Here is a 121,855-nt window from a genome sequence, read left to right as displayed (position 1 = left end):
AGCTTGGGCGTCCTCTGTCAGACATTATCGTGACTGCTCCATTGCCCACTCTCTCCACAAGGCCTGACTCCAAAATGTAACCCCCCCCCCCTTCCCTCATCCTTCCCAACTCTTCCCCCTCATATTCGACAATTTTCCCCCCACAATCTACAAACCCTACAACTGCCCCTATTTCCATTACCCTCCAAAATGTCCGCTCCCTCTCTAACATAGTTCTCACTGTCCACCATCTCATCCTGGACGAGCACATTGATATTCTCAGGCTCACTGACACCTGACATCAAACCCACGTTCCATTAATTGTATACTGTATATACTTTGACGAGTAACCAGAAGGGGGTTCCCTGACCCCCCCCACATCCAAACCTCTCCATCTGGCTGCATGTCCACCTCACCCCGTCCCTATCCCAAACCTCTCGATCTATCCCCCTGTTCCTTTCCCCCGCGCTCTGTACCATTCCCTCTCTTCAAAAATTTCCGATTCTACCACCCACTCCACCACCCGCTCCTCCGCTCGGCTGTCTCCGGCTCCTTATCTCTCGCTCCACTCTGCATCAGAGGCTGTACTTTCAACCACTACACCCTGAAATTTTGGAACTCTCTCCCTCATTCCCTCCGATTTGCCCCTTTTTCAGATTAAAGGGGCAAATCGCCTGAAGATTTTCCTCCCTCCCTTGGCTCGGTGTCAGGCTCTGGCACTGTTAAGCACTCCCAAGACACGACCCTGCTATATAAGTGCAAGTTGTTGTCTTGTGATAGTGGGTTGTTGCTCTTTGTATAATCATTGACTGTTGAACCATAATAAAGAAAACAATTGTTTAACATCCAGATTGTGTGTATGCTGCTTCATCATTAAATGTGGGCATTTGTTACAGCCAATACTACTACTTTCACTGGCTTTTCACTGCTTTTTTCCCCTGTACATTGATTAATCGGTTCATATCTTAAATTTCTCACCCTTAAATGTTGACCCAAGAAACAACATATACATCTTCAGAGGCCACAGTATTGAAACATATACAATTGTCCTTTATAACTAATTCCTTTACATAGCGTTTCTCCCATTGACTGTGTGTGAAACACCAATATAGAATAATTCTGAGAGATAGGAGTAGATAGTCCATCAAACCTACATCCCGTTAACATATACTGTATATACTTTGACAAGCGTAACCAGAAGAGGGTGCTGTATAATTTTGAGTGCTGATAAATTCCTCTTCATACTTCACCAGCAACTTAGTGAAGATTTTAACATTGATTATGATTTTAGTCCCTTCCGATGTCACAGAACAGCAAACTATGTTGACCAGGTTATGAGTGATGTAAAACAGGAGAGAAATGCAAGTAAACCTGAAAAATTGATTTGGGAAACGTCCTGACTGGTATTGATGTCCCGTAATGTCGCCCAATTAATGCAAGTAGCAAAGTTGCTATACCAGTAATTAATCAGTAATTAGTGTTTGCGATGAATCAGTGATTCTGGACCAACCTTCTACGTTTTAAATATATTTTTCTTCAGTTACCTGTTATAATAAGTACTGTATAAAGAACTTACCATTATCTCCGCAGGATTTCATTTTTGTGTCCAAAGGCCGATGCAGTCTGAACTGGTTTCCTCACCAGCCTGTGGTACACAGAAAATACAATGAACTCATTATTACATTTGTCATCATAGCTGAGCCTGGGGGAGATAACGCCAGCTGTGGTGAGGTTCTACCATCTCAGCTGAGTTAAAACTGGTTTAAGGCTTTTTAAAAAAAATACATAAGCAGAGGATATAGTACTCTAACCACCCTCTAACCCTGGGTGGCTTAACAATTTGAGGCTTCCTTCAAGTGCAGTAAGAATAAAGATGTTGAAATAATAATAATAATAATCCTTGCTATATCAAATGCAAGGATTATTATTATTATTATTATTTCAACATCTTTATTCTTACTGCACCATCTATCCACCAACTGCATTGCAACTTCACATCAGTAGGGGAAGCAATTGTACCTGAAACAATGAGATCCTTCACATTGGTTCCAAGTTGACAGCCGAGATTTCCTCCGCGCTACACCTTAAGAGTAAATCTGCTTTGACTGAAAGTAGTAGCTTCAACCCAAGAGGAGAAATTACCTGCTGTGGTGCAGTTGATCACAGCTCCAACTTTTAATGAGTTAATAGCGGAGTCATCTAGTCCAGACTATTCCAAAAAAAAAGCTGTGGATGCTCAGTCATTGAACATCTTCAAGACTGAGTTCGATAGATTTTTAAAACTAAAGAGATTAAGGGATATGGGAATAGGGCGGGAAAATGGAATTATTTATTAAATGGCGGGGCAGGCTCGAGGGGCTGAATGGCCTACTCCTGCTCCTGTTTCTTATGTTCTCATATGATCTCTATAGGAAATAACATGTAGGCATCTGAAAAAAAATCCTATCACGTGCAATAAATTACCTTCAAGCGGACACCAGCAGCACTTGAATTCCCAGCATTGATCTCGCTGAGGCAGCCGGTCATTAGCAGCAGAGTCTCCACCTCACTGAAAAAAACATCTGTGAATGACTGAGGAATGGTACACACAAACCTACATTACAAAGTAAGTACCAGAGAGAGTAATTCAATCTCAGGCATTCAGAAGATGCTCTTAAATCACTCAGACATCATTCTTACAGCTGTTATCACTGAATCCTTCAATACTATAATTATAATTATCTAATATCTGTTCTACAACAACATCAACAACAACTCGCACTTATATAGCACCCTCCACGCAGGGTAGCTCCTCAGACCTCTTAACAGTGCCGGAGCCTGATTCCGAGTCGGGGGGAGATGGCCGTAAGCACGAGCGAAGAGGAAACTCTTCAGGCAGGACTTGAAAGATGGGAGAGAGGGGGCAAGACGGAGGGATTGAGGGAGAGAGTTCCAGAGGTTTGGGGCGTAGTGGCTGAAAGCGCGACCTCTGATGGTGGGGCGGAGGGTGCGAGGGACGAGCAGGAGCCGGTGCCAGTCGAGCGGAGGCCCCGGGTGGTGGATTGGGGAGTCAGGAGGTCGGGGAGGGAGGGAGGGTCCAGAGAGTGAAGGGATTTGAACACGAATGTGAGGATGTTGAAACCGGTGTTGGGTGATGGGCAGCCAGTGGAGCCTGGGCCAGAGCTGGGGAGATGTGGGTGTGGGGTTTGGTTGGGGTCAGTATGTGGGCGGCAGAGTTTGAATGAACTGATCTTGTGAATGGTGGAGCTGTGGAGACCGGCGAGGGGTGCGTTGGGAGTAATCCAGGTGGGAGGTAACAAACACACACGAGGATTTTGGTTGCATTTGGGGTAAGGTACGGTTGGAGGCGGGCAATGTGGCAGAGGGGGAAGAAGGTGGTCCTGGTCAGGGACCGGATGTGGGGGAGGAAGGACAGCTGGGGGTCGAACCGGATGCCTAGGTTGCGCACTGGTTCGGTGAGTCTGAGGGAGAGCCCAGGGAGGTTGAGGAGTTTAGATCCACAGGAGTGAAGACGGAGATGGGAGCCAAGGAGTATGGCTTCTGTCTTGTCCACATTCATCTGTTTACACTCATCCAGGCCCTGATGTCAGACAAGCTGATAGTTGGTGCTGGAGGAGGCAAAGTAGAATTTGTGTGACATCCGTAAACATGTGGAAGTTTACCCCATGTCTGTGGATGTCATCACCCAGAGGGAGCATATAGATAAGGAAAAGAAGACGCCAAGGATGCAGCCCTGGGGTATCCCTGCGGTTCTATATGTCTGGTCTTGATATAACAGGATAAAATTGTAACTTTGAACGAGCAGCTTTAAAAGCACATCTCTTTATATTTAAGCTCATTAAATTTTGCCTCAAGTGACAATTTCTTTCTCGTCCCCTCACCCACTTTTGCCAAGTCATAAAATGGATGTGTGCTCACAATGAGAGTAACGATAATGGCCCTGAAAGCAGATTTGCTTCAAGTAGTAAATAAAATGTACTGATAAGGAAGGGACATTAGGCTGTGCAGATTTACTCTTTATGCAGCCAGCCTGGAGAAAAGACTACGCTCTTGAGGTCTATCCTATTCACAGCCTCAAGTAGAGCAAACTCCACAGGCCTTTTCACGTGCCATCTGCTGCCAGGTATAATCGCCAATCACTGTATCACTGATTCTCATTATGTAGATTAAGTGGAATATAAAGTAGCATGTGCCTTGTTAAGTTGCCTTCATTACAATATTGCAGGGAGGTGGTGCATGAAAGAAAGGAGGGGGTTGTATTCTCTTTCTCTCTCTCCTCCACCTGAGGCAGATTGGGATTGCAATATGTAAGAAGAGAGAGAGGGTTGTAGATCATCTGTCATCACAAATTCTATTGGCCTTTCATCAGATTGGTGGGTCTGGCTGTGTCTCAGCTGTGATTGATTTACATATTAACACTCTCGATTGAGATGTATGGTTCAATTCTTTCTATTCTATTGAAAACGATTTGGATGTAGATCAGTGTAAAATGGGTTTCCCTTTCACCTGAGAAGAATCGATATATATATATATATATATCTGTATGTTCATCCTTAGTTACAGCCTGAAAACGTCACATTGGTTAATCTTGCGCACATACCCTGTTACACAGAAATCTATCCCCTCCCTGTGGCAAACAGGGGTAAATTTTCAAATCCTATACAAATCCATCTTTCATATATATTGGCCCCAGAGGCAGCAGCTGATCCCTCCACAGGATGTGATGGTGAGGCACACAGTGACACACGCTGCTCATTTACAACAGTACCACCAATTGCTGTCGGCTGATCGGTGGCCCCCAACAGTAAACACAATGTGGAATCAGCAACTCCTTTCATCAAATCCCTGATGAATGTGGCAGAACTCAAATGAACAGATTAAACGTCAAGAAGAAATAGAAATTATATTAAAATTAATAACCAGCAACTAATTTCTAGGCCAGATCTAAAGAATGAAAGGCTCTCTAAGTGGCAACCCAATATAGGTCTATAACCCTCTCTCTTACGCTCAGTTGCTGAGCCCTGTGACTTGAGAATGTGGAAAAACAACAAGGCTGGAAATTTTCAAATGTGGCACTAAGCCAGAAAAAGATTGACAGCCCTAGATTTTAGCATTGTAACTTACTACCAAGAATCTATTAGAGTGTATGTGTAACTCTCTACCGTATTGGTTGGTGTGGCTGAAACCCATCTCGCAGTAAGTTCAGTCATAGCTGATTTTCCTTCTGCTTCATAACTCATTTCAGAGGCGTGAAGCAGAATATCAATATCTCGGATTGGCGCCAGAGATGTTTGGGAGGAGCATTCCACTTGAATTCAGTGACGTGGCAAAGGTAAGTCATGTTGCCATTCAGACGTGTAAATTGGGATCTCAATAAGCATCCAATGCCCCGACATGAAAACACCACATAGGTTTCATAGTTAGAAAAAANCACCCGCACTTAGTTAACTTGGCAGGTTATGCTGTAGTGATTTATAACTAAAGTGTGTCATGTAAGTGAGTTAATGAACCTGTGTTAACAGAGATATGTTGCCTAAGCAAGACTCTGATTCTCTGTTCTCAGTGTAAACCTAGGATGTAAACTTGTAAATATCAAATGCAAGGATTATCTGTACTGGAAGGTGGTGAGTGAGCAACACACAACAGACCCAAGGAGATGGCGCTTGCTCATTTTTACCTTCCAGTGAAGAAGCACTTCACGTCTGCTCTCTGTCTGCCAGGTCAACAGCGATCAGGAACATGTTGGTGTGCAACCCTTCCTGCTACTCAGTTCCACAATCTATTGCCATTGCTCTATACGGTGGCATTCATTGCCAGTGATCAAGGATTCCCAGATAACTGATCCCAAAATCAGATGCAGAGTAAAAGATCCTTAATATTCTGCCCAATCTCAGAAGTCTCTACTATTGCAACAGTGTGAGATTTTCCATCCCCACATCAGCAACTCTGTGACCTCTCTGACTGATTTTGCCAATTTTGTGCTATATTAAGGCCAGATGTACCACAAATTTATACAGAGACTCATTTCACAGAAGGGCCTTTACAACCAACGGATAGATAGAAACGCCCATCATCTTTGACTGGATTAAACTTCAGTCACGGAGCTGAAAGACTAGTCAGATAACCCACTTCCCTCTGTGAAGATGTGCACGTATTCTGTTCTGTATGTTCAGGTTGGCAAGTTCATTCCCCACTTAATATAAAAATATTGCTTTAATTTCCATTGATCCGACACATATTTATTTCGAGCTACATTTTCTACTTCAAAATTCAATGTTTTAAACCAGAAGCACATCACATAGAGAGATTGAAACAACAACAAATGACAATTACAAAGAGCATTTCAAGACGGGAGGACATCCAAGGAGTTGGGCAGTAGGGATTCGGACCCGAGCTGGGGTTCGGAATCAGGAGGGGTGGCGGGTGGGGAGGGTAAGGGTAGGAAGGTGACCAAAATAAAATAAAATTGCTGTGTCAATCCAGCCATAATATCATCTGGACAGGTGTAGTTAATGCATCTTGAAATAAATAGTGCGAGTTACAAATTAAGGGAGAAAAAGATATATAGTCATTATTTTCTTCCTACAATCTACTGGTTTTAAAAATACAAATTTGCCGTCATTTAACCACTGTTTCCGGACTAAGCTCATTTTCTCTCCTACTTTTTCGGCCTCAGTGATGTGCTACCCAATTGCCTTGACATCATCAACAACATTTGTGTAGCGCCTTTCACGTCGGAAGGACGTCCCAAACAAAAACAAATCACTCCACAAACAGACGTGACTAGATACAGGATGCATCAAAAACACTTGATTTTTATGAAAATATTTAATTAAAGTTAAATTAGAGTTAAATTCCAAGAGTTAAATTTTTTTTACTTCAGTTTTTTTTCAAGTTAACCAAGGTTTAAAAATAATAATTGGGAGTAAAAATAATAACAGAATAATCTGTGAAGCACTTTGGGACATCCCGAAGATGTAGCACTATATCAGATGCAAGGATTATTATTCTTAAATAATTTTTTTTTTGTATCTGTTGATTTTGTAAATAAAATTCAGGATTTCTCCATTTGTCACACGGCCAATCCGCTTTAAGGTAAAAATCCTATGAAGCGTTTTGAGACACGTTCACAATTATGTTTGGACATTTCTTTTAGGTGCAAATGTGGAATAATGTATACTTTGTTTTAAAATTTGTTAACATAAACCAGAGTCTCTGTTACTGCCATTTTCCCCACAGCTGTTGCCTCATTTCGCGGATCTTCTTGTGGAGTCCCGTAGCAGTTAAAGCACTCGCCTCGCAAGCGAGAGGATCCGGGTTGGATTCCCAGGCAGTGTGAAACCTTAGTCCACCCACGCCTCGGTTTACCAGCAGTAAGTAGGAACCTGGCTGTTAGTCAGTTGGCAGATTGCTTTACAGGGGGTAATAATCCCTCCCAAAAAAAAAGGTGGTCACTCATTCCACAACTGTTTGTGGGACACTGCTGTGCGCAATTGGCTGCCCTGTTCCGCCCCAAAAATATACTGTCACTAAACTTTACAGTATATTTATTCTCAAGGATGTAATAAGGCGCTATATATCAAATGAAGGATTAACATTATTATTTCTTATTGCGGAGTCAGTCAGGGGAAGGATAGGAACTCTGTTCTGATGCAATCCCTTTCCTTGAAGGAATTATGTTAGAATTCCCACCACAATATTAACATAAAGGCTGAGACGGAATAGAAAATGGAGAATTCAATAAGTGTTTTCTTGTTAAAAAAAACCCGCCAATCTCATCCAATGTTTGTTAACACAGAGAAAGAAAGGCTGTGACGGATTAAATTAAGTCTTGGCTTACATCCTGCTGTTCTGGTGCACAGATCATACTGCAATACTGCTCTCAGCCTCTCAGCTTTGAAGATCCTATTTGCCACGCTTGGAAGAGAAGGATCTGGTTTAGAAAAAAAANGCAATGTTCGACATGTGGTATTCCAAAGAGAGCCGGGGATAAACGAAATGGCTGTGAAGTGCTGCCAATCGCAGCAGTGAGAGGAGGAAGAAAAGTGGAAACTTGCTGAAAAGAAATGTAGCATTGTTTGGGTTGTCGACATCAGGCCGGGAGATTAACTAAAACACGGCACGAAGTGGACACGGCCAAAAAGCAGATACACTTCAGCCGTCCTGGTCATCATCCTGTCATCACTGAAGGGGGTGGCATCACCTCAATGGTTTCTAACCGAGGAGATACAATTGCTGGAACCACTTGCTCTAAATAATCTTCCACAATGACATAATGCCAGACATTGTACCACTGGCAGGCGATCTTTTACAAAGCACTTCACAGGCTTCCCTGTGTCGTGTAGTGACTGAGTATTTGTCGGCAAAGGTAGCAGCCAATTTGTACACAGCAAAGTGGCACAAACAACCCTGAAGTTAATGCCCAATTTTTATGAGAATTTTTGAAGAGGACACTGGGAGGAACTTCCATTCTCTTTTGAGTCTCAATGTGGCTTCAACCCACAAACCATCCGACTCAAACGCTGAGAGTGCTACGAACTGAGCCAGGCCGATAAAAATTAAATGAAATATCATGTCACTGAGCTTTCTGCTAGATCCTATAAAACAACAACTTGCACTTATGATAGCACCCTCCACGCAGCGTAGCGTCTCAGAGCACTTAAAAGGTGAATTGTCTTGCAAGATATTTTGTTAATACTCTTAAGCTATAGATGTCTGGATTGGTGGGCCGGTTGCATTAATTACTTGTGTGTCCCCAGGTTATTAGACTGAAGTTTAGATTACTATTGTGTGGATGGAAGGGAGAGGTTGAGGGCGGTTACATTCCAGTGAAGTTCACTGGGAGCACCGACCAAAATACACTGGATCTGCAACACATCAGTCTCGCGGCAGCAGCTATTAAATACACAAATATGTACTTGTAGTGACTTTCACATCTCAGAGTATAATGGAGATCTCGAATATAATATCTGCACAAATGGAACTATTGTGATAATAGGAACAATTTATACGTTTCCTAGCACAGCACTTGAGCTGCCTGATTCCTGACTATGATCAAGTTGTTTCACTAAGTGAATCTATTTCATGTATAGATCTCCCCCCTCCCTTCCCCTATCTCCCAATTGTCTCCATGAGATTAAATCCCTATTGAACATGAGGTTGTCACGTGTGCCTTTATTTACTGAATAACAAGTCCCTACTGGTAGTTTTATTTATATGCACACTTAATGGTACAAACATTTATGCAATAATTAATGTTGGGTGATTGACGTACAATATCCTCAAAATAACTTACAGGTTTAATTTTTAAAACAATTTCAAAGCACGAGTGGGTTGTAGGACAATTCTATCTCTGAAACACTTAATCCAAAACAGCAGAATTGGCACTTATATCAAGGCTGCATTTTTTATTGCCGCTTTTCTCCAGAATTGTTCAGGTGCTGGCCATAAAGTGGATTTATTGACACATGTTGTAGCTGGTAATAATGGCAGAAGGTGCACACCAGAGAACCCCGGCCTCTGTCAGTGTGTTCACCAGCACCGCAGTTTATTTCACAACAGTATTTTGGAAGGTGCTGCTGTTTGTAATTCCCTCTCCTGAGAAACCATCTGAAAGTGATCTTTAGTGATTTCTATGAAGTCTGCTTTCCATCGAGTTCACAAGAAGCATTTCAAGCCATTTACTGGTTTCCTGACGATTACCGGTCAGGCGACAAGATGCCCTCCTAGCTAGAAAGCAAGTGATGAAGCGTTAGTTACCCTTTAACTCTGGAGTCCTGTAGTCTAGTGGTTAGAGCACTTGCCTCGCAAGCGAGAGGACCTGGGTTTGATTCCCAGACAGGATGAAACTTTGGGCAAGTTTCCTTACTCCACACGCCTCTATTTACCTAGCAGTAAGTAGGAACCCGGTTGTTATTCGATTGACAAGATCGTTTTTCCGGGGACAATAATTCCTTCAAAAAATAAAATGTGGTCACTCAATCCACGACTGTTTGTGGGACGCTGCTGTGCACAATTGGCTGCCACGTTTCGCCCACAAAATATACAGTCAATTCACTTTACAGTATATTGTGTGAAGCGCTTTGAGACATCTCGAAGACGTGATAAGGCGCTGTATCAAATGCAAGGATTATTATACTCTTCTAATCCAACTTCTCCATCACAGGTACAATGACTCCCGTTAAAGGCTTGTCCCAGTCCTGATTGAGAGTTGGTGACGGGAGCCGTAAAATAATAAAAGTAGACAGAGTGTCATCAATCTCTGTCTAACATCTTTGGGGCCTCACTAATGGGAGTATCAAGTGGTTGGCATTTTATTTTGTAATATTCTCCCTTCCCTTACCCTCCCATGATTAACAGTGGGTGCAATGGCCCAGTTCAGCAAGGAATACCTGCCATTCTGTGCCCAATGTTCTCTCTTCAATGATCCAGTCAAGTATCCCCTGAAATAGAGCACCAACACCATTCAATGTCGGAATCTGTACGCGTTTCCACTAGTTAGTAGTTCAGAGCCCAACATTCCTATTATCAAAAGTATGAAGCTGGCAGCTACAGAGCCTTAATTAGAGATTTTCCATTTTTACCAGAAACAGAGATGCAGCTTTATCTGGTTTGTGTGTGTGTCAGTCTTCCCTACAACATCCCTACAATTGCTTTCAGATGCACATCACGTATTTCTCTCACCGAGCAGTCCAATTCTGACATTATAATTAATGGCTCCAATCAGTCAGCCCATCTCACAAACCGTGCTGTGTTTGGTCTGGTGGCACAGATAGGCTGCCGTCTTACCTGACAAGTATTCAGTCATCTGTTAAAAAGCTGGATCAGCAGGCAGCCCAATTAATCTGGATTCAATATCTACTGTATACCAAGGCCTTTTAGAGAGTGCGTCATGGGGTTTAACCAAGTCATTGTTAATTTAGCCCAACTAACAATGGCCTGCTTCAGAAGGCTTGGCCAGCATTGAGTGCCTTGATTAATGTAGCTAAATGGATGGACGGATGCTTTTGCCCGTCTGTGTACAGTGAATAAATTCAAGATAACGTATTTTAGAAAATTAAAGACAAGTATTTATTTTAAAAAAAGCAATATTCTGGAGCAATTCTCACAGGAAAGCTGTCCATCACAATCAATCTCAAATTACTGGGAATATATATACATATATGTATATATACCTTCCGGCATCATGGCAGTTTACACCAGCATCCCCCCCACCCCAACAAGACTGGAAATGTGTTTAAGATGAATTGAAAGTGGACAGATCTACATATATATTCTATCAGCAGATGTATCTATCATTCAGGTCCAATACACACACACACTGCAGCAGACAAATGTGACTGAACTCAAAATCAGGATGCAGTTTGGAGAGAAAATGCAATACTTCAGCCTACTTGTTGGAGTGCTGGGACAGGGGCTCATATTTGCGACAGCTCACACTGATATTTAATGCCTTGAAATATTTCTAATGGTCAGCACCTCTGTAGCCTGAGATCTTCATACTGCAAATCCTGTAGAGAGAGAGAGAGATCTGCACGTTTCACTGCTGACTAAAATAAATACGTATTGCAATTTCCATTTTCTGAGCACCTCGACTCTGCAAATACTTTCATCATTCAGGTCCAATCTTTCACTGAGTAAAGCTGTAAATTTCAAAGCTTCCTATTTTTCTGTATATATTTGTTTAAAAGCAGGTGAAATAAATCATATTTATAGTGTTATTGTGAGACCATTTACACCACAGGAGTTTTCTCTGAATGGAAAGGCTGAGCGTGGCTAGTGAAGATGCTATTTGGAGTCGTTTCTGTAAAGTTCAGATGGCAGGTGATCTCTATTATTATTGATGTTTGAGTACCTCGGCGTGGGGGGGGGGGGGGGGGGAGGGCTTGAGTACATGTAGAAACACAGATGCAATGAGGGGGTACCTCCAATTCTGAACGCAATCCCACTGAGCTCCTGTCTCATAACAAAAATACTGGTTAGGGTTCAAGAGATCGATAGGTGACAGCCTGGCTCAGTTGAAACTTTTGAGCTCATCGTGGAGGCTGACACCATCCCCACCACCTCCCATGTACAACAATATTCATTCATTTCACATTGGCAGCCGCTTTTGACTACAAACACCGTCACTACATTTTAAAGTCCTGTGAAGCATTTGGAGATTTATTTGACAACGTGACAAGATACTGTACCAAAGGCAAGAATTATAGTATTATTATTAGTCTCACACCTCCCGCGGCATCTTAAAAAATGGTGTCTTACCTTCGGGTGGCCTGGAACCCAGTCCCCACCAGCCAAACGTCAGCAAACAAACCAGCACGCTGAAAAAGCTCAGAACTGCAGCTGTGTTCCACACTTTATTCATTAAAAAAAGCACTGAAATTGTTTGACACAGTTATATAAAATGGTAGTAGCATTACATAAATAGTATTAAACTTTGTTTTTTTTGTTTTTTTTAAACATCAGATCAAGAGGTTACACAAAAAATGAATCGTTGATGAAAGTAGATACTTTTGTGGCAACGAATACTGAATTAATCTTTCAGTAGCGCAGAGAGAGGCGACATTTACTAAACACTTTTTTTCATATCTCAACAGTAGTTACATCTAGTCAACATTCTCTACCAGCGCATTTTCCCCCTAAAACTATGACAAACTGACACTGGTACAGTTAACACATAAAGAAGACACTCAAAAAAAGGGTTTTCTTTTTTGCAATGCAACCGGAACCAACAAGATTTACATTTTGTTTTCAAACTGTTCACAGGAAGCAGCTATCCATAAAAAGTAAAACATTGGGACTCAGGAACGAACCAGAGAAGAAAAAAAAAACAAGGAAAAAAGTTTTTCTTTTCTCGAATGAATGACATTAGAAAGGCAACAGCTTTTCAAGTTGAAACACTTTTTTTTAATAACTTTTTTAAAATTATTATTTTCCTGTGGTAGCAGAACATGTGGAGAGGTGGTGTGCAGCACGGTTAAGAAATATGACCTATTTAATGACAAGAGGTTGCGCACGTAAGAACTAACAGAGGAAGCCAAGTACTACCAGTTCATTCACTTCACAGACATCCAGGACCTTCTGCTCTTAAATTATTTTTTCTGTTTGAACCACTGAGTACTGCCCAAAAAAGGTACCAGAGAGGCAGGTTTCATACCTGACTGTACTGCCGTAAAGCTACTAAGGCCAAATTTTTCTGTCAATTTTCCCCCTTTCCTTACCACTTTTTTTTTTTAAATTTAGTTTTCAAAAAAAGACTTCAAAAATATTTTTTTTCTCTCTCCGATACAACTCTTGGCATCCCAACCCCCTCCAGGCCCAGAGGGTAGTACAGTACATAAGTGGTTCTGCATAGAGATGTCATCTCCTTCACTCGTTCACACATTTACACACAATACATGGGGGGTAACCTGAGAAATGTGCTCTACAGTCTTCCCTCCTGTTAAAACATTTCCAGCCCACAGTGAATTTCAAGTATCCCATTAATGACATAGATTAATTATAAATTAATATACTTTACAATTCTTTCAATAATTGACACATATACTATAATATTTACAGTTTTCATAAATGCTTTTGCTACTTTTGTTTAGCATCCCTGAGAATGGTCTCTTCTTTAAGTAACTTCACACACACGCAAACACACTGCGCGTGAACACGTGTGAGTAAGTACCTTCACACACACACACACACACAAACACATGGCGCGTGGGCACGTGTGAGTAAAGCCATCTCACTAAATTGTTTTGGTGGCACGCGAGGTTTAGTGTTGCTTTGCTTGGACTTTTTTTTCATGAAAGGTTTCGTAACTCTTTCTTCTGCTTCAAAACCTGGCAATTTATGGGGATTAAAGCTGAGAGGAAGAAGGAAAAGAGAAAGATCGAGAGAGAGAGAGAGAGAGAAAGAGAGAGATACTGGCAAAGGAATGATAGAAAGAGAAAGAGGAGAGATATGTATATCAGAGGATTAAGAGAAAAAAAAGAGTGAGAGGGAGCGAAGAGGGAGAGGCACACAGGAGAGGGTAAGAGAGATAAACACACACACGCACACAGATGAAGCAAGATGGAGAGGAATGGAGAAGAGAAAAAACGAGGGAGATCAGAGATGGAGACAAGATAGGAAAGAGATAAAAGACGCAGGAAGAGTAGGAGCAAAACAGAAAGAGAGCAAGACAGAGGTATTTGCTTTCGTGCAGTAGGATTTGGTATAATGAATAACGTTTTCCATAATCCTTGCGTTTTATGCTTATGTGCCAGAATTATTATTTTGTTACTGTTAAATTTCTTGAAGGATGTATATATTGGTTAATGCTCAAATAAACGTTGACTGGCTCCACTGGTTGTGGCAAGACACCGAGTACCACTCCTATGAGACAAGATCACAGTTGAACAATTTTTGTTTGTGTGTTTTTTTTAAAATAGTGCGTTAGCCAAAGCGTTCCCGGACAAGCATCATCAGTTTTTTCTTTCCCTTATAGATCTGTTTGAGGTTGTCTATGAACTGAGCGAATTGTATGTGTCCGTCCTGTGCCATCAAAAATGTCTCTCTGGCTTTGCTGAGAAATTCAATAAATTCACCGTAATGCCGAGGGCTGATGTGCGTCAAGCGAGAGTGGGTGGTGTTGATGTAAGCGCCTATTGTAGCATCCAGCAGCTGGCGGAGAGGTGCTTTGTCAGTTGACATGAGCTTCCCAGAATTTCGGCGGCCGGGAATACCAGCCAGTCCAGGTGCGGTCATTGTGCACCTGCGCAGAATGTCCGACAGCACAGTGGCACACTGTACACTCTTTACCACCAGAGGGATAATGGCAGCTAGTTCGTTTTTCCCCAGAGAGTGGCTCAATGCACACGCCCAAAGAACGTCATTGATGGCAGGATGGGTGTCCTGGTTATAGGCTAAATTAAGGTGGGTCATGGCGAGGCTTGCCAGTTTGAAGGCCCGCAGCGGGTACCCTCGATGCTCCATATACCGAGCTATGGTAAACAGCTGGGAATACGTCATACCCGTAGAAGCCGCATCAATAACAATTTGGTACGCCGTCTCAAAGGCAATGTGGTCTTTTTCACATAGAGTTAACGCAGACAGAGCACAGTTCTGAGGGTCCTTCATGGCACACTGAAGAGCAAGTGTCCTGGCACAGCTTGCTAACTCCTCCCTTTGCGTGTAGTCCAGGTTGAGCCGTAGAATGGTGTTGTGGGAAGTGACGGTGGCGGCTACGATGCTCGTTGCCTCGGTCGGGGTGAAGAGTGTGTACCAGCTCTGCAAGATGCTCACCAACGCTCGCACACCTACAGGCGGGTAGAGGAGGGGCAATGGGTGGGGGGACGGACGACAAACAAGGACCCGGTGTCAATCACAAGAACAATGGATGAGATGTAAATAAACCGATTCGAGTGAACGAGATAATGCTTTAAAACTGGTTGGAGCATGTCATGCTGTTATTATAAATCTCAGCAACTCGTTCTCAACCACCACCCCCCGCGCCCCCACCCCTTCCTAGCCATTCCAGCCTTTTATAAGCGCTCTGAGATACTACCCGCATGAAGGGCACTATATAAATCTAAGTTATTGTTGTTGCATGAGAAGATAATTTATGTGCAGAATTTGAAAAGAAGGGAATCGGAACAGAACTCCAAACCCGCAAAGAAAATCATACATCTAATGGCTGTCTGTGAGATAGTTGCCATGTTTGCCTACAAAAACAATTCTACAACAGGCTGCAACCAACTGCTCTGAAACATTAAACAGGCTAAATGTAGATAGATAGATAGATACATCCCTTTTTGAGTCACGGAGAAGCTTGGCTCACAGGGAGTAATTACTGGCTACTGCAGAGAGAGAGATATGGAGAGGAGCTTTGGCTATCTGATCAAGTTAACTCTGTCAAATTACGGGACTATTCGAGAGATCGTGTTGTCAATAGAAACTAAACAAAAACATTTGCTCGAAATGTACAGAATGAAAATCAAGTCGGATTGAGATGAACGCTTATGTCCACTATACTCACATTTCTTTATCATTCTGCCCAACCTTTGAGACAAAATTACATTGTGCGATTTGTTTGATGCCAGAAACAGTTCTGAAAGATTTACTCAAGCCGTGGGTGAATGCAGTGACCGACCGCAGTGACCTACCAACTTCTGTAGCACACGTCACCAGCCAGCGCACCATCTCTCTGCGCCTCCAGTTCAGCGTCGATAGAGTCATCCTCATCACCTGCACGTGAACCAGAGAATCCCACAATGAGATGAACAGACTGTCTCCCAGCTTTTCATCATCCTACTGTCGCCCCTCAACTCCCGAATCCCGAGCACTACCCCACAAACCAGCCAGCGGTCTACGCCCATTGCTGAGAAAGGCAGGAGAAAGATGCTGATAGAAGAGAGGACAGAGTACCTACTCTCTAACCAAAACCTTCCCCCACAAAAAGGGTTTCTATAAATGGAAAACATTAGGACAACTTGCTGCTGTAGTACCAGGGCACACGTTTGGAAAGTATGAAGTTTATGAGTACGTGGAGTGTGTTTCTTGGGTTTTAGGTTGGATTGCTGAGGGGTAATGATGTGACACAGGAGGTTAGAGCATGAGGATCTTGGTTCTAATCCAGCCTAGACTGATAGGGACACAAATCCCCTCTGTGTAATGCCTGCCAGTGTCCTACATGAACAGGTTTGAGCAGTTTCACTGAGGACAGGAACACATTCTAACACTGCCTGTAATTCAGCACGACACGGTGTTAACGTGAGAGCCTCGCTCAGAGACACCATAAGCTGAAGCAGAAAATGGATGTGTCATACATACTGTGCAATAGTGCAGATAAAGCCTTACTATAACAACTCGTCCATGCTACACCTGACATAAGGAGCTTTTGATGCACTCTGTGCATGAAATATCTTATGACGTTGCAATCCTAGCAGCTATTCACTACCCGCAAATTATTTCAAGACAATTATTCTCACTTACTAATTACAGTAAACCCCTGTTTTACTGTACTGTGGATGTCTGGAACTCATAGGTAGTCGGACTTGGCCCAAAAAATGTTCGAAAATTTCCATGGGTCAGAGTGCTGTGGCCTCACGCCAGCCACTCTCCTAGCCCTCGCCACCCCCCCACCCTCACCTCACCGCGCTCTCTGCCTCCAGTGGGCAGGGTTAGTGACATTGAATCCCGTGAGAAGAAGATATCTTATTCGCTACCTCTTTGCCCATTCCCTTTCGGAGCCCTTTTGTCTCCTCAACTTCCATATCCCGAGGATGAACCCAAAACAAGCCGAGGCTACTGGCTTGTTTATAACAATAATATTGATTGCATTTGATATAGCGCCTTATCACGTCGATGAGACATCTCAAAGCGCTTCACAGAATACACTGTAAAGTTAATGACAGTGTATTTTGTGGGCAAGACGATCCTGGTATCGACAAATTTTGGCAATGAAGAAAGGTGGTGCTCTCCCACTGCCAGACTGTAATTGTAATTACTTAGCCAGAAATTCCTGCTCGCCAGACAGGATCTCCCCCCCACCTGCCCACCCCATTGGTCCAGCTAGCCAGGATTTTAGTGCATTTTGAACAAACAGAGACAAAATGAACGCCTCTCCATTGGTGGTCAACTTGGAAGTGTGAGACCGTTGATGTGAGTGGGAAACGTTGATCGTTAAGCAATATTTTCATTGCACATCATTTCTTACCTGCAACCCAAGCTCTAAAGCCACATTGAGAAGCGTAACACCTGGAGGGCTGTCAGCTGGTGTGGCTATTTTAAACGCATCCTGGGCAAGTTTGAATATGAGGGACGAGGAATGAATGTTCTTCCGGATAGCTTCCAGGACAGTCCGTAACCTCAGCATATCTCCTGCAAACAGTCACAGTGGGTTATAACCTGGTATCCCACTCTAAATCACATAAGACTGAGCTGTCATATGAAAGCAAATCGCCTGGCAAAGCAGTTCATTGTTTGCCTGTAAACTCTGAATGGATATCAGGAGACAGGATCAAATGTGGCTGTGATGCCCATTCCATCTTCTCACAGTTGAACAGCCACCGACACCACCAAGGCTAATGAATGGAAAGTCGCCATGTGGGTGAGGTACTGGAGGGCTGTGGCACCCAGGGAGCTAGTGAGATTGATTCACCATCTTCAGACAGGAGTGGGCTGAATGTGTTGTATGGTAAATCACAAGAGATCTCCTATTTATCCAACATCTGGCGAAATCCTTGTTTTTTTTGATAAAATCCATGTTCAGTACTTCAGAGAAGCGACTCCATTACTTAACATTAGTACTGTTCAATACTTTCCCTTTAAAACAAACTGAATGCATGGTTCCTAGCACTTAATCATTTAAATGTTTATTATTATTAATAATAATAATAAAGATTTAATAATATTAATAAAACGTTAAACATTTATGCCATGTATTGTGCAGTTTCTCCTTCTCCCATGCACGATTCCCAGCAGGACTGCGAAATAGCCTCATGAAGATGTGGGAAGATTGAGTTAGGGCAATATCCACTGACCTGCCTGTCCTCTGGGGAAAAGCCCTTGGCTGCTTCTGATGCTTTTCCACAATGGTTCAGATCATTCTCCTCAATGCCGTCCCACCACCCCCCACCCTCCCTAGCGCGTAGGTTTTGTTTTGCATCAACACCAACCTTTGCCTGCTGTTAACATGGTGGAGGCCAGCTCACACTGCTGAGACTCGAGGTGCCCGAGAGTAAACCAGCGGGGATATCGACTGGGCACAACTGACACAATATGGTGAGGATGAGACACATCGCCTCCGGGTGCTGTCGACTCCAGAACAGGTAACCTGCAACACAAGGACAGCTGTGATGCATCAGAGATGGCAGTGGCTGATAGATATTGGCAGTGCATGGCTCAGAGGCACAGAATGACTTTCTTTCTACACCGTTACCATTGATCTGTTTACCGTCTGAAACAATGACTGGTGCTGCTTGTCCCACACAACTACTCGAGGGAGAAGAACTAAAAGTCACATTACCGGCTGCATATCTACCGATTTGTACATATGTTTGAAAGGTTTCTTTCAAAGAATCCAATCCAAAGATTTTTATTTAAAATACCCACATAACAAGACAAGGCCATCTACAAGAAATACATACATTTATACTGTTAGGGTGAAATACGTTACAAAGCAACAATACTGTTGAACGGCTCACAACACAGTTCCAAAACAGGTAACTGAGAATATGAAGCTGCAATCAGCTCATTCTACATTATTCCAACACCCACAGTGGAGCAGGCATTTCAAGTTTGAAATGTCGTGCCCCTTAATAATCGTATAGGTTTCTATAACCCATTGGGTTCTCAGAAAAAAACCTTTCTAATAACAGATCCAACAATCCCTGCATTTCAAATTCTGAAAATATTACCTTAATTGGCAGTGTGGGGCTCATAAATAACATCCCATTGTTAGTTGCTGTTCTGTCAACAGCGAGAGTGAAGGTTTATATATTTGAGACGTTTAGAAACCACCATATCAAATGCAAGGATTATTATTATTATTTATAAGGCAATCAATGGGTTTTGCTTTCACTGTTCCTTCCTCATATCAACAACCATTGAGTTTTGATTGAGTGAATGGACACAACAATTCTGTCCCACCATGAGGATTGTTGGATCTGTTATTAGTAAAGGTTTTTTTTTGAGAACCCAATGGGTTATAGAAACCTATAAGATTATTAAGGGGCACGACAGAATAGATAGTTGGAGACTTTTTCCCTGGTTGGAGAAACTATAACCAGGGGTCACAGTCTTAAAATTAGGGGTAAGCCCTTTCCCACTGAGTTGAGGAAAAATTTCTTCACTCAGAGGGTAGTGAATTTATGGAATTCTCTACCCCAAAGGGCTGTAGATGCTCAGTCCTTGAACATAGTCAAGACTGAGATTGATAGATTTCTTGTGGATAAAGGGATTAAGGGATATGGGGATAAGGTGGGAGTTGGAGTTAGATTAGATCAGCCATCATCTTATTGAATGGCGGAGCAGGCTCGAGGGGCCGAATGGCCTACTCCTGCTCCTTGTTCTTATGGGTTCTGGCGCCCATTCTACAGGGATTGAAAATAAAAACAGAATTAGATCAGCCTTCTCAGATCCACTGTTAGGATTAGATAAAATTCTCAGGGAAGTTGGGAAATGTGGTTGATCAAATTCTCCATTGAACATTTGTAAAGCAAACAAACTTTCTGGCTGTCTTGGTCAAATAAAAAGTGCACGTGTGTGTGTGTGTGGGGGGGGGGGGGGGGGGGGGGGGGTAAGAGAGTGAAAGAGAAAGGAAGATGTGCATTTTGCAACGAGTTATTATTGCAGTAGCATCTGAGAGGTTGAAGCAAGAGGGAGACAAAGAAAGAGACAGAAGAGGATTTTCTTTATGCTTAAAAATGGCTCGTGATCAGCTTGAAGACACACTGACATCAATGCTATGAACCAGACGTGTTCCAGAGAATTGCAAGGCTTGACTGGCGTTATCTGGGTATGTCTGCATGAGTGAGCAAACTAACAGGACTGCCCAGAGAAATCCCTTCAATCAATATTTAAGAAAGCCTTATCGGGGGAGGTGGAAAAGTTACATCTAGAGAAAAGTGCTTTAATATTCCAAAAGCTACATTCTCCTTGAATATATAAGGCAATAAAAAACGAAATACTGCAGAAAATAAGGCAGTGGAAGCAAATTCAAATGAGTTTTTAATTAGAGCCGTCACACTGCTCCTGCATTAAGGCTCTCTGACTGTGCCTATGAGATTGTTCAGTACACTGAACTTTAGCCCAGTGTCTTCCGACTCCAGTTGCAAGTCCCATCTCCCATTAAATATATTTTAGAATGAAAGAAAGGCAGCTTATGTATGGCGGGTTGAGTCTCGTCTCTTTAATAACTGACACCAACCTATCACACTATTCCCCACAGCAGTCACAGACTTACACCATAGATTTGACATTCTATTAAAAGGGAAATGCCTTCATTACAAAGTTCTTCCTGGTTCTGTCTGGGAGATTCAAGTCTCTGGACTGCAGGGAGAAATTCTTCCCCCAGAACTCCCACAAAAGCTGCCATTTGGAGGCTAAGACCCATTAGCTGGAACTATGAGTTGTAATACCACCAGCACATAATCCATGCTCACAACACACACCAGAATTCAACACTGTAATGAAATAACAAACCTCATAGCTCGTAAAGCCAGCTTGTATGCCAGGTCAGCATCGTGCGGTAGTAAAGCTGAAAATAGGTACTTTGCAAAAGTGTGCATCGGAACACTTTCTCGGTGAATCACCTCGCCCAGACCACTGAAAGGGCCTCCTATTGAAGGAGAGCAATCAGTTATTATCTCAGCGCTAATATATAATATATATATATATATACATAATATATGTATACAGATAGTGTGGCCCTACCAAGATAAGCAGCAGGAACTTTGCCAGGGATGGCTCTCAATGGGCAAGGTATCAGGGTTTAGCTGGTTGAACTCCAGTAGTATCAATATACACAATCTAGTGTCCTGAAGCTTTGACATTCACCAATCTGTGTTTAATACTCCCGGGAATTAGGTTAGCAGGATGCACTCTCCAGGGAGAGAATGCGCAGATAAGACACATTTCATGTAGAGGTGACATATGTGGGACTAATGGTCTGGTTTGGATACTCTTTTAAGCATGGACATTTGAAGAACTGTCTTCCAGTGATCTGCAAGGTGTATCTTATTCCTCCTTATGAGAATTTGGTAACATACATACATACATACATACATACATACATACATACATACATACATACATACATACATACATACATACATACATACATACATACATACATACATACATACATACATACATACATACATACATACATACATACATACATACATACATACATACATACATACATACATACATACATACATACATACATACATACATACATACATACATACATACATACATACATACATACATACATACATACATACATACATACATACATACATACATACATACATACATACATACATACATACATACATACATACATACATACATACATACATACATACATACATACATACATACATACATACATACATACATACATACATACATACATACATACATACATACATACATACATACATACATACATACATACATACATACATACATACATACATACATACATACATACATACATACATACATACATACATACATACATACATACATACATACATACATACATACATACATACATACATACATACATACATACATACATACATACATACATACATACATACATACATACATACATACATACATACATACATACATACATACATACATACATACATACATACATACATACATACATACATACATACATACATACATACATACATACATACATACATACATACATACATACATACATACATACATACATACATACATACATACATACATACATACATACATACATACATACATACATACATACATACATACATACATACATACATACATACATACATACATACATACATACATACATACATACATACATACATACATACATACATACATACATACATACATACATACATACATACATACATACATACATACATACATACATACATACATACACTATATGTCACAGCAATTTGCTGCAACAGAAAGTTTGTTGGGCAACTGAAGGAAACAGAATGGAATATTTCCCCACTTTTTGCACTGGTGCCCATCATCCAAGACAACATAGTCCAATTCAATTAAGTGGATAAAACATCAATTTGTAACATGCAATGGCTATTCATAACCCCACATCGGGCCCAGAGACTTGTACATGTCAGGTACAATTTGCAAGGTCATAGAACGTATCCAACCTTCTCAATCTCTTGAGGAACATAACCACAGGTAAAAAGCCCAAAGAAAAGTAAACACCGCAACATTTCTCCCCCCCTTTCAGCCAATTGTGTAAAATTTAAAGGTTATTAATTTTATCAAATCAGACCAGTTAAATTCTTTGTACAGCCCAACCCAACATACCATGAGGAATCACTGTGTTCTCTGGAGAATTTCACTGTCTGTATCTATCCTACTCTTAGCTCCCAAGCCAGTTATTAACTAGATTTTGTTTTCATTTTAAAGACCTTCTATCAATCTTACTTCAGTCAGTAACCCGGCAATCAGTTCGGCAACAGCAGTGAATTGTATAGTACAGGTACGACTTGCCCATATATTTACTGAATTGTGGAATATCAAGAGACCCAGAATGGTCCTCTGGAGAACTCTGCCAATCAATGTATCCTTCCTCCCCAAGAGTCCTCTCCATCCATCGTTGTACTCCACTTTCCGTTACCAAGACAACTTTCAATACAGCCAGCCAAACTGACATCCATTTGTCACTGACTTCAGATTGGGACATCGATCAAAGGCAAACTTATTTGGTAGCCCAACACTCAATCCCCAGACACCATGAGTTCACGAGCAATATATCTATTTGATGTTGAGAACTTTGGTTTACCCTCTAGTAAGATGATGGACTGTTTGCGAAGGACTTGCACAAGCATTTCATCCAACTCCAGCTCCTGCAATTTCAGGATGATTTGCTCCTCATTCCTGCAGACTTTGTCTTGTGCGTAGAGGCCCTCAGGCATGACTCGCTGCTGGCCCATGCCCATGAGGGCTACCTCCATTGCCAAAGTAAGGTATGATTCATTGCTGTCCAGGCACCCAGACACAGCCACATGCTGGTAGATAGCTGGCTTCAAATCACTGCTTGAATCTGATGCAGAAAAATACTCATTAGTTGATATAAATCTTGGATGAAATGTCAACATCTGTTCAATAATTGAGTTCTGGAACACTTTTAAAGCTCAAATATCCTGCAGTTTTTTTTGTCTGTAAAAATACCAGACTCGAGACTCAAGCAGCATTATTGTAATAAACCTGTTGTTTCCAAAGTTTCCACATAGATTCTTGGGCTCAGCAAGACTTCAATAGACCAGTGTCCCAAACCCACCAATTCAATATTCAGTGAAAGTTTTCATGATATAAAAGTGCAGGAAGAGACATCTTTGATGTGCAAATTTAAAATTTCCATTTAGTTCTTAACTGATAACATTCCAGATAAGGGGATAAAGTATTTCTGAAAGTGACAATGTTGCAAATTTCCCATTTGCAAGTCGGAATATGTGGATTTTTCTCCCAGTTAAGTGTAAGTGGTCATTCTTAGGTGTGAGCCTAGATGAAGAGTGTTGACAGACGACTTGGCTAGGGTTGGTTGACGGAGCAGCAGGGGAGAGAATGAGAGAAGCACTATCACAAACCAAGCACTAAACCACAGGGATTCTCTAAGCTTACCTGCTGTCTCCATACCAGTCTCATCCTCTAGCCGACAGGCTTCAGTCAGCGTGATGAAGAGACACCCGACTGGATCTAGAGGATGACCCACCCACCCTTCCAGATTTGTAATGGTTGTCACACCTCGCTGCAGCAACTCTAAAAATAGATACAACAAACATCAGTAACATTTTGCTGCCGTAGATTAAAATAAATGTTTTGTCTCTTGAATCAAATTTGCAACACAGAAGGAGGCCATTCAGCCTATTATTCCTGTGCCAGCTCTCTGAAACAGCCATGTATCTAGTCTCACTCCCCTGGCCTTTCCTCATTGCCTGTTATATTTTTTCCTTTCATTAGCTAAATTATCAGAGAATTTATACAACAGGGGGCTAGATCTCCAGCAAGCAATCAAACAAATGCAAGAGGTTCTTATCCCACGCCCCATGAAAATTGAGAAATATAAATTTCAGGGGAACATCTCATATTAAACGATCTGAACTAAAGAAATCCTCAATTCCCTCCTCCACCCACTTCCCTGATCCGCATGTGAACTTTCACTGTTACAAGGCTGCGTTATTTAAAGGTTAAAATTTCCAGCCTGGAAATATCCTTTGTGCATTTGTTTTACTTCAGCATGCTGTAATGATCCCCATGTGCCACACTGCAGGTAGCTAGATGGTGGGCCTTAGCTTTGCTCTTTCAGTAAGAGACATCCTTGTTATTCTCACCTTTCTTCTGATGCTTATAAATTTCCAGTTGCCGTTGCTGCTGCAGGCGGAGTGTGTTAATAATGGCAACAGCCAGTCTCAGAGCCTCTTTAGGATAGCCATGGGAGCGCAGGGCATCCACTCTCGCACAGGCAGTGGGCACGTGTTCTGGGCATATTAAAACAGTTCAGAAAGACATTTAGAGACAAGACGTTTTAATGGGAGGAGATAAGGAGAAATTAACATCAATATGAGAACGACTCTTCTTACCTAACCATAGAGGCTGTCCTTGAGAGTTGAAGAGTAGGCTCTCACTCTGATAAGAGGGCGAGGCGTAGAAATCGCTGCTAATAATCCTCTGGAGGTGGCTGTCCTGCCAGTGTAGATCACAAGCCTCTATTGCACGTGTGAAAACCGTCCTCCTTGGCCTGACTAGAGACTCTGTGGAGAAAAAGGCAACAGGCAGGTTGGTGGGGAAAGGAAAAACAAGAACAAATTTTAAGAAGAACATTACCAAAAGAAACAGGAGACTATTTCCCAGCACAATATGTGCCAGTACATGACAAACCACATCCTTGCCTGCTCCTAGATACAGCACAATGTACAAACAGGCTCCACTGTTAGTCTGCGACAAGAACCATAATATTATTGATTTGTCCCATTCCATGGAACTTTAAATTTAATTTCACATGTTATAGAAATGGAAAGTGGTTGTAGCAATACAAATGTGACATTGTCCTGTTTTGTTGTTCAACATTGGTTTGGCATTTCCACTACCTGGAAATTCTAGATGCAAAGACATTTGAATAAAATTGCTGCTCATCTCACTGACCATCATTTACTAAGCAACAAATATACATTAGTCCTGAAGTGAAAAGCTTAAGCAGTTTTAAATTGTGGAACTTCTTTATACCTTGGCATCCTGGTCAAATTGGTCCAGATGTATGTGGAAATTTGGACATGGTTTTAAGTGCAGAAGAGGGGAATTGAAGACGGTTCAGATTTAATACTTTCCCCACATTCTGAGTGTATGTGTAGAGGTCAGGGAACTTTTTTTTTGGGTGTTAAGGAAACGGAAGATAATTCAACATCATGGGCTGAGGTTGAAGATGTTGAAATCACAGGATAATTAAGTGTGAAGTGGGTGGTTCTAAACACAGAGCGTGGGCACCACTTGTGGGGATAGGAAAATATTCATGTTCAAACAATTGGTGTGCGATGTCATACACTCTACATAGCAAAAGACTGAAGGCAACATTTTTGTGATAGAAACCTTTCATTACAACTGGTGGTCGTGGGCTGACTCGATGGTTCAGTGAAACAAATCAGTTAGTGCTGCACCAGCCTGATCACAATCGTTTTAGACATGATCACTGATCTCAGCTGGTTTTCAGCCAAAGCATTGATGGAGGACTACAGTATTCCTTGATTAGAGAGTGAAAAAATAAATCAGGAGGGCAAGCGGGCAGGCAGAGGTAAGCTATTTCCTTCCTAACTGGTGAAATAATAAAGACTCAAACTGACCCCCTCCTCTGATCCTCTGGACAAGTTTCAGGCAGCAAGTGAGCACATCTGTCTAAAACAGGGGTGGCCAACCCATGGCCGCGGGCCAGAAGTGACCCGTGGTGCGGTCAAGAAACAGCCACCCCGAACATCCGCACTAGTCTAGGTAAGTCAGTGTTCAACTAACCGATGCTTCTCTAGGTTTTGCTTGATTGAATGTCAAGAAAATTTCAATCAAAAAAATGATTTTGTTGGCCGACCACACACATTTCTATAGTGTCTGAACACTTCACAATGGCCAAGTTAGATATCAAGCAAAGGAGGAGGGAAATTAGGTAGTTACAAGCACAAAAAGGTAGTTTTTTAGGTGGGATATAAAAGCAGAGAGGAGGGAGGATGAAGAGAGCTAAGGGCAGTTGCTGAAGGCTCCGCCACTGATGAGGCTCAGTTTACCTCCCTTAGCTAGCAAAAGAAGACCAAGAGAGGTGAAGGTGAGAAAACATACCTAACCTTACTAACCTTATAAGTAGAGAAATAACACATTTAAATGGCAGATTTTAAAGTGCTCGAAGTGGGGGAGGGAATGAAGAGGAGCAGGGAACTCTAACTCTGATGTGCAATCGGTAGCAACTACCTAAGGAGAAATCTAACGGACGGTTAATTGCACCCAGAAGAGAGCAACACACTGAAGCACACACAACTGCCTTTTTTTAATTCCTTGCACACAAGTTACCTAAAATACACTGTAGACCAATTACAGAGCAGCAGATGGAAGACAAGTTTTAAGCTCAGAGTTTCAATTAGAGACTGTTCCTGGGGAAGATTTGCTTTAACCTGTAACGATCAACTGGGTTGTCAGACCAGGGGGAAAAAGTACAAATGATGACCTTAGTGCTAATCATCCATTAAACGTTGTATCTGAACCCTCAAGTAAGGAGACACATTATCCTTGCTTTTTGTACCCATGGCAGTGCTTATTGGAATTTTAAGGGTGAAAAAGCACTCCATGCTTATTGATTCGATTTGTTCTCTTGGTAACTAACTGATGTAGGGATGACGTCCCAAAACACTGATTGCATTATATCATTCCATCTGATTATTTATTTACTTTCTCCTCCTCACACACCAATTAGTTACAAATCACAAAGCTCGCTTGATGCAGAGGACAAATCTCTACTGAGAACCTGATTGAGACTACCCTGTCTCCTGTGTTAATGAGGCCTGAAAAAGCACCCTAATCTGCCCTTGTCTGTCTGTGCCGTGCAAAAACTGTGCAAAGAATTCGGTTGAAAATGTGCAAGTTCCACTTAAATGTTTGGTACTTTTTGGTTCCCTAAATCTGGTGCTATTTTGTATGGGGGGGAAGGAGAGAAGAGAATTAGTCGAGATAAAGTTAGTTGTCCTGTAGGCGTTGTAAGGCAAGTGGATCATAAGTGCTGAGATGTACTTAAATGTAGAGTTCCTCAATAGCCGACAATAATTGGTCATTGGTTTAATTTTTGGTCTGTTTATTTGCAGGTCTTATCCTTCCATTTAGGTGTCAGCATGGTTCAGTTGTGCTTCCGAGTTAGAAGGTTGTAGATTCCACTTAATGTTTGGTACCTTTTGGATCCCTCCAAAATAAAAAAAATAATAAATTGGGCATTTTCAATCCACGACTGTTTGTGGGACGCTGCTGTGTGCAATTGGCTGCCGCGTTTCGCCCACAAATATACGGTCAATTCACTTTACAATCTATTCAGTGAAGCGCTTTAAGATGTCGAGAAGGCATGAAAACCGCTATATCAAATGCAAGGATTATTATTATTATTATTATATTATTATTCAAGCCCCACGACAGAACTTTGAATTCACATAGTGTTCCCTGTCGCTCCAATGCAGTGCTGGGGGAGTGTCGTGTTGTCAGAGGGTCCAGATGAGATGTTAAGCTGTTGTCATGTTGTCACTTACATCACTTGCTGTACACGATAACATCATCAGTACTTCCTGCCCACAGCACTCAAACAAGGAAGTGACATGAGTGGTAACCTGACGACTTGGAAGTTGGCTGTTTTAGCCTGGAAACTGCCTATTCAGTGTTGGAAGCAGGGTAAATTCTGCTAAGCACGGATCCACTGGACACTAATGCTATAAAGCAAGCGTGAGCGATTTCTGCCCACTCCTTGCGATACCGAGATAAACTGTCTGTTTTCGGAGTTCTTTAGCTTTACACATTAGATTCCATTATTTATCACCAGTGAAAACAAAGTCAGACTTCTTAATAAAGATCAGATGGCTCATTTCCTATTCGTAAGGAGTTCAGTTTGTACGATTTCACTCTACCTGCCACTAGATGGCTTAAGTTCCCAGTGGCAGTAAATTAGCACCGCAGAATGTCACAATTACTTTAGTTATGACTGTTTGGGCACGTTGATCATCAAGCCAGTCTCAATATAGGTGTCTAGGACCAGAAATCACAACTCATAAGTAACATTGCCACAATTATTTGATTGAATACATTTTGGCATTTATTCTTCTCCCCCTCTCCCCCATGTGAATCACTAATTCCCATCAGAGGGTGTTTCTGTTATTTTGGCCGCTTAAAGAACAAAGTTTGTGGTAATACTTGGCTGGACACCTAGCTGCAGTCAAACCGTGGGAACTCCATTCTGGAGGTAGGAAAGCATCGAATCAGTTGCTCCCGTGGGTCAGTCTAGCACAGTTCTGGCTACCGGAAGGACATCCTATTTGCATGACTCAGATTACTTATTGAGAAATCCCATTAAGAAAATACTGCAAATTATGAACCCAAATATGGACCAAAGCCGCACAGCATTTCTTTGAAGTTTCATTTACTCTGGTTTTAATTCAAATAGTTGTGTGCAATGGGGTACGGAAAATAAAATCTCACTAACAATCAACATTTCTCTGCCACTGAGTATATCAATACACTTGCAAACGAGTTGCAAGGCTGCTTAAAGGAAAAAGTAACTTCTCCAAATTTCCTCCCCAGCGTGAAAAACGAAGAGACATTTTCCTCCAGTCAAAACTCCGGGATTAGCCAAACGATATCCACCTTCTGAGGAATTAATGCATCAAAGGCTATAGTAATCCGAGAACCACATTCCACAGACTTCTGAAACAAAGGATTACACTATTCCACGGAAGAGTCCCGCAAAAGGAAGATAGTTTAAAATTAATTTAAAAACAAAAAAAATTCCAGGGCTCAGAGGAACTCTCATCAAAATGCCAGCCATCCAAACCTCTCTAAGGTATCATGACCTTGCAACTTCTTCCCAAGCATCTCCTGTCCCTCATCATTATTTTTGCGAGTGGACATTCCCCGAGGCAGTAAAAAGTTATCATTATAAAAGCAATGGCGTTGTGGTTGTGTTAAAATAATGGCGATCGGGAGCAATCCCTAAGCTCGGGAGTTCCAGGACTCACCTTGATTGTGATTGGAGCTCTGAGGAAGCGCGTTGGTTATGTTGGGCAACTCGTTGCCGTAGTTACCATCTTCCAGAGGACAAACATCCATATCATTCCACTTCTTGAGCTGCCGGAGCCACGAGACCTTCTCCTCTGGTTTGCAGTGGGGATTCAGCACAATGCACACCCACAGGGCACCTGAAAAGGAGGAGACAGCGCTCAGTGATAAGGCAGACATTTCAGTCACACAGCTACAACCAAGCAACAGACACCAGAAACTGGAAGCTTTGAAACATATGAATGGCTTGGAGAGAACAAACAGCAAAAAGATCATGTCTGCTGACTGGTGAGTAAGAAAGAGGGCATAAGTTGAGGATCAGCACTGGAAAGAAAAAAAGGGAAGTTAGAAAACCAGTAAAATTTGCAGTTCAAACTGATTTTTCCTGCATCCTGCAAAGGCACTGGACAATCCGTGTTTCAGACCCGAGCTGGGAAATGCAAAGATCAAGTCGCTCCTTGTTGGTTGCTTTGAAAAACAAACTGCTCAGATATTTCATATTAAAAACTTAATTTCTGCAAATGAACCAAACAATTCCCAAATGTTAACTCAACATCCCACCACCAAACAACCATCACTTTGACTTGCGCTCGCTCATCATTGGGAATCTCAGTCTGTACAAGATCAGTCCTTTCTAGTTGCTTAGGTTTCTTTTTGCTACAGTTTAATAATTTGTGGAAGCTGCATATTTATTCACTAGAGTAACTAATGATATTGTATTGTGAGTTAGCCTACAGAGCGATTCAGCTGCATTACTATAGTAGGACACAACAGCCTCACAACACAGCATCCAACATGCCTTCAAAGAGATGCAACTAGCTGAATGCCAGGTGCGTTCCCATGGGAAAAGGTGGAAACAGGAAAGAAATAAGAATTTAGAAGGCCAGTCAAACCAATCTGCTTTCTTTATAATACATATATACTATAAAATACACACAGACACGGAAACAAATAACTGTGTCAATCATAAAGAAGCAATTAGAAGCAGGACTCGTCGTTTAAGATTAGATTTTTGTTGTTAAAAATAATCTCTTTATAAATGTAATGTAGTTACATTAGATTTAACTGGGGCATTTTTGATCTTGCGGACTGAAATACAGGTTATTCCTTCCAATATGGCTGCACTGGTTTTGAAAACATCATTTTCTACTTTTTAGACAAAAAAATAACCTCAACAGTAGAAACATAACTGGTAAAACATTGGGTTGAAAGTTGATGCAGAAAAAATATTGCAACAATGGGTATTACTCCATGTTTGAATCTCTCTAATCCATGAATTCCATTCAGCACTAGATATACTGATTTTTAAAAATAAAATCAGGAGTAGAAATGGGAATTCTGGTGTCATATTTAGGCAATGGTCATGCAGTTATTTTTAAGCAATCTTATTTCAATCACTAAAATGACAAATGGACAGAAAAGGGCCACCAATTTCCCCTTTGAGTGATAGGACAGGGGAGACTGTAAAAGGAAGGCAAGCAGATTCTCCCCGGTCGGTAGCTGTGCGTACACAAGCCAGAATTCTTCCATAAATAAACCAAACACAAAGCTGCTGGGAAACATTCCATTAAGAAAATGAGAAAGCAGCTGAATTATCGTCCGTTCCTCAGGCTACCAATGCCATACGATTCTCTGCTGTAAATCCATCACCATTGGCTGACGGATTCATCATATTTATGTCTCAGTTAAGAAAGCCGTGCTGACTGAAACAGAAACTGCTTTAGCTGAAAAAGAAACCTGTCTTGTCCAACTGCGTTATGGTTTTCATTTGCAACTTTCCTTCCTTCCCCTCTTCTCCCTCATTTGCTGACAGCTTATTCAAAAGACAATCTGAATTGAATGCGCAACCATGGAGGAAGATTGAGGTCATACTATGAGTTCATACTGAATATAGATGCTGTTTTTTTTCTCCTGCTACATGTAATTAGATTTTAATCTTCCACCACAAATGCTATGTCTGAAAAAAATGGGAGCTATTGGTTTCTAATCTTCACTAAGAAAAAAAATCAGGGCAGAATAAAAGGCATTTAATCTTCTTTCACTGATCTTGTTTGCATGAAGTATTTTATGATGAAGGTACAAGTCAATTCAATATTGGGTTTGCTCGGTAATTCATAAGGCTCTAGATATATCTCTTTATTTTTACAGCAAAAAGGAGATGTTATTTGGTACATAGTGATATTTTACCAATTTCCAGGTTTAAGAAGGCAACATCTCTTTACATTTACTCCTCCCCCAGGGAGAAAAGTTTCATAAGTGATTTCCAGTACCTCACCCAACAAGTTGTTATTAATGTGTGAGTTTTAATATTAACCATTTAACAAGGAGGTAGTGTATGTAGCCAAACATTTTGCTGTACTCGCCAATCAGACACACACTTTTGTTTTCCCAGCCAACAGACTGAAGTCAAATGTAGCTCCCTAATTGCTGCTCTGGCCACAACAACCTACCAGCACAAGCTCGGACCCACCTTCTATGGATCAAAGCTCTCCTGATTTAAGAGGGTTTCTACATTTGCTGATGTAATATTTAAGGTAATGGTAATCGATTTTACTCATCTCTTTGACCACAGCTGAGAAGGCAAACAACCTGCTCCCAATCATTAGTCTAGACTGCATTCCTGCATTTCTCAACCCTGAATCAAAGGAACAAGGGTGCAAACCCATCACCTATCACTCCACGGTAATCTCCACTTAACAGGATACCGTCTTCTTTTGTTACTGCCTATAAGAATCCTACATGAAATTCGTCAGGTTACTCTCAATCAGTTCCTCCAGCATCAAAAATCCGTGAGCAGATTAGCAGTGGCAGTAAGGTGAACAGTACATTGTGCAGTAAGGGTGCTCTTGTGAGGCTGAGCTCAGTGTCCAGCCAATGCTACACTTGACTAGTAAGTGTACGATGCAGAAATTGACCTCCACATGTTCAGTTCCGACATCATTCACCTTGATGAGATAAAACAAAATTGAGACAGACTAAACTTCTCTCACTTATGACTCTTCCAGCCAGAAGAGAGGGCAGATTTTCATCCAGTTAAGTTTGGCTTTGATTCAAATTCAAGTCCCAGAGGCAGAGGGGCAATGTGCTAACCCACTGTGCCAATCTACAAACAACATACTTTGAGAATATTGACAGCTAAGGGAACTGGATGGTGCATTGGGTAAAAACACTTTTTTTTTTGTTTTACACACTGGGAAATGGGAGTTGAATTGAACTGGGAGCGCTGCCCACAATCCTCTGCATTCTTATTCATAACCTCACCCAACTCATTCATGTCACAGTTAGCTCCACACAAGGCCATTGCGTGTTGGCTGTCTATACAACCAGTGCAGCATAAAACACAGCAACAAGAGGAGACTCAGACACCAAGATGTGTGGAGATAGCAGCCTTTGCAACACTTTGATCATTTGTATTCTAATTCAACAGTTTTAAAAAGCTGAAAAAAAGGAATAAATAATTTCAGTAATAAGACATCAACGTACTGACTGGCAGCCCTTCTGAGCATCTACATTCTCTGTGCAACAGAACAGCAGGAAGGAGAGCTCATGCCCGCAATCCCTCAGATACATCATCGAAATTGATGGTTACATTTAGTCAGCTTGTCTCTTTGTAAAACACAGAGCGTCACTGGATTTATGCCATCTTTAAGCAATCTTTTCACTATGCACGTAAATTTAAAATTCTTCCTCATGAAAAGGGAGGGCATTCTGTATTTTTAAGATTTCAAGGCGTCTAAAACGAGAAGGATCTAATACAGAAACGCAAAGATACAAGACTGAGCTGAGGAGTGAAACCTAAGCATTCAGAATAAAAAGTTACCATTTTGTGACACGTGAATCCCTTGATTAGATTTCTGCCTTGTGATCGCCCCCCACCCTATTTATCTGTCTATTATTCGGTATGCAAACCATCTGAACTCTTATTACAGTCCTACATTCAACTCCTGCTATTTATTTACATTCTAAAGGCGCCTGGTGAAGGGAGTCACTTTGCTCCTCTCAGCTGCTGCCTTCTTGCATGCTCCTGTCCATCAAACCCTCCGCTTACCCAACTCATCCCAGAGCTGCCGGCATTTGTCCGTCATACCCGTTCCCTGTTGCCTCCACAGAGAGAGCCGAGGATCAGCCATGAACTGCTCCGTTATTAACGTCAGCATTCTGGCACCGTTGGAATCCCTCATCTTTAGCATTTCACGTACCTGTAAGCAAAAAAACAAATATCAAAGCACTTCAGCATTTCAGGGTGCAACATTTTAGAATAGTCTTTGGCAGAGTCCAAAACGACACCGAGCTGCTGGTCTGTCCTTTGAAACGTGACAAAAACAACCTTTCTCTAAAAAAAAATACAAATTGACACTCAATTGAGAATAGTGCACACTCACCTCAGGCAGAGTCAAAAAAATACAGCTCCCTGGAAATAGTGAGGGAGCTCAAGGCATTACAACAACAACTACTTATATATTGTGCGCAATTCGCTGTTGCTTTTTGTCCACAAAATATACAGTCAATTCGCTTACAGTATATTCTGTGAAGCGCTTTGAGGAGTCTCAAAGGCGTGATATCAAATGCAAGGATTTTTATTATTATATAGTGCCTCTCAGGCAGGGTGGAGTCTCAGAGCGCTTAAACCAGTGAGCATTACTCTCAGTTTGGGAATGGTGGGGGTGCGGGGTGTGGTAAATGGATATCCTGAACCGATCAGACTGGGAGAGGAGGTTCAGGTACCTCGGTCAAACCACATTCATCCATTATATATGAAGGTAAAACGTTTGCCACGATAAAAATGGCAGCATTGACAAGGCAATGGCCCTCATCAATATTTTTTTCCTATCTAGAAGAAATGCGAGAGATTCATTGTTAATGTAACCTTGGTGAGTATGCGGGGAGGGGGGTGGGGATGGGTGGAGAGAGAAGAGAAAGTCTATCGTCACTGTTAAAGGCACAGCAAGAATTTTAAACAAAATGTGATCGATAAGGTTAACTGGCCTGTAGGTACAATTAGTGTATTATAGGCTGATTTAAAGCGTATTTGACAGATTCTGCAGACTGCGGCAGTTTTCTGGTTCATGTCTCAGCCAAATACTTTCTAAGGTCAGACGCAGAATAGCACACAGGTTTTAGCTGCAGCATTTCAAATAAAGTCACTGCAACGAACCTCAAGATTTTAATTTGTTTGTCTAAGTTTTAAATATAATATATAATATCTCTATATAAAGTAAAAGCTACTAAATGCCGCAACTACACATGAAACATTTTTTGTACTTTGATGGCTAGACAAATCTGCTTCAAATCAATCTGATTGCCCTTCAGGACTGGCAGTCTCATCATTTCATTCATTGGGCTGCAAGCAGATTCCTAATTACAATGTTTGTTTCAGTATGGCAACGTGAAAAAATATTTTTTATTTTTTTTTAGAAAATCCCTCCCCAGTTTCAATTCCCTCAGAAACGTGCCTGAGATTGGGAACTTCCTAACATCATACTGAATCCCTTTTACTTGGTGCTCAACTGCACTGCCAATAAGTGTGTGGTAAAGTGTTGCTTAAGAAAAAAGCTGAGTCACTCTGCTGAGATACAAATTCAGAAAGTTGGGTTGTATTTATGGTCTACCTCAGGGCCTGCAAAATTCACTTGGTTGAGGCTCTCTCTCCCCCCCCCTCGTCTCGCCCCCCCACCCCACTCCCAACCGCCAATCCATTCCTCCTTAAGCAACAAAAAATCCCACCAGTAATTAATCTGGCTGTATCTGTGGTGCAAGCCCATCAATCACCAATCGGCTATAAGGCAATCATGCTACTTTGATAACTCCCAGGTTGGCAGCATTCTATCCGTGACGAGAACACGTACCAAATCCAGCTGAGGTCAATATTCAATCTGGGATTCTCCCTGCACCTGAAAGCACAGGAGTGGAAAGCTCATCCATTTCCCTCCGGAAAGATTTCTCTGCCTGGGAATCAACTGCCTATCTTTTTTTTCGGTCAGCTGGGTGCCTGTCTGACAGGTGCACAAACCCATCACCACGCTTAGAAATATCCAAACTGGACAGAATGTTCCATAAATCAACTGCCTGGTAACATCAATTCTAAGCAGAAGTGAAATGGAGAGACAATTACCCCCTCAAATAGGTGGTTGGGAGAGAGGTTCTGTGTAATATATTCTGTTCCAAGTTGGTCAAAGCTTTGCCACATGAGGGTCTCGCCGACGGTTTTGTATTTAAAGGTTCTTACCTTTGCAAACATAGAATTCAGCTGCTTTCCGGACCCATAATATCCTCCTTGTGATAGGAACTGCTTGACCTGCTCTCGAACCTGTTCCTCATCAAGATGCCAACAGTTCTCATCGTCGATACTAGCACCTGCCGTTGGGTCAGGGGCACCTGAGTAAAACAGAGGGGATCAGTTAGCAGACAAAACAAAAAAGGGAACGGAATTCAACCTTTCAGAATGTTTCTTTATAGAAAAGGAATGAGGGAAACAGGACCACTCGGGGCTGGTGTGGAGTATAAACATCGGCATTGACTTAGTTGGGCCGAATGGCCTGTTCCCATCCTGTACCACCTCTGTATTTATGAGTTATATATAAGTTATGACATAAGTAAAAATAAATAATAATTTGGTCACTCAATCCACAACTGTTTGTGGGATAGTTTGGGCACAAGTTTGGGCATTGGCTGCCTCGTTCACCCACAAAATATACAGTCAATTCACTTTACAGTATATTCTGTGAAGTGCTTTGAGACGTCTCAACAACGTGATAAGGTGCAATATCAAATGTATATATTATCATATGTAGAAAGGATTAGAAAATTCTAATCACTCACTACATTAAAAAAAATACCACCTGCCAACAATTCAGGGATAGAGTTAAAGAGCTGTGTTGTGCCAGAAGAACTTTTTAAATATTCTAATTTGCCGACTGGTATTTCTGTGTGACCCTTAGCTGCATTTTCTGATAATTCAGACATGCAACTATTCTGCGTCTTACTAGAACTCAACAACATGTGTACTTATTTGAGGAGTTCGCAAAATACGGTGGAAAATTTAGTGCAATAGACTCTTTCAGAAAATCCAAGCGAACTGGTTAATAAATAGTCAAACATTGCCCACACACAAGAAAATGTTACATTCCAGTAAAGACTCCTTGGTTATTAATTAACTAAAATTAAACTATTACACAAAAAAACTTGTGGAGTGTGGCGAGCACTGGGGAGAGTGGCTTGGAAGTTATTGCGCCTCAAGATGCGCGTTTCAGGGGTTTGTTTCACTACATCTGCATAACACAGCCCAAAGCATCACTTCAGAGCTGCACACACACACACACACACACAGCTTTGAACTTGGAAGAGGAAAAATACTTACCTGAGTTGCTCCATAATGTTAAATATTGTGCACTTACTCGAGTCTTTGAATTATCCTTGTGACCTTAAGATATGAACCTACTGAATCACACGCGAACTGGAGATAGGCCTTAAGAGAAGGATTTCCTACTTCTCAGTATAAAATGTTTGCTTCCAGCCTGCTTCTAAACAGGAGCTAACAAATAAGAGAGAACGGCAAAAAACACCACCACCTGGTAAGCCTACTGCCTTCCTAACATTTAGGATATAGGGCAATTTAGTTGAAGAACAATAATCCTTTCATTTGATATAGCGCCTTAACAAATCTGAGACATCTCGAAGCTCTTCACAGAATATACTGTAAAGTGAATTAACTGTATTTTGTGGGCGGTGTCTCCACAAACAATCGTGGATTGAGTGACCAATTTACCATTGTTTTAAGGAACTATTACCCCCGGAAAAGTGATCTGCCAATCGACTGACAACTGGGTTCCTACTTACTGCTAGGCAAACAGGTGTGTGGAGTAAGGAACTTGCCCAACTTTTCGCCTTGCTGGGAAAATATTTCCTGGTTCTATTAGGCTGTCCGTCCAAAATACTACTGTGGGACACTGCGAGAGTGGCCGTGTTTCTATACAAACCCAGTAGAGTTTTTGAAATGCATCTGATGTAGGTGAATGAAAGGGACTGCTCAAATCAAACCGACAGCGTTTTGCTGTGTACAATCATGCTAAATTACCCTGTTTGTATTCCACAGCGGAAGCTTCATTGGATACTGTGAATCTGCTGAGACTGTAGAATGCAGTCTGGGTTTCACAGTTTTGTTTTGATGTCTCCCTTCTGGAACAAAATGTGAATTCCAATTACTGTTGTGCAGAAGTCACTGTTTTTAAATGCGAGGGTGGGATTCAAAATCTGGTGTATAACTGTGACAATCAAACAACAGTTTCACAATAAGTCTGGGCTCCACGTGCCTTTGAAACTTGCATACAGAATGCAGTGGACGGTGGCATGCAGAGTATCTGAGCTCATCCAGGTGCGGAATTGCCAGAAGCACTCAGAGAATCTATGACCCAGTGAGAGTCACCCCTTCAGGAGGGAAGGGAAGAAACACAAGGTGGGGGAAAAAAGGGAAGAAATATTAGAGGGAGAAAAGGGGAAGAAATAATGGAGGAGAAAGGTAGGAAAAAAATACAATTAAACAGCCATAGGTGGAAAGGATTATTCAGTGTGTGTTTTGACTGTATATAGCCATATACATTGGTGTACTGTAATTAGGTTTCCAGCTTCACTGCAAATGTGCTGCACATGTTCTTTGGATTTTTGCCAATCCTTGTTTTGGTTTGTCATTTGGTCGTGTGCTGTTCACTAATCTCGTCTGTTTTCATCTATTTATTTCCCTCCACTAGGGACGGTTGTCTAAAACTGGGATATTAAAGTCTGACGGTGTGTTTTGCCACATTAATTGGTGCTTGCAGATTGCACAGGCCCACGCCTCCTGGAATGCAGAGTTTTATTTATTCTTTCGTCCACAATATTTTCAGCCATGTTGTAAAGAAAAAGTTCATATCAGTAATTGGACACATCTATTATTTCTTGCAAAACTATGTGATGGGGGAAATGTTTAATCTTTGGTTTCATCATGCATTCTTCAAAGCGCACAGTTCAGCTGGGCTGTCAGGGGAGGGGGAAATTGTTTCGTGGTTTATTACAGAAGTTCAAAAGTCAGTGAAGTGCAGCAGTTGTCCAAAAGCATATAAACAAGAGTCATGTATGTGGGCTATTTTATGAATAAATATTGAATCCATGGTTGTGTGACGAGGGCTTTGCAGAAAAAACATATATTTCTGGTTTTAATCATAATGGAGACAAAGATCACTGATTAAAAAAAACTCCTAAACGTGGACCTTACAGAGTGATAACCAACAAGACAAGCCAAACACAAAGGAGATCAAAACGAACTCTCAGTCTGCAACTACCTGATACAAGGTCTAAAATGACTGGAAATTCCACCAAGTTACGTAGATCACTGCACACAAGCTTAATACATAAACCTACTGCACATTAAACCTGTAGGCTGCAAACTTGCATATCAAGAGGACGTGCCCCACTTTCAGGATTACCTGACGCAAGCACATCAACCGTGGGAAAGGCTGATTCTAATGAAAAATGACTAATTCTGTAATTACTGTGGAATATTCATTGCAAGCTTCTTCCTGACAAGATAATGCAGTAACGCTCAGAAAAATAGGGCAACTGAACAAAAAGGCTTCCAGCAGATTGTAGATACTTGGCAGCTTGATGAACAGCTATGAAAACCCAAAGTTATATTCCACGGCTAATGTAATACTGTACTCACCAGCCCAAGTCATCTGTATCCATAATACAGCACCCGCAAGCACTATATAACAGCATCGCAATTCACCTCACTTATAACTCTCCCTGACCTCCAAACCCCTCTCCAAGATAGAGGCCTGCGGATGATGGGCAAGGGGGATGTGAAGTGCAGGTGGAAACAAAAACATAACATGAGACTCAAATAAGGGAAGAAATGGATTGAATAAATGCTTTTACACTAGTGCAAGGAGGAAGAAGAAGAGGTTCATGCAAGCGGCGAAAATATTGTTATAAAAATAATCATTGTGTTTGATTTAGCGCCTTATGGCTAAGAAACGTGAGCTTTCCATGAGTTTCACACAGCAATGCAGTCTTGGATAAAATCAACAAACCAGGTCTTGGGAAAGGCAGAAAAAGCCCACACTTGGGAGGGCTGAGAACTTTTCCTTGACGACCTAATTATGGTTGATTTCCTATCAAGCAATTTTCCCAATTATAAGTCATGTCTGCAAGGGGCAAGATTGTAATGTTTATTGACCAGCGGATCCTCCCTCAGCCCTGAACCTCTCCCTCCTTCTCTCAAGTATTCTGCCCATACCAGCTGTGGTAATGGCTTTGCATATCCAGAAATCCTTTCCTCAACTTTGCTCAAGATCTCAAGTAATTATCCATTTTAAATAATGTCCGGATGAATATTCCAATCCCACAACAGATAAATTCAGACATGAAATTACTCAAACTTCACCAACAGCATCACCCGATCCCCTCAAGTTGGATTTAATTCAAGATAGAGAGAGGTTTTGCCAGGATAGACGGTCTCATTACTCACACATGACATAACCACTTACACAACAATTAAGAATTCACCTCTTGTTATTACCATAGTTGGGGAAAAGATCAATTGGCTTTCAGGAAGTGTACGAAGCAGAGTAATCTGGCCCAACAGCAACTAAGAATATATTGAGTTTATAACTTTGTCCAAGTATCTATTATCCTTTTGTCCTTTCTTTCTCTACCTCCCCTCCCCACCACGCCACCACTCCACGCCAAATAACGGTGGTAAATATCATCACACTGAGCTGGCAATCCAACTGATTTTAAATGACCATTGGCACACGTAAATTTATGACATTTAGTTTCTCAGGGCACGACAGAAAAATAAAGAATATAGTGTATAAAATTGGGAATTATTTTGTTGTTTAGCTAAATAGGATGAATTCTTTTTTTGTAAAATGTGTTTGTTTAAATCAACAACAACAACAACAAGATTCCATTTATAGAGCGCCTTTCACGTCGGGAGAACGTCCCAAGGCGCTGTACGGTTGGGTCAGGACTCGAACCTTGGGGGGGAAATGGTCAGGGTGAGGGGGGGGGAAGGGAGGGAGCGAGGAGATGGTCAGGGTGAGGGGAGGGAAGGGAGGGGGCGAGGAGGGGGGAAATGGTCAGGGTGAGGGGAGGGAAGGGAGGGAGCGAGGAGGGGGTAGAGACTCGAGAGGGGAGCTGAAGGCACAGTCAAAAAGAAAGGTCTTGAGACCGGCCTTGAAGGAGGAAAGGGAGGAAGCGGCGAAGGCACTGGGGATGGAGTTTCAGAGCCTCGGGGCTGAGAGGCTGAGGGGCACCGATGGTAGGGCGGTTGGGGCGGGGGATGTGGAGCAGACCGGAGCCAGAGGAACGGAGGGTACGGGCAGGTAGGTGGGGGGATAGTAGGTCAGAAAGGTAGGAGGGAGCGAGGCCGGGAATGGCCTTGTAGGTGAGGATGAGGATCTTGAATCATCCAATAAGCTACACAAGGACAGACAGTAAATGGAGTCAATCTTAACAACTGGGCTTTCAAGCTCAAGTTCCATTCAGATCTTCAGAAAGTGCATGGTACGACTTCCAGGGACAGGAGTAATCATAATAATAATACTAATCCTTGCATTTACACTGCAATGGAGTGCACTTTACACAATGGGAATGTGAACCGATCAGGAAGTTATTGTCCAAAGTGGTTTCTGTAACCACCAGAGACGATGAACTTGGACACATTTTCACTGCAATGGAGCTGTCACAATGGATCCTAATCTGATTACATTGCCACCAGCACATAGAACAGACAGCCAGTGAGCTCCAGCTCCCACTGTCTAGACCAGTCAAAAAGAATCCCTGGTTTCTCTGACTTGTAACCCAACTACAACACAAAATTGTCAAATACTGGATCTTTTCTTTTGTTTAAATTTATATAGAATGCTCCACTGATAATCTCAATTCAACTTGTAATGTTACAAGAACAAGGTCCTAGGAACCAAACTAAAATTACAGGCAATTACCCATTAATGTCGCTTAAAATTTATAGCATCTAACTTGAACTTTAAATGTCCCACCTTCCTGACTTTTATTCAGCTTTCAGTCATAATCCCAACCCTGAAGTCTTACTGGATAAATTGCACATCACTGAACCCTAAGGTTAGGATTGAGTTTCCAGATCAATCCTTGATCTATGTTGACTTACAAAATTTTGCAGCTTGCCCGTTTGTGTGTCGGGGGAGGGGGGGAAACGAAGGATGGACAGACCTGGAATTTGGTTTAAATGGCCTGAAATTGTTGGAAAGGGGTGTTTGCATGTTGGAGAGTGGGGGGGAAAAAGAAGAAACAGATCAACCTCAGAGTTCCTGCTCAGGCATGTGGGTGCTGAGTAACATTAGGGTCGGCTCCGCTTCAGCAGCTCCTATAGTCAAAAATTCTGTCGTCTGAATCTCAGGCTTAGATATTAGGAATGGCCACTTAGCTAAGATTGTGAAGCATTAACTGAAGTATTAGCAATGCTAATATAATCACCTTGCATGAGTCACTCGACGTTGAGAGGAGGAATAAGGGGAGAAAAATCAAAAGGGGAAGGAGGAAAGCCTCAAGAATATAGTAAGTGAGCCACCATTTCGTCCACGTATCCCAAAATACCCTCCTGCAACCCCACATATTGGTTGGTTTTATCAACATATAAAAAGAAACCTAGGCTTAGTGGATCTGGCAGTAGTTTGTCATTCAACCTCGACTGTTTTGCAACACATCTCTAGGCAGAACACTTCACAACTGGTGGAGCACTCCATCTCCTGGGGACATCAGCTGGGCCATACCTTCTCTGCTTGAGTGTCGCCTACACATCTCAGCCAACTATGGATGACTGTTGTGAAGAACTCCCTGGCACAGAGCTCCAGCTGGAGGAAGAAATGTGGTTGGAAGAAGAAGCAGCAGCAGAACTGAAGGGATCATATTAATTTCTACATATATCGCAGTATATCCTAATCTAGTCATAACTTCTCTACTATCCAATTGGGAACCAATAACTATAATGAGCGTCCTGTGGGACTGTCATACCAGCACAATGATATACATTTTCAAAATTGCATTCAATACTATCTAAAACAAAAACAACTTCACAAATTACAGGTTTGGTGTTACTTCAAAGTCCCAAACAAGATAACCCTAATGCCACTGTGTCTTTCACAAGTAGCCACTTCCTAGGTTGGACTTAAAAAACTTCTGCGAACCAGTGGATTTAAAATACAAAACAAATATTTAACATGAAAAACTGCAAAATGGAAAGAACTTCAATTCCAGGCTACAGTGAACTCTAGCCCAACAACGATATGTTTACCACATACAAACAGAGTACAAATACATTTAAATCATGTAATTTTAATAGAATTTCTGCTGCTCTGCACCTCTGTTTTTGATTGTGTTAAAATGCTAGGCTCACTTGCAAGACTGGCTTGGCATAATAACACACGTACGTTTAGCCAGAGAGAAGCATGAAATCAAAGTAGTCCAGCCACGTTTTTTCTGAGGGTGCGAGTGACAGTAGTATTACTTTTTCCTCTCTAAACAAAATGCTATTAGAGCCAGTGGTACTGAACAGCTGACTGAACAATTCAGCCAATAAATATTCCCAGCCTGGTCATTGGCATCTGCAGCACTATCCAAGCATGGCAGATTGTGGCGCCTCATCAATTCCTGTGCAATTTCAGTAATGCAACCGTTTCATAGCAACAGCTAACCTTTCATCACCTACCAATGTTTTAAGCAAACCCTCCTCTCTCTCTCTCTTTCCTCTCTGTCTGTCTCTCTCCACCCTCCCCCCATATAGACGCATGTTTCTCCCCTTCCCCCTCCTTTCTCTCTCAGATTCCAATTATGTCTCCTCACGGTTGCTGACATTACGCTTCAGCTTCTGATAAATGCGCGCTGCATTGAAGATTTCAGACTCAGTAACTTTATTCTGACCGCTCTTGTTCTAGCCTAAAAATGGCAGTCGCAGCAGGAAACAGGCTGAGTGTTTTTTTAAAAAAAAATCAGAGGTCTGTTGTTATTTTGGGGGCATCAATATTTTTTCACTTTCAAAACAGAAATCCCAAGCTCCTGGTCCGTTTTCACTCAACGTGAAATGCTTGGGCATTTCGCACATCAAGAATCCTGTAGCGTATTGTAGCACTCGCTTCGTAAGCGAGAGGAACCAATTTGATTGCAGATGTGAATCAATCGCATACCTCATTGGCAAAAAAAGTTATAGGGCAAGTTCTGGCTAATCTCCCAAGTGAAAAATATCCTCATCGTAGACATATAAATTATTCTGATTGTAGGACATCGGGTAATTTTATCTAAAAAAAATTATTTTCAACATAGTTGAGGGAATGAATGATGCACCATGTATGTGGTGGTATCACCACTTTGAGTTACCAAATATCAGATAATACAGAAAGGACTAGAGGGCTGACACATGCTACAGAACATCAGCTGAGTTGAAGCTGTGCAGCCGTCATCTTAGTAACAAACAGTGTTTAATGCGGAGACTGCTGCCTCGTCAGCTGCTGTCTGTAGACTTGGGACCCTACACTTGTACTTCTGGAAGTGAAAGGAGATGAAGGATTAATAATTTACAAGAAAGATTTTTCCCGTAACAGTTTTTAATTTTTATAATTACTCCTTCCTAATCTCATGTCAGAAAACACTAGTGGACAGTGCCCCTGGCCCATAGGCAGCAATCTTTCTGCAGCTGAGTGCCTCCTGACAAAAGCAGTTAGCAGTAAACTCGGAATTACTAAAATAAACTATGGGCACAGCAACTACATGAAATTAACATGTTGTTTACTTAAACCTCCACATCCTTCTATGCTTGCACTCTGTGGGATCCACACGTGTGTGTGTGTTGGGTGGGGGGGAAAAGAGTATGAGGAATGGGAATAGATTTATTCTGGTCTCATGTGAGGATCAGAATACATGTTATTGCTTGCCCATAACAGCAGCAAACTCAACACAAGGATTTAGTTAAACTATAGCACTGTGAGTAAATTGACAATATCCAGTCAGTCATGGTAAATCTAGCAATTGGTGGAACAGTAGTTCAGGTTCCTCAATTCACATTTAAAAATACATATAGATTCAAAAGCAAACCTGAGTACACATACACACAGTTAGCTGCCCAAATTAATAATAAAAATAATAATAATAATCCTTGCTGTTGATAAGTGCTTTATCACATCATTGAAACGTCTCAAAGTGCTTCACAAAATACATTGTAAAGTGAATTGACTTGCATATTAATTAAAAATACAGGGTTAAAAAGTGAAGCATCAATCCAAAGGTGAATTCTAACATTCAGGCCCTGAAGGATAGTGTAAACGACTTATTCTAGGTATTCAGATGTAACTTTTGAAAAACTAAATATTGTATTTAAAAGAACATTCTACTTGAATCCACCACGCTGTCCTACAAGACTTGATGCAATAAGTTTTCAATATCTCATCCAAGCTTCAGAATCTAGTCTAACATTGCTCTTTCCAAATTTCCATGTATATATTAAGACCATCCAATTACATACAGATTTAATAATTTGACAAACGGGACTGGGCAGATCACTAGGGTGAGTAGACATTTAGCACTTGTGTTTAAACCCAGACTGAGTCCTGTAGCTCAGTGGTTAGAGCACTCACTTTGCAAGTGAGAGACCTGAGTTCAATCCCCGGGGGTCAGGGCGAAACCTTGGGCAAGTTTCCTTACTCCACACAGAGCCTAATAATATTCCCTCCAAAACCAAAAACAATAATAAATTGGTCATTTTCAATCTACGACTGTTTGTGGGACATTGCTGTGCGCAATTGGCTGCCGCGTTCGCCCACAAATATACAGTCAATTCACTTTACAGTGTGTTCTGTGAAGCGCTTTGGGACGTCCTCCCGACGTGAAAAGCGCTATATCAAATGCAAGGATTATTATTATTATTATTATTATTATAAGCTTGGTCTCTCCAGAAGTGTTGTGTCCAAAATGAGACTGAACAGTCTCAATGCAGTGCCTAATGGGTGCAATTCTAGAGAACAAAACCACTCACAATGAGAAACAAATTGGACCGTCACTCAAAAGGCTCACAACGATGGCAAGCACGAGGAATCAAACATTGAAGATGGATTTCTGTTGGGATCACCTGTTAAACCAGTGTCGAAATAAATTACACCCAACAAACCTGCATTTGTGCATTCAATTGCCGACAAAGCCTAATATTCCACTGCCCAATACTGACATTCCTCGCTTTTGCCAGTGGAAAATAATTCAGGAAAAACAAAACGCTATAAACCCAGCTGATCTTTATCTCACCCGTCTCCGGCATCTTCCTCCATTTCTCTTCTCCTACACAATATCCGGGATCGGTATGCAAAATGTCAAGAAACATCAGCTACTCCTACAGAAATCCTGATGATTTTTGACATGCAAAATGACAAATATATTAACCTACACGGTATAAATCTAACATGATCATCTCTTTATTAGCAACACCATGTCATGGACTTTTCAACTCCCCATTCTTCTGAAATCCATTCATCACTGCACGGCGCATCAACAATCGTAAAAAGTAATTGAAGCAGACAGTTTTGCTGCGGATATCAGCTGACACCTCGACTTAAATGCTCAAGGCCTAAGCGCAGAATAGGGAAGGAAGCAAGTACACCACCAGTTTAAATCAGCGAACAAATGAACCTTAAAAAAGGTGTTCAATCTTTACTGATGTAAAAGGAGAACAAACGATGCCACTCCCCTAAGTTTGTTTTGGAAAGGCTGACCACTTGCTTTTCAAAAACAAGGTTATCGAAAATCTCATAAAATCCAAAACGTATTTCCAAAATGTCGACTGGAACTTAGATGGGCAACACTTGCCGACCTACTCAGTCAACAACAACTTGCAATTACATAGCACCCGTCACACAGGCAGTCTCAGAGAACTTAACAGTGGGGAGCCTGGACACCAAACCAGGGAGGGAGGGGAGGTGGCCAACTGACAAGTGTACAATCAGTGAACAAGGGTAGGGGTCAACTTATTTTTCAAAAAAAATTTACGGTGAATTCTTTTTTTAAAAAAGGGTTTCTGGAGTGCAGATGATCAACTGAGCCGTGGATGATCTTTGTCAAGTTAAGGTCATACCAAGTCCCCCCCGCCATCTCTCTCAGTCCAGTGCAGATTGAGTTGTTGTGTTTTCCAACATTACCTGTTGTTTTATCTCAAATTGGTACCCTTTTCAGGCTTTTCCACTATACCTGCAACATTTAACTATTTATGAATCTCTGTTAAATCCACTTCCGAGTAATTTGAAAAGCATTCTGACAAATCCTAGGTTAGAATAATAATGATCCTTGCATTTCATATAGCACCTTATTATGTCTTTGAGACATCTCAAAGCTCTTCAGAATATACTGTAAATAATTATTATTGTAAAGTGAATTAACTGTATATTTTGTGGGCGAAATGCAGCAGCCAATTGTGCACAGGAAGCAGTCAATTCAATCGTGGATTGAGTGACCAAATTATTGTTATTTTGTCTTGAAGGGATTATTACCCATGGAGAGAGGTCCTCCAATCGTCTAACAACCGGGTTCCTACTTACTGCTAGATAAACAAGAAAAATGTTGTATAAACAGTAGGTCTCTAGGACTGTTACAATGCATAGCACTGCAATGCACTTTGTGTGCGCAAATTGGCCCCTGTGTTCACCTATGCCACCTATGCACAATCACTATACTTTAGAGTATATCTTGTGAAGTGCTTTGAGATGAATTCCGGAATTGAAAGGAGCTATATCAAATGTAAGAATTATTATTGTTGTTGGCCTATATGGATTAGAAGGGAACCTATTCAATAGACATTTTCTTTTACAAAAATTCATATTCAAGTCTTTTTAGTTTTCATGATACAGTGACCCACACATTTTGCTGGCATCAATAATCGGTCACGTAAGGGATTTCTTTAAGCATCGACTGGAAGCCAATCAGTAACACAGATTGCTCTCAACAGTGAAAAACTCTGGCCCTGGATGCACCCTGCAAATGGTACTGACTGGATACAGCAGCACAACACAACACAATGCCATCCATTATCGGGGAAGGGGAAGCGACTCTTACAATAGTTACCATGTACTTGGTTGATCTCCGAATTGGACGACAGGATTTCATCAGCCAATTTCTGTGCTGTAGGAAGTACTTCTGTGTGATGGGCTGTGATTAAATACTGAACAAATTTCTGCAGTTGGTCTCTGTTCATTTGGAATAATGTCTCGGAGATGGGAAGACGTAGTTTGACCTGGTCGGCCTTTCGTATTCTGTACAGGGAAAGTGCCACCACGTGGGCACAGTAAAAAATGTCTTTGTTGCCACAGCCACATGTTACGGAGGTGATCTTGCAGCGGTCAAAGCTGATGGCCACTCTGTAGGTCGTTTCAGGTTCTGACTGGGTGCCTGGTTCCGTCACAGTTCCACTCAGATGAAAACCTGCCGTGAAGGAAAATAAATAAACAGGATGCATATTAAATACCACAGGCAATATTCAAATAAGTCTCTCCTCAACTAACCTAGCAATTACAATGCTCTGCAGTGCCATCTACTATCACTCAACTCTCCCCAGAGAGTCGTCACTTTGTTTTGCTATCCACAAGGGAATCATCTTTTACTAATCAGTTTTAATGAACGCGTTGAAAGGCAGACATTATTGGGCTTCTACTTAGCTTAATGTCCGGCTCTTTGCTTTGGCCGTCCTAACTGGTATATAGTTGCTCTAAGACACAGCTCCATCTCCCCAGGGTTTAATTATTCTGTCTTTTAAGAATCGGAGAAAACAATTCAACAATCCCCCCACTCCCCTCCAGTCTTCCTCCTCCTCTTTCTACCCCACTCCCTAGCCTCAAAATAGACATGCGGCAGTGACAGGTTTTGCAGAAGGAATATTACTGCTCAGGAAGTTTCATTTACTCGTAACCATCTGGCTTTACCCCACCACTCAAACAAGCTGCAGACTCATCACTATTCTGTCAGTGTGCCCACATCAGCCACCTTGCCAGAGAGTCCCAATTATTAATCATGACTCCTTTGTTCTCTCTAATTGGAATACAGTAGCATTTCTGCCTGGACGCTGCACCTACAATTCTCCCTTCCCCTTTTCAAATGTCAATTGCAGTCAGCTATGCTCCCTGCAGACTCCGACCGACACACTGAAATTGCTCCCTCCAGAGCGGGAACATACTAAGAACAAAATCTGTATGGTCAGGGCCCAAGGTACCTCTTGCTCAACCCTCCCGTTTTTCTTAAGAGAGTGGGGGGGAAAGAGGGAGCTTTCCCAAGTTGGCAAAGGACCATTTTTTTTGCCGTACTACTAAAGCAAGTCTCCTGTGCACTAGTCGGCTTAAACACAACGTCAATCAGATTTTGCAGCACAACACAAAACTGCATCACTGTACTTGAATCCCAAGTTTCAGTCAAGCTGCATTTACATCAAGAAAAGGCGCACCAAACATTCGCATAGTCTTAAATCAACGTTTTGTTTCTAATAGCTACTGAGTGGTGATGCTTAAGGTGTGGCAATAAATCAAGAAATATTCAACTCGGAAAATGTAGTTGTTGGCTGAACGAAAAAGTTGGCCTCCACCGTACTAAAGGAATATACGAAAAAATATTTCTACATTATTTGAAAATATTGCATCAAGATCGCTCTTAAAATTCAAAGAGCCTAAAGAAAAAAAATCACAATAACATACTACTGTACAATTATATTACGCCCACAACTTAGAGCAAGGTAAGCATCTGCAGGGTGTGCTACTTCACAACCTGTAGCACTGTGACTACAGTAATAATAATAATCCTTGCATTTGATATAGCGCTTTTCACGTCGGGAGGACGTCCCAAAGCGCTTCACAGAACACACTGTAAAGTGAATTGACTGTATATTTGTGGGCAAACGCGGCAGCCAATTGCGCACAGCAATGTCCCACAAACAATCGTAGATTGAAAATGACCAATTTATTATTGTTTTTGGTTTTGGAGGATTATTATTAGGCTCTGTGTGGAGTGAGGAAACTTGCCCAAGGTTTCGCCCTCTGCCTGGAATTGAACTCAGGTCTCTCACTTGCAAAGTGAGTGCTCTAACCACTGAGCTACAGGACTCCATGGACTCTACAGTCAACTAACAATGACGAAAACATACAAATGCAAACACATCACTTCTTCTTTTGCCTCTAAACAAATTTTAAAAATGTTAATAAAAATTATGAATGTAGAATTTTCCATCCACTGATCTGCACAATACAATGTCCTGGAGTTCCCGTGCCCCGAGTCAAACAGCACACATTTGCCACAAAGAAAACAAGGTCCTGATCTCTATGCAGTCGAGAGAAGCAGAGGTTAGAGCCAGTGGCTTTACCCACAACAGGAGGAAATAGAGGAATCTGGCTTCACACTCTTTCATATTTGTTGACTGAAAAAAAGGTTTACTTTTGCTGACGCAGAGGGAAAGAAAGAAAAGCAGAAGCGGGGGAGAAGAAAATTCAGCAGCAATATTTTATATACCATGTACAAGAACGAGGAAGGCGCTTTCTGAATCATTAAATGACATATGGTTATTCAGACAATCAAGGCCATTTCTTCCAATTTGCATAGTCACAAACCTCAATTTAATTATTCTCTTGAGGGCAGCAAATAATCACCAGTAATACAGTCAGAATTTCACTGAAACTCTAAAAGTAAATGGATAATATCTTCAGGATACCAATCTTTCACCACACACTCCGCACCGTTTACATTTCACACAATATTTAGTACTTTGGTTAAAACGGGTGGCGTTCTGAGAACAGCAAGATGCAACAACAACTTGCACTTATATAGCGCACTCCATGCAGGTGTCTCAGAGCGCTTAAATGTGCTTAAACGATGCAAGGGTAACTCAAGTAGGTGAATATTTAATCGGGGGGAGGGAGGAGTAGATTAAACAATTATTTTCCACCAGAAGAAATTGTATTACTGTACTTACAGGAAAATATTGTATAAAAGCATTCTCGTTGAGGAGGGAAGAGCACTGAGGAACAACAACAACTTGCACTTATGTAGCACCCTCTATGCAGGGTAGCATCTCAGAGCGCTTAACAGTGGCGGAGCCTGACTCCGAGTCGGGGCGAGGTGGCCATAAGCACGGTCGAACAGGAAAGCTTTCAGGCAGGACTTGAAAGAGGGGAGAGAGGGGGCAAGGCGGAGGGATTGAGGGAGAGTGTTTCAGAGTTTCGCGACGTGGTGGCTGAAAGCGCGACCTCTGATGGTGGGGCGGAGGGTGCGAGGGACAAACAGGAGGCCGGTGCCAGTTGAGCGGAGGCGCCAGGTGGTGGGAGTGGGGAGTCAGGAGGTCGGAGAGGTAGGCAGGTGCCAGGGAGTGAATGGATTTGAACGTGAGTGTGAGGACAAACTCTTGGACTTGCACAAATCTAATTTGTCAGATTAAATTAATTTATCTAATTTAATAGATTCAATTAATTAAATGTTAAATACAGATTGTAGACATTAAATCTGTGTTTCAGGAATGTCAGAGGAGAGATCGATGCAAACGTTTGATCGGTGCCAACTTTTGTACCCCACTTTGTACCCAAGTGTGCTGTGCAATAATATGTCCCTATCGAAGGAATTATATTTGGTATTAGAAGAGATGGAGGTTGATTAGGCAGAGTTAGGATCTTAAATTCAAAAACAGCTCATGTGGTTCTTAAGGCTCAGTTTGCAGGTGGAGCCAATGGGGCACAAATAACCTTAATGTAAAACAGCAATTTTTCGATTGCAACATGCTCAAAGTCAATACTGATAGTTTCCTGATTATTCACATATTCATGCAGACGGACTATGTGCACTATTCAGTTCAAAGCAGGCCAATGAGGATTGAATTTTCACAAGAGGCCTTGTAATTACACTTGGTGTCCATTATACACATAATGACACATCAAACCCCTCTATTAGAGGACATCTTGATAATCATACAGATCAGCGCTCTTTTCCCAGTAATGCATTGCAGGTTGGATCTGTGAATGCTGCAGTGATCATGCCACAAGGTTAAGCCTGCGGTGAATTCAGCATTTTGTGTCGGCAAATTGAAGCTTCCAGTCTGATGCTGCCCAGGACACCTGGAACAAACAGAATACATTCCACAAGACAGCAGGTGATGGGCAGCAGAGTTGGTTTCAAAACTAGGACAACAGTGAGTGATGTGAAGGAAGCGGGAGAAAACGTCTTGTATCATGGTTCAGATCCCGTCTTAGTCCTTGCTCTCCCTCCTGCTCCATACCTATGACTGAATCTCTCAAGTGAAATCACTTTCATCCACCATTAATGTTTCACGCAATCGTTCCCATGGATTCAGAAATAGATAGAGAGCAGCAAAATGTGCTGCAGTGTCACAGCAAGTGGTGTGTGCTTCAGCTATACATTTTATACACTTTATACATTTTTGCCATACTTGCACCAGTCACCCACAGCGAGACAGCACCCTCCCCCACACCCAAATAAAGATTAAACACTGAATGCACCATTACTGTAGCTCTGAGATATTCAATATCTATTCAAAGAAAACTCACTGCAACTACGAGACTGATTCAGATATACTGCCATAGAAATACGACAGTAAGTAAGCCAGTTCCGAAGGGGCAAATCTTTTACCAAGTCCCAATACAGTCATACCAGTTAAATACAAAGCATCTTATTTGTCCATTCAAACAGATTGTGGAAAACTGGATTGTGCTACCAAGCCAAATTCAAAACAGAAGATACTGTAACAGAGGATAAATTGGCAGCAGGTTACGTACATGGTAACACGCAGGCTGGTGTGTTAACAAGGCATCGCACAATGAAGGGATTGGATAAAGTAAATCAGGAGGATCAAGCAGTTCATTAATATCTGAAACCCGATATGCATTATGTCCTTAAAGCAGACCAATCCATTGTACCCTGTAAATCATGGTAAGGTGGAGCTCACAGGCGCAATTTCCGTTTTGATGTCCAAGCAGCAGATGTAGGGTAGGGTGGTGCACGATATGCTCGTGTGATAAAAGTGGGTGATTTTAACTGAAGAGGTATTGTGCCACAGCTTCAAATTCGAAAATGGCCAAAAGCGTTGGAAATGCACAGAAGGTCCATCTGAAAGATCTGAGAGCCGAGGTTTTGGAAAAAGACACCTCTCATCAATTCTGATGAAGGATCTGATCTGAGATGTTGACCGGTCACTCCCTTTCATATCCTGACTGACTTACTTGATGTGTCTCTTCAGCTTCTCATTTTAGATTTCCAGTGTCTCCAACACAATCGTTGCATGGTTTTATTTCACTGCAACTTGCAAGAGAATAGATAAGCTGTGTTTTCTGAGCAAGTAGCACAATGAAGAATAAATGTCACACAAAATCACATCAGTTTTCACGGTAGTATTTCATCTCGTATTGGCTATTCTTTTAACCTAAAGATCCAACATACTTACCAGAAGTTTGAATTCAGAAACATATGAGGAGCTGAGCAGTTAGGGTTTTGTGGATATGAAACTGAATGGTGAGCTTACCGTATGACTCGAACTGAAGGCATATAAACTTTTATTTGGCCTTTTGATATCAGGAAATATGCCTTATGTATATTAAACATGCATTTGTTAAAAGGCCTAGGAAGCAAAGGACACATTAAGGGAAACCTTCCGCCAATAGAGTTTATTTAAGCAAGCACCAGGTAAGCAAATAACTGCACAGTTAGCAAAGGTAAATGGTTAAATGGTTTAGCCTCTGCTCTGCTCATTATATCGCAACAGGCTTCTTCTCCCCATCGTTTATTTTGTTCCACAAAAAGTTCATTTTAGGTGCACTGCTTCGAAACACCTCAAAATGCTTTACAGTAATTACCAACACATACAATGACTGCCTTTGTTGGCAAACGCAGTAGTCATTTTGCACACAGCAAGGTCCCATAAACAGCTGCAAGGTGAATGGCCAATTTATCAGGAGTGCGGGTGGGCCAGGATACTCGGAATGTCACTTTCTTCTCCAGTAATGCCGCAGAATTACTGTATTAACATCCACCTGCAGGCAGATGGGAAAATAGCACCTATAACAATGCGGCGTTCTCCCAGTACTGCACTGGAATGACAGCCTATGATAAGAGCTTAAGGCCATATATGGAGCTTGAAACCACAGCTTTCTGACCCAGAGACAACAACATTACCAACTGCGTCACGGTGACACCTAGGATGAAGAGCTTTAATCCTTTGAGAACAGCAGAATTACCATTCCTACAAAACTAAATAAAAAGTACAAGATTTTCTCTGAAGCTTATTTCGAAGACTTTTGCACCTTGCACACAAATCAAACTACCACGCTAAAAAGGTGTCGTTTAAGTAAACAAGGTGAGAAAGCAATGTATTTTAATCTGGAATTTTCGACGAAATCCACTTTGGATTGAAGCTCTCCTCTCTTGCAGGTCTGAGAATTGCAACCCAATTCCCACTGATGCATAAAATACTGAAACTGAGAGGTTAAATAAAATAATAATCATCCTTGCATTTGATACGGCGCCTTATCACGTCTTCGAGATGTCTCAAAGCACTTCACAGAATATACTGTAAAGTGAATTGACTCTATATATTTTGTGGATGAAACACGGCTGCCGAATGCACGCAGCAGTGTCCCACAATCAGTCATGGATTGAGTGACCAAACTTTTTTTTACATTTTATTTTGAAGGAAGTATTACCCCTGGAAAAGCAATCTGCCAATCAACTAACAATCGATTTCCTACTTACTGCTAGGTAAACAGAGGCGTGTGGAGAAAGGAAACTTGCCTAATGTTTTGCTATGCCTGGGAATCGAACCCAGGTCCTCTCGTTTGCGAGGCGAGTGCTCTAACCACTGAGCCACAGGACTTCAGATTAAAGCATTTTATGTACAGGTTAAAGCAATTTACGTACACTGAAGAACTTTTTCTTATTTAAATCAGCAAAAGTGAAAAATACTGGCTTCAACTGCCAAACTTTCAGCTTGCTTGAGCCCCAAGCATAATGAAAGCTTGTTCACATGCACATGTGAGTGAGTGAAAAAGAACATGGGAGTGTATTGAGTAAAGGAGTGAGAAAGTGAGTGTGCAAGATGCACGAGAGAGAGACTCTGAGTATAAGAGTGTTTTAGGCTGGAAGTGCAGTTGTCTGTGAATTGGACACCACTCCACTCAGCTCCTGATCCGAGCTAACCAGGGCAGGGACATACCAGATGGAGGTTGCGGTAGTGGAGAAAAGCAGATGGGGATGTCATGCCTGAGAGGTAACTCGCGACTCCAAACAGCTAAATAGGCCGCTGGTGGACGTCTGTAACTCTTAATGGCAAGGACCATAGACCCAGAATACCAAAGTATAAGAAAATTTGGGGAATTAATGAAGAGCATTAACCCTTAAATCGATTAACCCTTAAATGAATGTTGTATGTAGTTTTGGACTACCTGCCATTGGAGCATTGGTGGAGTTAGAGAAAAGCAACATAAATGATCGTGGAATAAACACAACTCCAAGTTATGGGAAGGCCCTCTGAACTAAACCGTTTCTCATCAGGAAAAAGGGAATATGGAACAAAAGATGAGGACATAATCCAGGTCATTAAAAATGATGAGCAGCATTCGTGATGTAGCTGTAAGAAGTTTTTGTCCTTAGCTCCCTTGGGAGTGAGGGAGAATCTGTACAGATGGAGTTGGTGGGGTAAGAGTCCACAATTGAGTCTGCTTTGGTGTTTGAAAGGAATGGTCTTGAATGGCCGAATGGTCTTTCCTCGCTCCATCCTACACAAGTAAAAAGCGTTTTTTTTCGCTTTAGTTTTTTCCAAGTAGCAAGCGTGGATAGCAACTAATAAGATAATAGAAATAGAGTTCGAAGCTGCTGCATTGCCATTAATCCCTCACGTGGAGGAGGACAAAAGAAAATAACTATGCTTCCATATAGACATGAAGATTTTGTGCCCTTAAGTACAATACTTCAAACAGTAATAAAGAAAGAGTCGAACACCACATATTACAAATTCAAGCTCCAGGTAATCTCAGCCAAATACAAGAATTTGGCTATTCCAATGGCTTCTGCAGCACTTTGAAAATTAAAAACGTTGAAGATGGCAAATGATACCAGGGGGGGTTTTTTCTTCCCTGTCCATATTTTTTGATAAAAGGAAATAACTTCAGTAAATGTGTGCCAAATTTTCAATGAAACCCCGGCTAGCCCCCATCCCATCCTGACAACTCTGCACACTCACACGGGGAGGTCAGGCGGGAGAACCGAGAACTGCATGAATAAAAATTTAGTTATATGCAATCGCTTTAATCAGTCAGAGCCTCATCATCCCATTGTCTCCTTGTTCCAAGGCACCATCCTTTCTGGCTCTGTCTGCCCACTGATACGGAATGATGAAGGACCGAGTGTGTTCCTGCCCTATTTCTTTCTGCAAATCTCCCTATGACCTGCTTTCAACATTTACTGTTGTCAATGTTTAAAGCCTTTGTTCTCCCCCCTTGTCTAAGCTCCGGGCAGGGGATTGGTTTAGCATTGTCCCCCAGGCTGACTAGGTTACTAGGTGACAGTTTGACACTGTGGCTCCTCACTCAGAGAAGCACATTACGTGATAATTTAAACCAGACCACGCGTTTCCATCAGGATTCGTTCTGGTTACAGATTAGGAACGAGAAGATTCTGCCGAGCGCTTCTCTTAAGGGAGAAAGCAAGAAGCAGCAAGTGGAACAAGGATACACAGATCACAAATGCCGGAAACGTTCCCTTCCCCCACCCCCGCCATAATATTACTGTATTGTGAAAGGGGCTTCTCCAGAAAGCCCAGCTACCTGAAATATCACTCAAGTAGATCGAAAGGCAGGCACCTGGCACAGGGATTTCAGACAAAGGGCAAACAATCAGCAGCCAGAATGCCAGCGGAGACAGGGGATGAAAACTCGCTGGCGAATCTTCAAACAGGACAGCTCAGTAAAGAGAGAGAAGCCAAAGTAAACCACACGCATTATTAAAAGGAAAATGCTACCGACCGCAGCAAGTCTAAATGCAGTACTCGCTGGGGTTTGGAGGCAACGTAAGCTGCTCAACCTTTGGTCTTGCAAACTAGGAAGTCATCCAAACCCAGTGTCTTTCAGCCGAGCCTTGATCACACTTCCCACTCAGTGTTCATCCTTTATACATCAGCGAATGCTGCAATTTAACAAAAACAGAATCGCAGGGCGCTTTCCTCCACATACGTGGTTATTTTTGGACATACTTTGGAATTAATGTTTTTTGTAAAATGTCGATGGAACACTGCAGTTTCAACTGTGCTTGTGCCAATGTTTAATAAACAAAGACAAAGTTTTTCCAGCATTGACAGAGATCATAAACTTATATTTGGAGGGGATGGACAGGGGGATTAAAGCAATTAAAAACATCTGTTTTTCAGTGGAAAACCTTTGAAGCAAATAAATGTTCATACATTAAATGAACAAAACCACTGACAATAACATTATCTGGAAGGTTACTGAAAATAAATTACAACAATAATACAATATTAATTTAGGGATTTTGTTAAATGCAGGCCACTACCTACAATTTAAAAAACTGTGATCTGTGTGCATTTACTGAATTATCTATCAACAACAAGATTCCATTTATAGAGCGCCTTTCACGTCGGGAGGACGTCCCAAGGCGCTGTACAGTTGGGTCAGGACCCGAGCATTGGGGGGAAATGGTCAGGGTGAGGGGGGGGAAGGGAGGAGCGAGGAGGGGGAATGGTCAGGGTGAGGGGGGGGGAAGGGAGGGAGCGAGGAGGGGGTAGAGAGTCGAGATCAGAGCTGAAGGCTGAAGGTCAAAGAGAAAGGTCTTGAGACCGGCCTTGAAGGAGGAAAGGGAGGAAGCGGCGAAGGCACTGGGGATGGAGTTCCAGAACCTCGGGGCTGAGAGGCTGAAGGCCACCGATGGTCGGGCGGTTGGGGCGGGGGATGTGGAGCAGACCCGAGCCGGAGGAACGGAGGGTACGGGCAGGTAGGTAGGGGGATAGTAGGTCAGAGAGGTAGGAGGGAGCGAGGCCGTGAATGGCCTTGTAGGTGAGGATGAGGATCTTGATTCGATCCTCTGGGGGATGGGGAGCCAGTGGAGGCGAGCGAGGGTGGGAGTGATGTGGTCGCGAGGCCTGGTGCGGGACAGTACATGAGCTGCAGAGTTCTGAATCTCGCTTTTAAATCCATACTGACGGCTGTACCCGAAGGGGAAAATCAAGCTAGAGTGAGCCATTACTACGGACCAAGAATGAATCAGCAGCATCGGGTAAGTCACTCCTACTCAGTCACACAGCAAGCCACTGGCACTGAATGTCTGACTACACACACACAGCTAAGGCCCAACAAAATTCTTACATTTGATATACTCTACCACCTACATGTCAAACGCTCCGAGACGCTACCCTGCATGAAAGGGCCTATAATAAATTCATGTTCTTGTTCAAAAGTCTCCAAGCAATTCACAATCAATTCCTGTCAACTGTAGTGACTGTGCAATTGGGGGTAAATGCAGCAGCCAATTTGCACACAACATGATTCCACAAACAGTCGCAATGTGAAAGACCAATTTGTCTGGTCACTTTGAGCTCTGGCCCGCAACAAAAAGCAACAATTTGCCCCAAATCATAAAGGACCATCTTTACGAACAGCCATTTTTTGTCACATCACTGCACAAATGCAGAACTTCCTCATTACTTGCAAAATATTGAGATCAATTCTTCTGTGGAAGTTTCACCGAAGAGAACCGAGACCAGGTTCCAAAGCTCTAAGCCTTCAGCATTAGATCTTTTCATTTAGGACATTGTTTGAGGTTAAAGAAAAATGGGACAAACAGCTCAATGAGAGCAGGTGTCGATGACAGGAAAAGTTCAGGTGGATTCCCAAGAACATTCTCCAGGAAGTGGCTGTTTTGTACAACATTTGTACTGTAACAACTGCTTGATCTGCAGTGTGAACAATATGGTCTTCAACTTCAGGTTCTTTATCTACATTATAAATGTAAGCTGCTCTAGCAGTTCTGAAAGCATCATTAAGTGGCTTTCAAGACATTTTTATCACCTTTTAATTCACATTTTCATTACCTCGTTTAAACGACCAACTCTATAGTTTTGCAAACGTACTGGAAGTTTTTTCTTTGGTGTCACCGGGATTAAACTGAGAAAATGTTTAAAGCAACTAGAAATTAATCTTGTACCGATTCGTTAAGCAAATTCCCTTTTTTTTAAAAAACAAAAAACAAATTATTTAGAGAGAACGCATTGGTGAGAAAATACTGGGACTTAGACTAAATCCAAGTAGGAAGCACAACAAATACTTGTGATCTTTTGACCATATCATTGCACACTCAGGCTCTCAGTCACTCTATTCCCCCCCCCCCAACCATTCCCCAGCTCGCCTGTGTTCAAGCTGCTGTGAAAACTGACCCACAATAAAACAGTACGATTTCCAATAAAACAACAATAACCCTTGAATTTGATATAGCGCTTTTCACATCATCTAGATGTCTCAAAGCGCTACGCAAAATATACTGTAAAGTGAATTCACTGTATATCTGTGTACGAAATGCGGCAGACAATTGCACACAGCAGTGTCCCACAAACAGTCGTTGATTGAGTGACCAAATTATTATTGTTTTTTGGGGGATTATTATCCCCGGAAAAGCAATCCGCTGATTGACTAAGAACCAGGTTCCTACTTACTGCTAGGTAAACAGAGGTGTGTGGAGTAAGGAAACTTGCCCAACAATTCATCCTGCTGGGAATCTAACCCAGGTCTCCCGCTTGCAAGCTGAGAGCTCTAACCACTGAGCAACAGGACTCTATGTACACACTGCATTATACTATGTATATTATAAATGTGCTGAATCTGCTGCCCTTTGGAACAAATTATATATGCACATATACATTTTAAAAATATATGAGCAACATCAAATTCAGCCGACGTTAGAAACTGTGAATGCGCCTTAAAGCTCTGAACAGCGTCCCATCAAAAACTGAACGGCACCACAAGAAAACAACTAAGTGTTCATGCCATGATGTTATCAAATTGACATTATAATTCATAATAAGTGCTTGATTGGGTTCACATATGACAATGGAGAAATGGGAGTTTGGTTAAAAACAAAAGAAAGGAGAATAATAGTATGTGGTAACCAATATACATAGAGTGTATTTGGAAATTCAAATGCAAGAAAGAGAGGAGGACTGCCCTAAACAGGGCTTGTGCATATCAAGGGTTTCAAAATGCCATTAATCATTTCGGTAAAGCAGAGTGCTAAAACAAATTGTCACTGTAGTAAGAGGGCTGATAGATGCAAGCCTTAGAGTTCACGGTTGCCATTACATTCTGCACTAGTTTACTTTAAATTAATAGGCTGCCACATAAATTGAAAAGTTCAAAGTGGATATTGTAAATGGATGACATTTAAACAGCACAATATAGCTTTAAATGGATGTTAAATGAGTTCAATGAGTTAATCCCATCAGCAGAGGGAATACATTTTATGCAGAAGCCATGCAAAGTGCAAAATTAAAATGTGGGGTAAAAAAAAATTAATGTTCTGAGTATATAGAGGCAGGGAAACATAAAGAATACATATTTGTCAAATACAGTAATATTGCTTCAACAGCTGTCGAATGGAATGCAAGCTTCACTCAGACAGACTTCAATCCAGGGATGTAATAAAGGGAACACAAAAGGCTGAGGAGAAGCAGTAACTGGAAACTAAAAGAGGCTAATTGCCCAGGTAAGCAAATCCTGATAGTTTGCTGTCCGTATGTATGCATGTGCTTTCAATAGGTATTTTGAAGCTTGTATTTTTCCAGTTTAACTTGCTCTCTTTTACCCCTCGATCACCTAAAAGGGTCTTGTGAAATCATCCACCGCCTAGGCATGCACAGTACAAGACTTCCAGAGGGGCAAGTGTTTGAATCACTGTGGCTTCAGTAGGTGTCTGGTTCTGGCACTTTACCAGTTGAAGGCAAGTACGTCATCCCTGCTTTTTTTCTTAAAAAAAGTCTCAAAACATTAATGCAAAAAATAAACAGCCGGGTAAATGCGAGGCGTTACTAGTGTGTCACACACTTCATGGTGGCATTTACAGAATGGCATCGGCAGCAGCCTGATAAGGAAACACCTCACAAAAGGCTCCCTCAGGTTGGTGCCTATCCTGAGTTGGGAGGGGGAATGAACAAAAACAAATCCCCCCCCCCCCCCCAGTCTTCTACTGCAAGTTTATTTAAAGTAATTTTTAAAGAGTGTGTGCATTCCATTCCAGACACAGAAATTTTCACATGTAGGTGATATACACATGGAAACTCTCGAACTGGTTAAACTCAGTGATGGGTTTTTCACGTGTCAGACATCAGGTTGACCAGAAAAACATAGCAATAATTGAGTGCAGCGATATCACGAAACAACACCTCAATTTCTGTCAGGCCAAATCCATCTGAGTGAGGAAAGGCACCGGTTTGCTCTCTTGGGAACCAAGCCATCAAGTTTAGTTGGAATCTCCAAAGCTATTCTTGCTATTTCATTAATGCTCCTTCAGTATGGACAGACTAAAAAGGATTGCCACTATATCCCCTTCCCCTGGGAGAAGGGAGGGGGGAAAATAAAGACAATGACCTTTACGATCCGCTTATTAAACCTATTCTCTGAAGCAAGAAAATAAATTATACATTAACTAGAACGTGCAAGCAGCCATTTAAGAATTTTAGCACTAACTTGTAATACTGTAGGAGGAGGGAATCTACTCAGAACAAAGAAAGGACAGAAAAAACTGGATGCAAATCAAGACACTTTCTAATCCTGCTCAACCAGACAGCAGGGTTTATTTAAACTTCACCTTTGCTGTGCAACTGTGAACTTGTACAACTATTCAAAGCCACAACTCTGACAAGTTTCAGGTTGGATCAAACTCAACAACAACTTGCGTTTTATATAGCTCTCTTCACGCAGGGTAGCGACTCGGAAGCAGCTGAAACCCCAAATTCACTAGATTCACTCCAAATCAGTGCCAGGGTTGACCAGACTCACCTAGGAACTGGTTTAATGCAATCACTGAAGCAGGTCTATGTAACCTGGCAGCAAGACACAGCCAACCTGTGTGCTAAAATAGTTTTGAGGTGCACTCACTTCAGGAGGACACCGGGAGAAGCTCCCATCTCGTTTCAAGCAGTGCCATAAGATATTTAATGTCCACTGGAACAGGCGTACAGGACCTGTTTAACATTTCCTCCAAAAGACGGCACTTTTGACAATGCACTGCTCCTGGAGCACTGAACTGGATTGTCAACCTTGTTTACAAGCTCAAAATCCTAAAGTGGGGCTTCCATATACTTCTATCTCAGATGCAAGAATGTTACCAACCGAGCCAGGCTGACACCTGCCTGTCCAGGTGTCTTTAGCTTTGACAATAAGGACACACCACTCACTGGCGTGACGACAACGAGAAGAACATGAACAATTCACCCACATTTATTAAGAGGAAATTGATCAATTTAAAATCGATCACTTCGGTGGTATCCAACCAACCAACCAACCAAATTTTTACATCTCCATTTGCCCATATAGAAAGCGGTATAACAACCCTTACAACATTTTAACCACAAAATGAGTTATTTACCAGTTTGTGAAATGCATTCATTGTGCGAGACTACAAACGATTTCCACTTGAGGACATTTTCTTTTGATAACAATTATTCTTTCAGAACGCTTCAAAAGCAGTTAGGTTAGCAGAAGGCAGCTTGCATTTCTTCCCTGCACCCCTCCACTTTCTACCATGGGCTCGTCAACGTGTTTAAACATTGCAATATGAGCAAATAATGTTTCGGTGACATTACATTCATATTGCATTTGCACAGTGTCACAAAACATTTCTTCAAGAGGAATGAACAATAAAAATGCACCATCAAGATTGCCCTTTTGTGCCTTCACAAGCAATTAGCAGCTTTTCCAAGACGACCGTTTTGTCAGGAAAACCCAGCAACAACTCCTCGCACAAGACTGAAGCGCGGAGAGATACCATTCCATTTAAATGCACAGATTTTGACAGTTAAATTACAGCTCTTTCGGTGCAAACAATAAATGCTATTTGGACTTTTCTATTTATGCAATTTGTAGGAATTGTCCTCTCTAACAGGATTCACTTTGCAGATGCAGGCAGGTGCAGGTAGGGAGAATTGTTTAATAAATCTGGGGGGGGGGGGGGAAGAGATATTTTCAGTCATGACCACTTTTTTAAGAATAAAAATGCTAAATGTGGAAAACGACAATGCAGCAATCACTTGATCAGATTTAAAACTTATTTTTAAAAAAAGCAATAGGTCAACTAGGAAGAGAATGGTTCATGAAAAAGCTGATGGTTTGACAGAGACATGAGGTGTACTTGCTCCTGCGTTGAGACTGGAGCCAGCATTTAGCAGCTGATTTGTTTTCCTACTGGATCATGACGGAAGTTAATCAACCTGGAACCTCACAAATTCTCAGAGGAACGAGATATAGTGATAAGGTTTATCTTAAAGAAAAGTAAGTATGTCACTACCCTACCTCCACAATCTCCTTCAATCTTACCAACTGGGCCACTTTTCCCACTCTTAACCACTTTCAGCTACTTTCATTCATTCTGCCCACACTCACTGCAACTCCTTCCTGGAGTTCCACCCCCCCCCGGTATAACAGTATAATATTCAGTTGGAAGCTGAATAAAGCGCTGCAAATTGCCCCCAACCTCAAAAGAACAGAATTTTACATGAAATTTAAATTTTGCACACTTATCCATCCATGCAGTCACTCTGAATAAGAATTGCAATTCGGTGAGTTCTGTAGTGGCGGCTCATTAAGAACTTGGTTTTAAAAATGTTCAGTCCACATGTTACTTAGGAATTTTGCAGCTCAACAGAAAAAATTTGATCAAGGCCACAAATCTGCGGTACAAAGCTTGCTATAATTCAGTGGTTATATTGAACTGACCAGCTTTGCTTATGATAGGTTATACCAGGCATCTGGTGCCCAGAAACCAGAAGCAATATGTGCTGTTCAGGCCACGAACACACATGCCTAGATTGCACAAGAATACATTAAGCAACACAGTGGCACGCAACATCAATCCACAATACACTGCAGGTGCACACCCAGAACTCAATTGGCTTGTTGCAACTAGATATTTGCCAGATAGACTGGTATCAGCCAGTTTGGGTTTGAGCCAAGGTAGTAACATTAAGCTTTCAGAAGCAAATTTTGCAGCCATTCCCGTTACGAAAGTGAAATATACCAGGATGTAAGAGGCCACAACACAATCCTCAAAGCACTTATTTAAAAGGGTAGAGAACGTGTATTTGGTGGGCCAATTTTGATAGCTGTGAGGATTAAGAGAATACAAACTACCCTGTTTCTAATACATACAAGACCTTGTGTCCTAGGTAGATAAGGATGAATGGATCTACAGTATATTAATTTGATATTGCAGGATCCTTCAGAAAATCAAAAGGCTGCAGTGTAATTCTGTTTATGGCCATTTCCTGGCATCCCCGACAAGTTGGCAAATGACTTATTGGGGCACTCAGCAGGGAGTGAGAGGACAAAGGAGATCAGACCCAACTAACACAGAGACTAAAGTTAATTTCCACTTCATTACAGCAGGTAAGAGCACGCAATCCGCTGAGCTGAGACAGTGGCATCTTCAAACGGAAAAGGGAAATTTCACATTTCAGATTGCACAAGTTCCATTTTTGAAAAAAAATGTTAGTAAGGCAAGTCCATGCTCTGGGCCCCATGTCATAAAAATGCTTGGAAATATAGCATTCCAATATTCAAAGTTCAGACACAACTTGAAAGAGCTATCCAACTAGTCCCACTCCCCCGCTCTTTCCCAATAGCCTTTGCAACTTTTTTTCCTTTTCGAGTATTGAAAGTCCTTTTTGAAAGTTATTATTGAATCTGCTTCCACCACTCTTTCAGGCAGTGCATTCCAGATCGTAACATGCAGAATTTTCCATAGTACACATACCCACAATTTAGCAAGATGCTACAGCAATAATAGTTTCAACTGCAGATGTTAATCCAGCTTCCCCACTCAGCACCTCACTAGGCTCACTCAACCACTCCCAGCTAGTCATTCTCTCTATCGCTTTTCATTTCAATGTCACCATTCTGCTTTATTAAAACTAACAAAACCACGCCAAACCACAGGGTTGTGCAAATTGGGTTTTATGGTAAACATGTACTCATTTTGGGCCACAATTTGGGTCAGAAGGAAAAATATTTTATTGAAACATTAGAAAGAACAAAAAGCTCAAAAAGCACAGATGCCACCTATAGTCGCTTAACCCATCCATTCGGAGGTTGGAACAACCCATCCCCTTGGCAAAACGCACAGAACTACTTGTGCTGCAGGCTAGGAAGCCAAAACCACTGGGGCCTTCTTTCTTTTCTTTCAACTCCAAATGAGAAACTAAAATTTTTTCCTTGTGGTTTCATCCGTCTGGCCAAATCTTACACAAACACTGGAAGCAAGTCAATACAAATGAACACATTCAAAATGTGTTTTTTTCAGACCAGCAAGTCAGGACGAGTGGTTTGGTTTGCGACATCTGTCATCTTTTGGAATTGCCTTACAAGGTTATTCTTGTGAAGCATTCCTAAAATATTGTAATGCTTGGCTACTACTAAGGCAGCACCCACTCTCATCTGCTACCACTTTAGTTACTGAATTCCAGCAAAGGCTTTGCCCCCTTACCATTCATTGCCCAGGTGAAGATCCATTTCACTGCTATTTCCTTAATATTCGTTCCAGCAAAGTGACCGTTCATTTTATGAGAACACTTTAGTGCACATTGAGCATAAACGTTCAATATAGATAGATGCTACAGTTTGATCTAGGTCCCTTCTTATTGTTATCTTGTAGAATGTATTTTTCAAAAAATTATTACAAAGGCAAATTCATCTGAACCAAAAAGAATCATCAAAACTGGAGGGTGTTTTCAGTTGTGCAACCCTCCTCTGACATTGCATGGTTACAAGAATCACAAAACCAATTGACCTATCCCAGATTAGCACGCATGACCACGTAGCTTGTGCAAGGTATCAGCTAAAATAAATTTCTGGCAAGTCCGCAAAATAAATTCTCAAACTCTTCTGCTGGCATAGTTGTATGTCATGTCCTAACACTGCCGAATCTCTGACTTGCTCATTCCCATCCTCTGCCCACCCACTTTGAGCAGCTGACACATGCCTGCTGTACATTCTCCGACCCTTCTGTGCCACTAATGGTGGACTAGCCTTCAACCACTAGGCCCCTAACCTCTGTCCCTCCACGACCCCCTCTATCTTTTAAGTCCTGAAAACCTACCTTTTCAATCAATCCTCTTCTCCCAATTTCGCCACTGTGCAGACTTGGAGATGTTATCTTATGGGAAGGGTGCTATATAAATGTTGCTGTTGAGAGAGAGGATGTTTCACCACCACAAGAGGAGGAGATGATAGTGAAAGGAACAGAATAGTGAAAGGAACAGAATGTCTTGCTGGAATTACTCAACTGGACTGCGTGAAGCACTCGAATTAACACAGACAATAGGAATGATGAGAACACCGAAGCATTGATGGATGAACGATGATTAGCCTTCGAGACAAACAAACTTTAAAAACCACCACAAAATACAATCGGGCTAAGGTTTTAAAATAAGTGAGATATTGATACTGAACCCAAGCCCAGTCTGAATATTCAGCAGCAAACCAATCACTTCAGCCATATGCCAAACACACTGACCGACAGCACAGACCCTCTCTGACAGACATCGACTCAGTAATAAAACACAAAATACTGCAGACGCTGGAAATCTCAGTAATACACAGTTGACTCAGTAATACAATCCCATTTCACCAACCTTGTCAGGGGAGCAGGGAGTGATCTGCAGGAAGGAGGAAGAAATGACGGACAGACACACTTACAGACACAGAATAAGCAACCAGCTGCAGTCTTTGAATCATTTCTGAGCCTTCTCACAAAAACAAATCCCCTTCGCTCAGGCTCAATTACATGGGTCTTCAGAGGAGCTTAAACCACAGTAAGACCAATCACTCACACAAGAAATGCTCGAGATATTTCAGCACGAGTTGTTATTTGATTATAAAATTGTTCTGTCAACCACACCACACCTCAAAATCTATCAATAATTTGATCTTTGCTATTTAACTCCATTTGGATGGGAGAGGGGGATAGGGGTGTACAGAATAAAGGTTGTATTCATGGCATCATGAACCCTTTGGATATACCAAGAACTGGATAGTGATGGTCATTTGCAATGGGTTTTCTCACCTCTGGGTCAGAAGGTTGTGGGTTCAAGCTCCATGTTAGGAGTTGAATTCACATAATCTAGGCTGGACACTCCCTTGTCCTTTGCCTTGGGGGGGTGGGGGGTTGGGGGCAGACTGCGTTGGTTTCTGGTGTCATCCTTCAGAAGACGTAAACTGAGGTCCTGTCTGCCTGTTCAGCTGGACGATAAAGATCCCATGGCATTATTTGAAAGGAAATGGGAGTTTCTCCCGAACCCTGGCCAACAATCCCCCAAATAAAATTGGTAATTCACTTCATGGCTGCTTGTGGAACATCACTGCGCGCAAATTGGCTGCCATGTTCATCCATAGATGCACATCAATCCACTTTACAGTAGATCCTTTGAAGCACTCTGAGGCATCCTGACGATATAAGGCGCTATATCAAATGCAAGGATTATTTATTTATTATTGAACAGTCTCATTATCACTCACACCTGTTGGTATAGACTTGGTACTGATATATACCTGCAATAAAGTATAGCATTTCCTGTTAATTAGGTTCAAAATCCATTTTTCACTTCCTGCACTGAAATAGAACCTATCATTTTACCCAGGTGAAAAAAAATTCTGCTTAAATAGTGCAGTATAACTATGTAAACCCAGCGGATTAGATGCTTCAATTTCAGGGACTCTGGTTTGAATTTCGGCAGACTACTCAAATAAATAGTCCTCTGGGAGCCCTGTATTGTTGGGACATGCTGTTCTTCAGATGAGATGTTAAACCAAGTTCCCATCTGCCTATTCTGGTGGAAGTTAAAGATCCCGTGGTGTTATTCAAAAAGAGAAGGGAGTTTCTGGTCAACAATCCTCCAAATAAAAAAAAATTGGTCGCTCACTTTACAGCTGTTGGTGGCACAATGTTGGTGCAAACAGGATGCTGCATTTGTCTACAGAATACAGAATCGCTCCACGCTATAGTAAATGCTGTGAAGGGCTTTGAAACTTTGACAATGTCATAAAGCTGCTATATCAAATGTAAGGATTATTTATTTATAAAGCAGTTCTACGTAAAATGAGATTAGAACAAAGTGAGAATGAGAAAAGGCTATTTGGTCCATTAAAAAAAAGCTCCTTCCACAGATCCAGATCTATCCCATCATAACATCTACCCCACTTACTTAAGCTCCAGAGAGAAAATTTTGCATAAATGCTCCCCGATCCCCTAAAGTAATCAAGCAAAACTCCACAAGATCACAAGAGGTTTGGACAATTGAGGCCCTTTGGCCCAGTTGATCTCATTCTGCCAGAACACCAACACAACGGTTTCCTGCAGCCCACATGCAACATCAAAGACCAAACTGAAGTAATTTGCGGTAAAATACCAAAAACATCAGCATAAAGTAATGGTTCAGTGTTTACTGACAATTCATTCTAACCAGGACAAGGTAAGGTGGCTTCACATTTGACTGAAAAGATTTGTGAATTATCAATCACTCTTAGCTATGCTAATTGATGATCCTTTAACAAACATGCATTTCATATTTCAATATGCATTACTTTAAATTTATCAACACAAGTTCTCTATATTATATGATAATCCCCATCACTAAGTTGCTCACAATTGAGCACATATTGGTACATGTATAAAAATGTGGTTATATGGGAAGTTGGCATTTTCTCCTAAAGTGCTATAGGTGGTTGTCTGACACTGACTAAGGTACATTGTTAGGGCAATCTGCAGCAAGTTTTACTGAACCTGTATTATATCTGACCTGGGAACAGCACGACCACTGAAGAAAGTATAGAATATAAAAAAAACTGCAATACAATCGAGTAACTAATCATTAAATTGGGCCTGGCTAGGGCTGCACTTAAACACTAATCAGAAGACATTGTATTCCCTCAGCCTTTTAAACTTCGCCTACCAAATCTGCTCACTGCACTCATCATTGATAAACTGATGCATATCGCATATATATGTATGTATGTGAGTAGCAGAGAAACAATTCAGAATGGCCATGGCTGCTTCAAATCTATATTTGGGTGAAGTAACAATAAAATCATGGACAACTGCCCAAAGGCAATCAGTGATTTCTATGACAGTCGATTAGTTTTCAGTCTGCACTGAATACTCCATTCAACATGTAGGGCAAAATTCAAATCTTGCCCATCAACACTAAGAACTCTGGACACTTCAACCAACCAACCAGAAAGAACAGAAAAGAAATGAGTCAAAATTTAATGCAGGGTGAAACCGCTTTAGAATTTTGTCTGTTTTTCCACTGATCACACATTCATTGTACAAGGTTAATTCACCAGCAATGTCAGTAAACAAGTATATAATACGTATTCAACTGCAGATAAATACACCTGATCCAAGCAATATTCTGCTCTAAGTGATGTAAAACCACTTCCCAGTTGTACCCACTGGTTAAAAAAATCCCAGTGGAGCAAACCTCCATTACATAGCATTACTGTTTCAAGCATAAATTACTAAATGTTTTCCTATTTTTACTCATTATGCCTAGTACATTTACTCCACTGGTATATCTAGAGAAGCGGCAGTACATTTTAGAAGCCTCATCAATAACCAATCCTGTACAATTTAAGAATGCTAAATTAGATTGAATGGTTGAAAGAATGATAAATGTGCTGCACCGTAGGGAATGGCTATTTGGTAACACTTACCTGGGAGTTCACAGGGATCCTGAACAAAGCATAAAGTAACCAGGCAAACATAAGATGAAAGAGGTTTCTTCTTTGCAGTATGACAGTCCGTCAATGGGAATTTCTCTGCTATTGTCCCGGCTATCATGAGCACATGTGGCACAGTCAAACATTTCTTCCCCCTCCACCACACGCGCACAATTATTTTTGCCCCTCATCCAACACCCTTAATAAATATCGATAAATCCAGGAATGAATAAATTTTAAATTGAAAAACATTTCCAGCATGTGGATTTTATTGTCTCCACTTTCGTGCATTGATTGATTCAGATCAACCAGGAATATTTTCTGCTGATTTGGACCGAACAGTAGTGGGGTTTCCATGGGATTTATGGCAATCAAGTTACATATCCTGACATTTATATCTAGGTTATAAACAAATCTTCATTTGCATTGCCAGATGGATGTCAACTTTCCACTGCTTTCGCAAATGGTTTTGCTGATTTCACTTGACCTCATCCACCCCCCACACCCCCTTCCTCCTCGTCACATTATCTCCCCAAGATATAATCTCATTCAGTGAGTCAATTCATGAGAGTAGAAAAACGCATAATTTTGGTAAAAGAATTGGAGATATAGAGTCGGGATCTTGAAAACTGGGTCTTCATTCATAAAGGACGCAATCTGCAGACAAAATTAAACTATGCAGTCAGCCAAGGGAGTTGAAGCAATGTTTGGATAAAAAAGGAATGCCTGACTTGTGGCGGGGGCTTATTCCAAATAAGAGGCTTCTACTGCATCATTTCAATAACTGAATGTCGAGAAATAATTACAAAAACTGAAAACTACATTGAACAAAAAGCAGATCTTTAAAGAGATCAGTTTTTAACGGTGTGTATGGCGGCAGGGGGAGGGCGGAGGCACTCGGAGGAAGAAAGGAAAAAGAGACAGTGCAACTTTGAACAGGATGAAGTTGATTAATGCCAAAACCCAGAGAGGTCAGACATTGCCTTTTCAATAAAACTCTCAAAATTAAAAATGTGCAGTTGCGTCACATTTTATTCATTTTTCCCGGGAGAGAATGGAAAAGGACGAGCAGTTTAATCAGCACCTGGCAGCAGATCCATCAGATATGCTAATAAGCCATCTTACCTGAACAAACACCCTCAAGAGCAGATTAATTTATCTTAATTGTTAAATGCTTCATTAATAATGTATCTAAGGACTATACAATACAGTTGCAGTTTCGATGCATAAATAGCTAGTCTGATACCACTAATTCCGTTGTCCCAGTGAAGCTGCTCTGTGGTTTCTAGAGTCTCTCCAATGCTGTGTTTGCAGTCTTGCATCAACACGTTTGGAACAAATTTTCCATAGACATACTGTACATTAAAACAAATGCTAAAGATCTAGAAGACAGATAAACACAACCAGTGAAAATGTAGCACCACCTCAGTCTGTGTGAGTGAGAGAGAGCGGCAAGCAAGTACTGCATATTAACCATTAATATTATTTCTGGCAGTCTCTCAGCTGCTCTCTACCAGATCAGGACCATCCACCAGTGTTTCCTATTGTAAAGGGATATGGAAAAGTAAAACTGTATATAAAAAACACAGTTGAGCTATTTTTATAATTCCTTTGTTCCCTAGCATGTGCTTGCCCCTCCAGGCATTTTTCAATATATCTACATTTAACGGCATTAGGGAATATAATTAAATTCAATCCACATTTGTTCCAAGAAAGTCTGCAAGACGTAATTGAAATCGGGTCTGGAGGCCACCTAATGCCTGTTGACATGGTACATTAACTGGACTGACCCATTTGACCAGTGGAAGCAATACTATTGCTACAGTTTTATCCAATACCACAGTATAAACTCGTATGTACAATCGGGAGAGAAACAAATTCTACCTGGCACTGTGACGCAATGGTCCTTTCATGACTTTGAATGCTCCTTTCTCTGCCAGATGTAAAGGCCTGCAAATAAACGAGTTTCAGGAATCTGAACCCAAATCTTAGTGGGCACAAGGTCTACAATTCGAGATTCACCACTAAATTGACAGTCTCACGCAAATAGATTGAGGACCAGCAACAATGCCAGATTCGGAGCCAAGCTTCGATACAGTCAACATTCTTTGACTGTAGTGCTTCTTCTACGTAATAAACAAACAAGCTGCTTTCCAAACCGTGAACTCACAGAATGCTTCCCAATTAAACTGGTCACCGTCACAGCAACCATGCTAGCTTCACAATCTCCCTCCAGCCTCCTGCTGCATTAATTGGCATCCATCAGGAGTCACCTTCTGATCCAATGTAGAAACAGCACTACTGATACTGGCACAAAAATGAAGAAAACTACAACAGGAGCAAAAGCTTGTTCAAAGGTATTTGCAGAAGACTAAAGTGTAATTAGCTGATAGATAGCATTTAGCATATTTGGAAATAGACCAATAAACCATGAGCAGAAGATATTTTTCGATGCTACTGACCTCAAATAATAGAGGTATGAAGACACAACAAAGCTTTACATACAGTAAAGGCTGGGGAATGGAAGGAAGAATCAACTGACTCACGTGGTAACAGGCAACTGGAGCCTCCAAAATTAGTCTGCCTGGATCACAGCCCATTGATTTGTGAAGAGAGAATAAAGCTCACATTGGTACAATGAGCGATGATATTCTAGAGGTGGAGTTTACCTCGAGATCTAACCTTCACTGGCAGAGCTCTAGTCAAGTTCTAAATATAGCTGATATAGGACAGTGCTAGATTTGGTTGAGAACAACAATCTAAAAGAAACCGTGCCAGTGACCACAAAAGCAAAGCCACTTACTTACTCCCTTTCTGGTAGTCAGTTGCAGGGAATCATCAACAGAGGTCTGCCTCCCTCTCAGGCATGAGAATGTAAACAGAAATGGGATGAAAATATTCAACTATTTGTGAATCAAAGTAGACACAGTTTAGAAATGTACAATCAATCAATCCTTCACCCTATCTCAAGCAGATGTCTCTTTATGCGGTTCATGCAAACATGGGGAGTAAAACTGCTGCAGTCTCTATCCATCACCCAATGACCCCCTCCTCTGTGTTTTTTACATGTCATTTTTTAAGCTCGGATCTCATTTGAAGACAGGGATCCAGGGATTCAGATTCACAAGACATTCAAAGTACTAGCACAGGTGGATAAGGTCATGAAGAATGCAAATAGATGGTTTGTTGGCATAGTTGGCTTTGTGTCCAGAGGAATAAAATGCAAAAATAGGGAAGTAATATTAAATTTACATAAAACATTGGTTGGACCACATTTGGAGTACTGTGTGCAGTTCTGGTCGCTATGTTACAGAAAGGATATTATAACATTGGAGGGAGTACAGCGTAGATTTACACTCCAGTGTAGAGCTGCATTGTTAAGGGTGCCATGCTTTGGATAAAATGTTAAACCAAGGTTCTGTCTGCCTGGTTTAAGATCCCATCGCATGATTCAGAAAAAGACACTGCTTTTAGTGTCCTGTCCAATAAATCCCAGATAAAACTGACCGTTCACTTTGTGGCTGCTGATTGGGTACATATTGTTGTGTACAAATTGGCTGCAAAATACACACTCACTGTACATTACAGTAAACCTTGCGAGGTCTTCGAAACATATTCTCAATGTGAAAGGCATTATTTCAAATGCAAGGATTATTATGTAATGAAGATCTCAGGTAAATAGGTAAAATGGAAATTATCTCCCGAACAAAGATTTATTTTGTTCTGGATGTTAACTCAGTTTGCTGATTAGGTTCATTTTATTTATCTTTTTTAAAAGAATGAACAGGAGAGGAAATCACACTGTACAATTTGATTAAAAAGGTAACTAATTAAATATTCATAAGCTCACAAGTCTTTGCTGAGTTGTGAATACAAGTGTCCACAAATACAACTGTCACTTTACCCCGCCGCTGGGAATTAAAAGTTTGATGAAGGACGCAGATGCTGAGATGACAATTCTTGCCAAAGTGTAAACTGCTCTCATCCTAATGCTGAACAATTGCTGCACTTCTGACTGTTGTTCTCAGCCTATCCCTCCCATTGGACAATTGTGTTTTTTATGCCTGTGTGGATCTACCCCACATATCAGGGTGGTCAAGGCTTAGACATAACTGCAAAAACATTAATCTGTGCTTCTGTATTCAGTGTGTGCTTTAGATTCCACTCCCAAATAGGGCAGGACCCCAGGACCAGCAGTTTGAGAGAATATCAGAGTTGATGCCATTTGAACAATCAGCCCTCGTCTTATACCACATGCATGATTCACATCAAAAATAGGAGAATAATTGGGGAAAGAAAGGGTTTGGTGAAATATAAACAATACACCATGTTTTGCCCCCCAGATGAGAGAATGGGCCAGTTAACTAAGCTTCCTCAAAAATTACCCTGCCATTGGCTCTCATGATGCAAAGCAGCAAGATATTATACAACTCGTGTTTCCTCCCTGTAAGACAGGACCCTGGGCTCCAGTCAGCGCGACACCACAACAAGCCCAGTATCACTATCACTGTGGGGAGAAAAACAATCCAACTAATTCCTCAACTGAAAGTGTTCTTAAAAACTGGTGCAGAACAAAATATTCTTCCTACTTAATAGATTTAGGTCAATCAATCCCACCCCACCCCACCAAGAAAACCCAATCAAGATACCCTATGCCATTGCAACACAGAATTCCAATATACAGTACCAAACAATTTCCATTCAATATAAGAGAGTACTCTACTGTAGTGTAATCAGCTAACCCACCGCATGGAGTGCCTCCGAGTCACGTCACAGACCAGACACTTTCCCAGTTTGAGCCAAGTTAGGCAACCTCAGTGTTTTTTGCCACAGCTGGGGAGAGGAAAATGGAAAACAACTGACCACTTGGATTCCTTAATCCCTGCTGGAAATGCACAGACTGGGCTCGGCTATGATGGACTCTCCCATACCCTACATAGAGTAGAACAGGCAAAGAAGACCCAATCTAATCTGACAGGTAAGTAGTGTTTGGGTGGGAGGTGGTGGTGGAGGTAAACAAGCAAGGATTGCCAGCACCCAAACTATATCATAACATGGGGGGGACGAACACCAGAGGGAGATGAGACGGAGGTAGAAAGACACTCTTAAGACTTATAGAACCAGCACATTTTTGATGTCCAATTTACTTTTTACAGGAATATTTTTCGATAGAATTATATTTCAGACAGGACTTGAATTGAATTGCTTGATGACAACATATGCTACGGTACAAAAATCTGCAAAGTAGCTATTTTTATCCAGAGTTAATAGACATCCTCAGCCAAGTGCAACATTTCTTGGCAAAATGCATTTCTCAAGATTCAACTGCATTACACTTGCTCCTAACTCAATCCAGATATCTCATGAACATTCGAAAAGTAATTTTGAAGAAAAAAAATCAGGCACATCAAAAACCTTGGGAGATGCAAACCCTTTGTTTGAAGTACAGCATCTGTTCAACACCTGAATTAACCTCACCATTTCCTAGCATATACAACTGCTAAAATACGCCCCCCACTTTATAATATGTTCATAAAGCAAATCTGATCTTGTGTACAACAGCACCAAAAGCACCCTGGACAGCCTTTGAAAAACAGCTCAAATGCACAATAGAAAATTACTGAGCAAAATGGTTTATCTTAGCACATGTCTACTTTGCAGACTGAAACTTCTGGGGGAGAGAGAGAGAGAGAAAATAGTTTGGAAACCCTTTTATCAGCTGCATTCTCCAAGAATGGCTTTTGCTTAAGGCCTTCCTGTGTAACGACAGCTGCTTCTCAACCCCAGACAATCTGAACTTCCTTTCAGTAGTGCACATACCAAAGGAAGTGGCCTCACTGACTACCCCAAAGCTGGTGACCTCCCAACTCAAGCTAACCAGCAGAGAACTGCTGCATCCAAAAGGCTGAGAGGCCACTTACACACAATGGGGTGGTCCACTTGGCTGACTCCGGACCACTTCAAGCACACTATTTGCAGGGCTACGGGGAGAGCACGGGGGAGTGGGATTGATTTGGAAGCTCTTTTAAAAGAGCCGGCACAGGCACAAAGGGCCAAATGGCCTCCTGTGCTGTATAATTCTATGATTCACACCCTCCAATAATGTGAAGCCGCTTTGCCCACTCCCTCTGAAATCCCTCCACCTCACTATTTCCTCTCTGCTTTCAACTCCCAACTGAAGAACTACCTCTTTGACAGTATTGTGCAAAACTTCTTATCCAAGTCCATGTACAGGGCAGAATCAGGCATTACTTACACAATCCTGGTGCATCGCTTTCAAAATCCTCCAACAACCCAATTCTTATACATTATGCATTTCCTCACTACCTTTAACAAATATGAAACTCACCACGGGTCAGCTGGCCTCCTACCATTGAAGTGGGGTACAGGCGATAGACCTGGGAGCTGAGGCAACGTCATGTGTCAGTCTCGAGCTTCTGAAATGCTATGAAGATGGTATCCCCAACTGGAAAGCTAGTAACAGTACATCAAAATACATCATAAACAAAATGGGTTCAAGTGCAGTTTTTTCACAAGAACACTCACAGATTTACTTAAATGTTGCTCTATTCATAATTTTATACAGAGCAGCCTAGCTGCATGTTCCTGATGTTCCAGAGGTGATTCTCATCCAGGATAGCGAAAACTACTACTGTAACACTAAAGTGTTTTGTTTTATTCCACTTCTGAGTCCTTTGTAGCCGGCAGCATTTCACCATAGCTGGTGTCAGCCAGAGTCACTGACGAAAAGGACATTCGCACTCAAAGATACATTGGTTTTGGAACATTGGACCAGAAAAAGTCTCAACATAAAATCCACTGTTACGAGGCATCCCAAGAGGTGACAGAAAAATTTGTGCAAATGGAAAATTTTAGTCATCCATTACCCCTTAACCCGATACAGCTGCTCTTGTGCTTACACAGAACAAGTGCATTGTCCCTTTATGTTCAACAGGGTGGGATTTCCTGAAATAATGTACTTTTCAGAAAACAAATTAGGCTCTAGGAGTCAGTAGCTCCCCCCTCTGCACTTGTATGTTTAAAATAAAAAGGCACAGACCAAATGGTCCGTTTCCATGCTATCATTCTATGTAATGCTTTTAGTGATGATTGAGGGCGTTTGAGACTTGATGAGGGTACTTTCAGCCTAGTTCACACAAGCAGGCCGACCAAACTGTCCCACTGTAAGCATCACCAGAAGAGAGCTCCTCTTGTGCTCTGATGGATTCAAAAATACAAACCGCGGCATCAGCAGTCAGATTAACCTGGACAAACCCAATTCCCTAGTAGATTGCAGTCAGCATCAATGCAATTTTGTGCACACGTGAGAATGTTACAGCAAACAGGGTTCATGCTCCAGGTAAAAAAGAGAACCTCAAGGCAATAGCAATTTGCTTATTCATGACTTTATTTTTACCATCTGCCTACACAATATTCAATTAGTGTACACATAGGTAATCCCCGCACCAACATACACCTTGTGAAATGATGCGGTTTACCTTCATCACTAATGTGATAGGTATCAGATGAGACCAAAATAAAACTAGATCTAACTTAAGATATTAGCACTCACTCGAGAGTGAACCTTTAATTTCAGGACTGAATTTTAATAAATATCTGTTAGTTTGCTGAGATTGTTTCTCTCCTCACCCGCTCTCCCACCCCCCACCCCATAAACACACATATATACAAATCTAATGGTTTAAGAAAAACTACCTAACCAGCTATCTGCAACAAAATCCCCAAGTGACCCGTCAGTCTGGGTCAAGGACTGACTTCCCCCCATTGTGTGCAACCTTTGACTAATGACCACAAGCCCAGGCTGCAGCAAGGGGAAGAGAGAAATCAATCGATTAAATGCCTTGTGGCCTTTTGCACTGCCCGTCAGCTGAGATGAGGAAAGCTGCATTTTGTAATCCACCGTGGCTATACCACTGCAGGCAGCCAGGATTTCCATCAAGCAGTTTCATCACACGATTAGAAATGGAAAGAGAACGGATACCCGAGAGTGATTACAATGCAGTAATCTAATACTGGCAAACAACGAGCAAAGTTATAGGACATTACAAGGCATCATTCTGAATTCCGGCTGATGAGCGTATGTGACATTTTCATAAACAAAGGGTTAATTATTGCACTATCCTGGATAGTCTGTGCAATTTAATTAATTACCAGGAAGTTACCTATCCAACCCTTCTTTAATTATTCCAGGTATAAAGAACATTGTTTCTATTTTTTGGGGGGTGACATCTTGAAAAAGTTAATTTATGAATAAGAGTGTTATCTTCCCTGGTCCTCCAACCAAAACATACTTTCAATACAAATCTCATCCCTTTCGTGTCTCTCACAATGCTTTCCATAGAGCTAGTCAATCTGTTCCCAGGCTGGACAGGGAAGGCAGTTGAGCAGAGAACAGGTGCTTCCCTCAGTTGGGCAAAGGGACAAGTGAAAGAGTAAGGAATGAAGTTCACCTTCCAACAATTAGCTTAAAAGCACTACCGACATGTTATTTTCCTGACATAGGTCCTAACATGTACTTTTAGTTAATTTGCAATGATGCCATCTGGTCCTACATTCTTCGGTTCCTCTTGAAGTAACCTGCTGGATTTACCCTCATCTTTCCCGTGTTAAGGGTAAAATGTTCAATGCAATTTTATACACATTGATGGAATTTTTTCCTAAAAGCTTCCAAAGCTGTGAAGTCTTCAATTTTCAAAATCTTTAATTTTGTTCTTCGTAGAAATTGATAAAGCCCCTTGAGTTTACGTTATTCCCCTGTGCTTGTCTGCCATCACTACATTTAAACTATTCCTCAGCGCAACCCAACAGGAAACATGCGAATAGTGATGTTAACAGTATTAACAATTGACCTTACAAGTTTACAAAGCTCCGAGTCTCGAGGCTCTGTTCCAATGCACATGTACTTTCCTTGGTTCTGTGCTTCAGACTGAGATCAACCTTCCTCCAGCTACAATCTCCTGCCAACAGCATCGGGAAATCTGCACTGGAGGAGTTACTGAGCCAGGCAGAGAGTTGAAGAGAGCTGCATTAACACACAGTTGAAGCTGAAGCACCCATGGGTTAATGTCTTTATACTGATTAATTTGCCTCCCTGATATCACCAGGCGCAATGTCTCCGAACCAGTTCCCACCATTCAGACGTCATCAGCTTTCCCATTTAAAGCAAAAAAAATCCAAAAGCACCAATGCTAAAAGAAGTTAACTACTAAATAACACTGCTTTTTAAAAAAACAGTGATCCTCGCGTAACAGTGATGTGCAGTATCAGTTTACTGCAATGCACCTTCTCCCGAGATTCATTTAAAAAGAAAAAAACATAAGTAGAGCGAAAGATCTTTTTAATTCACTTAGAATTAATTAATACCAGTAATTTAAATGTGCAATAAAAATTCAGTGCTAAATGAAATGACATAGTCCAGCCACATGCATATATACTCAAACAAACAATATACACATACACACACACAAAAATGCACCACCCACAACAGCTTCAAATCTGGCTGTGTTCACACATGAAACGAATGAACCCCGGCAGTTGCCATACAAAATCAAAATCAGCCCCACACAGGACGTCAAAAAGCACATAACCCTTTAGGCAGTTTTAAATATGCAAATACAATTTTCTTCTAGATAAAATAAACGCATGCTAATGAAAGCAAAAATAATAATCTGGTTTTGCATTTGCAGTAGCAGAGGGGGGAATTCAATGGAGCCGGGGATGAATATGCAAGCTTAGAGTCAGAAATCTAGTTAAGGAATAATAAGCACAATGCTAATCAAGCAGAATGCACAGGAGCCTTCAATCTCTCACTCACTTTTTCTGCTCCTCCCTTCCAAAAAAAACCTCCCAGTATTCACACATTATTTATCCTAAAACCCAGTGGCGTATGAGCTGTTTCAGATCGTAGTTATAGTGCAGAAGTATTATGAATACTGAGAAATCCTGTTTTATGCTGCTGGGGCAAATTCCACAGGAGCTGAACAAAAAAAAAGCGTGCATGCAGTGGCTTATGTGCCTGGCCACTGTAACAGCCAGAGAAAGTTATATTCAAGACAGCAAAGGAGTGAACACACCAGTGGCCTGAATGGCTGGGTTTAGTCTGCCAAAAGCTGGAAGCCAAAAAAGGATACCTTCAGCAGCCATGCTACTATTGTCAACAGGGATTAAGCAGCCTCCAGGTTGCAGCCATAACATTCTTGTTCTCACAGCCTCTCTCAGGAGAGCTGTGCTGAAGCCACTTAACACAATGTACTCTTTCTGAAGTGCAGTGGCCTATGTAGGCAAATGCGGCAGCTTATCGGTGTCAGGACCATGCCACAAGCCGCAATGGGTTGAACAACTAGTGAAAATCTATTTTTGGGGAATTGGAATGAGTGAGGAACAGCAGTCAGGAACTTTCTGCTCTTCTTCAGCACAGTGTAATTGGTCTTTTAAAATCCATCTCAACCTCCAGACCGGGCAGAGAGCAGCACCTCGATTTAGAAATCTAATCAAACCTCAAAATACGCAGCAAACTCCTCAATACTTCACTCACTGGATTGATTATGAGCTTCAGAGCTTGATGCAAGGGCCAGTCTTCCTACCCAGCAGCAGGAACGCTCCAGCCCAGCGGCAAGAACACTCCCAACTCTACCAGACTGACACATGCCACTAAATACTTTTTGTCCAATAAAAAGATCAACCATAACACCCTTCTGGGCATGCCCATAAATGCCAAGATCTGTGCATGTATACAATATGCCTGCGTGTCACAGGTATTTCATTGCCGCAGGAAATTCAACAGGACAAGTGGTAGACAAGGATAAGACTGGGGCTACCTCATTTAATTGCATAATAATTGCATCAGCACAAATTTGAGACCTAAACTAGAGGCTGCTGTAATATCAGGTATGTTCAGAAGTGCTGGAGTAATAACAAGGGCAGCTAGACATGGGGAGAAAAATCAGAGTAAAGCAAGACCCATTTTAAGAACAAAATAATAATATAATAATCCTTGCATTTGATTTAGCATTTTGTCACATCTTTGAGACATCTTCTAGGGCTTCACAGAATATACTGTAAAGTGTAAATTCTAACAAAGTGAATTGACTGTCTAGTTTGTGGGTGAAACTCAGAAGCCAATTGCGCACAAAATAAAAGAACATAAGAATTTGTAGGCGAAAGAAGACCAAGGTCCATCTAGTTCGTCTTCCACAATGCTGGCAGTCCCTTGACATGTCGTGTCCCAAATTATATACTGTATCCCCAGATATTATTTTCTAGCCGAAATCTATCCTATTTGTTTTGGATTCGATGTATGTGCGTCTCTTTAACAATTCTATACAGAGAATGGATTGTCAGGAAGAATAACGAGGCAAAATCAAATGCAAGGATTATTATAAAATCTAATTGAAGGGTCGGATGGTTTGTAGATTACAGTATATACCGCCTAGTTATCGTTGTCAAGGGATTCAGATGACGCAACGGTGGCTTGCAACAATCATCTAAACTCCTGAGAGGATGAATCTTGTTTTTATAATCACCACTGGATTCATTACTTTTTTAAAATAAAAGTACCATGGAGTTTGTGGGAAGCAGCTTAATGTAGTCAGACTTCCGTTTTGTTGTCTAGCAGAAGATATCTCAAAACATAAGATCAAGATCAGCCATGAATCATATTGAATGGCGGAGCAGGCACGAAGGGCCGAATGGCCTACTCCTGCTCCTAATTCGTATGTTCTTATGTTCTTATAAGATGACCTTGAGCCCTGTTTTCATAATCCTGCTGCAACAGATAAGCTTTTCATTTGAAGCATCGCACAATTACATTAGCTAAAGCTCCAGTGTTTATTTCCATAGCCTAAATGTGACCATTTAAAAAATATTGGCAAAAATTGCCATCCAATTTTATACAACTGTACGCATTCCAAGATCAGTTTTCCGCCACCGTGCACTCCAAATGCCTCCGGAACTCGATCAGGTAAACGCCTTCCTCACAAGCAGGAAACAGCAATGGCCCCAAATATCTGTACAGATTAAATCCAAATGGGAGTCATGGGAAAGGAAGTAGTTGTGGCAAGATGTGGTGTAGATCCAGTCGCAGAAAATCGATATGGAACTGGAATAAGAATCTTCAAATCCAGCTCTCAGCTTCAAGCCAGAGGACAAGCAAAGTATTATTATTAATTAATTATTATTTTGCTGGACGTCATCACACCCAAATTACAAACAGATCATGCAAACAATTATTTCAGATTCTAATCTCTGTGAAGAAAAATGGTTATCGACTCAGTTATAAAAAAAATGGTCATACAGACACATGTTAAAAATCCTCTCTCCCCTCCTCCTGCCCCCAAAGCCCCCACAAGCAAACCCCACTTCTGAACTGCTTCTGACCCGAGAAATTAATCCCAATCACGCAACACATACTGACAGTATCAAATAGTACCAGTCACCATGGTATCAAAGAAGCTTCTGTTAATGTGCAGACAAATCTTTCATATCTGTAATTGCATTGAATGGGATTTAAAGACAGGTAAATTAGTACAGCTTACTACTGTATCCTGCAGCCTACAGAATCATTAGGAATTGTACAGGCATATGAGGACCCAGGTTCAATCCTTTCTACAGTCATCCGACATGAGACAGAATGTCAAAATCGATGCTACAATTGGGTTCATTGCACTGGGCAGGAAGGAGAGAATAATGCCAAGGTTCCTCCTCCCAACTGCTGTCAAGTGACCACTGCTGGAAAGTGCAAATGTATGGAATTAGATGATAGCAGGATCAGCTCGGGCTGCGATTTTGCCCAATTGGTTGAATAGCCCAATATAGTTTGAGATCACACGTGAAGAATGCACTTGGGTGAAGCAAGTGCAGATGAAGCTTGTGAAACTGTGCACCAACATGAGTTGATGCCTTTAGAAGAGAGGGGAAAACAAGATATAAGAGAGAAAGACAGGACAACCAAGAGGAAAAAATTAAGCCGATTAATTGTTTGGCTCATCTTCAGTCTGGAAAGAGTGCAAACAAATCCATTATTTACAGTCATAATGCCATTATACCATCAGGTACGGCCCCAGTGGATTTGATAATATAATTATCCTGAAAGCCTGTTCAAGATGCACTTTTTATTTAATACCCTTCAACTTTCCTTTCAAGACAGACCTAATCTTATCACATTCCACTAGTCTACTTAACTGAACTTTAGAACTACAGCACTTTTACTGTTATCAGTTGATTTATGCACACAGCTAAGATTTGTTTCATAGGAACCATTCTCCAAAGAGACATTCTTTTGGACAACCTTTTAACTTATATAGAATAGAGAAGTCTATAGAAGAACCGAATTGACACACACAGTATTCCCCAAAATAAAAAAAATGGATTAAGTGAAGTTAAAAGAAATCTTTCTGCCTTGACAGCTTTTTTTTAAAAAAAATCTAAAAACGCAGACAACATTCTTTTGCAAGTTGAAAACGAATGGAATTAAATTCTCGAAACATCATCCATTTGGCTTTGTCTTGCACTAAAACATACAAGATTGGAAAACACCTTGAAAAGCCAGTCCAGCCAATTCATTTTTTCTAAATATCATTCTCTTTTCCATGTATTGGATAATAGCAGTTCCCAATATACTGACGTCACAAAGGAAGTCTTGATGACATGAGCATAAATTCAAAACGCTATGATGATGTAATGAATTGAAGATGAGATCAAATGAACTGAATGTCCTTCATCTGCTCTTGCAGTAGTTATAATACTTTCATTTTGCACCCAGCAATGTCCCACGAACAGTCATGAAAAGAATGACCAATTATACTTGGGGAATTGTTGGCCAGGACTCCGGAAGAAACCTCCTTCTCTTTGATTAGTACCATGAATCTTTGACATCCATCTGAACAGGCAGATAGATCCTCGGTTTAACATCTCATCCAATTTTTTGGGATTCAACCAACCAACTGGTTGTGGCTGATGGAGAAGGGGTTAAATATGGTTCCACTGTTTAGTACATTTTGTTAATAAGAGCTGAATATCAACAATTTTGTTTATACTGTAACTCAGCGATCCTCAATACCGTTGGTTCAGCACTACGCATGTCATCCTCCTGTTTTTCAGGGTACAACAAAAGCGGATTATAACTTTTTGGGCAGTGGCTTTTATTTTCCTTTCGTCTGTTGTTACGTGGTTAAAACCCAGTTGAAGCACCCACACAAAGGGCTTTCATTGCGTGTACTCCCATCTACTCCTGTGGTATTCTGTAACATTCATTGGCACACAATACCAGCCTCTTCACGCAGGATAAGGAGGCACATTATATCCTATTATGCACTGTGAAATTGAGGAACGCTTGCATTCACTCTGAAGCCTGTATTTATGTTGCTCTCCTTTTCTCCCCCTGCCATTCAAAATCAGTACATACTTTTTTTTAAAAAAAGCTTTTCTATTCCAATGCTTTTTTGGAGGGGAAAGAAAGGAACACAACGGCTAGTACTTGTTTAATTCTACCCTATATTGCACACAACACAAACATTAGTCACCAGAATCAGAAGCAATGAGAAACTGATCTAAAATCAGAAATTTGGATAAGGGAGTCAAGATGGAAAAAAAATGCAAAGATAGAGTGAAAATAGCTCAATATTAGAATTTTAATAACAGGCACCATTATTTTTCATATTATTAAATTATTATTATTGTTAGGTACAGCTCAACATCAGCAGAAATGTACCATTGCAAAAGCCGTGCACATTTTTTGGCAAGGGGAAAGCAAACTAAAATAGTAATAATGATATAATAATCCTTGCATTTTGATATTGCGCCTTATCACGTCTTCGAGGTGTCTCAAAGCGCTTCACAGAATATACTGTGAGTGCCCTTTGCAGGCAAGGGAATACCGTTCAATCACATTACAGGTTTATTTATTAAAAAATACAAATATAAAAAAATTGTAACCATGAAATTGTATCTTTAAAAATCAAGGCATTCTTGGTGCAAACACAGATGGCTTGGCCAGATGCAAGATAAAGGTTTCTTTTTATATAGCTGAACACGCATCAAAAGAGAACCCCTGGTGCAAACCAGCTTGACTTTCATTTGCCACACGAGGCTGTCAAGGTGAGAGTATCAGCTTCGCACTGACTTGGGAACCTTTCAGGCAACAGAGGATAGAATTTTATCTCAATCAGTACAGGCTCGATTAATCTCAAAGTTCCAAGATTGGGTAGAGGGTGCTTTGAACCATTACAGAATGGTTATTAAAAACCATTATAATATTAAAAAATATACAGGAACATTCACAAGTAGAATTTGAAATTTCAGACCAGTTTATGAATTAATTTTTTTTAAAAATCAGCTTGTGATATTCATGCTCCTGACTCTTTAAACCCATTTGTTACTGTGCAATTTCACAGCAACACTGAATACTTTTATATCACAAGAGTCCAAAATCAGTGCCTTTAAATTAAAATACAAATAAAGCCACCTTAAGCCGTGCTGCACCGAGGCATGTTGCAGCCGATATAGGCAGCAGTCAGATACATCCTACTCAGCCAGACCAACTCACCATCCACAAAGTATTGAATTATACTGCATAAATTTAATGATCCACCTACAATTTCATGTTTTAACCTAAAATACCAAGAATGGGGATGCACCTTGCTGCAACAAGAAACAGGTGCAATACTGAAGGTTCAACGACACACGCTCATTTCTGACGTCTTTTCTTCCCTCCATTCCATTCAAAAATACTCATTAATACTGAGTGGGGAAAAAGGGAGATAATAATTTACTGAAGCCACTATGCCCGGCATTACCGCTGCACAAAATAGCTGGTTTGAGGTTCTTTGAGTGACATGGTCAGTGATCAAATCATTAATAAACAGTATTTACCTGATGTCCTTCCTTGCTCTATTCTGTCTCCCATCCCCTCTCCCACAGTGGAAGGTAAACTGTGTTAATTGGGGAGATTACATTCAACACTGGCTTGTGTGTCTCGTTAGTGCTACAGTATGAGCCAATAATGCTATTTAGCGACGCTCAGGAAATAAAACTCAATGCTTAATGTTTTCAAAATGGATGCTAATTACTCAGTATTTCAAGATCCAATCATCGTACGATCGATTGCACTTCCATAAGGTTCTTGAATCAAAACAGTTTACAAGGAGAGTATAAAAAAAACTCAATACAAAGTGATTCGGAGGTAATGCTACGTGAAGGAAGGAAGCTGCTTAATTAAAAATTAAGCTACTTTGTTTTGTTTGCAGAAAGCTTGCCGACACAAAATGTTTTTTCGATGAATGCAAATTTAAAAGATTAGGATTAATAAGGTTTGTGCTCAGATGGGCTTGTTGTGCTTACAGAAGCTTTACAAATCACAGAAACAGAATTTTTTTTTTTGCAAATCCAACTTATTTTTATGTACACTCGTATCTTCAATCCAACACCCCTCTCCCTCCCATAATATATCCTTCCCGGCTGAGAGGATGACCTGTAGACCTATTCCCGGATCTCTCTCCTTCTCTTAAATGGTGCACTCTCAATGCCTGGACTGAATTGGCCTTCGGTAGGGAAGCACCTGGACTCCCACTGGGCATGTCTCCATAGAGACCAAGCTGAGATTGAGAGAAAACATACTATATGGGTAACAGTGGACATACTTTCCCAGCACTTCACTGCTCGCACCCCCACCATCAAATTCCACCTCTAGTGCAATAGATAGAAGCTTGCCCAGAAATGTTTCCTAATTGCAATGTACGCAATTCATATTGCAAGCATGTGTATCAGCTCTTTTGCCACCGATGCCCTTGACAAACATTTGTGATAAAGTAACCTAAATGTAAGTGATATCCAGATTTGTATTTCTATTCGTGTTCACTGAAATGGGTGCAATGAAATATATGCAATTCAGCTTGTACAATGTGCACCCTTTGTAAAACAGATCCCATAATTCCATGTTTCCGGACATGGTTGAGAAAGTCAATTTCACATTTTTTCACAAAATGTTCAAAACATTAAGGGGAGAGGCAGAATCAAATTGGTTCAAGAGGTCAAACACAAACCCTACAAATTTGCTTCCAAATGGGTCTGTAACGCTCTGCTGAAGCTTATCCTCTTGATGATCAAAAGCTTTCCTTAAGAGTGAAGCACACATGCTGCCTTTGTGGAGTGGGAATGCACATAACTTCCACCTTCAGTCCAAGTGTGAATGAACTTCAGATGGGACTGTTATTTAACTCAAGTTCCTTATTGGAGGAATGCATGTTATTTATAGTTGATAAGTAGAGGCAGAGGGAAAGGATAAAGAGCATTTTATATCCTTTTTTTAAATGCATTCATTTAACCTGTACCCATTTCGTTAAACAACGCAAATAGAAGTACAACACCAGTGCTTTGGGACGTCCTCTCGACGTGAAGGGCGCCCTATAAATGTAATTTTGTTGTTGTAGGTTACTTTATCACAAGGCAAATGAACGGATACACAAATTGTTACTGCAGTATCAGAAGTCAAACTCAGTTCTCTCAATATGGAAGGCAACTTAAAATTTGAATACAGAACAGGATATACTGTATAAAGTGTAGTGACTGTATTTTGTAGGCAATACAAAATAACGGGATAAGTTATACCCCAAAGTACAGAAAGATTATTGCTTTTTGTTTGATCAAAAGAGGAAAAATGCTACTGTGCATGGGTTCAGAGGAGATGCTGGAGGTGAAATCATTAAGGAATACAGCCAATATCCTATTAGATTACAGCAGGTTGTGCATCAACACAAACAAGAGTACAGTTAAAGAAGAATTAAACTCAATAACTTTATTTTAAAAAATCTTTATGCAGGAAGAAACACAAAAATTACATGTTCAAGGACAATTATAGTCACGCAATTTTATTTCTTAAATCATCACCTCATGGGTACATTTTATCCCAAATGATCTATCTTCTCAGCCACCTCGCCAGCTCCACTGATCTATAGCTTTGCTACCAAGTTCTCTCCTTTATGAGACTCCGCACAACCATTATCCCACACTTGTCCAACTCCATGAGTTCCCGGTATGACTGAGGATCAAGTTTAATATCTTTGTCCTGGTCTTCCTACATCTCTCGGTGGTCTCATCCTTCCCCATGGTCTTTCTTCAGACCTTCATTCTAGTCTGCACCCACCACTCCTCTGCCTCTAGTCTTATTGCTCACTCCCTACTTCTTTCGCTTCACGATTGGCAACCAAAACATTCAACCACCATGTTTTTTCACAAGATCCATTTGGGTGAAGAATGTGCTTCAGCCCATCTGATCTCATCCTTCCAGAATATAACTTTACAGTCTTCCAATCACAGCATCAAGCTAGTTTTTAAAAGTGCAATGTCATGGCCTCAATCATCCTTCCTGGAACACTGTTCAAAAACCACTTTGTCTCACTGCTCACTCTCTCTTCCTTAAAATTCTCCTACAAAAAAAAATTTCTTTGATCTTGCCTTTGGTCAACATCTTTAAACCTCTTATTTCCCTGCTCTGTGCTCCACTACATTCGTCAAGTATTTTGAGCCATTCTTCTCGTGTGAAACATTATTTAAATGCAAGCAGTTGTTGTGGCTGTACAATTGCATAGAAGAGAAATTCCTTTTATTTGTTGATCAAAGAATGAAGCATGTGTTTTGAAAGATATCAATTATCAAGTCCCGAAAGGGTTAAAGCAAAAAAGGGGGGAAGGGGGAGGGAAACAAAGACACCGCAGTCTTGTTTCAATCACCACTTAAATTTTAATCTGCAGCTCCACAGACAGAGGTACAGCATTTGGCTGTTTGGTATGCAAGACAGTTTCATCTGGCTAAAAAAATCCTCTTTTCAGCCAAACCACTAACTCAATTGGCCCAGGAATCAACACACGCTGTTGCTGTTAGTGGCAACTGATCCAAGAAATGTGGTTTGCCAATCCTCTTCTGTTTGACTTTGCCAAATTGCTTAAAGTCTATAATGACCACAGCTCAAATCCTGTTAGACCCATGTACTTATAGAGTGGACTTGGTTTTTTTGCGCAAATGTTAAGTATAAAAATTAGCGGGCTGCTACTCAATTTTATTGGCACTGAATTTTAATAGACAATTACAGTGTAGTGCTGTCAGACAATCCAAGGTCAGAAAAATTAATTCACAAACACCTTGTCCTTCCTTTTCTCCTCTCCAGGTGATGACTCATGTTGGGGTACAGTTCTACAGATCCCAGAAGCCTGCCAGCAGGATGACCAAGTGTGCATTCCTCATGGATGAACTCAGGCAGTATCTGAAACAAAGCCAAGCCTGATGTTTCCACAGTCCAAAGTCCGTACATGAGTTCTTTCCAGCAGGGTTCACTGGATAGCGATTGGGATTCTGTGTGGATTTTTCACTCCCGAGCCCAAACCTGGAACATTCATGTTCTGTATCCAGAAGGTAAGACATTAAAACACTAAGGTTGTTGTACAGATAGCTCCGAAAAATCCTTTTATTTGTTGATCAAAGAATGATGCATGTGTTTTGAAGGATATCAATTAACAAGTCTCATAAGGGTTAAAACTAAAAAAAGCGATTCATCATTTCTAATTGCCATCAGTACAACACTGATGCACGTTTAATTCTTGACTTAACTTTCAAATACACCAACGCAGCAAAATGGAACAGATTCGAACCAATGGTCAGTCATCCTTTCATTTCCCATCCTATATTCATTCATTTGTAAGAGCAAGACAGTGGAGATTGGAAGCTCTCTATTGGGAGAAATCATGGATGGCCATGTGTATCATATAATTGCAGGATTATATGAAAACAAACAAGAGATGGCAACAAATTCACTCCTTATTTACAGATTTGCAAACATGCCGTCAAAAGGATGCCAACACACAAGAGGTCAAACACTTTCCATTGGAAGAAAGGCTAAGCCAACTGCACAACTGAAACTCACAGTTGAAGAGCAGCATGGGCACAGATTTACTGACCTCTCTGCAGACGAATATCATGGGGGCACAGAGAGGTTTGATGGGATTTTTAAAAATTTAAAACAAAAAGAAATGTAACAAGGATTTAATGGGTGGCAAACTGGGCTGGCAGACTGCCTTTCCATTTCTTTGCTTCAAATCCAGTCTGAGTGACTGGATGAAAGAATCTTTGGTTTGGCTGTGAGGCTTATACTTAAAATGTGTTTCTGGCTGGCACTTCCTGGTACTGAATTGAAATGGGCTCACAGCACAAAACTGCACTTTTAATTCTCAATCTCTCTTAGAGAGAAGCCATAGGGCAAGTGGTGTAGCAAATGGAAAATGCTACACCAAAAGGCATAGAAGTTTTCTTCTGTACTTAATGCTAAGGCATAGTTTGGAGCCAGTGTACAGGGAGCTATATCATGCAGCTCACCAATGCATAAATCCGACAAGCTTTGAGATGCCCTCTCGATGTGAAAGGTGCAACATAAATAGCTTGCTGTATTGAATCTAACCAAGGCACTAATTTAACTGAAAGCAAGAGCAAGAATCCAGTAGCAAGAGAAGAAAGATACCTCCAGAGAGAACTCTTTAGATGTATCTTGGAGGCTCTAGAGAAAGCTGTGCACATGGTTTCCCTTAAAGCAATGCCACTAAAGTTGGGACAGCAATGGGTGTCAATGGTCAGGTAAATGACGCTTCAGATCCAGGTACAAATGGCAAAGGAAAGCTCGGTTGTTATTCCAAATTTTTAAAAAGTAGAGTTTGATGACAGAACAGGAAGATTACTGAATCTGCTTGTACCAGTGCTGGTTAAGAGTGTTCTTCAAGATGAGATGATATACAATTAAAACAAATATTGGAAGGATCTTTCTAGCTTCCTTCGTACAGTCACCTTGACTGCAGCCAGTCAAGTCCTCTGTTTACGATAATCAATGTTCATTACAAGGTCTGACGTTGAAATTAGATTTTGCCAAGAGAATGATTTGCTGACAAATTACAACCACATCAATTCCCAACCTGCAAAACATTTCATTCTAATTCTGTGCAACAAAGAACCCCCCCACCCACAAAAAAAAGTGCTGGCGGACAAAATGGTGCTCATTCCGTCAAAATAAATGAGATAGTGTGGGCGGGGAAGGATAGGAAGAGAGAAGAACAGAAATTGTCATGCTATCAATGGTGTCATTATTTTTTTCTCTATCTATCCTCTCTGTTCCTTGATGTGGTACGATAAACATCCAAGCTCTTATCGACTTGCTATAAAATTCATTTTACTGATCCAGTCTCACACCAACAGTTAGGCCCATGGTGGTCTGATTTGTGTCCCACTACTTTGTATTTTCAATTAGCCACTGACAAGCAAAATAGTGTTAACACGACAAGCGTGTTAAAAGCGCCCCCAATGACAAAGGAATTTTATACTGAGGTTTGAATTAAAGCATCAAAATGATTTATACAGGCAAACATAGTTTGCTCTTCAGGTTTGTCCTATAAATGTCCTATGGTCAAATAAAATCAGCACCCTGCTGTCATACAAAACTTCGAACTATATAGTAGCCATTACAGTGACATCTGCAGCTTTATTCGTTCTTCAACCAAGGGACATTTATAGAAGCACTTTTTCGGATGCGCGAGCACACCACACACACACACACACACACACACGTGTAAGCACAAGGCTACAATACACTCTCTGGGAATCTGGTTACACTCATAAACAGGTCAAACTTTCTTTGGTTTTGAGCAGCGAATCCCCTTCAACTGAACTCTTCAATGTATACACTGAGCATCTAATGAAAAACTGAGACACTGATATTGACCTGCATGGCAAGAGCACAACCATTGCCTTTAGTGTGCATAGTATATCTGCTCTCCCCCCGCCCAGCCGCAGCTTTATCAGGCAACTTTATTTATCCATCTAATTAAACAGTTTTCCAGGTCACAGAGGCTCCCACCCTTTGATTTCTATGTTCAATATAACCAGATGTCTACAGCGTAACAAAGAATCATTTGATTCTGTGCTGGCGGCGAAGAGAGATTAAAGCACGTTTGGGGCACTGGGATCTGACTAAAATACCACAAAAACAAAAATGTACTGTATCTAATGCTGCATCAGCAATGCCATGTAAAAATCATCAATTGTACACAAATCACCTCAGCCAAGATCAGAACACTCTCTCTCTCATCTTATTTCCTCTCTCCCCAATTCATGTACTAGCCCAAAGGGAAGAAACAGTCCTGGCAGACATATATATTATGTTTGTCACCATGGGACAATCAAACATTTATAAGGAAACCCCCACCCCATATATGTTGTATTTCAATAGATCCACTGGGGGGGAAGGGTGTTAACTTAATTGACTATTGGCCTTTACGGCTTGGTTAGCAGCAGAACCCCACCACAAGGACAAATAAAGCTCACTCAGAAATATTCAGGGCCCTCATTCCCATATTTTCTTTCTTGCCTTGATCTGCTGGCTCTCTATCGCTCAGCATTTAAGATTACAAAACTCTCAGCCTACTTTCAAATTCCTCCCCAGCCATACTCCACACTATCTGGGCAATCTTCTACGCTACGCCCAAGCTGGCACCCTCACCTCTCCTGACTGATTTACTGCTCATGCTCCATTCTTTCTGCTCCAACAATGGAGCACAAGCTTGTAACCACCACACTCGGGAACTCTCCTCCCAAACCCCTTGTTTTGCCATCATTCCCTTTGAAAAATCTCTGTAGAAGCTTATTTCTGCAACTGTGCCTTTGGTCACCTCAAAATTCCTACTGCTGCTGGCGTCACGTCCACCATTCACACTATTTGAAATATTTGCTCAAGTAAAAGGCATCATATAAATGCAATGCTGTTGAACCGTAAGTCATAGAACTTCTTTATAAAGCCACATTTACTTGAATGACAGGCGTGAAAATTCCAAATCAAGCAACACTTAATACCAATCACATCAGATTCAGCTTACAATTCTCAACTAAAATGTAAAGGGAGTACCCTCCACTGTTCTGCAACCCAATGTTTATGGGACCACTTGATAACAGGCAAACCACATTTTAAAAAGTATAACCCTGTTCTCAACGTAACAGGAAGCAGCAGTGACTTGAGAGTCAAAGGTTAAGGGTGACATGAATGAAGGCAGGCGTGCTGGTCTATTCATAACCTTAAACATGCCTTTCTTTTGACCCTCAGCGACCAATGCAACTTCCTGTGTAAATCATGAACACAAAAAATCCCAGATAGTCTTATAAAGGATCTACTGTACTAGGAATGACACTTAGCGTTGGAATGTCACTATAAAAATGCCTAGTGTCCAACTTCCTGTTTAGCACAACTAAAAAGAGCACACTAGCATTGAATTTAAGGTCCATTTGACCAACACATTATTTGGATGCCTAACAGCAAACATGAGGTTGTAATCTAGTTATGGGCAGCGGGAGGGGGTGGGTGTTGGCCTTGCTTTGCACATACAAAACTGGTATCTAAAAGTAATTAAAAGACCATAATAAACAGGCTAGTGTGATTACAGTAAATTTAGGTAGGGAATTTGAACAATGTTATAAACGAAACAAAGTTAAGTTGAAGGTTAGTTGGCCTCCTGAATCTGGTGATTTGTACTGAAATTACCCACACAACTGGAACTTCTATAGCAACGCTATTTTTGCCTTCTGCGTATGTAAATGGAAGAGGGGGGATATTAGCTTCTTGCCAGCAGGTGTAATGGCTAAAACCTATAGCCAATAAGTTTCATTCAGTTCATGTGATGTTACTTCTAAGGAATGTCTGAAGTAGTCACAACAAAAGTATTGCAACTGATTACTGGGAAACACTGCTTCATTTGTATAAAACTGCAATCTAATCAATAGGTTAGGAGATAGTTTATAAAGAGATGCCACTGAGCATTTAAACGTTACTGTAACTGGGAGATTGAAGCTCAAGTCAGTACAAGTTGCCTGACCTCCCCCAACGTGACCCCCCGAGATTACATTATCATCTTAAAATACCTACTTTCCTCCTCCCATTCCTTAATGACGTGTATTGTTAAATTCAGTCATTGCACCAAGAACAACTGCTGCTGTATGACAACACCACACGAAAGGAATAAACAACAGTACTATAATTACTGGAAAATGATGAAGAAATGGTGGGCGGATGCCTTGTGAGAAGAATTGAAAGAATTAGTTCTTAAAAATAAAAAGGCTGAGCAACAACTGGATGATACAAGGCTCTAAATTAGCACATGGAAATCCAATGCAACAAAGGCAAGCAGTTGCCAACCTCAGCCTGGCCACGATGGGAGAAGCATTTATCATTGAATATAGGAATAAAACTCCAAGTCAGAGTTTCCATTCAGGTTAGGCAAGAGGTCCTGAAGGCTAACATTTATTTTAAAAAAAATCTCAGCTGAGTTACCACTAAGGGGTGAAAAAGAGTTCAACACACAGCATTTGTCTGAGCAAAGTTTATCTGGGCAACGTTTACAGCCTGGCTTCTGATTTTGCCCTCAGAAGCATCTGTACGTAATCCTCATTACCAGGCCAGCTGATGTACTGAGCAGCTTTTATTATGGTAGAAAATTCGTAGTAATGTGATGTTATCGCTGAACTTAGTGCATTCTTCACAAATCGTTCTAAGGTGGCAATGATTGGAACAGAGGGGTCCAAAAATCTCAGATTGTAGATGTTTCCAGTTCAACTACAATCAAAATAGGTGCCATTATCTCTAAATACTACCTCTCTCCTCCTCCCTCCCCCAACCAGGAATATCCAGTTTTTCAGAAACAATTTGTTAAATTCCATCAACTACAGCAAAGCATATTGGTGTTCCTTCCATGTGTTGCTGCTCAGGTCAGCTAGGAGACAACCTGGAATAATTTCCCCACTTCACAAGTGCAGTCGTAGGAAACGCCACAATATTAAGAGGCACTTCTCCCTCCTCTCCCCGCTCTCCCTCTGTAAGACAGGATAGAAGCTCTCTTTCCCCGCCCCTCCCAGTTGTTCCTTCTTACTTTGAGGCCTTCTTCCACATCTATCAGCTGGCTGAATGGGCAACAGAGCCATTGCTTTGGGAGCAATTCAATTGCTTGGCCCAGGATAAAGGTGGATAATGTAGGAAGAATTAAAAGAGAGGTCATTTTATTTTGCTCGTTTATAAAGTGCAGTGAATCACAATGCAGTAATTGCATTTCAAAGCTTCAGAAAATGGAAATGCTGCCTGGTACATGGTTTCTTTCAAACCCAAGCACAGTCCTGTGTTATGGAAATGGAATTGGTTCCATTTCAAAGATATTTGGTCTGAAAAGTTCCTTTTTTTGTATTGATTGCTGTTTGTTTTTACAGCTTTCCAGCCCAATCGCATTCACTCATTGCAAGACTGGTGTCACAACTGCTGCACACTTTAGGGTGTGCACGCAAAAGAGGACAAAATAATAATAATAATCCTTGCATTTGATATAGCACCTTATCACATCTTTTGAGTTGTTTCAGCACGCTTCCAAGAATATACTGTATAAGATCAGTCATTACTTTAGCCACAAAGGAACTGGTAAACAAAAAGATGGGTTTGCAAAATACTCTGTGCACTGATCATAGCATTTTGACTAAATAAGCAAACACTGACTCTAGATTTCTTTGAAATGCAACCACCGATCAAAACCATCTAAGTGTGCAGGAAGAGATTACATTGTTTTGAATGGACAATCTTTTATATTTCAATGGGTTAGAGTTACGACAGAGAAATGGCTATTCTTGGTCTTTGAGTAACTATTACTGAAATATTGTATAAGCTGAAAGCAATGAGGACCACTCATCGTTATATGTTCCAGCACTTAAAGAGTTCACAAAATCACCTCTATAAACTGCACAATACAGGGATAGTTATGATTCAGTATTCACAGGAGCAAACAAACGGTTGAAATGTAAGGCTTTGGTATTATGCAGTATAATGTAAATGCATACAGTGATAATTGAGAACTCTTGTGGAGGTGTAATTCAGAAATACAAGATCACACCATGTGTCAATTCTTCATCCTACTCACATGGAGTATAAACACTGGCAGGGACTGGTTGGGCCAAACCGCCTGTTTCCGTACTATACATTTTTTAAATAAATCTTTGTAAACCAGAAGGATGAGATCAAATGGGTGATCTGGTCTTTATCTAAATCTCCCATATGAACATTGTATTTCAGCTCATTAATGAATCGTGCTTCATCATGTTCAATGTATCCTCTGTTTAAATATGCTTTAAAATATAATCTTCGCATATAAATTAGTTTGTGCCAATCGTTCAACGAGTTCACAATCTCAGCCCAGTGTCATAGAAACTTTTTCACCAGAGGCTGGAGACCTTCCCATAAGGTAAGAAAGAGACACAAACACTCGAGTTAACTGAAGATACTTGTGTTCAATTAACAGATGTTAGGAGGTCTGGAGTTCACCTGTAGAACCTCTCAGCAAGTTAACAGAAAGCATGGGAAATAAAGTACAGTAATGTCAAAAAAGGGTCAAATGGATACATTTTTGAAGAAAAATGTTTATTTTAAATTATATTTTGTACTAATTTCAGCGGATTAAAGGAAAAAGAAGGGGGGAGCTGGGGGTGAAAGAGGGAATAATATTTACTGAAGAACTTAAAATACAACACTCTTGCTTAAAATATGCTCCACTTCCTCCTGGGACTAAATTGAAAACAAAAGAAATGAATGGTGTATTGGGAAAGCACATTGTATTTTCACCTCTGGACTTCGGTTTGAAAACAGTCCAGACTGACGAGATAAAAATCTCTCCTCTAAAGAGCATGAGGTTTGTAAAAGAAATGCGTTTGTGGCCAGTCTCACCTGAATTCTTAACAGGCAAAAGGTAGCTCCACAGCACAAAACTGCTCACAGTTCAGTACGAACAGTGACAGGTTCATCATATGCCAGAAGCATGGTTGGCACAGGAAATGGAAAGGTCACCTTGTGCAGTAAAGAGGTGCTCTTCTGTGAGCAGGGTACAATGTTGGAACAGGGAGAACGAAGCTTCACTCTGCATCTAACCCTATGCAACGTCTATCCGCTACGGGGGCGTTCCCTGGCAATATTGGTTTCAATATGTTGAAAAGTGTTTGATTCCTTAGCACTGACATGTCTTGGCGAGATCACCAGCAAATGTCATCACATCATACAGTACTATCATTTGAATAATTATGATGGATCTCCACAGTATACGTGAGTCACATGATTCTGAGAGGGAAGCTCTCTGAACTGTAGTGGCAATTCTTTCTTCCTACTGTTAAGAGCACCAAAAAATAAATATTTGAAAAAGAATGACACTATCTGGACACCAGATGCCCAAAATACTACCTGTTTTTGACCTTTTGGACCATGTTGTCTTAACACGTCGGATTGCTCAGAAATGTAGAAAATTCTTCAATTCAATCTTAATTTGAAAGAAGTTTCTTTCAAAACAGATTCGAAATTGAGAATAAATTGAAGAATTTTCCACAATTAAGCTCAATCTTAAATTTGAAGATAAAATGGTCTTTCAGATGAAAACAGTAAAATTCAGGCCTTTGGACAGATGAAACACAATACACTGATTTCCACAGAACATACAGTATTTGGGTTTCTTTTGCAAGGATTGAAAAAAAAAGGACTTGGAAAACCAAGCAACTTAGATTAGTACAAAATACTGGAAGTTGCCTTCTTAAAGTTATATTTTCTATTTACATGTTTAGCACTTTCAGCTCGAAGAGCTCAAAATAGTTCCAACATGGTCGCTTTATTTTTTAATCCATAGAAAGGTTGCACAATTAATTATAGTTGACTTATTACAATCTTCTGCACAAAGCTCAGTGCTTATTAGAACCAATTAATGATGGCAGGTGACAGCTGTAAATGTCATATTGTATGTCACAGCATTCCCTGGTATAAGTATGTTATGACATATCGAATTGTGTTTCGGTTCTTTTTCCTCTCACCGCCCCCACCCTCCCAATTCCATTGACAAATGTCTTTCCCTTTCAATGTTTTTGTACTGCTGAAATTCACAATTTTCAAGAGGAAAAGGGGTTATCTGCACATAACAGGAAGGAAAATTAGGCCAGTTTTATTTTAAGAAATATAAAAACTGGGCCATTAAAAGGTGTCAAGATATTTTAAAAAAAGGCAGGATACGTACACCTTCCACTGGGAGACTCTGCCAGACGTTTGAATGCCAACTGCAAAGGTTCCACTTTGGCTAGTGAACTGTGCCAATCCCAATGCTACACTCTCTAATATTTAGTATGTCCAACAAGTTTATATGTCACGCTTCCCCTTTAGCCTCCAACCAACAACACTGCAGATACATTGAGAACTTCATACGTGAAATAGAAAAATAATTTTTGCCATCCAGTACCTAGGCTCCTGAATTACACAAACACCTTATCCAGAGACATTTTGAGAATACATCCCTTTCCTTTGATGAGGAACTGTGTCATCAGCAGTTCCGACGTCCGAAAAGTTTCATGAGACTTCAGAAAATAGTGGTGACGATTTTGATACACGAGCACGTTTCTGGCTGCCAGAAACTTGGGAGGAAATCCAGACAATTTTAAAGTTAACAATTGATATTAATCACATCATGGTTAGACATAATTTCTTACCGGAGATTAAAAAAAATCTATCAGCCTTGGACAACATTACATTTCTGTGCACAGGCCTTGAATCCATATTCAATCTGTTGTGTCATTGAGGATGATTTAAATCTTCTCATTCTGTTCCCCATTAGAAATATTCACATCTCTACCTACAACACAGCACCAAACCCAAGATCTGTACAGACATGAACTATGATCTTCGTGCCTCTGCCAATCCCTTTAGACGATGGGAGAGGGTACACCATGGTGGGGGGGAGAGAAGAAGCTGCAAAGCAAAGAACTTCTTGTGCAAATTCACATCCTACTACTAAATCCATTTAGAAACAATCCCACACATTCTGCCACTGATTCACAGGCCAAGGTCTTGCCACACACAAGGAGCATGAAATGTAAAATAGTCCAATGACCAAACGAGCACATGTCAATTAGACAGTGACCAAAGAAGCTCAGCTGTTCCAAACAACCAATGAAAAAACTCAGGTGTCAATGCTATAACGTATTCTTCAGCAGCGAAGCTATCAACGAGCTTCTGTGGACATCTAAATTGTACTTTTATCCTCTGTGGGTCTTGTAGCTCCATAGCCTTCATTTCACGCAATGATTCCAAATGATAGAGCATGAATTATATAGAGGTTGTTAGAATGATGCAGTATGAAAACAGGCCATTTGGTCCAACCAGTCTACAGCAGTTTTTATGCCCTACGTGAGCTCCACCCCTCCTATACACTTCCATCCATATATGCATCATGTTCTCTTAATGAGAGCAAACACAACAGTCTATTACCAAATAATAATAATCCTTGCATTTGATATTCTATCGCCTTATCACGTCTTCAAGAAGTCTCAAAGTGCTTCACAGAATACACAGTAAAGTGAATCGACTGTTTTGCAGGCAAAATGCGGCAGCCAAATGCGCACAGCAATCTGCATCGAGAGATGCAGAAAAATAGTTGTTTAAAGATAGGACAACCGGTAGAAAACGCAAAAAGGATTTTGGCTTTTATAATTTTTAATGAAAATAAATTTAGAAGTGATGATAAATTCATACAAGATGATGGTTAGGTAGCAGTTGATAGTATTGAGTGCTGCTCTGGGCATCCTTTAGAGAAAGGGCATAAGAGCCAGAGGAAAACACACACAATGATGACACAGCGATGAGGGATTAGTTAGGAGAGCCTTCAGAAATTGGGGTTATTTTCATGGAATAAAAAAGAATGAGAGGGGATCTGACAGAGACCTCCAATATTCTGAAAGATTTTGAGAGCATAATGGTGAAAGATGACTCCTGCTAGTTGGTAAATGAGTAACTAGGGAGGCATTAGCTGAGGATTGTCACTGGAGTTAAGTGGCGGAGAGAAAAATATTTTTCACACAGGTGTTTAGAATGGGAGATGTTTTGCCACAAGTGGCTATTGAAGCTAAGATCATAACAGCATTTAAATGGAAACTAAACAAGCATTTGAACAAGAATATAATAGGCTATAGGGAAAGAACAGGGATTGGGAATACAGCTGTCTTATGGAGGGGACGGTATCAGCAGCAGCTCAAATGACCAAATGGCTTCTTTCTGCATTATAATTTAGATGATATTACGTTTTAAAGTTGCATCTCAGTAAGCAGAAATTGCTGTGAACAGCACTTTTTCGTACCCCTGAAATCTCTCACCTCTAACAAAAGACATGAAGATTAGGGCTAGAAATGCCACAGCGCTCAAGATCCAGTCATTCACCACCTGTTCATTCTCTTGGTTTGGGAGGAAGAAAGAAAGAAAGACGTGTCCTGTATCCGCCGACACCCTTGTATGACAAACCAGAAAGGTAATAATGAATGAGAACAACCTTCCTTTACACCCAAATGGAGAGTTGGTGGCCAGTCATTGAGCACAGATGGAACAAAGGCTATTTAAATATTTCCCTTTTAAGCTCAATTCAAATAGACTGCTGAATGTATTTACCTCATAAAATCAGTCAACCGTATGGAGATGACAAGGACTAGAATGATGTTGTCAAAGTGGAGCTTGCAATCTCACCCAAAGCACAAGACTGGCATCATAACTCGGTTCTGCCCATCGAACAGCCAAAAAAACACCACAGTTGAAAAAAGCAAGACTCATTGTGCCAGATCATAGCAAATGAAAAACAGTCATGGAAAAAAAGGGCTTGATACTCCACTCCACTCACTGAACCAGAGACCTCAAAGATCCCACTGAGTCAATTGATCTCGGCCAGGTTTGTTATGACAAATGACCTTAGGACCCCAATGAAAAACTAAGGCCACTGCATGCAATCACCATGCTGGCACGTAGGTATCAGATGAGAACAGGATTGGGCTCAGTTATGAACGCCACCCCCACACCAATCAAAAAACAAACACCACAATGAAAAAAACAAACTTGCTGTGCCAGCTCATACATGAAGAATGGTCACTTAGACTAAGCACCAGAGGACAACTTGTGCCCCTCTAGAGCCTACAGCAGCCACTTTCTTCTGGACAGGAGAGGCATAGAGAAAGTACAACAAAGGAAATAAACAGTGTCAATATGGCTGCGCTTCAGGTCATTATTTTATAAAGTAGTGATTTCCAGAATGAGTTAGCAGGACAGTTAGCCAATAATACAGCAAAAGTGTAATTGGACAACATCAGTTGTCTGCATAACTAATGGATCAGTATCTTCTGATACTTCTGCAGCTCGTGAACTGTCCCGCACCAGGCTTCGCGACCACATCACTCCCACCCTCGCCCTCACCCCCACTCCCACCCTCACCCTCGCCCTCACTCCCACTGCCCATCCCCCAGAGGATCGAATTCAAGATCCTCATCCTCACCTACAAGGCCATTCCCGGCCTCGCTCCATCCTACCTCTCCGACCTACTCTCCCCCTACCTACCTGCCCGTACCCTCCGTTCCTCTTGCTCCGGTCTGCTCCACGTCCCCCGCCCCAACCGCCCTACCATCGGTGGTCGGGCCTTCAGCCTCTCAGCCCCAAGGCTCTGGAACTCTATCCCCAGTGCCTTCGCCGCTTCCTCCCTTTCCTCCTTCAAGGCCGGTCTCAAGACCTTTCTCTTTGACAGTGCCTTCAGCTCCCCTCTCGACTCCCTACCCCTCCTCTCTCCCTCCCTTCCCCCCCTCACCCTGACCATTTCCCCCCAATGCTCGGGTCCTGACCCAACTGTACAGCGTCTTGGGACGTCCTCCCGACGTGAAAGGCGCTCTATAAATGGAATCTTGTTGTTGTTGTTCTGTAACCATTGTAGTTATGCAGACAGATGTAGAATGGATTCTTTACAAATATAGGAAGATGGGTTACAATTGCACAAGTATTGAATGACTCACGAGTAAATCCTGACAATACAAATTTAGGCTCGACTGTGGCTGGAAAGCTCAGTTACATAAGAATTCCAATCAACTCCCACCAGCTACAAATATTTTTGATTTATTTTTTAAAATTAATACAATCATCAGGAGATCTGAGAAGTTACTGAGCTGAGGATAAAAGGGAGGTGTGGTCACACTGAGCAACTCTCCCAGTTATTCACCCACCTCACTGCTGAGATTAAACCAGCTTCCCCACTTGCAACAGTGTTGGTGCTCCTTTATAACATCCGCTCATGGGGTCAGGCATATCCTATAGCGGCCATTAATTCACAGCCCAAGATCCCTTTGTTTAACGTTGAAAATCTAATGAAGCGAGGAATGACTTAGACTCCTGATCAGGGCATCCAATTCTAACGACCACTGGCACAGCACAGCAATAAAAATGTCAATTAGCAAAATCGTTTGTGATATAATAAAATGATATGCGAAAGTACAATAACTGAGTATCTCTTATTCACAGAAACGTAGTTGTGGCACCATGAAACCTCGGATCATCAATAAAAGTGACAGACGTAAAAATCACAGGCAGCTGCCAACAAATACATTCCACCCATGGAGAGGGTAGTAAGGGATGGTAAATGTGGGGACGAGGCACTTTGCGTATAAATATAGTCATAGTAGTCTGTCATGTAGTTAACTGAAAATTTTAATGGCTACATTTAGGTTAATGAACATATTCAAGCGTTGAAAGAAAATTTTCAGATTGTACCGCAGAGTGAGGTGACATATGTCAAGCTAGTAAGGCAACATGGCACAATGCCAGCATCTTAGATGTTATGAAACTAACCTGCCTCACTTTTCCTTCTCTACCCTGAAACAAAGAGTAAGAGTCCAACTCCAAAGTGAAGTTTTCACATGGTCAAAGAATAAACTGCATTAAAGCAAATCTATAAATCCTTTACAAAGACTTATTTTAAACACTTGCATAACCTAATCCAGTCATCTAAAATGCCACAAGGAATATTTGTTCCAAATCTTCAGTATTATTTTGCAAAGGAGCATTTAATGAATTTTAGAGCACAAATGTTTGTAATTAAGGCAAAGTATAAAACTATGGTCTTTTGACAACAATAAAAACAATCAGTGTACATTCTGCATGAAAAAATAATAAACAGGGCTAAAATGACAATTCACCACAGAGAAGAGCACCCAAACCAGTAAAACTTGTCTACTCCAAATACTGTAATAGGCTTTGAAACCAGTTATTCTTTTATATGTTCCTTTATTAATGTCGTAAAGTTTACATTATATATCCGAACAATTTGATTTCTGCAATTACTGTCAATTTCACCTCTACACAGTACAGCACTCACTAAAGATCCAGTTTGTAAAATGAAAAAATGCAGTTACTTTAGCTGTACTACAGCTAAATGTCATAAATGTCCTGATGCCAATGCCTGAGTCTCGGTCACTTGACTGGAAACTAGACATTTCCTTCAAGAGTGTGGATTTGGGTCATCACCGTATAAAATCCCACCGAATGCCATGATGAGTTTACTCACCGTCCGTTGTCAGGACTCATTAATGGACAGCTATAGACCGAGGATCAAATGATTCCTGTATGTGACAGCTGATCCGCTGTGGATTATTCACATAATTTAATGGCCATACGCAGCATGGGGGTACAGCTGTCATGCATTAGAGTAAGAATCTGTTTCAGAAACCCAATACAAATATTTTTAAATATATTTTTAAAAAACACCAACAGCATTGGAGTTTAGGAGAAAAGTGGATCAATCCACTTTCAATCCACTTTCGTTTAGGGTTTTTTTTTGTACAGTAGTTGCATTTTAACATGAAAACAGACATTCATAAAGGGAATAGAACTAACTAAAACAATGATTCCTAGCGGGTCTGCTAAAAATCACACACATTACCTGCCCTCCGCAAATTGCCAAACTTGAAGTGACATACAATAAAGGTCTAAAAACACTTTGTTTTCTCAACGCATACGTGCAGTATAACAGAAATGGGCCATTTGATACATTCATACAATATGAAAATGCACTATACCAAACATAAGGATTATTATTAATATCCTTACTTCACAAGTTGATAGCCAATCAACTCAAATTCATGTTTGCTGCATTTGTGACCTTCATGAATGGGTCATTGAGTTCGGTCCACATTCTCACAACCCTTTTAAGTAATATTTTCCCATTTCGTTTTTAATGTAGTTAAATCTGCATTTGCAACATTTTATCATTTCAGAAGCAACTTATTAGCAAAAACAGAACCTTCTGCAAGTATTGTGGAAAAATGTGTTGTGGAAAAAAAATCATTAGGCAAGTTGCAAGTCAGACACACCATTATGACCCTTCAAAGGGATTACTGAAGTCAAGATCACCCTCAATCTTCTCTGCCTGGGCTCTTGTAAAATTGCTGTTATTATCCTATCAATCTAATGAAAAAGAAGATACATACAGGAAGATCCATTTTAAAATCTGACTGATGTTCATTACTGATTCAGTACCAGCATAAAGGCCAACTTTGGAGATGGGTCTCACGCCAAGGATGCCTGACTGTATTACTACCTGTGATAAGCATAACATGAGACAAAACATAGTCAATTCACTTTACAGTATATTCTGTGAAGCGCTTTGAGACGTCTTGAAGACATGATAAGGCGCTATATCAAATGCAGGATGATTATTGTTATCATTATTAAAACTTTCCAGAAAATCTGAAAGCCTTTTCTTTATAAACCTGCAGCAACATCAGTTATTAATCCCACCAACATGATCACCACCAGATCCGCGGATGTCAGTGATCTTATTATAAGAAAATTGTTCACTTCAACCCACGACTGTTTTGGGGGACGCTGCTGTGCGCAATTAGCTGCCGCGTTTCGCCCACAAAATGTACAGTCAATTCATTTTACAGCATATTCTGTGAAGCGCTTTGAAACGTCTCGAAAACATGAAAAGGCACTATGACAAATGCAAGGATTATTATTATCTTGACTATCAGCACTGATAATAATAATATTATTATTATCATTAATGATAATGATAGAATAATAATAATATTATTATTATCATTAATGATAATGATAACACTAAGCCCACTGCTTAAACAGACACTTTTTAAGGCTGTAACCTAATCAGGTATTTAGATGGCAATAATAAACTACATGAATTATGCCCATCATTTCAACCTCTCTGTTGGAATACGGCCTTATCATCACTCAGGGGTACCTACCCAATATGGCATTTGCAGAGCCGGCCAATCCAACCTGTGCATGTGGAAATGAGTTTCACTTTCAAACTAATGCATAAAAGTTCTTGCCGAAAAAAGAACTGCTCATCAATCAGAACTGGATCCAGAAGTGTTTAGAAAAGAAACTGCAATATTATAGTTTATTTGCGATTTTTAAAAAACAAAACAAAGCCAGATTCTGACAACAAACGTTCGGTTGAAATAAGATTAAGAAAAGGAGGAAACTTTCCTATTTTCCCTTCGCTCCCCAAAAAATACATTTGCAGATTCTGAACAGGAACACTGGTCAGGTCTATTTTGCGTATTTTAAGCTTTGTCATCTTCCCTTTCATAGCACAACATGTTAGCTGCCTACTAGCACAGAGTGCATCATGCTGCAAACAGCAATTCACTGCATAAAGTCAAATCTTATTCCCCCAAAAGCCAGTTCAGTAAAATTAACTGACCATTGGTTAATTACGAAAGCAGAAAAGTTACCTGAGAAAATGCAGAAATTTGTGGAATAGGTAGAACTAGCAGCCTTTATGAAAACGTATCTTATACTTGGCACTTTGCAGCAGTATTAAAGTTTATTGGAGCTGAAAAACTCTATTAACACCACCAATTTTCTGCTCACCCGATGAGTAATGCAAATGTGATACAGAGTTATACAGATCAGGAAGGTCCTAAGTGTTATTCCTAGACTGCTTATCCCCGTACTGTGCAGTTAGCTGATTGCAGTTACATCTGCAATATGGGCATCATAATTTGCCTCAGTGCCCTTGATACCCTAGTGTGCATCTCAGTGTAAGAGCAGGAACAGGCTCGGCTGCACTTCTCTCTTCACGCTCTCCACCCTCCCCACCTCCAAACAGTCTGCCAACACTCAATCGTCAAAGTTCTCAGATGAAGGACTGTCGCTTCAATGAGATACACAAATGATGCGTCTGTGCTTGTGGAAGCCTGAAAGGAGAGAAACCAGAAAGAAAAATCTGATTTGCAATCACTACAAGGACAGTTTCTTTAGAAGTGATTTATCATATTCAAAACCATTTCAATCATGCTGACCCATGGAAAGATCCCGCCTTGTGCTACACTGCATGTGCTAATCAATTTAAAACAAAAAGACAAAAAGCACTTTTATTGCGTTAGGAGAGGACAAACGGGACAAAGGGCACCTATTTACATGTGCAAAACGTCAGCCCAGTTAAAACCCATTGATATCCTGTTTACTTGAATGCCACCGACACCAAGCAGCACTATCCAGAAAGAAAACAATTTTGTTCTGGTCAAGCTGAACCCTTTCGACTGGAACATTCACCTAACTGGATCCAGTCTGAATGATGCCATTTGATCCCATCCCCATTGTCTGTTCAGTCCTACCTCCAGCTGCAAGTTTGATTTGATTTGCCAATTTTTCCCTCCCTCCCCCAGGCTTTGCATTTTTAACCTAATTACAATGAAATGATGCATTTCCGAGACTTTACAGGCTTTAAATGATCTTTTCTGTACCCTCTCTACCTCCCTTAGAAACAAATGCCGCTTTTGCAAAGCATGGCTGCTCTATGCTTACTCTATAAATTCCTCGGCCAAACCATTAAAACATTTTGCATGACTAATGCAGACCCTCATTTGCTGTGAGACAGGCTGCTCAGAAATCACCAGCTATGTATGTGAAACACAGACATAGCAAACAGCCTTTATATTAACAGCTGATCATGAGCTGTGCAGATTTCTGTTAAAGCAGGCAAACTGCAACTGATTCAGCACCGTTCTGACACAACTTTGCAAGATATCAACAAAACCCTGCTATTTGTGAACTGTAATAACTGTTTCAGGAGTTGTATAACAACCACAGCATGAATAAATACCGTGTCCACTCAGGTTAGTTGTTCCGTGGATGATCAAACACAACCCTCGCTACAGTCAATAACTTCCCACCATTTGACCAGCATTGAATTCAGCATGTGACTGCATAAATTCCTACTTTTATGAGATTCGTTTGTTAAAAAAAATGGGAGTGCATTCCTCAAAATGCGAGTGGGTGACATTTCACTTGCATCATGCTCTAAATTATTCATAATTTAATCAATTTAAAATTAACTATACATTTCTGCATATTTAATGCTGATTGAATAGTCAGCAAATTGATTGCATTTAATTATTGCATTAATTGGTGTATTAAAAGAAGGAGTAAGGTTAGAGAAATGAGAACTGGGAAAACTGTACTTCCTCTTACTGGGAATATCCACATCATAGAAATTCAGTATTTATTACTGTCCTGTATATATGAAGGCATCTCATCATTAACACATTTTGAGCAGGAAAAGACGATTCAACATTTGTGCACTGAGTGAGCAAACCCCTGGGCTTGACCTCAAACAAGCTTAACCCACAAAAGTCAAACAGTATAATACTAAATATTGTTAACATGATTACTTTCCTTTAAAAAACAGTGAATAATAAAATACTATATGTAAGTTCACTAGGACATCCTCCCGACGTGAAAGGCGCTCTATAAATGCAATCTTGTTGTTGTTGTAGCATCCAATCAACATTAAAATGCTTACAAACTCGATGCTTTCTTTATAGAAGAAAACAAAAAGCTATCCGTGTAGCTGAAATCAACATCTTATAGACTAGAAGGATACAACTCTGATATAGGTGCCCAAACAACAGGACTCGGCCAATTTCTTCCACTTTAGTAATAGGAATAGAAAATTACTTCATTATCATTTACAGGAAACAGAATTAAAGAAAACTCAGATGCATTTCACCTTATATTTTTAGTTTTGTTAGCTTAAAAAGGATAAAGCATCTGATTGAGAACAATATTGAAAGATGTAGAATATATTGAAAATGAAAATGTGCCTATAAGATAGCTGTCAGTGGGGGAGGGAAGAAAAGAGAAATGTCTCCTCTGGGGGAGGGAGACAAGGTTCAGTGGAGGGGACAGATAAATATTCTGGTGATGCTGGGGGAAGGGGTTGACTGCCTTTGAAGTTCGAGTAGAATCCACATAATACTGTCTGCCAAGAGATGTGATTTGGGGCCCTGATACAGTATGCATCGCTAGAAGAAACAGGATTGTTGGACTGAATGGCTTTTTCTTCCTTCCTTCTTCATGTCCCAGCTCCTGTTAAATCACTTTCCATATAACCATAGAAATGCCAATGCCAGCCCTGTCTTCGAGACATACAAACACACATTTCTTATACCAACCTTCAGAAAAAAAGACTAAATTGCCATTTTGTTGTTGTTAAATGTTGCATAGATTTGGCTCAGTAAGTAGCACAGTATGTCTCATGGTTATCCGTTCACCTTCCTCCCCCATCCCATGTAGAGACGTGGGCTCATAATCGACTGAACAGAGCTCTGCATTGTCGGAGGTGCCATCTTTCTGATGAGGCATTAAACTAAGGTCCCCTCTGGCTGTTCAGGGATCCAATAACTGCTTGAAAAGAGAAGGCAGTTTTTCCTAGTGCCCTGGCCTATTCTAAAAATGAATTGGACATTCAGTTCAGGAATGTTTGTGGGACCTTGTTGATATAATGCCTACGAGAACAGTCACTACATTCTCAGTAATCACATGTGAAGCACTTTGAAACCTTTACTGTGATCAGACTTCTGAATGCAGATGAAGAAGCCCTTTGCTGCCTCATACATATTCCCAATCAGACTGCAGAAAGAGCATTTTCAAACTTCCAAAAGGGAGTTAAAGTGGGATAGGGTTTTTGATGTTCCTTTTTTTTTGAAAAAAAGTACATTTAATAGGAAATATTGTGTAGGAATAAGAAAATGCTGTTTCATCACATTAACAGATAATGGACTTAGGGCAAAAAGGGTTCACATATTCTGAATTTTTGTACTAACTGCCGGTGTGATCAAGCACGAAAAATGATTACAAAAATAAGATGAATGTGACCTGCTCTTAGTGCCTACTCCGTTCTCTCAGAAAATGGCTTTAGTAGAAGGCCCAAACCTCATTAGTCCTGCTTATTTGTATTTCAACAGCACACTGTATTTTGCATATACGCAGAATAGGCTCTCGAGTTAGACATACAGCTCCAAGTTTTCTTGCGACAAATTCAAACATTCCCAAGCTTCTATTTCTGCCTCCAAACGTTCGTCAAGGGATAAACCAAGCCTAGATAATAATCTAACCGAAGCATAACCAATGCATCCTTTTATCTATCCACTTTAATAGCAAGCTGACAACCCTGTACCCCCAGGTGGCAAGCAGCCAAGTTGCAAAATAGTAGGCTACATTTACGAGAGGGAGCAAACTGACTCCAGGGTCCATGACAAAGCTTCGCTGAGATCATCCGACAGGCTCGGGTTGATGTGGCCATTGCTGGCAAAGAGTTCAATAATAAGCAATTGCACGATCTCATCATCTCTCACCTGCCTTCATCCTGTCAACCCAAACTGCCAAATTGACGATTCAATATTCATATTTTCTTAAAAAAGGAAAGCTTCACAAGTGCAAACTTGCACAATGACTGAAACTGTATATGCTTCAAATTCACTTTGTAGTAATTCAGTTATCATGTAGATATAATTTAAAAGAAAATAAAAATACCATTGTTCCTACTATTGAGACATCTCAATATTTCTCCTTATACAAAGAAAAAACTGCAGCCCCCTCCCCCACCTTAAAGAAGAAACTGAACTATAATTTTAAATAATTACATTTTATATTCAATGAAAAGGGAACCAGCGAATCCAAACCCAGCAATTAGAACAAAAGTAAAGGTAACAGAACCTCGGGGAAATGAATCACCTCAGGACATATCCACTTGGCTCGATTCATTACTGTCAAATGGGCGAGGGAAAATTCAAGGGCAAATAGTTTTTAAAAATACATAATGGACTGAAAAAAGAAAGCTACAGTCAAAGCTGGCCAGCTGAAAATTATGTAACAACAAAAAAGCAATCAAACTGACTAGAAAACAAATGAGGAAAAAAGGAGGATCTGTCCCTTTTATTTCACCACACTCAGACCCCCCCCCCCACCCCTTTGCCTTGGCATTGCTACAGAGACTATTCTGATTATTGTTTCTCGTTCGTTGCCTTTTATCCCTGGTTTCGTTTTGCTCCATCCTTCTCTCTCATTTCCAGGGAGCATACAGGCAAACAAAAGTAAAAACATGACTTCTCTCTCGTCGCCTATGCAGTTAAGTGAATACAAACGTCCAATAGATAGCTGACACCCCCCCACCCCCTCTCCCAACTTGTCTCTCTGCCTGGGGTTTAAATCCCAGGATGACATTTTCTTCCCCTCGTGTCAGAAACATTCCTCACAGGCAACTAACTCACAGCCTTATCCTTTCTGACAGCTCAATACAATTAAATACGTTGCAGATTAGGTCTTTGTTTTCGTGAAAGAAAACAAACAACGGGCTACAGTTTCTGCTCTCTCGACAAAGCTGTGCTCATAACAGGACCGCTTTACAGAGGAGGAATCCCAACTGCTGTACACACACACACACACACACACACACCCCTCGGGCAGGGAACCGCAGCGCAGCTTCTATTCGTACTTGTCCGCCCCCTCTTAAACCCCAACTCAACTCAACATCTCCTCAAAACCACTCTTCCCACGATTAAAAAAACCCAAACAAATCGACATCAACAAAAGGCTGTAAGTACTTCCTTTTGTGGTCAGAAACCCTGGGCTATTTTTGGCTTCCCCCCCCCTCTCTCTCTCGCTCTTCCCCTCTTTTCTCTCTCTCTTTCCTCCTCCTCCTCTCTCTTCCTCTTCTCTCTCTTCCTCTCTCTCTTCCTCTCTCTCTCTCTTCCTCTCTCTTCCTCTTCCTCTCTCTCTCTCTTCCTCTCTCTCTTCCTCTCCTCTCTCTCTTCCTTTCTCTCTCTTCCCTCCTCCTCTCTCTCTCTTCCTTTCTCTCTCTCTTCCCTCCTCCTCTCTCTTCCCCTCCCCCCCCCCCTTTTTCTCTCTCCCTCTCCAATTTTTAAACTCATAAAAAAGGTCTTCACGCGATTTTTGTTTTAAAAAGTGAAACTATTGGACTGTGGAACATTTTGTCGAGGTAAAAGCCCTATTTATGTTTGGCTCTTGGGTTTCACATAGAAAGGGAGACGAGGAGGGAGATGAACACCAGGGGTAAAAGTGTGTGTGTGTGGGGGTGGGGGGGGGGGGGGGGGCAAAAAGAAAGCTAATTCAAACGATTCGTGTCCTGATCGTCGGAAGAGAGAGATGTAAAGATGGAAGAGTTGATCAGCAACAACAAAAGCTAATTCAAACGAAACATGTCATCGAACGATTGTGGACCCTTATTATTATTATTGTGTGTGTGTGTGAGGGGGGAGGGGGGGGGACAAAGGTGATCCTTTTTTGTTTCTCTCTCGCCCCCCTTTTCTTCGTCGTCGTCCCCTCCCCCCAGAGTCCCCCCCACACCCCCACTCACCTACTTGAAGAACATTGTCCACACAACCGCTCTCCAGCAGTCTGATGCCTCTCCTGAACGGCAGTCGGTTCTCATCGTCCCCGGAGCCGGAGCCGGGCCCGGCGGCGCTCGCACCCCCACCCCCTCCTCCACCCCCTCCTCCTCCACCACCACCACCACCTCCTCCTCCTCCTCCTCCCGCCGCCGCCGCGGCCGCCGCCGTCTCCTCGGGCGAGTAGTAGTTGAAGGACGAGTACATGCAGATCTCCCTCTCGTTCCTCGGGAAGGACCAGTACACGATCCGCCGCTGCACGGGCTCGGGGATGCGGGAGAAGCGCTCCTCCACCTGCTGGAACGGCCACTTCTCCGCCACCATCTTGGCGCTGGCGTCCAGCAGCGACTCGGGGCTGCGCCGGCCTCGGCCGCTCGGGCTGGCGGTCTGCGAGCCCGGCCCGCGGGCAGCGGGGAAGGGCCTGGAGCAGAGGCGTTTAGCGGCCGGCTGACCCCTCTCCTCCGCCGCCGCCGCCGCCATGCTGTTCCTCACGCACTGCACAAGGAGGGAGGGAGGGAGAGAGAGAGAGAGGGAGGGAGGGAAGGTGGGAGGGAGGGAAAAGGAGGGAAGGAAAGGGAATCCAACGCGCAGCCCCCGAACAGCGTCGAACGCTGTCCTTTTTTTTTTACCTCACAGACCCGGCCCCGCGGCCGTCGCTCTCGCACTCTCACACACACACACACACGCGCGCGCACACGCACGGCGCCTCCCGCCCTGACAGCACCAGCCAGCGGACCCGCCCCCGCCCCACACCCCTCGCCCAATCGCCGCGCTCCCCCGCGCCGCGCCGCTCTCCCATTGGTCCTTCCCTCACGTCAGTCGACAACGCCCGAGGCGGGACTCCCAGGCCCACAAAGGGCGGCCGGACGGACGGACGCCCGCCTCGCGCCGGGTGGAGTGGAGCCCCGCCTCCGCTCCGCCCCGCCCCTCCACGCTGCTGGGAGCTCGATTGGCCGCCGGTGCCGTCCGTCACTCTTCGTCACAATGGAGTGATTTGCATACGCCCGCCCTGTGGGTGGGGTCAGGCTGCCTGTGTGTGCCATGTGACTCGCGGGGCGGGGTCAAGCCTTATAAGGGAGTAGGTGAGAGTTAAAGGGACAGCCTTTTGGCTCAGCTCCAACCCTGAGCCATGGGATTGGTGACAAATGGGGGAGTAAAGCCATATCCTGCCTGACTACTCGATTATAATAACAATAATAACCCTGGCATGTCATACAGCGCCTCAGCACGTCTTCCAGACCTCTCGGAGCGCTTCGCAGGAGACACCGGATAGAAGTGTGCAACTGACCGATACGCCGGCACGATGCGCCCACAAAAAATATACAGTCACTACACTTCGAGACGTCTCGAAGACGTGATGAGGAGCTATACAGTTGCAAATGCAAGGGCTATTATTAACACTGCTTGCTCGTGATGTCGGCTACAAAATAAATAATAATACTACTTCTAATAATAATTCTGGCATTTGATATAGCGCTTTATCACGTCTCAAAGCGCTTCACAGGATATCTGTAAAGTGAATTGACTATATTTTGAGGGCGAAACGCAGCAGCCAATTGCGTCCCACAAACAGTGGATTGAGTGACCAAATAATTTTTTTTGAAGGGATTATTCCTATGATTGCATCTCACAACTATCTTCAAAGAAAGCACAGCACAGGGCTTTTTTTTTTGACGGGTGCCCACACTTGAAGGAAAACCATCACCGTACTCAAGAGTATCCAAACCCAACTGAGAATTCCCTGCAGCTCACCTACACATGGAAATCCCAGAGTTTGATTGTTGGAATGCGCACTCTCTCCATAGAGGGACATATCCTGCTTACCTAATTCCGGAAAGTATGAGGTGTAGGTTGGCAAGAGACAAGGCTTGGGGACCCCCAGAGTGCGCATTGGGGTAACTGCTGGAGTCTAACCAGCTCAAACCATTCAGCTTCCCATTGAGACACTGTCTGGCAAGCGTTTCCACTGCTTGTCCAGCTAGGACCACCCTACCCGTTAGGGCTTTGGCTTGCAGGGTTAACATGAGCTGAGTGGGAGGATTCTCTGCCCCCAGTGATCTTGAAGAAGAGCGTAAAACAACTGAATTGCACGCAAAACGCAAAATTGCAAGCAGCTCATGGAGCACAGAAGCTTTGAAACGCATTGAACTTACTTGCATGTTCCTGTCTTTTGGAGGGAGAGCATTTAAAGCCAACACTTAGCAGAACTAATTTTGATGAAATTTCACATTTTCTTTTGTCCATGTTCCTGAATGCATTTGCTCAAAAGTTTAGAGGAAGTGAATTGGATCAGGTGTTGAGCTCAACAATGCAGCAGGTTAGGGTTAGGGTGAATTATCATTATCATTATCCACACACAAGATTAAATCACTGAATCATCCCTAGGTTATTGATTATATTATATTATTTTATTATTCAAGCTGCCATGTATCATGGGTCTGAACAACTCATCCCATCCGATACCCCAGTGATGTAATCTTATTGTTAGAACGTATCTATATATACTGTGTATATCAATTTCAATCTGGAAAAGGCATTGTATAAATACAACTTATGAACAATTAAGTCAAATATCTTTCTTTTTAGTTGTTTAACCTTTATAATTGGGGAGGAGATGGGGGGGTTACTTATAGTGAGAAACCTTCTGTAAAAATACCATTACATAATGTCTTCCCCCGATCACTTTTCTCCAGCAGAACATTACAACGTCCCTTTTACAAGTCCTGCCTGAAAACCTTCCTCTTCGACTGTGCTTATGGCCACCTCCTCCCAACCCGGCTGGGAGTCAGGCTCCATCACTGTTGAGTGCTCTGAGACACTACCCTGCATGGAGGGCGCTATATAAGTGCAAGTTGTTGTTGCTGTCACTGACACCCCTCCCATACACCAGGAATGGGTTTAACTTTAAACCTGATGGATTCCCCCCATTCCTCCCTTCATAATTCTCATTGCTCTGATTTGAAACTAAGGCTCCTCTCTCTCTCTCTCTCTCTCTCGACTCCCATTGATCTGCGCCAGTGACTTCAATGGGAAGCAGAGTGAGAAAGAGAAAGACCAGAGTAAAGAGTTGTTTAAAGCTTTAATAGATGTTAATTAGATTACAGTGCTGTGTGAAAAATCACATTCCTTAATCAATGTCTGGAGGATGTGGAGAGTGAGACCAGCACTGAGTTACCACATTTACATACTTTGACGTTGCACAAGAAAGACTGACACAGTTTGTTGTTTTCCCACACCCTCCCAGCCTTAACACTCAGCCTTGAATCTAACAAAATAAGAGAGACAGAGAAACATGGGGGACAAACAGAACAAATTGGAAATTAAATGCGGTTGCTGCTGCCCACACTGAAATTCAGTGCTGGCAAGTCAGATACCTTTTCTTTGAAAAAAACCCAGAAAAACGAAAAACATTGTTATCCTTGGTGGTTCCTTGCCATTTCTGGTATTCCTCGACTGATGGACCCACCAGCCTCCAATCAACAGCCTTCACCCAGGATTGGGGAACTGAGCTGGAGGCTGCTCAGGGAACATGTTGCTCTTTCATTCAGAAAAGACTACTATATTAATAGAAAAGAAGTAAACTGGGAGAGCCCCCAGCCCCAGGCGTCAAGCACAAGCCACCAGCCCCCAGCCCACCAGCCCCAGCCAGCAAGCACAAGCCACCAGCCCCCAGCCCACCAGCCCCAGCCGCCAAGCACAAGCCACCAGCCCCCAGCCCACCAGCCCCAGCCACCAAGCACAAGCCACCAGCCCCCAGCCCACCAGCCCCAGCCACCAAGCACAAGCCACCAGCCCACCAGCCCACCAGCCCCAGCCACCAAGCACAAGCCACCAGCCCCAAGCCCACCAGCCCAGCCACCAAGCACAAGCCACCAGCCCCCAGTCCACCAGCCCCAGCCAGCAAGCACAAGCCACCAGCCCACCAGCCCCAGGCACCCAGCCCCCAGCCACCAGCCCCCAGCCCCGGCCCCAGGCCCCCGCCCCCAACCCCAGCCATCAGCCCCCCAGGCCCCCCAGGCCCCCCAGGCCCCCCGGCCCCCAGGCCCCCCGGCCACCCAGGCCCCCCAGCCACCCAGGCCCCCAGCCACCCAGGCCCCCCAGCCACCCAGCCCCCAGCCCCCAAGCACAAGCCAACGGGAACCCTAGCTAAAAGATGGTGAGAGAATTTTAAAAAATTCAAAAGTAAGAATTCTTTCCAGTGTTTTTAACGAGTTATTATTCTCATCAGACTAACGTGTTGGTCGTGCAGAGAAGTTATCGGGTGGGGGGGGGAGAATTATTGCAGGGGCAGGTGTGTAGTCACTGGAATACTGTACACACAGGAACTGACTGACTGCCTTCCCAAACTATAGACAAAGGACGAGTTAATGATCCCTCATCAAAAGTGCATATGTCATTTTCTGCCTGTTCCCCCCCCCCCCCATCCCCTACCCTTTCCTCGTCTCACAAACATTAGTCATTATACTGGTTGCTGCACCACCCCACCCCCAATAACTACTCCATGCCTGAGGGTTGTCAGCCTAGCCCATTGACTAAACAAATCGCATTCTTTAGATAAGACTGGTCAGTGTTAAGTACTGTACCTCTATTATTCCTGCTTATGGCACAGACGTATCTAATCTATTGCCAAGCATGATTGCAAAGAATTGAATTGGGACAACAACCCCCCCCCCCCCACACACACACACAAATCACAATGTCTCTTTCACAATTGTCTCCCAAACTCCCCATTGAAGCACACACTGTACGTTCATTCATGTGGGTAGGCTGGGAATGGTTTGGGTGTTTTTTCCCCCCGCTGTGTCCAAACTCATTTCATTTGAGAACCCTTAACAATCATCTAAGAAATCAAGGCTTTCATCCTCCCAAACCTGGGCTGAAATCGTACAACTTGCAACTCTCCATGTGTGTTGTGCTTCTTTTGAAGTAGGACATCCTGCGAATTGTCTGCCCTGAACACGGATCTATCTGTTGCACTCAAATAATTTATTAACAGAAATCAGAAAACCTTAAAGGTAAAAAAGGCATCAGTTTAGTCCACTGAACTCCAAGGTCAAGGATGTAGTGCACTGTGATGAGATCCACTAGGCAAAGACAAAAGGCTAGAAAAGATTGTTGATTTCTGTTAATAAATTATTTAAGGGCAACTATTTAGATACAGTTTAGGGACAATTCATTGCATGTCCTGCTTAAAAGGCAAACACAACACAAATAGGAAGTTGCAAATCATGCAGCTCAATGACTTGTGTTTTAACATTCCTTAAGTGAAATATTTTGGGGATGTGCAAACCAACTTGGCTATGGAAACCAAGGTTACTGCACATGTCTGCCTTATCTGCAGTCAATACAATCCAGGAGAAAACAAAGGCAAATTGTTTTAAATTACTTTTCTCCCAGCAACACTACACAACAACAATAATAGCAATCCTTGCATTTCATACAGAGCCTTATTGCATCTTCGAGATGTCTCAACGCGCTTCACAGAATATACTGTAAAGTGGAGTGACTGTGTGTTTTGTGGGCAAAACGCGGCAGCCAATTGCGCACAGCAGTGTTTCACAAACAGTCGTGGATTAAGTGAACAAATTATTATAATATTTTTTTGAAGACATTATTACCCCCAGAAAAGCAACCTCCAATCGACTAACAAACAGGTTCCTACCTACTGCTAGATAAACAGAGGCTCGTATGTGGAGTAAGGAGACTTGCCCTTTTGCCCACAAATTAAGACTGAATTGACAGTACAAATGGAGTCATTTGAGTCAAGAGGTTGTCTGGTATTTTAGACATTCGACATTTGCCGTCTGCAGGTGATGAACAGTCAGATGCCTTTCATCAACACTAAGTAGTATATAATATATCAGCATAATCAGGGAAGAGCCAGGAAGCGATTGAACGAGTTTTGAAACTGAGGTCCAACTGCTCTGAGTCATGTTACAGATCTGGTTGAATGGATCACGGGGGCAAGTCAAGGCAATCTGAAATAGATAAAAGGTTATTTGTATAATAAAGTGAGTTCAATTTGTTGATAATCTGCCTGCTCTATTGTCATCTGGGTTCTATTATTCATCAGTAAGTTGTATTGCAACAACAATACATGTAAAGATACGATTTAACTGATAACTCCAGTGAGCTAAGTATCATCTGATATCATTCAGTTTCACCCCCAAAATATACAATTATCACTTTACAGTATGTTCTATGAAGCGCTTTGAGACATCTCAAAGACATGATAAGGCACTATATCAAATGCAAAAGGATTATTATTAGTCAATTATTCCTGGGGCAAAAAAACAAAAATAATGGATGTCTTTAGAGATAAGTTTTTTTTTGTGGAGATTAGTTCAATTTAGTTCAACATTTGAAATTATTTTTAAAGGTATTTGAGATTGATGTGTTTTCCTAACTGAAAGATTCTACATGAATGCAAATTATCATTGTTAGTAGTGCATATTCACTGCATACAATATTATGACGCTAACGTTTTTCCCCATTAAACAATATATTCTTCCTGTTCACAATTCACGATTTTTCGGTGAATGAATATACAAAGCTAGTCTTCCTGAACATTATTAATTCTACCAAAAAAAAGTTGCCAATTCTCGTCAGCCTTGTTGCAAGATGGGAGCGCCAATGGGTAATGAAATATTATCACAAGCACCAATGGGGCAATGTGATCGCTTGAAGACCTTCCTCTTTGACCTTGCCTACTTTACCTCTCCTCTCTCCCAGCTCGGTATTAAGCTCGGCTACTGTCAAGCGCTCCAAGACGCTACCCGCGTGGTGGGTGCTATATAAACGGATGTTGTGGTTGAATGTACGCCACCTTGGGAGTCGGTTTTCCAACATTCTTTCAGTGAACATGAACGTAGTTTTGTTCTGCTTTCCGAGCTGCTCTGAAGTTCAAGATCTTATTCTCCTATCAGGTGTGCAATTAAAGGGTGTCAATTGCAACAGGAAATGTGTGTGTTAAAAATAAATTGCAAAGCCCATTCATTTCTCAGCTGACGATTGAATGAGCTCCTCTTGACAGTGATTACAGCACCCCTTGGGTCAGATGCTGCTACTGCAACAATTTGTTGATCATTTTCTAATAATTTATGGGATAAATTTATTTTCAAGCGAGCAATTAAATTTGTCGGAAACTCAACCCCCAAAGTCTGGTTTCTTTGAATAACTTCTGTTTCCTATGTGTGGGTATTATTTGGTAAGAATAACATAATCCTTGCATTTGATATAGCACTTCATCACATCAATTTTTTTCATATATGGAGGATAACTCCTTTAAATTGATATCATCTGTTTGCGGACTGAGAATGTCTCCTTATTTTCATAGCATGGATATTTTTATTTTGCAATTTTTAAAAACATTTTATATTGCAATCTATATATAGTTTGGCTGCGTTTTGCACTTGTGGTTCTGCTTGGATATCTGGTTGCTGAGAATGGCACAGATAGCACTTGAATCAATAGTTACTTTTGCTTTTAGCGGCCCAATTCCTTCGACAATTTATCACTTTAAATGGCTTCTTAGAAGATGGTATGAATAACTAATGTTGTTGCCTTCCTTGGAAGAAATACCTCCTCCCCATCTTCCTTTCATATCTTTCCCACAGATCAGGAAGGTGCTGCAGAATCATAGAGAGAGCATGTGGACCTTACCATGTTACTCATCTGATTACCACTTTCCAACAGCCTGTTCAATATACAATCTATCTTTAGCTAACAATTAATATGACAATATGGCAGTGAATTCTTATTCATGCAACCTTTTTGCCATCAATATTAGTCCACCTGAATGGCAGCAGCAATATTTTCTGACCTGTGATTCGCATGGAAATGTGAATCACATTGGACCTTGGGTCCATCTGGGGAACATATAAGAGGAATACAATGGGAAACATTGGATGGCAAAGGAACCTCCCACCTGACCTAATGTCATTTGTTGGCTGTGAGAACGGGAGTATGTTTGAGACACTGGACACTCATATAAATTAAGAAAGCCCATGAGACTATTTTTATCATCATTCAAAACTTGTTTTCCACTACAGAAACAAGCTTCAAGGCTACATTCCTGGTACATGTACCAGCCGTCGATTACTCTGTGCAAAATAAATACTTCCTGGTGTCTGTCGTACACTTGCTCTGTGACTTCTTGTGCCGCTACCATGGGTTGATGCACGTTCACTGTGAGCTGGTGTGATAATCGGCATATATCAGAGCAGGAGGGAGAGGCTATTCTAGGTCAGAAATAAAGGAAAAAGCGCTTAGTCCTTATTTGACAGTGAAGAAGGAATCACTGGTGTAAGTTATGCTGAACTTGTTGTAAATGTAATTATCATGAGCTGTGAGCTGAAGCTTTAATTACCCCCTTTTGTTCCAAGCTAATTATTATTTCCGAGGAAGGACCCTTCAAAAAGCTTTCACAGGCGCCTTCACTTCAGCTTTAATTGTTGTCCTGGCAACAACTTACTTTCTTTTAACAATGCAAATACACTTAGTTTGGAAGATTTCTTTTTCAACTAATTGGTGAAAATCATCAATAGTGTGCTAGGTAACAGGGAGGAGTGGTGAAATACATGACAGACATATGAAATCAACTGTACCGTGCAGTTGAGGGCTATATGCTATGTATGATGGGGTTGAAAATTCCATTCACCACCAAGCTATGACTTTCATGCCAGGATACCATCCGTTTATTGCTCCCTCTCCAATCTTCATAGTGGCCTTCAGCCACTATGCCCTGAGGCTCTGGAACTCCCTTCCTCACTCCCTTCGCCTCGTCCCCTCTTTTCCTATTCTCAGGTCCCTTCTGAAGACCTTTCTTTTTGACCGCGCCTTTGGTCACCTTCCTCCCCCTCCCCCCCGGCTCGGCCCCGGGATCCGTTACTGTGAAGCGCTCTGAGACGCCATCCGGCATGGAGTGCACTATATAAATCCAAGTTGTTGTTGTTGTTTATTGCTCCCTCTCCAATCAGCTAGTGTTTCTTTTTCCCTTTTCACGTTATACCTGATACTGAACAGTTTAACTCTTCAATGATTTCAAAACGTGTTCATTGAGCGAGTAAAAAGTTCTTCAAGTAAATCTATAAAAGAAACATCCATTTCTTTTTCGTTTCGGCCACAAAATATGCAATCAATTCACTTTACAGTATATTCTGCAAAGCGCTTTGAAATGTCTCAATGACATAGTGATAAGGCGCTGTATCAAAAAGACGGATTATTATTATCCTACCTGCCAATCAATTTTCTGTGGCTTTCCCCGTTCCCAATTTTCTCTCCTCCTTTCCTGAAGGTGGAAATGAGTGCTGCTTTACATGCATATGCTCATGATATGTGATTTATGCTTGACCACACTCAATCTCAGCTGTGAAACATGGGAAGGTGATGCTTACTCTCAGCTCTTTTCACTTAGCAATTCTGTGAGTGCTGCAGAGAACACTGTCCTTTCAGCTCTGGGACCCGGGTTTGAAGCTCCTCAGGATGACAGGATGAGAGTCTCCTCTCAGTTTGGACGCCTGCATGCACTCAATTTGAAGCAGCACCAAATAATTTCCCAGTGGGCACGAAATTACAGGCCCAAACGGCCTAGATTTAAATATAAATCACTAATTTCACTAAAACTGGCATTGAGGAATAGAAATGTCAAGCCGTGGAATCAGTAGGTACTTATCTGAGGAAGACATGAAGGTACTTTGGAGGAGAAGTGGCAGAACAAACTTTCCATTAAACCCATGCTATAATTTTTGTTCATTCAGATTTGACTGTATATTTCGTCCACAAAACATATAGTCGATTCACTTTGTATTATATTCTGTGAAGCGCTTTGAGACGTCTTGAAGACGTGATAAGGCACTGTATCAAATGTGGGGATTATTTTTTATTATTATTATCAAGGGATATGGGGCAAAGGCAGATAATTGGCATTGAGGTACAGATCAGACATGATCTTATAGAATGGCGGAACAGGCTCGAGGGACTGAATGGCCTCCTCCTGTTTCTATGTTATAATTGATCTTCACACTGAATAGTAAAAGTAGGAAACATATTAAATTTCTAAGATCTGGCACATTCACCTTGATGAGCACAAAATTTTACCAAAGAATATATATTTGAAGAAAATTCCAAAGAATAATAATGCCTCCAGACTAATGTCTGCTGTCTCAGAAAATCAGATCGTTCATCCACATCTCAATATGAATTAACTAACTCGGGCTCTAAGACAATAAACAAGGGTTCAAATGTCT

The 121,855-nt window shown here is 41.4% G+C and overlaps 1 protein-coding gene across 1 annotated transcript; it reads right to left on the bottom strand.

The window, feature by feature from the left end:
- Positions 1 to 13,931: 13,931 nt before the first annotated feature.
- zswim5 (zinc finger, SWIM-type containing 5) lies at positions 13,932 to 112,088 on the bottom strand. The gene is made up of 14 exons (XM_042335006.1): positions 111,578 to 112,088; positions 48,112 to 48,468; positions 36,233 to 36,381; positions 34,055 to 34,205; positions 29,967 to 30,146; positions 25,308 to 25,478; positions 25,059 to 25,205; positions 24,349 to 24,486; positions 23,510 to 23,770; positions 21,154 to 21,289; positions 18,627 to 18,784; positions 17,666 to 17,829; positions 16,113 to 16,194; positions 13,932 to 15,266 (listed from the first exon to the last, which is right to left on the bottom strand). The coding sequence occupies exons 1-14, from the start codon at positions 112,086 to 112,088 to the stop codon at positions 14,404 to 14,406; spliced, it is 3,468 nt and encodes a 1,155-aa protein (XP_042190940.1). The 3' UTR covers positions 13,932 to 14,403.
- Positions 112,089 to 121,855: the final 9,767 nt, after the last annotated feature.

The sequence above is a fragment of the Callorhinchus milii genome, unplaced genomic scaffold (genome assembly GCF_018977255.1).
Source record: "Callorhinchus milii isolate IMCB2004 unplaced genomic scaffold, IMCB_Cmil_1.0 Scaffold5, whole genome shotgun sequence".
NCBI lineage: Eukaryota > Metazoa > Chordata > Chondrichthyes > Chimaeriformes > Callorhinchidae > Callorhinchus > Callorhinchus milii.
The sequence above is the reverse complement of the archived record's forward strand: the minus strand, read 5'-3'. Positions and strand labels throughout refer to the sequence as shown.

What these genes read in the sequence shown, in the direction of transcription:
- zswim5 (XM_042335006.1), bottom strand. Translation starts at nt 112,088, where the DNA reads ATGGCGGCGGCGGCGGCGGAGGAGAGGGGTCAGCCGGCCGCTAAACGC. An exon ending in GGAGATCAACCAAGTACATG is followed by an intron (nt 36,382 to 48,111) that starts GTAACTATTGTA and finishes TGTTTTACTCAG; the next exon opens with GTGCCCCTGACCCAACGGCA. An exon ending in CTTTAGAGCTTGGGTTGCAG is followed by an intron (nt 16,195 to 17,665) that starts GTAAGAAATGAT and finishes GTTCACGTGCAG; the next exon opens with GTGATGAGGATGACTCTATC.